This window comes from Pleuronectes platessa, chromosome 6 (genome assembly GCF_947347685.1).
Source record: "Pleuronectes platessa chromosome 6, fPlePla1.1, whole genome shotgun sequence".
Taxonomy (NCBI): Eukaryota; Metazoa; Chordata; class Actinopteri; order Pleuronectiformes; family Pleuronectidae; genus Pleuronectes; species Pleuronectes platessa.
Genome location: NC_070631.1, coordinates 11582872 through 11685802, shown reverse-complemented (window position 1 = coordinate 11685802; position 102931 = coordinate 11582872). Strand labels below are relative to the sequence as shown.

The 102931-nt window shown below is 42.1% G+C and overlaps 8 protein-coding genes across 12 annotated transcripts; 4 read left to right on the top strand and 4 right to left on the bottom strand.

The window, feature by feature from the left end:
- Positions 1-768: 768 nt before the first annotated feature.
- phlda3 (pleckstrin homology-like domain, family A, member 3) lies at positions 769-3285 on the top strand. The gene is made up of 2 exons (XM_053424765.1): positions 769-1410; positions 2647-3285. Exon 1 carries the CDS (start codon positions 1020-1022, stop codon positions 1407-1409), a length of 390 nt encoding a protein of 129 aa, XP_053280740.1. The 5' UTR covers positions 769-1019; the 3' UTR covers position 1410; positions 2647-3285.
- Positions 3286-8833: 5548 nt separating this feature from the next.
- On the top strand, positions 8834-10811 carry tnni1a (troponin I type 1a (skeletal, slow)). The gene is made up of 4 exons (XM_053424764.1): positions 8834-8959; positions 9281-9370; positions 9467-9643; positions 10352-10811. The coding sequence occupies exons 1-4, from the start codon at positions 8834-8836 to the stop codon at positions 10454-10456; spliced, it is 498 nt and encodes a 165-aa protein (XP_053280739.1). The 3' UTR covers positions 10457-10811.
- A 2002-nt stretch (positions 10812-12813) lies between these two features.
- On the top strand, positions 12814-19583 carry lad1 (ladinin). The gene is made up of 14 exons (XM_053424738.1): positions 12814-12992; positions 13534-13704; positions 14259-14562; positions 15787-15860; positions 16180-16351; positions 16654-16746; positions 17061-17104; positions 17189-17231; positions 17533-17576; positions 17662-17728; positions 17825-17959; positions 18124-18204; positions 18825-18941; positions 19088-19583. Exons 1-13 carry the CDS (start codon positions 12955-12957, stop codon positions 18912-18914), a joined length of 1356 nt encoding a protein of 451 aa, XP_053280713.1. The 5' UTR covers positions 12814-12954; the 3' UTR covers positions 18915-18941; positions 19088-19583.
- Positions 19584-20167: 584 nt separating this feature from the next.
- Positions 20168-28570, top strand: tnnt2a (troponin T type 2a (cardiac)). Its single transcript, XM_053424078.1, has 14 exons — positions 20168-20205; positions 20357-20367; positions 20837-20854; positions 21944-22039; positions 24084-24113; positions 24679-24700; positions 25361-25424; positions 25657-25773; positions 25858-25935; positions 26017-26127; positions 26228-26337; positions 26439-26529; positions 26621-26661; positions 28344-28570. The coding sequence occupies exons 1-14, from the start codon at positions 20168-20170 to the stop codon at positions 28375-28377; spliced, it is 861 nt and encodes a 286-aa protein (XP_053280053.1). The 3' UTR covers positions 28378-28570.
- An 803-nt stretch (positions 28571-29373) lies between these two features.
- Positions 29374-45624, bottom strand: LOC128442321 (plakophilin-1). The gene is made up of 15 exons (XM_053424727.1): positions 45274-45624; positions 42172-42293; positions 37972-38151; positions 37650-37846; positions 37167-37308; positions 36766-36973; positions 35638-35806; positions 35375-35492; positions 33470-33634; positions 33209-33385; positions 32693-32846; positions 32425-32611; positions 31437-31521; positions 30793-30902; positions 29374-30650 (listed from the first exon to the last, which is right to left on the bottom strand). The coding sequence occupies exons 1-14, from the start codon at positions 45455-45457 to the stop codon at positions 30828-30830; spliced, it is 2163 nt and encodes a 720-aa protein (XP_053280702.1). The 5' UTR covers positions 45458-45624; the 3' UTR covers positions 29374-30650; positions 30793-30827.
- A 4435-nt stretch (positions 45625-50059) lies between these two features.
- Positions 50060-68519, bottom strand: tead3a (TEA domain family member 3 a). Its single transcript, XM_053424077.1, has 14 exons — positions 68263-68519; positions 65437-65709; positions 60854-61095; positions 57292-57356; positions 57037-57099; positions 55260-55271; positions 54763-54873; positions 54616-54659; positions 54438-54499; positions 54225-54358; positions 53972-54142; positions 53443-53583; positions 53189-53341; positions 50060-52780 (listed from the first exon to the last, which is right to left on the bottom strand). Exons 1-14 carry the CDS (start codon positions 68517-68519, stop codon positions 52667-52669), a joined length of 1842 nt encoding a protein of 613 aa, XP_053280052.1. The 3' UTR covers positions 50060-52666.
- Positions 68520-81143: 12624 nt separating this feature from the next.
- LOC128442332 (adenosine receptor A3) lies at positions 81144-83171 on the bottom strand. The gene is made up of 3 exons (XM_053424748.1): positions 82576-83171; positions 81997-82460; positions 81144-81888 (listed from the first exon to the last, which is right to left on the bottom strand). Exons 1-3 carry the CDS (start codon positions 82911-82913, stop codon positions 81677-81679), a joined length of 1014 nt encoding a protein of 337 aa, XP_053280723.1. The 5' UTR covers positions 82914-83171; the 3' UTR covers positions 81144-81676.
- Positions 83172-84316: 1145 nt separating this feature from the next.
- LOC128442331 (transcription factor Spi-B-like) lies at positions 84317-91246 on the bottom strand. Of its 5 annotated transcripts, none has more exons than XM_053424742.1 (7): positions 90981-91246; positions 87324-87479; positions 87154-87224; positions 85823-86027; positions 85618-85736; positions 85332-85488; positions 84317-84933 (listed from the first exon to the last, which is right to left on the bottom strand). In XM_053424742.1, the coding sequence occupies exons 1-7, from the start codon at positions 91006-91008 to the stop codon at positions 84623-84625; spliced, it is 1047 nt and encodes a 348-aa protein (XP_053280717.1). In that variant the 5' UTR covers positions 91009-91246; the 3' UTR covers positions 84317-84622. The 5 variants fall into 5 exon arrangements, with proteins under 5 accessions (XP_053280717.1, XP_053280718.1, XP_053280719.1 ...); XM_053424743.1 differs by having other exon boundaries at positions 84317-84930; XM_053424744.1 differs by having other exon boundaries at positions 87324-87476.
- Between the last annotated feature and the right edge of the window lie 11685 nt (positions 91247-102931).

The following is a 102931-nucleotide window of genomic DNA, read 5'->3' as shown; positions in this document are numbered from 1 at the left end:
CAACCCTGTTCATTGTTATGTTCAAGTATTTGTTATGTTTCTCACATGTACACACAAACACAGACAATATGAGGTGAGATAAATGAGATGAGATAAACACAGGACAGGACAGAAACTGCTGTGGAACTAGTTAAAATGCTAAATACAATGTTAGCACTTTTGTACAAATAATTACAGTTGCACTTGTTTTTTCAAATGTGTTCATTCTGTAGGAGTGGTTTAAAATGAAGAATATTCTTGCAAAATATGAGTTAAATGTTTAAAATGACTGGTTAATAGTGCAATAGGGAAGTGCAATGTTGGCACAATTTCTTTTCTGTAATTTCAATTGCACTTGTTTTAATAAATAAATAAATACAGATTTTAAAAGCATACATGATCTGTGTAAATATATTATTACTTAGTGATCAAAAGGACTCGAAAAGACTCGAAACTCAAACTGCAGGACTTGGACTTGACTTGAGACTTGTCAGTCTTGACTTTGGACTTGACTCGGGACTTGCCTGTCTTGACTTGGGACTTGACTCGGGACTTGAGGGCAAAGACTTGAGACTTACTTGGGACTTGCAAAAAAATGACTTGGTCCCACCTCTGGTACATACACACACACACACACGCACACACGCACCCCCCTCCCCCCCAACACACAATAACACACACACGCACACACAAAATAACACAAACAAACACACGGAGGGGAGTGTCAGCCCGGATCTCGTCGTGCAGAAACCGGGAGGGGGCGGTAGTGTGCTCCACTAGAGGGGGAGAAGCTCGCCAGAGGAGCCGGGCATGTTCAAACATATCCAGGCAGAGCAGCCTGCCAGGCTCCGCGGTCCTCTGTCCTTGGCTCGTGTTGGATTTATACACACAGATTATGTGAGAGTAGGCTGCTGCCAGTACCAAAGCCACCGCTATGCCATTTTCTTCCCTGAGGAACACGTATCCCTGATCCTATACGAGATGTATGTTTGACTGATTCATCCTGACGCACACCACTGCCGAGGCTCCCCGGCGTGGCCATGTCTCTCCCGGCCAAAGTGATGAGAGACGGGCAGCTGGAGAAGCGCAGCAGCGGGCTCCTCCAGCTGTGGAAGAAGAAGCGCTGCGTGCTCACCGAGGACGGACTGCGCCTCCACAGCTGCAGGGGCTCCAAAGCCAAGGAGCTCCGCTTCGAGCGCATGGTGACGGTGGACTGCGTGGAGTACAAGCGCGGGCTGGTGTACTTCACCGTGGTCATGGCCACGGGGAAGGAGATCGACTTTCGGTGTCCGCAGGACGGCACGGCGTGGAACGCGGAGATCGCGCTGGCACTGGTGCGCCACAAGAACCTGGAGGCGGTGCAGACCGGCAGGAACAGACACCTGTCCGCGGCGCACCTGGGCAGCACCGGGGAGGACGAGGAGCTCTGAGGTAAACCAATTCACTTTGTGTTGAGCGTAATCACAACACTGCGTTATATCAAGACACGGTCGATTTAGACTTTACAAAATTATAGAGCACCCCAACAATCCTTAGGAAGCAAAGGTGGAGAGAAAAACTTCTCATGGGGAGTAACCTCCAGCAGATGCAGAGTGGCTGGTCGTGTGCCTCGACCGGTTGGACTGAGCAGAGAAAAATGTGAAAGAGAGAAGATGTGGGCCGAAATGAAAAGTGAGAGAAGAGAGATAGACCTGGAACAGAACTCAAGGTAGGAAGTGAATGTAGCCCATACATTTGATAAGGCAGAACCAGCTCTTTGTGATTGTCAGTAAATCTCATGTCAAAGCATCACTTCTCAACCCCTTTTCTTTCAAGTCTCAACCAATTGCCATCAAAGACCTCGAAAACCCAAACAGTGCAGCAGAGGTAATCTGCCAGCTTTGTGGTTGCAGGGGTGCTAATAGCCGAAACAAGCCGGAGCTGTGATTGGATGGAGTGAAAACATCCAGTCTCCGGGGGGTGGCACATGACCCAGAGAGCTCAGGCCTCAGGTTTCACTGCTAAAGGTTATTTACAAGCGGCACTTGAGTGTTTACATGTTCGACTGTTGAGTCAAAGTCACATCAGTGTTTCCAGTGCTGTGGGCCATTGCCATTATCGCACCAGAGTGTTCTTAAGACGCAAACTCACTCTAACTTGAGAACATAATTACGATGCAATGTGAGCCTCCAAAATAACATCTGCCGGCCTCTCCCTCACCAGGCAGCCAAGTATTTTTAAACTGCACACAAACACACACACACACACACACACTTATAGGCTACATCTCTCGTATGTAACTGGCATGAAGACGATTGAATCTGTGTGTTAACTTAGCAAAGAGTGCACTGTATATTTTTTTTTTGCTTTTCAAAATCCAGGATGAAGTCAGTAGCATCACATGACAACAGTGTTATTTGTTGAAACGGGTCAGTGAAATCTCAAATGTTGATGAACGGCGCGTGTAAGTCTGAACTATGAGCTCACCATCCAGGAATCCACAGCAATGCTTCCTTAAGAGAGCTGCAGTAGTCAAGTGCCCAAATTAACTTGGTGGCCGTGGTAACCGCGTGATATAACTCAACAACAGATGCACTTTGTAGGAGGCCGTCATCTGCATCAGTGCACAATAATAATAACAATCTAACAACATGTGAATATTTAAAAAATCTGCTTCTCTTTGTCCAGCCTTCCTGTTCTCCTGGGTGTGGACCAGGCGGAGCGGAGATGGGTGGAGGACTCCAGATCCATCGGCATGATTCTGTCGCGCACGGCATGATGGGACGTACTGAGCAGCCGTCAGTGAATATGGATTAACGGACCGAAAACGAGAGTTGCAGATACTCTTCTTGTATTCCCATGCCATGGGTTTACTCACACTCAAACCAAGCATAGGAATCTGCAATACTGTCAGCATGGATGTGGTTTTTTTTTTTCTGTCGTGAGCCCATTGCTTGAGGTCAATGTGGCGATCGCTGCCTAAGGAAAAGAAAAAGATGGCGGTATCTGGACAGACACTGTTTACACCTGTGCCTTGACGTCTCAAACATGTCTTCTATTTTTTGGCCATATTCCCGCGGTGGTTTCTGCCGAAGCAGGAGTCACTTTGTTTCTTCAGTCTTACTTTTAATGGAAACACTTTGGCTTTGAAACGTTTTTATATAGACTGAACGGATCTGCATGTATTTCTGAAGTTGAACATGAAGATTTGAACTCATGTTTGTTGCACATTGTATTCTATATATTTGCAAAAACCATGCACAGTGTTACATGTAAAAAAAAAAAAAAAAAGATCAAATAAATCTTTGCAGTATCCCAAAGAGCTGATATTTCGCTTGAGTTTGTATTTTTTGTTGACTGCCTTGGTTCGCTACAGCCGAGCATATCATGTCTCTTAGAGCAAAACAGCTGCAGTTTATTTCAGGTTCAGAACATTAATTGCTAAGCTCATCTGTTTCCAGTTGTGGTGTAACCTTGCTGTTATAGTCTCTGGAAACTACACACACACAAACACCCACACACAAACAGTGGACCGGACTAATGAGTAGCTCTGTGAGCCTGAGACACGTGTGCTCTAACCTCCATCCACACATACACCTACAGGAGCTTGTGGTTACACCCAGCATGCAATTCTGCAACGTCTGGGCATCAGCAGACACTAGTTAGTGAGGAGTAGCGTATATTGTTCATCCGGGCCTGTGTGTGAGTCAAGACAAGAATATAAGAGCCAGTGTACGAGCTGTGTTCGGCAGTGGAGCTCAGCGCAGGTCAGGGATAAAGGGCCGATTGTGTGGCGACTTCTGTCGCTGCTGTGGAAAACCCCTAAGCTGGCGAAACCGAGTGAGTCAGCCACGGACCAGGAGCGCTGCAGGGAGCAGAGAAACCCTATGATGGATCATTGTACCCAACCATGTGTATGTGTGCATGTGTAGGAAGGTGCAAATACACGGGATACTGCATGTGAGGGAGACCCGTGAAGAAGCGTTGCATGCACATGCCTGTGGTTACCAGGGTGTTCACACTCCTCAGTGGAATGTCCTGTCTAAACATCATAACCTCTGTCCAGGGTTTCTGGTTTTCTTAGAAGATAAACACTGACCTGCAATTTTTTCATAAAGCACAGGCCAGTCCAGGGTTGAATGTTTGGACTTGTTTTTAAACTGATATCACTGCAAATAGCTAAATTCCCTTATTAGTTTATCAGTGTTTGTAGAAAGAGAGAAAGCGGGTGCATACTTCTTTGACCAGGACTCAAGATAACTCTTCAAGGGCTTCAGCCAATTGAGTTGCTGTTTCAGCGTTGCACCACTAGAGGCCTATCTCTCCCCTGTAAAGTAGAGAGAAGTGTGTGAGGTGGACCTATTTTTCAGTTATCTTGGAATATAATGTTTTCATGAGTATGTTTTTTTCTGTATACTATTATGTAATTTAGCCTACAGGGGAACACGAAAGGTGACATCTGTATTATGTTTTTATACATCATGGAACAATGCTATAAAAGCAGGTGGGAAAACACTTGATGATAGATAGAACTCATGATAAAGAAACAAGTAACAGCAGGTTCCAAACCTGTGTTTAACATTTTGGTGGTGAGGCTACCTTTTCATTTTTGTTTGGGTTACTGACAACATCTTGATATTTCACTATCAGTCAAGAAGGTTTGTCTGTTTGCCCAAAGTTTTCCCAGGAGCCTCCCTGTAAGCATGACTTGTATTTTGAACCGCCCCTTGAGATTTAGGTGTGGGTAAACAAGAGTCTACAGTCACGCTAGCAACTTGAGAATGTCAGCCTGCTAACTTGTTTAAATGATCATGTTTACATGCTGATGTTTAGTGGGTATGCTGTTGGAGAATTAGCAACGAACACAAAGTGTTTGTTAAGTGGAATTCTGACCCGAATTTGGCGCCAGAGGAAAAGTCAAGTGGACATCAGAGTTCTTTGGAAGAAACTGTTGTGAACCAATAATGTTTAAAACCAACATTTTGTGGCAATAATAATAATAACAACTTTAATTATAGAGCACTTTTCCAAATCTAAGTTACAAAGTGCTCTACGAGGGCAGCAAAATAAAACAGACAGGTCATAAAATCACGAGGACAGGAAAAAATCAAGGGATCACAAACATTTAAAAGAACTCTAAGACACACAATTATTTTAAATGAATTCTTAAAAATAAAATAGAATTAAAATTCAGGTGAAATCAAGGAAAGCTCTCGGATAGAAGTCTGTTTTAACAAGGGATTTCAGAGAGATCACTGACTCAGCCGACCTGACCAGAGTTTTGAAACCCTCACAGCAAACATTCCGTCCCCTTTACTTTTTAATCTACTATTTGGAACACACAGAAGACTTCTGCCCGAGGATCTCAATGTACGTAACGGCTCGTACAAAACTAAAAAGGTCTGATACGTAGCTGGGAGAAAAGCCATGGGGAGCTTTAGAAGTAATCAGTCAAATCTATTCTCAAACGTACAGGGAGCTGGTGTAAAGACGCTAGAACAGAAGTGATGTGGTCGAATTTTCTGTACAACTGGAAGGGAGCTCGGAGAGTCATACCTCACCTCGCCATCTTAATGAAAATGAAAAACAAACCAAAACATCCTGGATCTGCCTGTTTATCAGGATCCGCTTTAAAATTGAATTGGGTCTTCCTTGGATCATCTCACACCTCTGCATAGAATTTGATGAAAATCCGTTTGGTTGTTTTTTGCGTAACTCCTGCTGAATAACAAACAAACATAACCACCTCGGCGGAGGCAGCATCAGCGTTTATTTCCCACATTTTGATTAATCTTCACGTCCCCTCTCAGGCCCTCTTTGAGCAGCATGGAGAACCCACTCCTGCCTGTGGTTCATCATCTTCACCTTCATCCTCCTGTGCTGCGTGTGCAAGGCCAAAAGCTTCGGGCTTTATAATGGATCTGCGAGAGATAAATGGAAGGAGTACAATTAGACAGTAAGAGAGATGGGCTGGACTAAGAATAGCCTCCACTAACAAAAGAGAACAAGGGAGCCAGACAATGGGAGGTGCAGTTATATAGAGGGACCCCAAACTCTGTTCATCTCACTTCTGTCCATCCTTCCTCTGCTGCTGCTGCTGCTGCTGCATCCCTCTCCTGCGTCTGACACTGGTAAGGTCCCTTCATGGTCTCAGAGCTTTTCAGGTCGGTTCTTCCTTCTGTGTAGATTTTGTTTACAAGCTGAACGGCTGACAGTTTGAATAGATTGAAATTGATCTGGTTCAACCATAGATTTGTTGAATATTTGTGGATTTTAATCAAATATATTTATTTTTTCCTCTAATCGTTTGGGATGAATGTACAGTATAAATACAGGAAACACTGACAAAGAAGTATAGAGCTATAAATTTAATATTGTTAGTTGCATGATTTCACTGTTCCAGAACCATTAATGCACAAACCAGAAAACTCCGATCAACAGTGAAAATATAGAGTATCTGCTGGAAATCTGTTGCCGAAGCACCTCTGTTCAAACCGAAGCATGACATGAACTTTCCAAAGCAGCTTTGGGTTTTAGTTTTTTTTTTGCCATGCCTAGTTTGCTGCACCACAGAGGCTCATAGGCATCCACAAGTTACTGGCGGTAAATCCCTGATCCCGACTGGGCACCCCAGAGCAAAAATCGCTCTCCACAGCTGTCTATCAGTTGTCCACTGCTCTATTTGGGGAGACAGGCCACTCTAAATTCCTCTTCACTAGATAATCCTGAGGAGAAAGATGGGGATGAGGGATGGCTATCAGACTGGAATTTACCTAATCCGCTGGGGGCATATTTTAACCCCATCGAGGGCGACGTCATTCACGACTCGCTAAATGAGAGGAGGGTGCAGAGAGAGCGAGGGTGAGATGAGGTGAGAGAAGGGGTGAGGGCTGTTAATTGCTTGTTGATTTGATAAGAGTGAATGAATGGAGGAAGAGGAGGGGTAAGATCGGGTGATGACAAAAGTGAAAACAATTGAAAGATGGTTATCTAAAATACGGTTAAAAGAATATCACTTTTCATGATATTTTAAATTTTGTAGCAACGTAATCCAGTGAAACTCCACGGCCAGGTAGGTCTGAGTAAAGCAGAAGTCCAGTGACATGCATTTGCTTCCAGAAAGGAGATTGAGCTTTCATCTGCGCTTGTTTGTTAGTTTGCAGGATTACGAGTTACATGAGATGCTATGGGGCGGGGGCATGATCCCAGCAAGAATCCATTGAATTTTGGAGTGAATCCAGATCAGGGGGCAAACCCACATTTCATTTTCTTGCACACAACAACATGTTGGAGTGTGTTTTAACATTATCATTGATTTCTTAGAGAATAATTCATGGATCTTGAAATCCTGTGGTTAGTGAAGATCTAGTGAATTTGACTTAATAGTTAAAGTCTCAGATGAGGCAACTCAAATCCATTATAATGTTTACACAAAACTCTTGCATTGATTTCAGGAGTCTTAGACCAGTGATTTTCAATCTTTCTTTTCCTATTTTGTATCAGTTGTAATTCTTCAACCCTGTGCACATATATTCATCCTCAAATGTATCCACAGTTTTAAGCTAAATCCATTTATCCATTACTTTTAGGAAACTATTTGAACTGTTTATCTATCATTTTCCTCCTTTTGACCAGTTTATTCATTGACATTTATTTTGTCATTGTATTTCAACCATTTATCCTTCATTTTTCCTACTATGTTATCTTTTCACATGCCAACAAAACCTTCTTCAAAGTACTTGTATAGCAAACTTCCAATTCTTTGGCATTATTCAGAATTAAGACACATGGATTCTTCTTTTGTAAGTGTTGACAATTGGAAGCCACATGTGTCTCAGAGAGAGTAAACCAGCAGGATTGTAGGAGTCAATGTGAGAAGTTCCCCATGATTGACCTGCTGACAGTTTACATTATCCTGAAACTGACGCCACATTCTGAGAGCGTGCTCAGAGAGAAGTGCAGAAAGATGACCCGGCGCTCCTAAAAGCTGATAAACAAACACGGACAACTGTTCTGTTTGTGTTTGTGTCTAATCTCTCCTGTGTCTCCTCCAGTGAGATCTCATCAGCACGATGCCTGAGCATGTGTGAGTGATCCACCTTTGTGTTCTTATTATAGACCATTTACTCATTCCCATATAAAGAGAAACATCAAAACAAAATACTTTGACTGTCGTTGTCTCTAAACTCTGCTCTTTGCTCCTTCTTCATTCTGCTTAAACAGACAAGAGGTAAGTCCTATCTGCCACTGGCTATCATAACATTCTCTTATTCCTATACATGTTTAACAAAAGCATTTTAAGTCTCTACCAAAAAAAAAAGTTATTCAAGAATATCTCCTTCGCCTATGTGTTATTAACCCTTACCCTAACCACGACCCTAACCCTAACCCTGATTGCTGTTGATCCATTTTGCCACGCCCATTTAAAATGACTCCAGAATACGTACCTTTTCACCAAATTCTATTTTCCTGCAAACTTTGGTAATGATTTGAGCATGTTAAGGCCCTCAAAAAGCCAATTAATTTGCCTGAAATTTTTTTTTATTAATAATAATAATCCTTACAATTCAATAGGGCCTCCCACTGTTCAGTGCTCAGCCCCTAATTATTTGTATTTTAAGCTGCATGTGATGAATCAAATCCTAACTGTGTTGATGATATTCTGTTTTCTTTTTACAACCAGAGGAAACCAAAGATCTCAGCTTCAAGAAAGCTGATGCTCAAGGTAAGAGTTCACGATTTGATAATTTCTGTTACATATATTTAACCAGAGGAGGGCAGCAGAGTCCATATCCTCTCCAGCGGGACTGTCGTGTATCTGAAAACAACAACAAGGCATCCTGTAATACATCATTAATTTTGTATGCAGAGTTTGATGGTGGCAAAAGCCAAAGAGGAACTGGAACAGGAGATCCTTGATAAAGAGGATGAGAAACACAAGTATCTGGTAGAGAGAGCTCCTCCTCTGAACACCAGTGGTCTGAGCCAGGGACAGCTACAGGTAAATTAACTTCCCATGATTCCATCATTATTCCCACCAATCACTCATTCGCTCACCTGAAGTCGAAAACCAGTACAAGCTACTCAAGATGCTACATCTCCCATTCACCTGCAGGTGGTCGTTATTGATCCAAGCTGGGACACTGCACCACATTATTCTCAAAAATCAATGAAACTCTCTGTATGTGTTTTTAATTCAGCTGATTAATTTATTTCCAAGTAGAGCTGCATGAAAGTGTCGAAAATTATCCATGATTCATTAAGTGTAATTCTCGCAACAAAAGTTGTTGTCTTTGGCTGCGTTTTCATCATGTACACGTAGGATCTCTGCAGAGAGCTCCATTCCAAAATAGATGTGGTGGACGAGGAGCGATATGACAATGAGGCCAAAGTCATGCTCAACAAACGTGAGGTGCGTGTACGGTATTGTTTCATTTCTAGTTGTAGTAGGATTCAGCAGAATTGCCACAGTGAGACTCCAACAGTTGTGTTCTCATCCCTGGCGCAGATTAAAGATCTGAATCTCAAGGTGTTGGACCTAAGGGGGAAATTCAAGAGGCCTAGTCTGCGGCGTGTTCGTGTGTCTGCTGACGCCATCCTCCGCTCGCTGCTGGGCTCCAAGCACAAAGTGTCCATGGACCTCCGAGCCAACCTCAAGTCTGTCAAGAAAGAAGACACTGAGAAGGTGAGTGCAGACCTGAAAGAAACACAAACACAAACACCCACAGAGCAAACTGCATGCACCTTCCTTTTGGCAGATGTGAAGATTCAGACACACACAAGACAATAACACTAAGGCTACACCTGAAACGTGTGGTTATGTGTGTGTGAAAGGTGTGTTTGAGATACTGAGCAGCAGGTCAATGCAGGGCGGTGACTGTGTGTGTGTGTGTGTGTGTGTGTGTGTGTGTGTGTGTGTGTGTGTTAGTGTGTGTTAGTGTGTGAGTGAGGAAGTACACAAAACAATGATCCCATTGTTTCCATGTACACAGAAGAGTAGCATTGTGACCGTTTCTGCTCACTGGTCAGTGTGTGTTGGTATGTGCAGATTAGTGTGTGTGTGTGTGTGTGTGTGTGTGTGTGTGTGTGTGTGTGTGTGTGTGTGTGTGTGTGTGTGTGTGCGTGCGTGCGTGCGTGCGTGCGTGCGTGCGTGCGTGCGTGCGTGTGTGTGTGTATGTGTATGTGTGTGTTTGTTTGTTTGAAGCTGGAAACCAGTTACACAAGTACAGATATGAGGTGTGCTTATAGGGAATTCCCAGGTGACACCATTGGTCAAAGAAGTTTAGCTCAACAAGAACTTTTTCGCCTGCTCTACTTTTGTCTCTTATAAAACAACATCAAAAACTGTTCCCATTCATTCACACCATCTCTCGCTCCATCTATCTATCTGCAGAAGAGGCCGGTAGAAGACAGTGACTGGAGGAAGAACGTGGAGGCCATGTCAGGGATGGAGGGGAGGAAGAAGATGTTCGATGCTGCTAAAGGCCCCGCCCAGTGAACGTGAAAAGGTGGGCTGGTCTCACATGAGAACCAGCCCTGCTCCTGCATCTGATGAATTGGTTTGGTTACAGTTTCTTGCATCGTCTGTCTCATGCAGCCATCATTGGGTATATGCTCCTGATTGGATGTCCCCGGACTCCCACAACTATTTTCTTCTCTACCGTTTGCTGTTCATTGATGAGGTGTTGAAATGATTGTATCCATGTACAGTGCCATGTACAATAATTAAAGTGTTCTCACAACTGACACTGCACCAGAAATCCCAGGTAGTTTGGCTTCCTATGTACAGAAATGCCAAAATGTGCATCTGGTATCTCTGCTGGAAGAATGTGGATGTATCGTGACTCACTCAGCAGGCCAGATTATATTATAGCCAACGATCTGGCCAAACTAACTTGCAGATTTGCTTTAGGATGAACTGTCAGCTTGAGTTGGGGTTTTATGATCTTGACAAAATTATGTACACAGCTGTATTTACATGAAAACTCACACAACAATAAAATAACACACAAATGTAATCCAATTATTTGCTGTGTGGTGTTTCTGGGGAAATGTGTGGATAGTGGTCACAGTATAGTAAAATAAGAGGATGTAGATATTGAGGAAATAAAGTGCAAAACACACAGGTTACATTGTATGGCTGTTAGCCACCACTGTCAAAGAAGCATCTGAGTATTGATTTGTGTTTGGGCCGGACTCAGGACATGGACCAGGGAGCACACTAGTTCAGAGAAAACACCTGTGGCCCAGGTATCTGCCAGAATAACTAAACACTAAATCAAACAAGACTTTCACAGTTACACAAAAAGAAAAACTTTACAGAATTCAGGATTTTCACAGTTTTACCGCTCTGGAGTTAACAATATTATATTATATAAAATATCTTACCAATATTGGATTTTTTGAATCAGAAATTCATGATTCCCAGAGAATAAAACTGTATCACCCTGTGGTGAATCATCTCAACAACTATTGCATTATTAAGTGACATCACATCTAATTCCACTAACAGGTCAACATTTTTATCTGTCTACATCATAACATGAATGAGTGAACCATCTGTCTCAGCTCCACTTTGTGTTCAGTGTTAATTAGCATATGTTAGCACGCTAACCTCCTAAAATCAACCGGTGAACATGGTAAAGACAACATCCGCCAGAAAGACTCTACCACAGTTCCTGTGGATTGTTGTTTTATATCAGATGGATGTGGAATCTATACACAAAACCGAAATCAGACTAGAAATGTACAACAGAGGTTAGCACATGTTAATCTGCACATGTCAGCTGCTGGGTCTACCAGCTGTCCACTGCTGTAAAACACTTGCTGTCTGTTTTGCATGCCCATAAAGCTCCCTCTGAAAAATGCATCCATAACGGCACTTCAGTTATTATCACCTCCTCCAGGTGGATAAAAGAACCTGAAGAGACATTTTCATGTTTGGAGAGAAACATTGCGTTTCCCTTCCAGTTACTGTAAATGGACAGCTCTTTAAGACTAATCTCAGGGTTCGGTACAGTAGCATATATTTACTGTAAACACTGCCAGGGCGAGCCAAGAAGTGACACACGGATCGGTTCAGTGAGATAGTAACTTCAGGCTAAATGCCATCATTGTGTGAGTGGAGCAGTTTCATGTTTTCACAAACGCACGAAAGACGCTTCATTTTATTAGCTTTCATCATAGCGCTATCTGTTTTTAATGGCCTCAAGATCTGCACAGAATATATAGCAGTCACATGCGTGGAATAAAGGCATGAGGGTGTGTGTGTGTGTGTGTGTGTGTGTGTGTTGGACTGGGTCTGGGTCAGAGTCCTACACACTCGGCTGCATTACAGAAGGTGTGGACTCCCAAAGCAAAAGCAAACAGTCTGAGTCACACTGTAAAGAAACTGCCCCAAACTACAGAGCATCAAACCCCCGCCGGACAAACATGAGTTATTTTTATTCACAGATCCAATTCAATTTACATGTATTAAAGAAAAAACGAATGTTTCGCATTTCATTTTGTGTATATCAGCTTTGTGTTAAATTATTGCAATTAAACCTACACTTCTGATATACATTAGAGAAAAAGCTAATCTAATTTAGAAATTGCATCACCACACTACATAAAATGTCTTCCGTCATTTAACATTTTTTTTCTTAGTCTTATTTATTACTATACCAATCCTTGAATAAGAGTGACTGCACTACTATCATAACTACCTCACAACTACCATACAAGGAATCTCTCTCTCTCTCTCTCTCTCTCTCTCTCTCTCTCTCTCTCTCTCTCTCTCTCTCTCTCTCTCTCTCTCTCTCTCTCTCTCTCTCTCTCAGGTGGGTTGCTTACCTTGTGGTCATGTGACTCCACCAGGCTAAAGGTGGACTGCTTTGTGTTTCACATTTGACTGCCGCCCTCAGTGCCAGTTAGTCGACTTTCTCCCGCCTGTGAGCAAAGTGCACCTGGAAACTGTATTTATATATATTATCACTTTTATTTCTTTAGCTCACTATGTCCATCAGTCGGAAGAACTGGTCGGCTCTGTCCAGGTGAGTGTGTGCTGAGTTTTCTGAAGGGAGTCTGACACCTGTGGTTGAGAGCAGCTTCTAATGGAGTTAGACTTTATTCACAATAGTTTTAAGGGACTAACACTATCTGTAATCAGTAGCCAATATCATGTAGTATCATCATTCATATCATTTCAGGCATTTCTACCTTTGCTGTGAAGTTTAAAAAATCCAAAACGTGATTATTTGTATCTGACTGTCTTAAACTTGAATGAGTCAGGTTTTTACTGCTTCATAAATCCTGTGTTGATTTTAAGCTGCTTTGACAAGCAACCAACTGTGACTTTGCTCATAAAACAGTGGATGAACAAGTAAAGCAGGTTTTGTTTAACGGATATTACAACCGTTACACACAATTCAAACCAGTTGAATGACAGAACACTGTTTTACATTTACATCCTTATCTTTCTCAGGCCTTTTCTTTGCCCCTTTGCCCTTTGTTTTAATCCTTTCTTACGTCCATCTCTGCTGATTATGATTTTTCATGTGTGGGTTCTGACTCTGACTCTATATTGACTCTCAGCCTGGCACGCCAGATGACGATGGAGGACGAGGAGGAGGTGGAGAGGGAGAGGAGGAGGAGGGTGAAGAGCTCCACCAGTGCCGCCGACCCAGAAGCCCCTCGAGACGTGCCCACCAGCGACAGCCCCTTTGGGACAGACTCCACAAATGAGACGCCCCAGGGCCTCAGCAGGTTATTCTAACATCATTATGACAATTAATTTATTGACGTATACTATCTGGAGGTGGATTTATAGACTTTCTGATAACAACTGCTGCTCCTACATGTGCGTGCTCTCCGCTGGTTCCCCGCAGCTATTGCTACTTTTACAATTATTTTCATACTCTCCAACCCCCCTCTTTCTGTTTCTGGTTTATAAAATGGCCAGAGGGTTGGGGCTGTTGAAGAATTATTTTTCTTTGACGGTAGTCCTTTTTTGTGGTTGGATTTCAGAAGCAGGGAGAGAGGATTATTGATGCTTTTGCCCTTTGGGAGTGTGTCATCTGTACTGTATACTTGAACAGAACACCTGATACCATGCTTAGAAAGTATGACAAGCTGTCAGAGACACCAGCAGCTGAGTTCCTTGAAGTCTTCAAAGAGAGAGAGAGAAGAACTGTGGAGGCTTTCATGATAGAAACCTGATCAGTCACAGCAATGACAGGTCCTTTCACCTCCATCTGGAGAATATCCATCATATATAATATATATATATCGTTTATTCACGTGTGTGTATTTATCTCCAGCGGGGAGCAAACCCAGCTGGACTTTGTGGAGATGCTGCGGGTTCGTGATGAAAAGCGGAGGATGAGACACGTGGAGACACTGAGACGACAGAAGGAGGAAGAGGAGGATGAATCAGAAGCTAACATCGGAGGAGGAAGAGGAGGAGGAGGAGAGGCCAGGGTGGAGCTCCTCGGGGACGCGAATGAGGAGCCGAGCAACGTGTTTCTCCCAGTGAGAAGCACATCCAAACCACAACCACTCCCAAAACCAGCCTCTGACAGTCCCAGCAGCAGCAACACCAGCACTGACTTCGCCAACAGACAAGTAAGACTGGAGTCACTCAGTACCCTACAGTAAACTTTAAATATTTTAACAGTAATCACAACAAGTACCACTGGAAGTCTGCCCAGAGGCTGATTGGTCACTTTATCGCCATATATGCATGTATTCAAATCCCACCACATCAGATATACTGAGTATGTACATATCACCTTTGCATATTAGTTCTCTGTATTTGCATATTTCTTTCCACAGCATCCATGCATTACTTGGTTTTGAGAAATTTACAAAAATGTCCGAAACACCCTATCGCCCCATATTAGAGAAGCAGTGTGTAGAGTTTATGAGGATCTCTTTGCAAAAATGGGATCTAATTCTCATGTCTATGTTTTAGTAATTGTGTAACAACCCCAAATTCAAATCAGTTGTGTTTTTCTTATGTTAGAATTAGCCTTATACAAAAAAAATGTAACTTCCTTAGCGGTGGCAACAAATCAAAGTAAAGGAAGTGTTGTTAAACTTGCAAGTACCATGGCAATGCTTCCGAAAGATATGTTGAGATGTACAGTATCTGGAGCACAGTGATCGACTGTGAGAGCGATTCAGCGTGACCTCCCCTCACCGACACACAGACAAACCTCACCAAAACTGAGAATGCCACACTGAGTCATACAGTGTCACCCTGAAGTAAAGTTCCTCACAGTTAACTGAGACCACACACAGACTCCTGTTAATCATTATCCAGATTCCACAGCAACAACAACCTCTTTCACTTCCAGGAAAATATTATCATCACGTTCTGTAAAGATGGACAGATGAATGGAAAGAGCACATTAACAGCACTCTTTTGAAGAACAAATTCAAAGAGAGGGAGTATTCGATGTTTACAAGCTATAAACAACTTTATTTCTTATATTTTCTTTGATGATATGAGCAGAATATTTAAATAATACAATAATACAATTTGAGGACTGATATAATACTGATGGAATGACTGTTCGTTTATTCATCCTATGTTATTTTCCTAGACTAGCGCTATTGCGGTGCTCATGCAAATCGTCTCTTAAACTTTGATAAGACGTGCTTAAGGTCATAATTCACAGTGGACGTTTTATTACAGTTCCAGGCAACTTTAATTCAGCATATCTTTCAATGAGGCCATAACTGTGCTGCGTTATGTAATGCAAGGTGTGCCTCAGGTGGCCCCGAACAAAAGCTCGTACATTCTGTGCCAGCGTTGATTGTCTCTACTTTTTGTTTCTTTGTTAGCATGAAAATGGCCAGTCGCCGAGGGAAGACCCTGATCCTACGCCGGCGTCGCCCCGACGTCGCAAGTTTGTCAGGTTAACAAACGGAATTTTCCACTGTCTTTGTTGTTGATGGGTCATTTTGAATGATCAAAGAGAGATCATTTTTAAAGATAAGATAAGGTTATTGAGGATTATGGAATATGAGCAGCAAACGAAAGTGGAGAAGGGAAATAACAGCCAAAGGTCGAGAAAACTGATAATACTGAATGTTTATGCCTTAAATAATCAGCTGTATGAAGTATACAGGAAACATATTCATTTAGATTTAGATGTAAAATCTCTAAATGCTAAGTTAATATTTGCTGACATTCTGGGTTGACCTTTCAGTTCACTGTGGCTTCTGCTGTTTCAGTTCTGTGTCCATCTCACTCGACAAGAGTCCCTCCATCAGTGGGCGCACAACTCCCATGAGCCCTTGCTCCCCGACAGCCCTCCGGTCACCTCAAGAACACTTGCCCTCACCCTGTCGGAGTCCCTCACCCACGGGAGCTCAGGGCCCCGTTGAGAACGGATCCACTCAGGAGGTGAAGCACAAACACACACACACATGGTTGGATGGCATCATTTACAACATAACTACATCAGCTGCATGTTTTGCTTTTCAAAGGGCTGCAAAGTGCTGATGCAGCTACTCGATAATTCAATTAAACAACAGTGCCATCTAGTGTCCTATTCATGTGCCAATAGTAACTAGCTTTTGGCTGCATGGTTATAACCTGCACCAGGCAATTACTCATCAGTCTTTAAGAGTAGAGAGGAGACTGAGACTTGCTCAAAACTGATCCTATGACGCAGTAAAGTTTCATTTTCTTTTTGTTTTACTCAGGCAAACAAGAATGACTCTTTCTCCAATGGCAACTTTGAACAGAAGACTAAACCTGCTTTGGTCAGACAGAGTTCCAGGACTATATCTTTCAGGGTAAAGGCTTCTACTCACACACACGCACACACACACACACACACACACACACACAATGGCGACGTGTTCTGATGGCATGGCCCAACATTAATTTAGCCAATTTGACTGTTAAAACACTATTTAATCTTGCGTCACCTCTATCAGTTCAGGGTGATTTGCGTGAGCCTCTCAAGCATCAGGCTTGTGCTGCTACCTGAAGCACACATGTACCAGCTGTGACTGACTGCTTGGTTATCACAAGAGAGAGGCTACTGACATTCGGACGACTGGTTTGCTGACAAACCCTTTTTCTTTTTGCTCCTGGTCCTCTGCAGATGATGAGGAAGAAAGAAGAAGATAGTTCACCCTTGCAGAGGAGGTAAGGAAACATATTTGTCTTTAATTTGAGATGCTTTCGATTGTCTGTCATTTCTAAAGTAGAAATGTTTTCACTCTGTTTCAGTGCGAGTGTGAGGGTGGCCACCAAGAAGTTTGAATCCACCGCAGTAAGAAAACACTGTAGTACTGTAAATGACTAACCAAATCACTAACTATCTAAATACATAAATTAAAAAATACATAGGTTTGAACGATTACAAGATCACTGCTCTAAATTATTGGATTTAAATTAGGATTTATAATATTTCATCATATCTGCAAATAGAACAACAAAGGTTTATTTTACAAATATAACACATGTTTGGTTGGATTAGTGCATTTCAGTGTTAAAAATATAAAAATATAATTTGTCTATATATGATTCACCCTCCATGTTGCTAACATTATGTTCACCTGGGTTTGAACCAGGACCGAAAAGAAGATGAAGACAAACCATCATCTTTCGAGAGAAAGTGAGTTGATTTTGTGTATTTCTCTCTTTTAGTCAGTAAGTGAACACAGCTGGATAAGTTCATACGTGTGATCTGTTTTGTGCAGCTCAAGACAGAGGATTTCATCCAGATCCATCCAGGAGAAGATGGAGAAACTGGCCCAGGCAGCACAGGTCAGACTCTGAACCCAACAAATAACACAACTTACTACTCTGTCTGTCAGCATCACGGTACAGAGGGTGTTTTTTCTGCCTCCTATTTGTGCGTAGAAATCAGACACACTGCGATCTCCAGATGTGACGCAGAGGACCCTGTTCCTGCTGGAGGAGGTGTCCAGGAAGAGAGGGCTGTTTGAGAAGGAGCAGCAGGAGGCGGCCCCAGCCAGCCCTGGGCTCTCCAGACAGGTACAGCTCACTGTCATTCTTATGTTGAGAGTTACTATTCAAAAATACCCAACTAACAGCAAGATTGCTAAACACACAAAATACTATTACTTCTACTACTACAACTACTACTTCTACCAATAAAAATAATGTTCACATTTTTTTCTCATCTCCGGTGACACCAGGACTTCACGTCAGGAATGTCGCACCGTATCAACCGCTGGCTCAACAAGACCAATCAACCCGTGCCTTCACACAGTCCCACTGTACGGTCACCTGTCTACTCAATCTGTCATGTCAAATGTTATGAAAGTACTACATGCAGCAGCTAGAGGGCAGTCACCGGCTTTCACCTAATGTGTCTCACTGTCGTGAAGTTTTCTTTTGCTGTTGGTGTTTCTTTTTTAATAGTTTTAAGTTGTATATTGAGAAAGTGGTCAGGTAGCTCTCACTGAGATGGAGGATAGTAAACTCTGATCTGCCTCATTTAGGAAAAATAAGATACCTTTTTAAGCAACTATAATTATTTGTTATTGATAATGATAGATAATCTTACATTTTCCGCTATGTGGGGGTTATTCGACTTAATTCGAGATATTGCCTTACTCCTGTTCACCTAACTATATTAGTTTTGTAAAGATGTTATTGTACAAGTTCAAATAAGTCTATGACAAACACAGGTCGCTGTTTGTTTATCAGTAAGAAATCTACACTGACATCTCTCAAAGCAAGACCTTACTGGTTATTTGAATTGAGCCTGAGGCCGGTCACCTTTTGTTATGTGTTTTTCTCTTTTCCACCTGCTTTGCTGCTGCATCAACTGTGAACTACCTTTTAATTATGAATTTAAGCATTCATATTTGTTTTTCCTATTTTCTACTTATAGGACTTGAGACACGTGGACATCACCAGTAAGAGGAGCTTGTTTGAGAATAGAGGGGAGGACAGTGTCTCAAAAGTCCCGTCGAAAAAGTGAAGGATGCTCATTTATGTTGTCCAACAGGTATGAATGCTGTCCCACAGATAACACACAGCACGACTGTGAGAACAGTTGTAACATTAGCTAAGTGAACACTGAACTCTATATTTAAATATGGAAGAAAAAAGTATTTCTTCACGAATAACCTCTTGCCTTTCTGCACCCTATAGGACTGAGAAGATGGTGAGAAGAGATGAAGAGAGGTGGAAGATTAGTGAATGACTTCTTCAAGCTTCATATGTTGTTTTGTTCTTCACTAAAGAACACAGGAGGGAGACAGGACATTTTTTAAAGTGAACTGATTCGCAGCTTTACAGGACTGAAAAAAGAAGGACTCTGCTTTTAAAGATAGGCTTATTTTAACGTTGACTTTTAAAGTATAAATTATTCTTTTTTTTAACATTGATTTAAATCGTAAGAGTTGGGAAAAGGAGTAAAAGAGGATGAGAAAATAAAAAAAGGGGCAGGGATGTATTTGTTCTATTTGCTGTAACTTTCTGTAATTTTTTCAGCACTTTAAACAGGTGAAGGTTTTAAAGCAAATGATGTTTATTGAATTACACTTGTCGGAACTTTGTCTGATCTGCCGAAACATAATATCCATTTTGTTTGTGTGCCCTTCAGGGCAGGATGGTGTCTGTCTAAGTAATAAAATGTTTTACTACATGTGGCTGCCATGAATTTATTTTTACTGCCAACATGACTTATCACTGTGGGGGGAGGATGTAGATCCGAGTTGGGTGTCTGGGTTTTGTCAGTGGCAGGGTGCCACACATAAGCGAGAGGATGTGTGTGTGTGTGTGTGTGTGTGTGTGTGTGTTTGGTGTGTGTGTGTATATGTGGATCATTGTCTGTGAGCAACCGCAGACTTATCTGGGTATTTTGGCACCACTGACACACACACTTGGTCACACAGGGGCCTTTTTTGGGAATGGAGATAATGGAGAGTACATGCTATCTAAAAAGTTTATTAATAACACATCAAGGGGTCCTAAAGCCTCTGCCCCCCCCCCCCCCAACGCAGTGCGTCCCTTTGCCCTCTGAGGCTCAACCTCACCTTCCTGTCAGACAGAGCGAGGACCTCTGCTGCACATTGAGCATCTCTTTCTCCATCGGATCCTGAGGTAAGTTTCACCGACCCTGCGAAGATGTTGCAGATGAATGTTGAAGGGGAACAGGAATTCCAGGTGAACTTACCGAGTCCGTTTAAATGCTCAGATTCTCTGCAGCACACCTGAACGCTCACTGCCATGTCGGACACCGAGGAGCTGGTGGAGGAGTTCGAGGAGTGAGCTCATTTGCATTTTCTACACTAGATAAATACACATCTATCTGTTGTAATGAAAGCTGCTTGTTATTGAGATGTGAGGAAAGGTTTGTTTTGGATTTGCGTCCTGGATCTGAATAGTGATGCCTGTGTGTGTGTTTGTTTTTCACAGGGAGGTGGAAGGTAAGAACTCCAATCATGACTCACCAGCATCATCACATTTCTGAATGTTATAATTTAATGTTAAAACTAAATAATCCAGTGTTTATTATAGTGAGATGAAACTTTAATTTGACACAAACAACAGTACAAGGAAAATATATCAGCAGTTTCTCAGTTGTATCTCCCATGAATGAACATTTTTAACTCATCCATGTCGTTCCCATCACTGCATCCTGTCGTATATGTGATTGAGCATTGTACACCAATCCATAACTGACAAGCTTTTTAAAGTGTGCTTCACAGTCCTTATGATGATGTCATATTCCTGTTCTTGTTTTACCGGCAATTATCTGCATTAGTGGTGTTAAAGTAAAGTAGTGTGTGTGTGTGTGGGTGTAATATGAGATACTATTATAAACCAGGTACCGTTTGCATTTCTCATTATATGATTATATGTGTTTATTCCTCCTTTGTGTGTTTCTCGATTCAGAAGAGGAGGCGGCTGAAGGTAAGTTGTTAACCCTTCAGCGCAGATTTAACAAAGACATTTATAAACTATGATTTGTTTGGTCATAGATCAGTGACATCAAATAGGATGAGTGAGGGATAGACATCGTTTGTCCTGACTCTCACTTTGCTGGTGACCACTTTGACTGACAACTACAATTAAAATGAGTCAATCTATGATTCACCAAGCTTTGGAAGATATGTTTTTGCTCTCATTGTTTTGTCGTGTGAAGGTGTGGATGTGTGCTGGCTGCTTTGCTGGCTGCACTAACCACACCTATGCTTTGCTCAGCAGAGGAGCAGGAGGTGGAGGAGGAGGTGGTGGAGCAGGAGGAGGAGGAGGAGGAGCAGGAGGAGGAGGAGGAGCAGGAGGAGGAGGAGGCAGAGGAAGGTACCGCTTTAGCTGTGAAAAATATATTTTTTGGACTTACTCCATCGATTAAAAAAAAAAAAAAAAGAGGGTTAGGGTTAGGTGCCAAAGGGTCAAAGAGTTGATTTTCCCTGCAGGAATAATTTTGCGGGATGACACACATGCACAGTAATTGATCCTAATAACTGAATTTAAATTAAAAGACATATATGGATCTTTCCTGCTTTGCTTTCCTTCTCTCTTTTCGCCAAAAATAGACCCAACTGTACAAGAACTTTTGTGTCAAACCATGCCCCCAAAAGACCACAAACGAACACACACACACACACACACACACACACACACACACACACACACACACACACACACACACACACACACCCCCCACACACACATACACACCACACCACCAGCATTTGAGTGCTTCTTATCTGCTTTAAATGCCGGAGTCGGGTAGCTCATTCTGATCTATCTCTCTGCAAGGCTTTGCATGGGGTTTGAACACGTTCTAATCAGGGACACTGAGTCCATTCATCTACAAAACCAACCTGTTCAGAAACTGTAAATAAACTCCTGCAACAGCAGCAATAAGGAGAAAGAGAAAGAAGTAAGGTTTCGCAACTGTTTTTTGAACAATGAACCTGAAGGCAATGAGTCAATTGCACACTGTGCGACTTTCAAAATGTACACATAAAAAATACAAACACCTTATATAACTTCTCTCTCGTCCAGAGCCTACGCAGGAAGAAGACAAACCTGCTGCAGAGGAGGAGGAGGAAGGGGAGGAGGAGGAGGAGGAGGCTGCTGAAGAGCAAGGTGAGAGGAAAACACTGCTGCCAGTTTGTGTTTTTTTAAATCAGACATCAAGTCAACAGCGTTGTTGTTTCAGTGTTTACGCAGCGAGACCATTTTCCAGTGATTTGTGCTCGCTGCTAGCAAAGCGACAATCGTTCATTTATTCTGTTCCTACCATTCAGATGATAATCTACTCGCTGAGTCACACATCACTTTGGTATGTGACAGTCTGCAGCGACTTGACAATCTGTAATCTTTCTCCATTCTCCGAGTCTGTCTGAGTCATGCCTGAGGTAGCCACTGGGTCGGAGTTATCCTCTTATGGCTCCTCAAGGCTCGTACGCATCAGTTAGTCTACTGTCACAATAAATCATTGAGGTATTTACCTCTCTAGCTGCCACCTAATGAAAAGTGCACTTGAATTCTGACTCACTGGAATCAGCAGACACCCCATGAAGCACCTGTCAACTATCAACTGATGTGTCGCACACGCAGAAGAGAGTCACTCTTTCACCTGACTTGCCAGAACAATTTGTGAGTGCACTATTCATGCTGTCACTTCAGGTCATCCCTACACTGTGGCTCTGTGAATTAGGATCCAATTGATTAGCATGACACTTTGCGGAGACATTCGTGGTCATCAGATGATGAATCCGAACTGATCGGCACTTAGAGGGATGAAGGCGCCTGCGACTGCCCCAGCCTCCTCTGCGCATTTCAAGGAACACTGGGGGGCCCCAGGCAAAGGGATCCCCCACCTTGATTTCCTCCTGTGCATACACATAAATAACAGATAAATATAAGTAAGTGCAAACTCACACTGACGTCCCAGCACACACACATAATTGGATCCCGTTCAGACCGTTATCATGATTAGTCAGTGCTAAGCTGAGGTCTGAACTCACCCAAATGCGCCCTGCATGCATTTTGAGATCTGATGACTCAGACCCCATTCAGAGGTCTGGGATGTGGCCTGATTATTTTAGCAGTGTGAATGCGAAAGTGTCCTGGGCCGCATGTGAAGGACTCAGCTGACGTCCTATGACCTGCTACTGTTTCACTATGAAGGTATTTTGACTCTTTCTGCGACCATATTGATAAACCCTGATCTCCATGTAATGATTAATCATTTTGTCATTCATTCACATCGAGGAACTCAAACTGGGTGAAAACAATAAAATTCCAGAAGTATTTTAATACCATGTGTGACTGGACAAACTTAACGCTGTTGACTTCTGCTGGATCTCTCAGGACAGATGTTAATACCAGATCTGAACAGGGCCGTAGACGTTCTAGTTTTCAACCAAAGCTGTAAAATTAAGAAGCTTTTGGCAGAAAGTTAGTGGCATGAGGCCTAGTTAGGTTTTTCACTATGGTGTAGTTGCAGTTTCCTCGACTTGTTCCATCCTAGAACTTAAGGGGGTTCTCAAAAACCAAGGGGGCTTCTTGTTGTTGTTGTGGACTTAAGTGATCAGCCTTTCTAGGGACCTTCTCCCAGCTCAGGGCCACGGGTGAGGCCCGCTTTTTCTCAAACGCTATGAGTAAATACTCGTAGACAGTCTCATCAACCTCGGCTGCACTTTATATTGAGTGCTAATCAGCCAGCAAATGCCAACATACAATCATTTACAGCTGTTAAACTTGTAAACATCATAACCGTGAGTGTGTTAGAATGCTGATATCAGCATCTAGCTCAAAGAGCCACTGTGCTTGTTCAGACCACAAAGCCGCTAGCTGTCTAGTCAATTAAAAACCTGCAACTGTTAAATTTGAGTAATGCAAAGATTTTAACGACATTTGTTGTCTGTTGAGTGTCATTCAGAGGTCACATATGCCACAGCTGTTGTGGTGAGAAACCGGCAATTACCCAGACACTCTAGCTATCCTCTCTTACCTCTCCGGAGCGCTATTCATGATATGTGACGAATGCAGCCCTTAACCTTTGACCGACACAGACGAGAAAACAGTGTCTTACATACTCATGCACTCTGATGTAACATTTTGCTTGTGCCAAAAGGTGCACATTCATTTGAAACAACAAACACGTCTCTTGTTTTGGTTCCAGATGAGGACGGGGAAGCGGAAGAAGGAGAAGGTAATTATGTTGTTTTAAATGAAACAAATGAATGGTGGAACTTTGTGAAACATTTTTAGATTGTGTTGGGTTTTCTTCAAATTTGGAACAAACATTCACTCGGAGGAAATGATCACATTGGTAAGACAATGGCGTTTAAAAGTCCAAAGTCATTATGATCTCACACAATTGTGACCTCGCTGAATTTATATATTGATTGTGATTACATTTCATACAAAACTCCAAAAGCCAGAACTCAGGAAGAGATCCTTTCAACTTGACTGTTTGGTGGAAGGCATTGGTGTTGGTGGATGTCATCTGGAGCAAGTTGAAGAGCAGATCGACTTCCAGCCAAATAAAATGTTCCGGCTGTTGGACACGTACACTGAACCCATTGTCATTATTTGCTGATATTTGTTTATGATGGAAGGATTAGTATGAAACATGCGGGTGTTGAGTGATGCGAGTGTGTGTGTGTGTGTGTGCGAGTGTATGTGTGTGCGTGTGTGTGTGCGTGTGCGTTTGTTTGTTTGGGACTCGAAAAGCTCATGTCTGTCTTCTCTTCCCAATTTTTGTCTCTCTTTAGAAGAAACCAAACCGAAATTCAAGTGAGTAACATTTGATAAAGACGCACCTTTTACCTGCATGCGTTGTCTGAGGATCATATTTCTTTGAAGGTTTCTTCAGGTTATCCAGTGACAATTATCTTCATAATTATAGTGCAGATATGACAGTGTTATCAATCTTCCCATCCACCATTTAGACCCTGAAGCCTATAATCTCCAAATAACCTCAAAGTAGCTCTGTGCTCAAATCTGTGCCGAACCATAAATTCAGCCAAAACCCCCCTGTAAATGTAGCCCTGACCTTAAGACTAATTAATATATGATAACTATACTATCATAAGTCATTAGTGTTTTACGAAAGGCCATAAGATACAGTGCAGAATGTAGAATATAAATGGTTTGGACTAATATAAATTCATAATAAATAAATAAATATGTGAGATGTTGAAACCTTAGACTGTCTAAACTCGTTACCATTTATTAATAACATCTATACAAGCAGAGTGTATAATAACATATAGGCATAAATAAAATCCTTCTGGGCATTTGCAAGATTTAAAAACAAAGACGTGCACAATAACACTGAAGGGACTTATGTTTTGCCTATTGAACCGATGATGCTGCTGCTTTTTTTTATCCCCTTTGGACTTCGCAGTGAAAATGTTTTCTTTGTCACTCACTTTCTTGTTCCCTTAACTCCAGGCCTTTTATGATGCCGAACCTCATCCCCCCTAAGATCCCAGATGGGGAGAAAGTGGATTTTGACGTGAGTGACAGACTGGGAATCAAACTTTGTATATGGGTTTCTGCCTGAGGGTATATTATGTAACATCGGTCCAAGCCAGGCTGGGGTAGATTCGTCAAACGTCCTAATATATATTCTCTGAGGTACTTTTCACGGAATCAGTAAAGAACAAACCTATAGCAAATACATTGTCTTGTCCTTTTTGCAATGTGGAAAACTTTTCAAAGAAAGACCAAAATCTCGTTTTCTGCAGGACATACATCGTAAAAGGATGGAGAAGGACCTGATGGAGCTTCAAACTTTGATCGTGGTTCACTTTGAGAGCAGGAAGAAGGAGGAAGATGAGATCGTTAATCTCAAGGACAGGATTGTGAGTGCCCTGTGCTCTCATCGATCGCCTGCAAACTGATTCATATGAAATCAAACTAAATATCTGTTTCTACACGGTGTCTAGGAGAAGCGCCGCTCTGAGCGAGCAGAGCAGCATAGAATCCGCAGCGAGCGAGAGAAAGAGCGACAGAAGCGTCTTGAGGTACAGTCCTGTTCCAGCTGCTTTAATATCAAAACACGGCTGCCTGGGTTTATTTATTCTCTCTCGGCTCATGTTTTTCAGGATGAGAGAACTCGTAAAGAGGAGGAGGAGGCCAAGAGGAGAGCAGATGACGATGCCAAGAAGAAGAAAACCCTGACCAGCCTCCACTTTGGAGGCTACATGCAGAAGTTGGTGAGCAAATGGGAGATTTAGTGTGGCCTTTTCAAGAAGTTAGAGTAGTAAAATGTGAGGAATGTAGACCAGAGCCTTCAGTTATTTCACTTTCCCGCAGTCAGAGAAACGGAGCGGCAAGAGGCAAACCGAGAGAGAGAAGAAGAAGAAGATCCTGAGTGACAGACGCAAATCTCTGGACATCGAGAACCGCAGCCAGGATAAGCTCAAGTATGAGAAGATGCAGATTTCACCACGGGAGAGTCTTTATGATACAGAACAGGAATTGGAAATGATAATAAATGATAAACTCTTTTGTCTCCGTCTCACAGGGAAAAGGTCCAGGAGCTGTGGGACTGGATGTATCAGCTGGAGGGAGAGAAGTTCGACCTGCAGTATCAGTTGGGCCGTCAGAAATATGAGGTGTGTGCGTGTGCAGAGGTTTGAAAACACACATCCTCAATGCATTAATGTCTTCATGTAGCATAACATTGGCCTGTTGTCTTTGTTCCAGATTAACGTGCTGAGGAACCGTGTCAGCGATCATCAGAAACTGTGAGAATGAACTCCAAATCATTTTGCACCCCAGCTCAAATACTTTATTGTACAGGAGCAGTTTGACATTTTGAGAAGGTTTATTATTTGTAGTTGCTGACAGAATCCGGCTAGCTGTTTCCCTCCGTTTCCAGTCTTTGTGCTAAGCTAACTAAGCTAAGCCAAATAAGCTAAGCTGACTGGTAGCAGGCTGTAGCTTCATATTTAATACTTTACTAAAGTGACCAGCTTCCCGTCCCTTGAAAGGAATTTAACGGTCCTGGAGGCCAATTCACTCCTGAGCCAGGATGTTGTGAGCAAGACTTGTTTTTCTGTGCAGCTCTTGTGTCGTCTACTAGCTGCATTCCCTTACAGCCATTTGGCCTTAAATACCCCATCTCCATTTCCACCTGTCAAGTCAAATGGCCTTGGAGAAAAAGAGAAGTCCCAGTTTGCCAGCTTCCATCATTGGTGTTGACATAACCCAAAGTTTTTGAAGGAATCCCCGGATTAGTGAATTGTGTCTTTTCAGGTTAGAGTTGATACAAAGATGGTGTTTGTACCTTGCCCTCGTTTAAATGGTTGGGTAAAACAAAAGACAATTGAGTGTACTGCAGAGACCCACATCGCAACCATATACTCACAACACAGCCAAATACTCACAACAACTCCAAATACTCATAACACAACCAAATACTAACAAACAACATATCCACTTACTCACAACACATCAGAATCAGAATCAGAATTATTTTTATTGCCATGTATATTTGCACATACAGGAAATTGTCTTGGTGTGGTTGGTGCACTTTACAAACAACAAATTAAAAAAAACACAATATTGAACAATATAACAATATAAAAAAAAAAACAGTATATACAGTTAAAGAGTTACGTGCGGTTTTAAGGTGCAGAGATTGGTAATAGTGCCAGTAATATAGAGTTATAAATTATGTGCAAGGGTGGGTGGGGGGTGGGGGGGTCAGCAGAGTCAGTGTGATGCAGGGGGCTTGTTTGTGAGCCCCACTGCCATAGGGAAAAAACTGTTCAGGTGACGCGAGGTTTTAGTCCTGATGGCCCGGAACCTTTTTCCGGACGGGAGTCTCTGGAACAGGTGGTGAGCGGGATGGGAAGGATCAGCAATGATCTTGCGGGCTCTCCTACTGGTCCTGGAGTGGAACAGGTCTATGAGAGCCGGCAGGTCACAGCCAACACTGTGAGTAGTGGCTTCAACTAGCAACTCAATGAGTCGCAAGACATGGAAACAAGCGTGTCCCAGGATTCTATGTGCCACACAAATTGACTTGAAGTTGGATGTTATGGCATTTTTTCTTGAGTTGGAGTGTTTTGAGCTTTAAAGGCGACTGTACAGCAACCCTTTGAGTTCTCATCGCTTATTGATTGATTGATTGATGCTTTGAGGCCAGTAACTCAACTCGCCTGTCATCGCCCGGCTCTCATTTGGCCTGTCTTTCGAAGCTCCTCAGACCCCCGGAGGCAATTCTAACACCGTTATTACAAGCTGGGCGCGGCGGGCGGTGCAGTGGTCACACCCCAGACACTAAAAGAGCACTTTGATGTGTCACACTTTGTCGTTGGGCTTGTAAAATTTTGGAATTGATAGTTGAGGATTCTGCTTAATGTTCATTAATTTATTTGAACAAACGAGTTGAGCCTGATTTCGTCTTCTATGTTTTCAACAGATCTAAAAGGACTAAGAGAGGACTCAGGAAATAAATGCTGACTTGAGGAGTGAATCCAGGAGCCCTGTTATCACACCACCTCACAACAAATCCTGGCTCTCCTGCCACACCCAGTCCCACCTGTCTCCCTAATAAAACCAGTTCCCATTATAGCCACTCCACCCCACTATTTCCCTCATCCTTTGAATTAGATGTTTAATGGTGTAAATAAAACCTCATTTCAGTGACTTGCTTCGTCCTGTTTCAGACCTTTTTTGTGCAGGTGCATATGTTTTATTGTTTTATGGAATTCTAAAGTACAGTGAACGCAGAAAGCCTAAAGCAAAGTAGAAACATCTTCCTACAAAGAAACATGCTCTGGCATGACTGAGACTGTCACTTGGGCTGAAGCCCAGTCCCTCCACCCAGCAAACAAACACACCCGAGCACACACACACAACATTCTTTCTGTAATCAAATGTGGGAAAAAACGCATTCTGATCAAAATATTATTGGAATTGATCAGACATGTATATGTAAATCTAAATACCTATAAGTCATTGTTGGGGGATTACTGTGGAACCAAATGAGCTTGAAATGTTGTAACAAGTACTGAATCAAACATTCCCTTCAGTCGCAGTGCAATTCAGGAAGTTGCCGTCAGATTTGACAGAAGATTTCAATTTAAACACATTTTAATGGGACCGTGGGGGAATCCACACAGCTGCCAACCGCCTCACCATCTATCAACCATCTTTACAGGGATAGTCGAGGGATCAGTAATGCTGTTTTTCCCCAAAAAGCATTTAAATCTGAAAAGCGGATTTCAGTACACAGGACAGTAAATTGGCCATGAGAGCAGAAACCATATAATGCATGTATAAGTATAATGTGCAGCTGTCAACAGATCAGAATGAACTAGATTCATGCTCAAGGGCTCGGTCCCTTCATTATCTCTTTTGCGTTCACCAGGCTGTGTGTATATTCCAAACCTCTAGTTTATGTGAGAAAAGAAAACAATAGTGGAAAAAAAAATAACAATACATGGGCCTAGAATTTCTCAATTTTAATAGGCATGTTAATGACAAAGCTATATGATACAAAAAGGCACGTAGTATTCCACTGTAAAGGAACAGTTTGACATTTTGAGAAGGTTCATTATTTGAAGTTGCTGGCAGCTGCATGTTTTTCCCTTTTGACAGAATCAGGCTAGCTGTTTCCCTCCGTTTCAAGCCTTTGTGCTAAGCTAACTAAACTAAGCTAAATGAGCTAAGCTGACTGTTAGCATGCTGTAGCTTCATATTTAATACCGAGACATGAGTGTGGTATCAATCTTTCATTTTAACTCACGGCAAAGAAATGCAAATAAGCGTTTCTCAAAATGTCAAACAATTTATTGAATTATTTCGACATGTTTGTTGAACGCAGACAACAGAATGAAGTATAAAAAAAAACGGCATTAAACCTGACAAACAATGTAGCATTTCTTTGGTTTCGTGTGAAAATCCAAGTCCTATTTCTTTCTTGACCGGAGCGTTAGCTCAGTTTCTTACATACTGTAGGTACATTCAACATATATTGTTTATTTTTATATATTTGTTTATTTTTATTGCTTTTCTTATGTGTGTTGTATTTATTGTGTTTTTGTGTTTCAATGTTCATTGTATGCACCAATAACCAGAGCAAATTCCTTGTAGGTGTAAACCTACTTGGCATTAAATACTTTCGGATTCTGATTCTGATCTGATATGAAACCATCTTCAACCTTCTAACTCCAAAAATACTTAACAACAAAACAGATATTTTCATGAGATTGTTACTGACAGAACACTCTTTAGGTGGATGAGGACAGGAACAATATCACAAAGAACACAATCTTTGTTTGTCTTTCCAACTTTTCACATACTTTTCTCAATGCTTTCAGTATCCGCTGCTCAGTCTTCAAGGCCACTGTAGATATTATATTTCTTAGTTGCTGCACAGATGAATGTGACAGCAATGATATGATAAATCGTAAAAAGTTCAATGAAGATAACGTCGTCTGTCCACAATATTGCTCACAGGCTGTAAAAACTAGGTTTCAGCACACTTAACCTACCAAAAACACACTCACCTATATTTATATAAACACAGAGAAACTTATCCAAATTAAATACATACAACACCGCAGGATTACTCATGAAATTAAAAGCTCACTCTTCTCTAAAGTATGTACACTATACTATTGACTCCTAATGGGATCTCTCAGCCAGGCTGTTATTTGAAGAATTCCCCTCTCCTTGTTGTAAGGGTGTGGCCGCAGCAGTGTTTAAACATGCTGGTTTCCGTCTGCATGAACACACACGAGCACAAAAGAAGGAAAGAGAGAGGAGAGGCACAGAGAAAAGGTTTTAATCCATTTGATACAATCTGCACTGATAGTTTAAATCCTGACTACACGGATTAACAAGTGGCCAAAACTGAACTGTACCTCTCGGGTCCTGTGCTGCCGCCAGTCCTTCATGCTCAGTCGATGATTTGCGCCGACCTTTGCGCTTGTGTAGTGTTGTCATTGACAAAAAGGGACTTGGCCAATCCCAGCTGTGGATCAAAATGTTGAAAAGGAGTCAGTGAAGGCTGTCGCACAACAGCTAACACCCACAAGAGGCAGCCTTGCACTTAATGTGAGAGGAAACACTGCGTCAACCGTTTAATCATTGCCTCTGTACATCTGATAAGCACATTTGGTCACACTTGCACATTTATACACAAGCTTCGAGGTAATGTTCTCTCATATTCTGTCCCTCCTCATCTGCACTTTCTTGACTTCCTCTATATCATTCTCTTCTCATTCCCATGTGTTAATCTTCCTGTAATAGACAGCGCATGCTGAAAACCCGTCTGCCAGGATTCCAGTGTGACTGTTTCTGTATTCACTGAACTCCTGGGTGTGGCAGGTGGGAAGGGAAAGTGACTGTGTGAGCCGCAGGAGTAATAACAAACACCCATCGTTTAAAGCCGGGCCCTCCCAGTGTTTGTGCAATGCAGCATGAGTTTGTGCTAAAATGGAACAAAATTCTTGGGTTATATCATAGTCCGCTGCAAATGTTTGCACATTATCTCAGACTAATTTACCTTCTTGGCGGCACCTTGAAGACCCTTCTCGTTCCACAAGTTGTAGAGCAGCAATGAGGCTGCTGTGCTGCCTTTGGGGAAAGACCTGTGACGGAGGGCAGAGGACAGTGAGAAGATTTGCAGCACAAGACAAAAAAAGAGCAGCTCGAAAATATGAAAGGATTGTGGAAGCAAACAGGCACTAAAAATATCACCTGCACTTTTGCTATTTTAGACATGTTTACATAGCTTTATGTTGACTGAGAGACTGTTTGTGCTGCAAAAAAAAACCTTTACAACAAACTGCAGCAGCTCAGTTTAAGAAGTCCTGTATTAGTCCCACAATGGGGACATTTGCAAAGTTACAGCAGCAGAAAATCATTAAATAAGTAGCATGCAGTACTTGGAAGAAGGAATAGAAAGAAATAGAAATATAGAACAAATATATAGAAAAAATATAAATGTAATTAAACTGGTATTTACAGTGTAAAGAAATATAATATGTGTCAGAATATGTACGGCGAATGGATTGCTTATAACCGTGTATACTGCACAGACGGGTCAGAAGTGAACCTGCTATAGAGGACTCCAGCCACAGTACATCACCTGCTTCATCATAACTATTTTTGTCAGCAGTGTGAGCACCAACAAATAAATTCCAGACAAAAAAAGTGGCTGTGGCTGAGCAGGTCGCACGGGTTGTCCACTAAATGGAAGGTCGGCGGTTTAATCCCTGACGCCAGCAGTCTGTGTGTGAAAGTACCCTTGGGGCAAAATGCTAAACCCTGACCTTTTAAAGTGGTTGAAAAGAAAAGAGCTGGACTCAACATGCAGATCTCACAATATACACAGATAAACTTATGAGAGGCAAAACAACTTTATTCAAACATCCCCTTGCAGTTAGAGAGATAGTTCAATACGGCTTACATGAGTCGGTGAAATGCATCCTAGCTTGTCACAGCTATAAAAGCTGAATCTCCCATACAGAATTGAATAAATAAAAGCTCACCCATTCTCGCTGAGGTCAGCTAGTGACCTCACCAGTGCTTCATTAAGGACCTTCTTGCCGACCTCAGGTTCTGCCAACATCAGAGTCCGAGCTGTGTTGCAGGCTGCTGATATGGTTTTATCGTCTTTTCCCATTTCCCGGGGGCCGGCGGAAAGGAGGCTTGTGAGATCCGGCAGAATCTGCTTTGCTACAGAGAAGAAATGGGAAACATTAACTACATTTTGTAAGGATGCAACTGGTATTATCAACCACTCGTGCATCTTCTTACCCATGGTAGGCTGCACACTGGAGGTTCGACACATGTTACTCAGCAGGGAAATGGCGGCCTTCTGCAGGGCCCCGCAAGACGACTTCAACAGAGGAGAAATGTGCGGCAGAGCGCCCAACTTCTGAACCAGAATCCTGCTCACGGCCACGGAGCCCTGAAACCACAGCAGAACAAAGAAGGACAAGAGGAGGAAAACATCAGTTGTAATCTCGTTACTAACTCTAGCAGTCGATATTTATCCTAGGTTTAAATTCTTTAGATCCATTTGACTTCGTAATAATTTGGTGGTTGCATCGTTACCGATTTTCCTGTTTTCAAAGATCTTTCATTCACCAATTACCACTGAATCCAGGCATACAAAGCTCCTTCTGTTCTCAGTTGTTGTGCTGTTGTGTCATTCATCCCACCACCTCTCCACCCCTGTGGCTTTCCTCCTCTCCTAAATCAATCTGAGATGATCCTGATGGTCCTTTAGCGAAAGAGGTTAGGCCTCATAGTTGCCTTCTTTGCACTCACCCCCCCATTGCCGGCTGTGAGGTTCCGCAGGGCACCGCAGCAGGCCTCCAGGGTGGCATCTTTCTGGGACGAGCCCAGCAGGGACAGGTAGGTTTTCATGGCTTTCGGATGGCACAGCCACTTTTCGCCTGAAGCGTCGCTGTCCTCTGGCATTGCCTGATCCATATCAAACAAAAACTGAGGAGAGAGGAAGACAGGAGACTGTAAATGGGGTTGATATTGCAGACATGGATGGAGGTGCGCGTGCTGGTTGATGCTCACCTCCTTTTGAACCTTGCCACTCCTGGGGCTGAAGCATCCAATCGGGGGGCTTTTCTTAGTCTCGTGCTGTCTCTCGAGTTGACAGTACTTGGCAAAGGACGCTGGGGACTCCGCCTCTAGTTGGTAGGACAAGTTGTGGAGAATGCATACACAGTTCTCCACAGACTAGAGGAGAGGAACAGAGAGGTTGTTAACTACACTGTTAATATCGTCAATGCAGTGCACCCCCCCCCCCTTCTAGCATCAACTGTTTGAGCAAATGTCCACCTAGATCGGAAGTAAACATATTTTAATTGATGTAGTGGCCGTTTACTATCATCGAAACTCCTCTAGACTTAGTCTGCAGAGTGTCTTACTTTGACTTGTGTTCTAATGAATTAAAGTCGACCTTATTGCAAAAACCCAATGTACTCACACCTGAGGCAGGAAAAATTAAACGAGGGTTTATTTGAACATACCTCAAGCATCACTGCAGGTGATCCATCACACCGTTTCAGCACGACCCATTGCTAACTAATGCTGTATCCTTTACTGTTTGTCACAAAGTCAAAAAACTTTTGTCGAATCAATTCTCTGCTGAATTTTCTCAAAACTTTTACCCGTGCAACACTTACTTGATGTAAGCTATAACAATAAAAATGTATTTTAACAACAATAGAAAACACAACCCAGCCTTATCCATTATTCAAACAAACACTGACTATTCTACTAACAGTATTGGCTCATACATTACATGTCATGATGACATATTTGACAAGGACATGCACTCAAGTGGCTTTTACAACTGATTTGTAAAATGATCCCATACGAAAGAGCCACGGCAACATGTCACAGTTTATTAAAGGAAGCTAATGTGTCACTTTTACAAACCTGACATTAAACAAACAAAGCATATTATCACTCAGTCTTTCATACTACTGAAAATCACACTCAGGTCCTTCATTAAAAGAGGCCTGTGTAAACTGTGCAAGCACAGACATGGAATTAAATACACACCCACACCCCAACTTTGAGCAGGCACACATACAGTATGAGCACCCACTAATTATATACACACTGTAGCTCTGAGGATGTACAGCATGCGAGTGTTCGCTTGTATTCGTTCTGTTTAGTGTGTACGTGCACTAAAAGATATTTACAGGAACTACGAGTTCACAGCAGCACGACTACAACCATGGCTGCTCTCATCTGCGCCCAGGCACAATTCAGTGTGAACAAGGTAGACCGAAACAACAACACCCTGACCCAAGGGAAAACAATGCTGTGGCCTAGTATAGAAAAAGATTGTCCTTAATTACAAGATCAGCAGTGCATCTATTCGATTAATGATGTTTTATCTTCAAGTATCTGAAAGAATTGTACAAATATCAATACTGCAACTCCTGGAATATCTAAAAATAGTGAAAAATGCACAATTTGCTCAAGCACACGGTCATAGAGTTTCCTGCTTTGGCCAACCCGTAGTGGAAAATCCTTAAATAGTCAGCTTACAGTGATTTAAAACAAATAAAACAATACATCTATAAAAAGATTGTTACTATCACGCTTATAAGAGACTTAGTAACTCAAATATCAATGTTTCTAATTTCTGGAAAATAAGTCGATCAACTTAAGAGGACAAAATGATGAATATTTCTACTCAACAGGATCAGTTTTACCGGTGGTAGGAGGGGGGGTGGAGGAGTTCAGAAGCCAACAGACAATTATTTCCATGCACGTCAAAAGTTAACTCTGATAACTCCATGATTATTTTTGTCCAGAAGTTTAATAAAGGAGGTCGAATCAGCAATGGGACAATGATAATAAAAATAATGATAATGCTAACAACTTTTCCATTTACAAATTAGGGGTGGATGGGTTATGCTGATGTCGATGAGAGAGGTAGAGCAGCTGTTGGAGTTGTACCTTGTCATCAGGATTATCCTCCGCAACACAGGACTGGATGTAACTCATGAGGGAGTCGATGAGGCCACTGCATTGTCTCATTTCTTGTCTCTTCCCCTTCTCACAACAGCTCAGGTTCCTAAACACATCATTCAGACATTCATTTAACTCTGCATGGACACACGTCGACCACATGATGAGCAGATGCCTCTAGAGCAGTGACTTGCAGTGTACGCAAACATGACAATCATCCATATAAAAGGAATCTTCTGAAGCGTTCTCACCGCAGGCACCCCGTGGCGTTGCAGAAGACATCGGGGTGAATGTTGTTGTTGGCGCTGTTGTCCGACCAGCATGTGAACGGCACCACCACATTCTCGGTCAAGGCGGGCAGTGCAGTTTGTGTGAGTTCTGTCTTCAGTTCATCGGTAGACGACAGGTTCCATAGCAGGCCTACAAAGTACAACACAAAGGAAGTTGGTCAAAACACACTTGACTTTTTCTTTAGGTGTCAATTTTTATTAAAATCTATATCGATACATTTTGGAAAAAATGTTAAACTCTATTAGCACATACATTTGGATATAATACCATAAGGACAAATATTAGGCTTGGGTTTTCCGAGCTTCTACATATGCGGGTTACCTAAACTTACATTTACACAAAACTCCTTGGATATTGCCTAGACCTTTTTTTTGTAGGCAATCGTTATTATTCTAATTTTCTAAGTAAAAGCAGGAATTGTGTATATAATGGACGACTCTTTTTGGTGATTTCCTGTTGGGGAAAATAAACATTTTTCAACAGACTAAATGGTAAATGTTTGAGAATGTTAAAATGGAATGACAGCCAACAGCTATTTTCTATGTAAAGATTGTAGTGGTGTCCTGACAGAGTGAGACTGTGTGTGTGTTGTAAATTGAGCTTTGTCTTTGTAACCGGTCCGGCCGCACGTTCATGTTTGTGCATGCGAGTCCCTCCCTGTGCATCTATTGGCTGTCAACCAGTCATAAAGCGTGATGACCCCAGCTCAAATCTGCACTCAGTCATGTAAACCTGGAAATGAATACTATCACATATATAACCTTTAAAACCCTATTTCCCTTCATTATTATAATTCCAATTTCATGTTACAAAAATTTTAGTTTTTACGTTTGCAAGGAACAGGTTCATCTGGGCAGACAAGTAAGAGTAAAATATGCTTTTTCTGTGTATGAGAAATTCAAACTTAATATAATGTAAACCAATTGTGTGCATGTATATTATGTGTATATTCTGCTAAAACAATAAGAGTATATATATAGAATATATACTTTCTAAAAAGGCATCATGTTGTAAAGCGCATACTGCTGCTCAGTGTATGAGAGATTTCCTCCTTCCTGTTTGGGGATAGGGCGACTTTGAGGTCCTACCTGTGATTTGTTTCTGAGTGTCAGTCGAATCGGTTTTCTTTAGTAGCTGCAGAGCCTTGCCTATACCACCACAGTGTTGAACCTCCAGCTTGTTGTTCTTGTCCTTAAACACAAGGTTCCTCAGGGCGCCAGCAGCAGCCTGGCCCACCCCGGGGCTGGGGCTCTCCAGAAGTTTCACCAGAGGAGGGATGCCCCCTAGTTCTAAAACCTGCAACACAGAAGCGAGGTGGGGACGGATGAGGCGTGGCCATAGCTTTCTCCGCCCTTTCCTTCAAGGCAGGTTAACCTCACAGAGACCTCGCAGGTTAACCTCACAGCTTGTATCTCTACACTCGGCTATAAGACAATACTGAACAGCACCGCTGTGTCTAAAGGTCTTTATAGTATATTTGTGCTCAGACCTCCTCTTTGGCACGCTCCTCTTTGAAGGTGGTGTGTTGGATGAAGGTGGCTCCGCACTGCTTGAAATTCTCATCAGGGTGAGACAGATACTCTACAGCCTGCTGCAGGGTCAGCTCTGATACGTTTATCCCACTGTCCACACTGGAGAAACAGAAATGACATAATTTATTTAATTAGCTTCTTATGAACATTAGAGCATGTAAGCCAACCCAACCTGAATAAACCTGAACATGTGCAGAATATGTCTCCTTTAATTTCAAGTAGGAATTGAAAAACATGGAAGGACACTGAAGCACTAAATGAAAATCTTTTCGCCAGATCTGCCAAAAGCAGTACTTTTTATTTCTCCATGTCCCTTCCCGGGCTCCGCACTTGACAACACACACATTCACAGTGTGAAGCCGATAAGATGAAAGGTCCCAAATATATACTGTTTTTCCAGAGACAGATTTGAAAACAAGATGCAAGGAGGGTGAGCTCACGCTGATTGCTGCAGATGCATCATGGTTGTTTTCATGGTTCCCATCCTGCCCTCAGTGTAGGAGTGGGCCGACGGTTGCTGGACAATGCGTGTCTGGCTGTTGGTCATGGTATTGCCGTTGGTCATGGAGTATGTGCTGTGTCTATTGGTTGAGGCGTAGAGGGAGTGCTGGCTTTGGAGCCCCTGACCCTTGGCTCTCTGAATAAAGAGCGATTCACAATGATTAGCTGGTACCGTGGAATAACTGCAGTTTTTTTGTCTGCATAAAAATTGTAGGTGCTTCAGTGACATTGTGGGTTTAGAGAATGAGAACAACTGATCACCATGGCAGGTCCGGCAGAAAATTGAGGAGCCAAGGCAGGGTCACTGCGGCTGGCTTTCAGTTCACTGTGACCCTGGGGCCAGTTGGAGCCTTTCACTTGCTGTTCCCATCCGCCTGAGGTGCTTTGATATCTTCCTCTGGTGGCTCTATTGGGTATGGAGCGACTCTTCTGATAGATCATCTAAAGAGAGAGACAGTTGGGTTCAGGAGATTGACTCACATGAAACGTTTCACTCACAGTTCTCCAGAGAATGAGTCACAGAAATTTATCGAAAAATGCACAACGGAAAAAATATCCATCCGGGCCGGTCGTGGCAGAAACATGCTTTTTTTCTGCTGAAATACATCATAACCCTGAGGCTTCTCTCTGGCAACAGGCCAGGTCCTGAAAAAAGTAGACAGATTTCAAAGACATCCCCTGTTAACCAAGACAGAGGAATCTGAGCTCAAAACAAGGACTGCATACCTGTTTCTTTCCCCTGTTTCCTTCTCTACCTCTCACTCAACCAAGGTAACATAATCCGTCACTGGAGACTCACTCACGCTGTGTGCGTTATGAGACTGCTGGCACTGTTGAGCACTTTCTCACAGAGGAGCTTTGTGTGTTCAAGTCGGACACAGCGTCCCTTAACGTTCACAATGATGATCTCACTAAATAACTTAATCTCCTGTGATTACGTATTGTTTTTATATCAATTACTTTGCCTTCGCTTTTTTGGCTTTGTGTCTGTGTGTGGGCGTCCGTTGTCTGTGTTCACACAGTTCCGGCTTTGCTGCTTCGCAAGAAACTTGGCATCAGCTGAGAAAACTGACAGAACATGTCCTGCTGATGCTTAAGCCATTAGTCATTTTCAGAATTAAACCTTTGTCTGCTACTAGTTTCTGTTGAAATGAATTCTGTTAGAAAACAAAATTCCCACCGGTGTTTGAACACTGAGCGCTAGTAAGGAAGGAAGTGTGCACCACTGTGATAAAGAAAAAGTTTCCCTTTTTTGAAAGAATCATAAAATTAAAATCACAAACATCAACTCACAACTATTTTCTCACAGTTAACCCCAGCAGCTGTCATGTAGATATTCTGATGTTCACTCATCGTTACATAACTTTAAATTAACACAACACTAACCATTACAACAGACAGCTTGTGTCCCCATTTGGACAAGCAGTCCTCAATAAAGTGGTTTGTAGTCTGAAATTTGTCCCCAAAATTAGCCTATGACACAGACACACACACACAGTATTTTTGTAAACCACCCTGTCCTCTGTCTGTGTACCGACTCTCCTATTTCTGTTTCAAACTGGACTGGTTGCTTGGTTACCAGCTCCATTTGAGCCCGCTACTAGGCAGCAAAAGCATGATGGAGGTCAGATCAGTCAACAACATGCTTGATTAGAGCTGGCACCGTGTTTACTCTCAAAGTGCAGCTTGCTCACTTCATCCTGTCATTTGGGTAGAAAGGGACTGACCCACCAGGCCTCTCACACACCAGGGACTGCACAGGAAGAGAAGGACGGATGCAAATCCAGGACGTAGAGCAAATACAAGCAGCACAGACGTCTGATAAGAGACCATGCACTAAAATACGAATTTATAGTTTGCAATTGGATTTAGGAGCAGGGCATAATTGTGTACTGCCAAAAAACGTCTCTCATAAACCTCTGCATCATCAAGCCATCAATGTGGAACTTTCTTTGTCTCTACATGAAAAAAACAAAAAGTCATGTATGAGTAAGGACCGGATTGCTTGCAGATTCTTGTTTCTAACATCTGGTCTGTATATTAAGTGATTCATTAACCTCATCGATCTGATAAACTGTCAGTCATGTTCTGCCAGGAAAACAGAACAAAGCAGGAAAAAAAAACATAACACACAAACACACAACAAGCAACAAGCTTCTGGTGATCCAACTTAAAAAAAAGAATATTAACCGGAACAGAACTGGCTGCAGGGTGCTTACTATATTGATTATAAAAACAATATTGACAGATTTTAGAAATTTTTATGGTATAAAAGCTCTGTCAATAATTGCACTTTTACAAAGTTTATAATGTTCAGATCACAATAACCTTCAATTAAAGGCGTGCCTAATAAAGTGGCCATATATCAATGTTGAAATATGAACATGGGGAGAGACGTCACCCCTGTTGCCATGAACTTGGACAAGGATATGAGGTTATTGGCTCCGCAATTCGTTGTTTACTGCAGAATTTAAATTAATTAAAATTTTAATTTAGCCTGTGAACCTCAGATAAGGTGACAGAATCAACACACACGCTATATGAGGCAATAGATTCGCAAGGACTGAGGATTATGAACATTCATTTGTAAGAATTCATCACCACACTCCCTAGACATGCCTCAACTCATCGTCGGTAGGTGAGGTCAGGCCACAGCAGAGCTATGTTACATATTTATACACACACACACGCACGCACGCACGCACGCACGCACGTACACACACACACACTGTGTTGAATTCGAGTTTGGTCCCGTTCAAACAAGTTGAACTCTCCTTGACTCTTAACGACAAGACACGAATTAAAAGCTACAGTGACAAAACAAATGTTCATACCCAAAATGAATAAATAATACGTCGAGATACACAAGTATGTTTTGCTACATCTTCATATATATATATATGTATATATATATATATATATATATATTTATACACAGACTCTGGTAAAATCCCACTTGCATCTATGAATGTACACAACACTTATTTTACTCACTAGTATTTTTCAAGAGCAATAGATTAAATGGTTTGATAAAAGGTGAAAACACATTAATAAGTGGTTCAGGAATTGAGCTGAGGCAAGACACTGGATCTGCTCCCAGACGTTAAATATTTACAGCCATGTAGCAACAACGCACACCTCTATTATACAATTTATTAATCGGATTAAAATCAATAACAAAATAATAATCACACACACACCCTATAAAATAACACAGAAAGAACACATCAATTAAAGTCCCAAGAGACGGTAAACCATAATTAGATCAAGAAATTGTGAGACTGAGCTAAAACGATGTGCAGTATCTTAACCGACATTTTTCCAAAGCGTCAGCATGCGACTGATAAAAGTTTGTGAACATCTTCCATCACGAGCTCAACCAGTATCCTAATGGTTTAAGGTTTCACTGAACAAGGCCTCAAACCACTCATGACCGAGTGAACCCTCCCAACCGGTGCCAACGCCGACACCTAAACTCACTGTATACACTGTGGGAATTGTTTGTGGCAAGTGCAGCTTGTTTACTTTCTGGGTACCGACAGTATTGATAATGTTTTATTGTTTACATTCAATATGTGGCTCCGACAAGAAGCTAGTTAAAGATCCAGTGTGCAAGATTTAAGTGAAAGAATATAAAATAATCCTAGCTTTTTCTTTACTAGTGTGTTATATTCTAAATTGTACAAATTGTTGTTTTCGTTACCCTTTAGTCTTAAAAACATTATTTCGATTGGGAGCGGGTCCTCTCTAGGTAGGCGGCCATGTTTTTTACAGTAGCCCAAACAGGACAAACTAAACACCTTTTGAGTTTTTATGGAAACGGAAAACTACCACAGGTTCTCTCTCATGTTTGGAAGGGGAGGGAGAAGTGAAGGGTATTCAGCTGCAACATGCAACTTCATCACTGGATTTCACTAAATTCTACACACTGAACCTTTAACTTAGCTTAGCATGAAGACTGGAAATAGGCTGGAACAGCTAGCCTGGCTTTGTCCACTTCCTTTGTGCCTGAATATTTCTCTGCTGGTTGTGTCAAGTCACTGTAACCCACCAGGAAATAATCCTGCACATAACTCCTTGTAAAACCATAACGTCATTTTTATAATTGGGTATAAGTGTAAAATAACCAAACAATAGTGAGCCTCTGGTTAGATACATTTTCCCATTAACCTTTATGCAATAATTAGCTGCATTACAATGTGAATTTAACAAGTTATATTCACATTGTAATGCAGCTCCTAGTTTGTTTTCAGAAGCTTAATCTGTATTACCAAACAAGACACAGCTTCTATATGGATAAAACCTTAATGCAGGTACATATTTATGTGAATTATCTGTGATTATGGTAAAAAAAAAACATGACTTAGTCTTCCTCTGCAGAGTCTGTGAAAGGGAGTAGGATTTCCACTATGATCATCTCGCTACAATAACACACTGTGCAGTCACATGAGGAACAATTACCGCTTTGTTGTGGCCTGCTGACATGCTGGAGCTGCTGTGGCTGAAGGTGCCATTTGCTTTGGACGGAGTAAACTTGAACGTTCCAAACTCGGAATCTGATGTCAAGGACTGCTCGAACAAACCTGGTGAAAGAGGAGAAGGGTGAGAAAAAGGGAAAAGAACAACAGAGAGGCACAGAGGGAATGAAGGATGCAGGATTTGAAGTACAGAGAGTTTAGTTTACTATGGTTAGGCCTGTTTTTGAATAATGTCAAGTTGACATCGAGAGACAGATAAAACCAGGGAGCATCAAACATGCTGGCAAGACAGCACGAGGGTGTGGTTGGAATTTGGCCCCTTCATGTGGGCATCAGGATTTCATCAGATTGAAAATTCAGTGTGGTCAAAAGAGGTATGTTATTATTTGTTCTATCTATCCACATGTTTAGGTGATATCTGGTTCCCACGCAGTAACATCGAATTCCCCCTTAAATTAAGAATTAAACAAAATCACAACATAATTTCATACCAACATTTGCGCTTGATCACCTACAGAGTAATCAGACTGACTCTGGTGTGTGTCACTGGATTAATAGACTTCTGCCTTGGTATATGGTGGATAAATCACCCTTGAATGAGGGTGATTCAATAACTGGTATTAAAGAGGACAAATAAAAGAGGGATGGGCCAGAGGGATTTGAAGAAGTCAATTAAAAAAAGTGATGAACCAATATATGAATCAATTTAAAAAACGAGATAAAAACCACTCCGATTTATTTCAAATGTTTAATACTTAAATGAAAAAGTTTGTGAATCTATATATTGTTATAGGCACATAAACAGCCAAATCCAAATATCTGACTTAAGGAATGGCACACATCGAGATGCATGACTGCCTTTCCTCAAGTCACACAGACATGACATCATGTTCCTCACAGTCTGCACCCGTCAAGCATTACCCTTCACGTGGAAGCCTGTTTTAGCACCTTCGCCTCGTCTGTCTCGTCGGATGATTCATGTGAACATGAAGCCTAACTGCCACATGGTGCCAAATGTAAGGATGCCACTTCACCATTACAGGATTATTGCAGTCATAACAGTGGCATAATCATCAGGGTGAGAGCATGTACGTGAGGGCAGTGCCGGAGAAGAACATGTCTCCACCAGTCATTTTAAAGGGTCAGCTCATCTGAATCATAAATAAACCTGCAGTGGGGGGGGGGGGGGGGGGGGGGGCGGTCTCTTGGCCTCCGAGCAGAAACAATAAACCTGTTTTCTAGATAGTGCACAGACCTCACTGCTTTCTTCCAGAGAGATGATTTCTGTGCACATTGAGGATGAACTAGAAACTGAAATAATAATGTTAAAAGAGCATATTTCTAGAAGGCCTACAACATGGACTTTGACAACATCGTCCCTCCTTCTGTTTTAACCGAACTATAATGATCTTTCTCTTCTAGCGTCTTTGAGGAGCACACACAAAATTCAGCAGCAGAAACTTCGCAAAGTGAGATCTTCTCCCTCCTAAGCTCGTACGAACTAAGTTATCGACATGGTTCGATCCCACTTGTACGGAGTGGGCAAATTTACATTTTCTAATATGGTTAGCCTTCCACTTAAAACGTGATAGGACTCAATAGGTCCTGGGTGTTAACAAATTGGTGAGTGTCCAAATAACTTATAATCCACTGTGCTGCAACAAGCTGTTCTGAACAATATAATTACTGAACGAGTTTCTTAAACGATGCCTTTGCCACAGGCCAAAAGCTCGAGGGCTTGAGAGGCTATGTTTGTAAATCAACCGCAATGTGTTGTTCTAGATATTTACCCCGAGCAAAGTTTTCCCAGCCATGATTTAAACTGACACTTAAAGAAGCTTTTTCTTAAGAGAAGACAGTTTGTCAGAATCACGATTTAACTTAACCTTTAAGGTTTTATTCATGTACTTTATTCACTTGATGTTAGAGATGTTGTTAGAGATGTTCTGATATCGATACCAGCATCAGAAATGTCTCTGATGCCAAAAAGTCGGGTCAGTCATGCAGGTGTATTGTTTTCTGATACCCTGAAATAACTTTTTTCCTGCTGCACTGGCGAAGAAGTAGTGAACCATCATAAGAACCATCAGAAACATAATTTTTTTTTTTTCAAAGGGGTTTAACCTGAGCCAGGACATCCAGCACCGACAGCAATCGTCCCCTCCACACAGGGTTAGCACAGCTGTTAAAATGCATTGCACAAGCTGTTCATTTTCCAAATGCACTGGTATCGGACCAGAACTCGTAAATGAATCAGGAAGGGAAAAGTGGTATCGGAACATAGTGGGTCTGCTTTTGCTGTACATCTCTTATTTGGAGCCACACTTTTCTCTGTGGGTGACAACAATTTGAAGAGAGCCAACTTCAAACTGTCAGGGATGTCTTCAACATGCGGGCCACATATTTCAAAACCACTTAAGGCATTGAGAGTTCCAGCAAGACAGCCAATTAGCACACAGACAAACTACTCTGCAGACCATTTACTCCACTGTTGCCATTTAACCACCACGCTCAGTATCGCAACTCAAACCAGAGGAGACGCTATCATCTCACAAGATGTAAACATTTTGGTGGATTCTTCTCATAATGGGGTTGTTTTGAAATACTTGAAAATGTAATTTCCCCAAATGTGTGTGTGTGGGATTTTGCAAGCCCAAGGGCTGCATTCCTCATCGACAGGGAGAAACAGCTCAGCCTGGATGAGCGGAATATATGTCTGACAGCAAGCAATGAATCACACCAACAACACTCATGTCGGTGGATCCAGCAGCACCAGGGGATCATATTTCACACGCCTGTATCACAAAGTCTGTTTGAAGACAAAAAGAAACTCAAAAAGATGAACACAACTCCCCGCCGGTCACTGGGTTTCTGCCCTGAGGACGTCATCCTCTCACACTGAACAATCACACTAAAAACAGCAGGAATGTTTATCTTCATGGGGACACAACATTAGAGTTTAGAGGCTGCAGCAGCCATTTCTGGAGGAGTGCATCACACTGACACTTAACAGGTTAGTAGATCAGGACACAGCTAATTTATTGTGCAGTATAGTTTCACCCTGTGGTGTTTTGCCGGGTTCTACCTGGAGCGGACGCAGACGGGTGTCCGTTCTTCCAGGATTTGGACTTGCCCCTCTTGATGGTGTGCACCTGCTCGAGCACGCGCTGCTGTCCCGAGCGCAGCTTCTTGTCGGAGGGCAGCGCGAGCGACGTGTCCTCCACGCCCCTGATGGTCATCGCCGATCTCAGCGGCTCCAACGCCGTCATCTTCCCCCGGTGAGAGAGCCCGGGGAGGGGTCGGTCGGACCGGTGTCCGAAGGGTCACAGAGAATAAAGGATCCCCCAGAAAAGCCTGAACACAAACACAAAGCGCGGGCTCGAGGTGGAGAAGTGCGGAGCCTCTTGTGCGCAGTGAACGCGGATGACCTTCCAAGAGATACAATGTTCCCACAGGAGGAGCGGCGGGGAGCTCCACCCTCACGGGACCGCGCCCCGTCGAGATGGGACACCTGTGGGTGGGGTCAGCAGAGTTCACAGGCAGGTGTGAAGGGAGGGGGGGGGTGAAGCAGAGCTGCGCACTCACTCATGCACTGAGGTTAACGCGGGCCGCCAAGTGTGTAACAATTGGAAGAAGTGAGTAACGTCTGCGAAAAGTGTGTAATGTCTGCAAAAAAGTGTGTAATGTCTGCAAAATGGTGTGTACCGTGTGAAAAGTGTGTAACGTGAAAGTGTACCACATGTGAAAAAAGAGTGAAACATGTGAAAAAGTCTTTGAAACATCTGAAAATAGTGTGTGAGGACTGAAAATATTGTGACATCTGCATTTGTCTGTTGCTCTGCTGCCTCCACCTGTCACCTACAGACACACAGTGACACAGACAGGCCTCCATGACAATGAACAGTGTAGGTTATGTAAGAAATAACACATTAACACAGTTCCTAACCGGTGGTGGAACGTATATAACTACTGTATGTAGCCTCTGGTTTTATGCCTTGTACTTTATTTAACAGATGCAATTTTGTTTTTCAAATTCTGAAATAAAATAATTTATCATAACTTTGGATTTTCTTTATTTATAAGAAGTCAAATCTCTCTCTATATATATTCAAATCTTCATGAAATATAACTTTTGAAACTTTTGAAAAAAGGCTCCTTTTCGTGTCGGCCTGCTCCGGAGGATTTGATAACTTGTCAATTTATATGAATGTCATATTTAACTTCCTTTTTATCAACAAAATGTGTAATCTAACTTCACTTATGTATACAAGTGTTGAAAACAGTGTGTCCTCAGGAAGCACCTTTCGCTGTATCAACTGTACAGTACACAAGAGGGTGACCATCTTCTTTTATCCAGGTCATGCAGGTGAACAAAGGGAATTTGACATGCTCATGTTTCTTAAAGTCGTTTCACCAACATGTCTCCAGGAAACAGCAAGTCCAGTTCCCACATGTGTAAAACTCCTGCACTAAGAAGACTTTCAATGTTCATATTCAAACCCACATAATATATAATACATTGATAAACCATTGCACTGTAGATACCAGCAGTATATAGAAAATAAGAGTCACCTGCACCAGCTCCACCATTAAAACGCTGGTTACCAGAAGAGATAATGTGAGCTCTGATTACCTGGATTGTTTTTACTAAGTTACTTCCGGTGACATTTCTCCACCACACCCTTCACCTCAACTCTGTCAAGATAATGAACGCATGTTACACCTGTAGAATATGCACATGGACATGTATGTGACACAAAGTCAACACCCATTCAGCTGCTCTTTGTAGATGTTCCTACCAGAGATTTTATCTGAGACAGATGGAGAAAGATGAGTCAGAGAAATAGTTTTGTCTGTTGATAGAATGTTAATCCCCTCAGGCCGAGGGAGATTTTGGTTCAGGACAAGGACGTGATGTTAGATAAGATTGAACGGTTTAAGAACCGGTTTGGAGAAGGGGACATATCACTGATTTAAGGAGATATATGTAAACAAGCCACCTGCTAAACTAGGTTAGCCATCGTCTTTCACTGTTGCCACGTTGGTATGTTTAATCGGTGAGTATCACACCCTGCCTCATGACTGTGTGTGCGTGTGTTTTTGTGTGTCAGTGTTCACCACATGTTGTTTTGGCTAAATGACCTTGACAGGCAGATAACACTTTGATGAATATCTTCACACAAAAGAGCCAAAATTGTGTGTGTGTGTGTGTGTGTGTGTGTGGGTGGGTGGGTGTGTGCGTGTGCATGTGTGTGTTTCAATGGGAATAATTAAAGCCTAATGCTTTTCAACAGTTCCTGCATTTTGAAGTGTGAACACCAACATGATCGTGTGGACATGCGGTCATTCGTGTTTGGAAGACATTGTTGTCACTTTGCAACAAATATAATATTAACAGGGTTCCTACGGTCATGAAAAACCTGGAAAAGTCATGGAATTGTTAAATGTTTATTTCCAGGCCTGGAAAAGTGCTTGAAAAAGTCATGGACATTTTTTATATTCGTATATTGGTCAAAATGTGTATGAACCCTATGATAAGTGTCTACTAGTGTCCCACGTATTGTACATCCCTAACCACAAGTGTGGGACAATTCAGGGCATTTTGCCTCAATGATAAGTGCCTAAAGGGTTCGGCTCATTCTGATTGGTCGAGACATTTCTAGTCATTTTGCTACTAGAAGTGTCTAGAAGTGTCCCAAGAATTGCACTTCCTTAACCACTAGTGTGGGACATTTCTAGACATTTTGCTTTAATGTAAAGTGCCTACAAGTGTGCCACGTATTGTACTTCCCTAACACCAAGAGTGGGACATTTCTAGGCATTTTGCCTCAATGATAAGTGCCTAGAAGTGTCCAGCTCATTCTGATTGGTCGGGACATTTCTAGGCATTTTTGCTATAATGTAAAGTGCCTACAAGTGTCCCACGTATTGTACATCCCTAACCAATTTGGGGAAATCAAACTATTGTCTCATTCATTTGTGTAATTTAAGGTATACTGTATGCTTTGAAGTTCACCCCACACAAAAAAACAACAAAGACAATAAGAACACAATCATTTTTTGGACTATATCATTCGATTTCAGTAGTTCTAGTCTAAGTATAGTATTGTTTATGGGTTAAAATTATAGTGCTCCCACCTTATTTTTATATTTTTTTGCCACTACCGCCCTGTGTGTGTCTGTAAGTCAATGCTCAGTAAACCTACTATTATGGTGTGTTTCTTTGAAGGCAGCCATCACACTATATTATAAACAATATAGTGTATTTCTGAAGGGTTAAACATGGTGAGCTTCAGAGCCCGACACACATTCTAAAACTTATTTTACAGAATAGATATACATTTAAGTTGACATTTTATGAGAAAAAAAAACTTTAATTCAAGTTCTATATACGTTTGCGTTAGTTTTAAGTCATTTACAAAAAGTTTGCGGTTTTATTATAAAATACTAAGCCTCAATTGCATTCTTTGTAATAAGTGGTTAATAATGAGACAATTCTAAAAAAAGTTATATACAATGACTGTTGAGACCAGAAGGCCGAAAGCAATGGGTTCTCAGGGATCAATACTGACACAAGAAATAAAACATTTCCGATAATATTCCGAATTTTTCTTTTTTTGAAATGTGTCGTTATCTAGACTGACTGGATAACAGAAGCTTTGCTGCTGACACACGTCCACCTTTGCCCCACAGCAGCAGCACATTCTATAGGTCATTATCGCTTGAACGTCACTTTCCCCTGCATTATAACAACACTCCTAGCTGAGTGGTGATAGCACTGCTTTCACCGACATGACACCTTATACTAACATGCACTTTGGTTTGCCTCTCCTTTATCAAAGACATCCAACTTTCTCAATGTTGAATATCACAAGGAAGTTACAGAACACACGTGTTGTGTAACCATATCAAGGGTGTGTATGTTAAGAATGAGAGGAAGAGATGGTATCAAAATGAGTGGACACTGATTGGTTGGCGGCATAATGAAGAAAGTAAAGCCTGGACATATTTCTAAATAAACTTTGAGCTGATCATATTAACTGCTCTAGTACTGTGGGAAAAATGAGGCGACAGCGCCATCCAGCAGGAATAAATGGAAACTGCAATCTCTGAGGCGAAGATTTAACCTGAGATCAGATGAAGAAATTTGGATTTGGGATGGAGATATTTATGATACGGGTGCAAAAACTTAATTGTGCAGGTCCAAATATGACAACCGTAGCTTGAGATACTTTTCCTAATTCAAGAAAATGTCTCCCTAAATATGAATAGCAAGTCTTTAATCTAGAAAAGTCACGAATTAGGGGAAAACAGATTAAATAAAAAAAAACAAGATCAGGAATGTTGTTTAGCATTTGTGTCAAATTTCATTCCCCGAAAACTCAATATTGATTCACATTAGATGCTTCTCTAAACAGTATTGATGTGGCCCATCCAGCCCCAGGTGGAATTTCACTAGGCAAATGGGTTGATGGTTCAAATCTAGAGGCTTTTTATCATCTGACTTTGAAAGTATTATACACAAACTACTGGAGGGATAAGCACAAACTAGAAGAGGATGGAAGGTTGGTCGGAACAAACCTATTAGATCTATGAACAATGGAGAAAAAAAGCCCTACTTCTCAAGTAATGTGCATGGATATTGATTTAAAAAAAATATCTGGCCAATTTAATGGACTGAAATTTATGAGTATGAAATTTGATGTAAATAAGATCTGGACCTAGTGAATTTAAATGCGTTTTCTACAAGGGGGCCATTGCACGTTGGCAGGTATGCACTCTATTGAGTCTAACTCTACTTATTAGTGTAGTGAGTTGCTCTCTCAAGCAGCTGTTGTAATGCTTCTATCCAGACTCTAGAGGATGCACAATTCTGCAAACACCATGTGATTTTATTGGTACAGCATAAAGGCACAGATTTCATTCACTGAGCAGACTTGACCAAAGGAGTGATGAGGCACGGCCAACCAAAATACACAGACAGGAAAGAAACACAACTCATAAAACAGAAAAACACGTTTGGCCGACCACACAGTGAATGTTGGATGATCTTGCTTAAAACTGAATCTTAGTTTCATGGTACAGAGTCAAATCATACATGGTTAAACATGATCCTGTCAGGAGGGGGCGTGAAAGTGTCAAATAAGATTCACAACATAATACAAGATAAAAATTGCTGGTAGTCGTGTACCAAAAAAAACGAAAAAATATTACATAGAACAAAAAAGTGTCAGCTGGATAGTTTGTTAGTGTTAACAGGCAAAAAAACCCAGTGCACCGTAGATAACCTTAGTGTGTTCCAGACATCATTTTGCATACATCAAAAAAAGAGGAAAAAAAACTGAAACACCCATCTTGATGTTAAGTTTAACACTTCTAGCTGTGCTGGTAAAAAAACAAACAACGGCAGTTCATCTTTACAAAAACAAGTCTATTTACCGTGTTTTGGCTTATAAAACAGTACCATTACAAATGTAGTGTACACATCCTATACATCAGTGCTCCTCTGGTTAAGGCTTTATATGAAACCAAAGCACATTCTCATCCCAACTCACGTGGAGGTAGAAATACTGCAGCGAGCCCACACAGTCGGAGCAACCACTGTGTCGTGTCCGTGAACAGTAAGGGTCGATTCTGTCATTCAAAGTGCAGCTGACACCAAAGTGTTAACTGAATCTGAAACGGTTTGTGAACTTTTCCAAAAAGACAAGTGAGTCGAACTTTAAAAACACCCCCTTAACATTTGATCACAATCTTGCCCTCCACACCGAGTACCACTGGAAACCTTTTAAAACGCCCTCTTCACGCTCCGACACTGTGTTTTAATATAAATACGACTCGTGTAGTGCATTATATTCTAAGAGGCACACTCTTACTTTGCGTCATGTGACCCGTTGATTATACAAACTGAAGATCACGACTCCACTATAAGCAGTGATAGAAGACGCACCGTTATAGGCTCGATCATTTCCTACTGTACAGAGACGATATGAACAGTAGAAGAAAGTCACTGTGGCATAGTTTACATTAACACTGGCTACATGATTTGCACAACCTATATTCAAACTGGTCTCACATCTGTCACACCCATGACGTAAATGCATGTGCATGAAAAATGTCACAGGTACATACTGATTGTATACGATTTCAGGATATCCCATATTAAACTTGATTTTATATAGTTTGCTGGTTTCTTTCTGCGCCTCCATCAAGGAGGTTATGTTGTCACCCCTGTCCGTCAGCAGGATTAGGCAACAAACTACTAAACTGACTTCCATGAAAATTGGCTGGAGATGGTTTTTTAGTTATTCTTTTCATAGCGATCCGAGGGAATAATGAATGGATCTTGATGAAATAAAATCGGACACATTTAGAGAACTGATATCTATGCGGCTTGATTGAATTTAAGAGGATTAATGAGCTTTAGCAGCATTCTACTGAGTGTCATTCTAGTGTTTGAAGGTGTGTGTTTATTTGTTAGCAGGATTCCATTAAAAGCCTTGAACCAATTTGCACAGATCTTGGTGGAGGGATGGAGGACAGGCCACGAAATCAGTACATTCTGGTGCAGATGACCAGACTACGTCATATTTAGACATAGGACTATTTGACCGTGGTGGCGGTATACACTCTACGGAGTGCCATATTAGTTTCTGTTTTTAGTGACTTAAATTTGCCATTAAAACTGATATTTTGAACCTGACGTTGCACAGAGGTTTCTGTGATTAAATAATTACACTGGATAACAATAAAATGCTTCATGATAAAGAAAACATTTTGTTTTGAAATCCACAAATAATCAATTGATTGAAAGGTCCCATATGTTATACTTACGCAATACTTTTAGTTATGATTTCCATAAGAAGATATATCAGAAACCGTCTTAATGTAGTTTAAAATCTCTTCTCCCCCGCTCCCCTCTGGAGCACCAACAACAGCTCGGTGACTCACAGATGGTCTTTGCAGCCTATTGCTAACGCTTGGTAAGACTCACAGGTAAAAATGTAAATGAACCGAACAAGCCGTCTAAACCAGACTAGACAGTCTGGCTGGCTGGCCCAGGTGGGCTGTGCTGGGGGCGAGGCTGAGAGGAGTGGTTTATGTCGTTGTGACATCATAAAGTTACAGGAGTCCTGACGGCTTACTCTAAGGCAGTTTCAGAACACAGGCTGTGCACATTTCTCCATGACCTGAGTGCTTTGATACTTTCACAGTATTTAGACAGCACTCCAACCAGCTTCATAATAAAAACTATCATGAAAATGTCACTTGCTACAATATGGGACCTTTAAGTCATGGGATACTGAAGAGAGATGGAAATACATTTACATTGAACAACAGGTGTGACTACAGTGGGACTGTTGGTCTGTGTTTAGAGTAGAGGAGTGGGGTTTCTGTGTGTTTGAGCTGGAAATAGTGTTTATACTCTATGTAATTAAAAAGTCTGTGGAGAGTCTCTGCATGCACGAGACGTGCTGCTAGTCGTTAACTAGTCTATAAACATGGTACTGCGCTCCATGTTCACTGGTGGACACTTCAAACACAAAGGCGATGCACAGCAGAGTCTCCTGTGTTTCTCTGTTGGACACCACCTAGCAAGAGACAAGAACAGAGGAAGATATGGTGAGAGGGTTAGAATTTAATGATGAATAATATGGGGAAAACAGCTCTCAAGAAATAGAGATGAAGAAAATGACAGAATTAACAGAACTAAGAGGAGGTTTGAACATCTGGAAAGCATACACAGTGAAAACTTTCAGCACAACATTGGGGAAAACCTTTGAAACCTTCGCCAGAAACTTTTCTCGGAACAATTTTGAATATTATCTTTGCTAACCAAGATCGGATAAAGCAATGTTTTCAAATCTCAAATTAACTGAAGATTACATCTATATTACTTGTAGTTAATCATGTGATTTTTAAACGTTAGAACTTTAAAGCATGATTTCTTTATGTTCTACAACTATGCCACACGGTCACACACACCCACCTACACCTACCTGTAGGATGGTGAAGTTCTCCAGTACACTGTTCATCATGTATTTCTCCGGCAGGTGTTTGAGTTTATGGATGAAGTTGATCATGTATTCACACATGGGCGACCGATGGATGCGGAACACGTACTTTCCTCCTTCCAGATGTGCATATTCCGTCTGAATGGGGGGGGGAACCCACGCAACAAGATTAAAAACACATTTTGATACCGTTTGATATAAACTCTGTTTTTTTCCGCATACTGGGCAGATGTTCTTACCTCAACCTTCTCCACCACCTGTTTACCAAAGGAGCAGACCTTTGTCGAGACGCTGATAGTGATGTTATCTGTTCCGCTGTACTGACTGCTCACACCATAGAAAGCACTGGAACCCTCCTCAACGTCACTGCTCAGATCCGCCTGGAAAAATCAGGAAAAGGATGGAAAGAAAGTGAGTGTGTAAAGAGCAGAGGAAAGTCAGAAAGTCACCACCAAAGTCTAGTACTCTTATTTCAAGACATCCATTTATGAGTGTATTCCTTCTCTAGGAGACATCAACTTGAAATATCAAAACAATCAATAAATTATTCTTATAGGTTATTTCTGGTGATTGCTGTCGCCTATGTGTATTAGTGTAAAATCGAATGCAAAACTAGCAAGTTATTGTCCAACTTGCACCATTCCCCAATTCCCCAATGATTCCCTGCCTTGTAAAAATTTGACTGAATTCCTTGTCTCAGACTTCTGGATTTTTTACACAATTCTTGTCATCTCTAAAGGTAGTTTTAATCTAGTTTTATGTACTGACCCAGAACTTGACGAGGAAGAAGGCATTGTGCGGCCCTTTTTCAAACAGCTCCTTTAGGCCGCCCTTCTTCTCAGAGAACTTGTCATAAATCTGCCTCACGTCTATGGACTCCAAAACAGGGTCGTTGTAGCTCGGGTTCGATGGGCCAATGTGCACGAAAAGGTGTTTATACTGTTGAAAGAGAGAGAGGTGAGAGGTCAGAGGAACGTTTGTTGTTGTTGGCTTTACATTAAAAACGCTGGGATGTCCTTACCGCCTCTCTGTCTCTCTGCGTCTCCATAAAAGCAGAGAACTCCAGTAGCCGTAGTTTTGCAGAGGCGATGGTTCTGTCTTGCCATACAGGCGCCGCTATAGCTGCAGGGCGATGGGGCGGTAGGGGCTCATAACCTTGAACCAAGAAAAAAACGATTAACACGCCGATAATCACGATGATTAATCAAATCAGTCCGTTCAAGTCCACACTTACTGATTGGAGCTGGGACAGGGGCTGGTATTGTAGTGTATGGTGGCTGTGCAAAGGGCTTAATGCTGTTAAAGAAGTAAAAACCAGATGAGTGGGGAATCAAAAATGTGTAACCCAATTATTAATTGCACTTTCTCTAATTTAAACAAACAAAAGCAACTCATCTGACAGTCATACTTACTCCTGAGAATGTCCAGGCTGTCCTGGCATAGGGCCGGGCCAAAACTACACAAAGGAAAGAAGGGAAACGGGGCAGATAGGATTACTCAGACTTTCACCAAGAAGGTAAAAAAGAACAGATGTGTGTGGGTCTGTGTGTGTGTCTCACTCTGACTGGTGGAGGAAAGGGAGTCTGGGGTTTCATTACACTCGCAGACACAATCTGAGCTGATGAGAGGTTGGCTACTGTCTGCAGAGCCTTGTCTTTGGAAACCTGGTCCTGAACAAGAAAACAACAGTGACACACGATGAAAAACGCTCCTTCTATCGAAATGCTGGTCATTACAGAGTGAGTGAAACTGAAAGGCCACCTTAGACAACAAGCCAGCCAACTTATTTTAACATGATGCAGTAATGAGGGGAGACAGGACAGAGTGCAAAGCAGAGACAGGGGGGATGCCAAAGCAGGAGGGGCACCACGCTAGCAGGCTAGAAGAGCTAACTGGAGCCATCACCAGTATTCAACTAAAGCCACTAAAAACAAGAGTAATGAGGTTTTTTGAGCCTGGCAGAAGAACTGCACTGTGTAGACAAGCGGTAATGTAATGCCAACCACGAAGCACAAAGCCTGAAGGAGAAAACTGGAATTATATGGCCAAAACTTACCAAGTTCATGGCCTACAGCAAAAAAGACACGATATCAATTAACTTCAGTACATTCAGTATGAAAGCAGGTCACAGAATCACTGTTAGGGCAATGAGGGAAAACACCTTGCTAACTTCATACAAATCTATATAACAAACCTAACTCAACCCACATTCTAAGCTTTAAGCTAACATTCATCTTACATTGACAGTACATGCTAAGTCCTACTAACCTCAGCTGATAATTACACCAGGAAATAGACTGACCTAAACGTGAATTAAAGTGCAGCAAATTAAATCACAAAGAGGGGGATGGTACAACCACAGGAAAAAGGGCTATGACAGGAAAGGCAAAAAGAACTGAGGGAAAAGGTGAGGAGGGAGAACGTAGAGATCAGAAATGTATCGAAGGAGAAATTCTGCAAGTCTCAACGCATGCTAGGGGCGCAGTAAAACCTCCCTTGTGTATGCAGGTCTCCATGTGTCTTACTAGATGCCATGTACATGCTAAGAACAACCATGCCAGCTAAGCTATTGATCTCATGCAACTATCTGTCAAAGGTCAATCCTTTCTAACACTGTACTCAACCTCATTGCCATGCAAAAAATAAAATAAGACTCACTTTTTTCCTCAGCAACAACAAACAACTGTCTAATGTGAATGTAAAGCAGTGAATGAGACCTTTAAAGCATAAAAGCAACTGAATAAAATATCTGACGAAATGAGTTTGCAGAGCCTGAGCTGGCCACACCATGTTCCCACGGCCATTAAATAGAACCATCCTAATGATATTATCAAGTACCAAACTCTTCATGAGTTGAATTTCTTCTCTTCTCCATCAAGGTGTTCAAGCTGCTCTGCCATGAGGCGTTATCACACCTGAAAGTCCCAAAGTCTGATCCAAAGCTCATGACTTTGTGACATTGATTACTTTTGATCTGGTTAGTTTTGGTTTCATGTTTCAATTTAGGGACCGCACTCAAGAGAGCACCTCTTGGTCGGACTAGATTTTGGTCCGTCGTTCTGGACCGTGGTATTTTATCTTTAACACCTAAAATCTGCTCATTCCTGTCTCTGGAATTTATAATATTTATCTATTTAATTTAGTTTCTTTCTTGTTTCTATTTCTTTATAATTATACTACACCAAAGCAAATTCCTTGTATGTTTAAACTTACTTAGCAAAAAACAATACTGATTCTAATTCTGATTCTGTTATTTTTGTGTTTATTGTAGTCCAGAGTTCATGAAATGTCGAAGTAAGTTAAATAAGATTCAATGAGGTTTAAAAGGATTGAAATAACTGAATTCAATAATCTATTCGAGTTAAAAAATATTAAAGAACATGTCATCATAACCTGTATAGTCATGTTGATTTGTACATATATTCATTAAAATATATAGTAATTACTGTCCTTTTGCCAGAGCTGCCCTAATAGTAAAAATGTCTATTCTGACCAGTTACATTTCTTGTTTCTCCACGTTATCCCTGCACCTGTCATATCGTTAACTCAACTTTCACAGAGCTTCCAAGGTATGTATTGTAACACCCTGACAGAGAAGTATAACCCTACTGTTTCATTGGAATAAGGTGGATGTGGGCCACATGCAGAGCAAAGCAGAGTCAGTGAGCATGTGTACCTTCAGATTAGACTGAATCTCACGAGACTTTCTCTTGGCCAAAACTTGCAGGTGACTAGAGACCTGAAGAAAGACAGGATGAAGGAAAAAGGGGAAAAGGAAAAGAGGAGTGGATGTGACTACAGAGGGAAGGGAGAACTGATTCAGCGGCACCCACCTTGATGCTCGCCTGGTATTCTCGTACCCTCTTGCGTGCCAGAACCTGAATGTGACTAGACACCTAAAGTGAGCCCCATAAAAACACACACATTCACAGGGTGATTTTTGCAATTTTTAAACAATCATGGTCTATAAATAAGCATTTTAATAAGATTATCTATAATCAAATAAAACAACATATGTGACGGTATGCTGCAACTAGCAAATCTTATTATATGAGAATACTGATATATTCAATAACATCTGTGCAAACCTGTTTGCGTGTGCGTGTCTTCCCTGTTCGTAGCTTAATATAACGAGCTATCAGCTCATTTCGACCTAGAGTGGAGAGAAAAAAGATGAAATCAGACTGGAGCGTTTAAATACACATAGTTTAGCTAAACACAAAACAAATGTGCTTTGCTATGATGACTGGGAGTAAGAAAAGCTGGAGCTGGTACAAGCTGTTATATTTGGTCATTCCGTGTCGAATCATCACACTTTGTTTTGCACTGTAACAGATTTTAATCAAATTTTGGCACGATGATTTGATCATATGAGAAACACACGGAACTAACATGTCATGCTTCTCAGGTCCCAACTAAAGGAGATATAGTCTAACAAAGTTTGAACTTGTTAGTGGGACTCTGTCAGTTCACATCTCCTTTAATAGAGGAGACTGAGAAATGGTTCTCATATTACAGCATGCTATCCCCAATGTAACAAATAACATTATGAGTGATTATAACAAGTATTTCCTACTACAACAGAAAATAGATGTTGAAAATCATGATGAGCCATACTGTCGGACCCAGTTTAATGATGCTTGCTGCGGACGTATGACAGTGTTCATTTATCAAATAAATGTCCAAAAGTCCCACCTTAGATTTATTTTCTGTGGCACATTCACCAAACTGACCTGCATGCTTTTAAATACACCACACTCGTACAACTACTGGTGCAACCAAGCTCCTCTAATTGGCAGCAATGACAAGAATGAGCTCCAATTTATTAACATTAATCCAACGTAATCAGTGATTGAACCCAATGTTACAACGCAGTCTCTTATTCAGTCTGTATCTTACAAGGCTAATCTCCTTAGCAATCATTACAAACCTGCTAAGATCACGACTCCAGCATGTTCATTCAGCCTCAGAATCACAGTCACACTGAGGATTGTCAATGCATGTTTAGGTTGGACTGAATTCTCGGTTTATTTGGTATGAGGAAAAGACAGTATTTGCACACACAGAAACACACTGATTTCTGTGGTTGTATGATATTTAGGACAGCCTGTGTTAATTTAATGTAAGCTTTGGTCTTGCCTGCTGGCAGAGCTTCTTAGCAGATGACCAAATAATGGAAACGGAGGGGGAAAGGAGAGAGGAGAGGTTATCATACAGTCAAGAGACGCCCTAAATGTGGTCACTAATAACTGCCAGCTCAGTTCTTTCGTTCTCTGCCCCCCCCGGCCCCAACCCACACCAAACGATTGACTTGTCTCTGATTGTAACTGGTGACCATCCCTCGGGTCACTCTACTGCAGAGGTCAGACAGCCTCGAGTTTAAGGTAAAGGCGATTAAACGATGATTCCACAGCTGCAATCATCTAATCACATCCACACATGTACTGTTATCATCATCTGCATCACCAGCCTTCTTTCTGGGAAGTGGTGTGATGCTGTTGGGACTGAGGTCACATCAGGCTGAGTCACATCAGCTCCATGAAGTTAACAGAACACAGAATTCCATAAGATCTACAAAAAAGGGGCTGACTCAGACACAGCAGCCTGCTCCAATTCCCAAAACAGGACACATGCCGTTTCCTGTAGTCTACCACTACTCCACATACTGCCAACTGCTTTTTCATCAGACCATGCTGCAATCAGTCATTAAATAATTTACACTTTAACATGAGAACACATCAGGGAGGTTGGAGGCCAGAACACATTGTATTACAGGATGTGGTATGTGGATTCCAAAATCCTAGAATGCATCTCCGTTTCTTATCCTCTTCTGCCACATAAATAAAGTGTTTGCCAATTAGTTTTCTTGTTGAAATGACAGATGAAAAATACAGAGTGGGCCAACAAAACTTCATTATTTTCTTCCTTTAGTTATTATTAGGTTATGTTTCCATCTCAGTTTATTAGTTAGCAGGAAACACAAAAGCTACAGGACAGATTAGAGAAACATTTAGTGAAGGGATGAGGGGTGGGTTCATATGAGGTGGGACTCGACTACCAGTGGTGAATGGTGAATACTTAAGTAGTTTTTAGACATGACCAGAGAATTGGGTCTGGACTTTCTCCAGAGTTTTCCTTCACACATAAACAATGTAGCGGGAGGTTCTCCGCTCAGACGTGTACACAACAGCTATAAATCCTCCAGAGGATTCATGGAGAACCTTCTAGCTGTTAGGCAACAGTGCGTTAACCACTGTACCCGGGCTATTCAGAGATTCTCACAATATTGTAAGGAGCTGTTTGTGGGTGTTGTTCAAACATACTGGTTTGAAGATGGGAGACCAGTGGGTGCGTGTATTAGAGTTGTCTCTGTAACCAGTGTGACATGGTGTTCAGGCACACACCAATCTCCTAACTTGCCCACTGGCCGCACTATCTATTTCCTTTTCTATAGACATAAAACCAATTTTGGCGGATTTTTGTGCATTGGTGGTACCATAAGATGATCACCCACTTTCTATTAATACTTCGAGGCTACATTTAGAGACTTTTCCTTAGTGCACCAGCAGAGAAATTTCCACATCGTGTCATACCTAGCGCTGGAATTACGTTCTACGTGTCAGTTTATCTTTACAATGTGTGAAAACGTGTACCAGCACGACTTTTCTTGTTTGCTTTGGGGGAAGTGGGGGTGGTCAACACAGTGGGCCCACATTTCCACAAAAGGAGAAAATGCCGCTATGCTGAAACAAACTTTCCCCTTCTGTCGCATGGGATCACATATCCTGTTCCCCCTCACAACAGACACACACATACACAAATGCAAAACACAGACTGCTGCAGGCGTGAATGCCAACTCTGTCAAAAAAAATAAAAATGCCGGGAATGTTGGGTTTTAGCCAAGGTCTCCCATAAAGTAGGAAGAAATGTTCAAAATACATCATTGCTCCACTCGCAGCATCCGGCACATATTCTACAAGACACAAACAAAACTCACACTGCATGTGTGCAATAAACCACTATGAACCAGTCAGTAAGTAATTAGTGACCCGTGGGAATGAGCAATCAGTCAACTTCTGCATATGTTAATCCTAACCTGACCTGAAGTGTCAGCCGGCTCTGTCCTTTGACCTCTGCCCCTGCTGGCTGCACTTTAACCTCAAAGCTAAATAGCCCTCTCCCCAAATTCCTGCAAGCACATCACCTGGGTAAAAATAAGAAGCCTTTACAAGAAGAATCAATGACCCACTGGCTTCCAAAGTGCACACGGCCGAGTCAGTCTCAGCTGCCAATCATGACGTTTCACCCTGTTTTCATAGCATCACATAACCAATCCAGTCCATGGTGTAAACTCTTTTTTTATACCATAGTAAATGCCTTTACACGCTGTAGATGACCACACAAAGCTAGATTCCGAAGAAAACTGCTGAAATGGTGTATGTTTCCTGAGAATCAAAAGTCTGAGGCCATGTCCATATAGTCATGTAAAATCAAAGGGATCTAGGCATCAATTTATTAAACAGAAGAACCTGCAATACAAAAGTTTATGTCTGCAAACTGAGCAGTGAATCATTTGGGATATTCTGCTCCTGATAGTTAATAGGATGAAAACCTGTCATTTTAGGATGAAAAATGTGTTGTAGTCCTCACCATACATCTTCCCCTCGTCTGACAGTATGATCTTCCTCCTGCCACAGGGAGGGTAGATGGCCAGAGCTTCCTGAAAGCTCTGCTCGATGTCTGGACTCCATACTCCCTCAGGGTCGCCGTCCAATGCACGGTCTGCCCCATCAGCCAGTCCCTCTCCATCGGCACCCTCCTCCTGCGCCCCGTCAGGGCTGCCACGGCAACTCCACTCCGACGCAATGATGACGGCTCCGGCCACAACACACCTTGAACAAATGGTAAAATAAATTACTAATAATGTGATGCTGTAGAACATTTGAAGGGTTTCAAAACAGGTTTTCATCCACATTATAAAAACATTACACCAAATTATCAACCATAATGTAAGCTTAGACAGCAACATTTGTTTTGATATCTGATGAAGCTTCACATGTGCTATAATAAATTAAGTTTGACAAGTGTTATAATAAATCATCGTGTTTGGTGAAATGTACTTTCCAAATGCTGTCCACTAGTACACAGCCCCAACAATCTATATCGATTGTTTCTTAAATTAATTACGAAGGGAAAAAACATGAAAGTGCAGAATTCCATTCCTGAAAAACCCTTTCTGTTGTCATCCATATGAAAATGATTGTCGGTATTAAACTGAAACTCTTAACCGACTGGACATCTTGTGAAATATATTATTTTGCAATGTGAGAGGTGGAGAAATGGGCTCAGAGCAGAACCGGGCAACCAAACAGCGCTGTATGCTGTCTCAGCACCACAGAACCACACATGGGATGAAGTTTTAAAATGTGGTTTGATTTAGAACTAGAAGCAAATCATGGCAACGTATAAGGGCCTGGAGACTAGGGGCTTTCCAAGTACAAGTGAGAACTGGCTTTGTTACTGACTGGGGCCACTGAGGTGAGGCAATGTGACAAAGTATCCCGCAGAGTTTTATAAACGAGGCCCAATGACTCCCAATGGGAGTTCAAGACACTCGAGAGTGGCTTTGAATGTCACATAGACTGACTGATGGACAGGACCAGGGTTGCCTTTACGGCTGCTGAGAATGGTGAAAGATTTCTTGCAGTCGCAATGTCTCCGCACTTCACCAAGACGAGATCAGCTTCGTCTCAAGTTGTTTACAGCTTCCATGGGTACAGGGTGTATTAATAGCCCTGGCATCTGGGGTTAAAGTACCGCCAAACAAAATGGCAAAACATTAAAAGCATGTCAGTTTCTGAAGTCACTGGCCAAGGTCAATGAAAGCACTGACAGTTGGTATGAAGATACAGCAACAAGATGGAATAAAATAGATGACAAACTGATTAGCTGTAATGGCGAGATTATTTAATAGCTTTTACGAGCTAATTGGCGGAGAGAAACTTGCTCAAATGATAATATTCAAAGCCATATGATTTTCCCAGAAGCTTGCAATCTTGCCTGCCGGGGCCACATGAGGAAATTACACATTCTTTTGTTATTGTTGAAGATGCTCCAAGTCTCCTCAAACACACGCACACATATACAACACGAGTGCCGCCCGGTGTGTAATGTTTTCCAGAGTGTGGCTAACATGGTCCCTGCCACAGGAGAACCGCAGAAGATCAGCGTGGTTGCTGCGCTTCCCTGCTGTGGTGGGCTTATGGACCCACACGGCAACAGGGCCTTCCCAGTTTCAATCACTGCTGACGGGACTGTGCTGTTGCCATAGAGATCAGACAGTCCCTGGTGAGATGGTTAGGAGAGGGCGAAGCCTGAAAGAACATTTGGACGTTTCGGGGGGTCATGAAAGTTTTACAGAGTGAGAACTCTTGTTCTGACTGGATCTGATTAACCTTCATGTTCTGTCAGGGTGAAAGGTCATAGACACCCCAGGGTCCTCTTAACAGCTCAAAAACAACATTAACACTTCTCTAACCTCGCGGATACTTTGTAGTGATGACTAATTCGATGATTAATACGTAAATGGAGGTTTTAGAACACTTCAAGTATTCTAAGAGCGGATATTCAATACTCTGAACCCTTCAGGCTTTGAAACATATTTCTAAGGAACTGAATACTCTACTTTGAATGAACCTTGAATCTCATGTCTAGACAATTGGTGCAATAGTTTGTAGATAAATTGATGAGTGAGTCAATGGAGAATGAGACAGGAACTTTATGTTTATATAACATATTTTCATAATCAAATAATAAGATTAGTCATCCTTTTTTTTTTTTTCACGGTGGCTACTAACAAAAGGAGTAGGAGCCACCGTGATCTGTGAGATGAAGAGCTACACACCTCCAACATCTTTCACTGTGCCCTACTGTCCGTACATTCAGGCCATGTGCAGCATAAAGGCACTTGCTAACAGGGTGATGGGGAAGTTGCCCAAACTTCAAACAATAAAGGTTGTTTATCAGCCCCAAGAATTTGGTGAGTTGTATTAAACCTCAATTGCTGTTATAACCAGTAACTACATGTGTCACCAAATCAACCAGGACAGACATTTTTGGGACTGTTACCAAAACATGTTGCTTGTTCTTTCTAAACTATAAGAATTTGATGCTTTTCACAACATGATGAGTTGAATTAAGACTGTTGTCCAGACAGTAGACTTATGAATTATTTATGAAAGCCACCTTCATCTAAGGGAAACTGTTACTGTTATCTACATTCAATACACAAAAAAAAATGTATAACGTGTCTGTATGTTAATCGATGATAAAAATAATAATTAGTCAATATACTGTTGGTATACACTGCTTGTATAGTGCGGTTAATAGGCCTAAACTTTTGGGGCATTTCTTTATGTTGTTTATTTCTTTAACTGTGGTTGGATTTTTAACTTGTTCAGAAAAAAACACACATGTCCTTGTCTGATGTGACGATAATGCTTTCAATTAATTTCTGCATTTTGTCACCGTACTCAAATATAAAAGTTCAGTTATTGGCAAATCAAAGCTTTATCTTTTCAGTTCTTTTATAAACTGTATTTATAAAAGGGAAAAGTTGGATGATTATACAATAATTTCTACACATCTGTGGGACCCTACAACAAGGAATAAAATCCAATGTCAACACAGCGCACAAGTTAACTTTGATTAAATCACTGCGAACACTGATCCAGCTGAAATACATTATTGACAGTAAATAGTGTACGACTGTGCACTCAATGGCCACTTCATGAGGCGCAAGTGTAAAAATGTAATGCAACCCAATAGAACAGCTGAACCTCAAATTCCATCCTCTTTACAAAGATACTAAACTTCTTTTGGGATCGACACTGGTATTTATATAACTACTTGTTTACGACAAAGGTTGTAGTTTGAATTGATGTTGACATGGACTACATCACATTCGCAGATCTGTTGAAGGTTTTTCCAAACCTCACTTACAAACACTTTATAATAGTACAGCACATGTAACTTCACCCGACTATGACCTCAATAATAAACTTTAAGGAAGTTTTAACCGAGCCTGAACACTATCATCTTCTCTGGTGTGTATATTATATAGGTTTGCCAAGTTAAGTGTCTCAGAAATGTGTGCATGGAGACTATGATTTAGGAAACCATGCAACAACCTTTTAGCTGTTTTTATGTACCAGACTGGTGATGATGCAGAGCTACAACAAAATTCACTGAACTCAGATGTAGCTCTGCCATCTCCAACAAAGATAGATCCCAGTGGCCAAAAGGTCAGGCGGTCCTGTGCAGAGAGGAGCCAGTGGAGCACTGAACTAAATAAAGCTATGAGCTCAGCAAACACTGACAAGACACATGCACATTACACAGGCTGCCATCTGCTGCAATGGGAAATAGCAGTGACGTGATGATAAACTCGGCTTAACTTCCTCGCAGCACTTTATAAGATTTCCCCCCTGCAGCTGAATAGCACTGCTGCTGCGGAGCTGAAGTTACCAAGCTCCAACTTTAACTCAATCATCTGGTCTTCACCATCTCGGTACTGGTGGTGAACAAAGGTGCTATTGTGATGGTTCATCGTTTGACTTCTGCTGAAAAACCAGTCTCACATGTTGGTGAAACTTTCACAACAACAAGAAATGAATCCCAGCTGCGGCCAGCACGTAGAGGTGGAGGGAGGTGGGGGTGGGGGGGGCATGAAATCACATTCAGCGGCTGCTGGGAGACGTTTAGCTGAACTGTGAGTTGGCAAGAAAAAAGCCTTTGAATTAAAGGCAAAACCGCGAAAAACTTTCTTATACCGAAGTGGAATAGTAGTGAAAAACACCAGACAAAGATTTAACAGTGTTTATAAGGGGTTTACGTCTCTTTCCTTCTGTGGAAGTTTCGGACGAGCCAGTGCTAACACACTCGAGCTGACATGCTAGTTAGTTAGCTTGCGGGCTAATACTACCCCCCGAAAAAAACAAGCTCCAAACTAAGTCCGACACTCGACAAGAAAGTCAGCCCGACGACAGCACCGGGGAGCGGGTTCGTTGGAGCGGGGGAGTCCCGGCTCGACACACGAGGCTCGGAATCATCGAAGCGGCGGCGGGGAAATGCGAAATATGTGAAAAATCCCAAAACTTCAGGCGCACACGGAGCAGCAGCTGCAGCGTGAAAGTTGGTGCACACAACAAAGAAGTAGCCGAGAGCGCACTCACCTCACAACGGCTCCCCTGCCCCGCTCCTCCGGACACACAGCGACCTCCTCGGCGGGTCGTTCCCACCGCAGAAGCCTCCGCGATTCACCGGCGACAACAAAAGATGATCGTGTTTGTGACAGGGGGGAGAAAAAACGGCGGAATGCCAAGTATGAGTTTTCGTGTGGAATTAACGCGCGGAGGAAAACGCACAGAGGCGTGGCGTCGAGAGCGAGCACACGCAAAAGTTTTGTGGATCCCAACCACGCAAACTCCTCCCATGACATCAGACTCCTGTGGGAGAGGAGCGGTGGGGAGATCCGGCTTATTCTTATTATACAGTCAACAAGTACAAGATTTCTACTTATATATACCAAAATAAAATAAAACATATAAGAGAGAAGGGGGATGAATTTCATCTTATCATACAGTCAAAATAACAAGTAAAAGATTCGTACTCAAATATATTAAACAAAAAAATATATACGAGAGCGCCACAAGAGGCCAGAGGAGCGATATTCGTCTTATTCTTGTTATAAGGTAAATCAACAGGTAAAATGTTTATACAAAGATAATAAATATATAAGAGAGGGCCACAAGAGAGGGGAAAAGAGGTGAGGATGTTCATTTTATTGTTTTCATTTAGAGGGGGAAAAAGTTAAAGTTGGCCTCATTGATTTCATTAAAGGAGTTCTCGATTCTTGTTTCATGTACGGCTGGCTTCTCCTGCAGTGATTGTAACTGTAAGTTGGGTTAAGCTTAACCATAGTATTTTATAGTATTTATTGAATCGTCAGGGTTGATTGTTTGTGACCTTTTACTTTGTATTGCTGTATGTATATATGCATATCTATTATATTCTTATCTATTTATTTCTCAATGTTTTACTCTTTATTGTACCCTCGGCACCATTGTAAATGAGGGTCTTATTCCTCAATGTGTTTTCCGAGGCTTAAATAAATAATCAATCAATCAAAGTTAAATATAGCACTATATACTAAAATATATATATATACTTAAGTTAAACAGAAACAAAATCATATAGGAGATGGGCAGAGGAAAGGTGGTGAAATCATACAAATATACAGCATAGTTGAGATACGGAACTAGACAAGAATTCAAAGAAATTGAAATTATATTTCTATCCTTATATTTCATGATTAAGTGTATAGTGTTAGGGAGCAGAAACAGGTAACAAATGCCATGGAGTTTTTCAAAATGTATCTTAATTTCCCAAGTTTTTGGCACATTATACATTTGCCTTATAATACAAATTATTTCACCACGTTTTTCATGTAAACGTATAAATATTTAGTGTCCTGGAAACAGAAATAGCACTAAAACAGGGAAAGTTCCCATGTAGTGTAGGAGGAGACTGTGTTCCTTACTGGATAGTGGTCCAGTCCTACATAATTATCTGTCATTGGTATTTACTTATGATTGATTTTTAATCTGCTAATGCTTTTTAAATTAAAATTGGACAATTTAATTTAAGTTATATATTAATAAGAACATCTTTTGGGTTAAACTTAACGATCCAAACTAAATGCCGAACCCTAATCCCTATACCCGAAACTAAACCGAATTCTTCCCCTTCCCCCGAAACCAAGTCGTAACCCTCAAACAGCCCATTGAAAGTGGGTCAGTAAGCCAAAACTCTGTAGGTTGTAGACTCAAAATGTTCCTCGCAAAGATATCTGTACAAATATACACACTCACATATCAAGAAACTTTCTCTCTAGTCTTTAGGGTTATTTTTGCTACTGCATGAAGATCCTATGTGATTTCTTAGACTGTGTTTTCATAGTCACATTCTTTACATTCCATTGTTTTGAGCTGATTTGATCGACTAGTTTATGCCTCTACTTTCTGTGATGAAGGCCCTACTACTGCTTTTATACATCACACAACATTCTGAAACTTTACAATTGATAGGGAGAGACTAGAGAAGAAGGGGTAATCAAATACAACTCAGACACCCACATATGCTAAATGACATGTAATGTAATGTAATGTAATATGCTTTGGTCAGCGCTGATTGATAATTTACTGCACCTACTTTCCCATATGGACAGTGTGAGGGTATTCTGCTTGTGTAACCCACATGCAGAAGGTAATCGGTCATTAAAGTATATGAAATGGTCTCTTGACAAAAGGTCACCTGACAGACATAGAGACTTAAATTCTGTTATTCTCAAAATGCCCCTCAGCTGCTGAGAATAAGCTCCTGTTTAGTGGTACAGATTAAAGGCTTATACCTGAACTTCAATTCTGCAACACACACTTACCCTTGTTTTCAACAGTTATAGTCAGATTTTTTAGGTTTGATGCAGAACTCTCAACATTACAGAGATAGATATATTGATCCCGAGGAAAATGTAGGCATCCAGTAACTCACAAAGCAGTCAAACACAAGGACTACATAGGAATAATGACAAATCAAAAATAAATTCACTTAATCTGTAGTGAGATGAACGTCTACAGCCACCAGAACTACTACAAAGCTATAACCGTAAAGAAGTATGTGCTCCAGGAGATATTGACAAGTATAAAGACTATGGAAAAAAGAAGTTGACAGAAGTAAAGTAAGGTTAAACAAGTAACCGAGCCAAGTACTGATACCAAATAAATAACTGAAACAATACAAAGTTGTGCATTAGACATACATAGCCTGTAAATTACTGTACTTCAGATGAAGACATTTAAAGAAAGAAACTTAGAATATAAAACTAGATATGTAAACAAATATAAAGATAAACACTGGCTGTAATGGTGACAGTCTGGCAGCCTAGTAACATGATAAGTTCATTTAATCACTCTCATTAAGCCATGTCTGAGAGGAGTTACAGTCGTATGGCCTTGGGGATAAATGACCTCCTCGCTCTGTCTGTGGAGCAGGACTGAGAAATCAGGCTGCCACTGAATGTGCTCCTCTGCCTGGTCAGTGTACTATGCAGGGGGTGATGAGTGTTGTCCATGATGTCCAGCAGTTTGTTTCGGGTCCTTCTTTCTGCTACTGATATGAGGGAGTACAGCTCCATGCCCACCACAGAGCCAGCTCTCCTCACCAGTCTGTCCAGCCTTGCACCATCTCTCTTCTTCATGCTGCCTCCTCAGCACATATGCAAAAGAGGGCGCTCACAACAACTGACTGGTATAACATCAGCAGGGATTTCCTGCAGATGTTAAAGGGATAGTTCACCAAAAAATGAAAATTCACTTATTATCTTCCACTATGCTGATGAAAGGGCGGGTGAAGTAGATGAATCCACAAAACACTTTTGGAGTTTGAGGAAGAACAGCACTTTAGCTGAATCCAATAGAATTGAAGTAACTGAAGTAAATGCCTCCATACTGCTCCTGTGGTGTCCGCAAGCCCCCACATTCTAATTCGACTTAAATTTGGGTCAGTTACCCCATGTTCATATCCTTCTTCTGGAGCTGCGTTCTCGTTCACACACTACACGAAAGCTCTCGCCCAACGGTACGTGCGTAGAATAAAGTAGCATCGCAAGTTCCGATAGCGTCCCTACTTCTGATAGCGGATCCCTGATACACCCCACGATCGCAGTGTCATCTCAGTACTTCTGCATGTGGCATGACTCAGAGCGGTGCTTGAACTCAGAGGTGTAGAGGGCGAGCAAGACCGAAAAGAGCACAGTCCCCTGCGGTTCACCAGTGCTACTGACCCTCCCTGTTAGATAGACATTCTATTGGGCTGATGTTGTCCTTTCATAGTGCCACTAGAGGGCAGTATTACCACAATCACGGACATTTCCGGCAACTGGTTGGCCATTATTGACATACGGCACTGATGATGAAAAAACATGATACATACAACTAAAGAGAAAGCTTTATATGCCTCTGAACCAGTGAAGCCTGTGGCCGAAGGCTTCATGTTTTCAGGTTGTCTGGTTGTTCGTAAGTAGGTACGTCCGTCAAAGGTCACGGTTACAGTGGCCTCACAAAGTGTGTTTATGGTTTTCTTGAATGTGGGACCTTAAGATCAGCTCGAGAAAATGTCATCCATTTTGACTCACATTTGACTCAAGGATACACTTGTTTAAAAAGTCAAACTTTCGCTTGGACTCACCAATAAACTGATTCGCATTGGTATAAATCATCTTGGCATTTATCTTAAAGAGGCCTTTCCCATTAAACTAAAATAAACTAACCCTCTCTTATCAATACTTTCCACTGAGGACTATTTCTTTAATTCTCCAGAGTGATTAGGCTGCTCCTCATCTTCATTCCAGAGCTCCATTTCTTCTCCCTTTTCTTTCCCACTTGGCTGTTCTCATCCCTTTTGTGTGACTTGTCCACTGCAAAGTTATTTTAATGTTTGACAATTTAATCATTTAATACAAAGGAAGCACGACTTTCAAAATAAAAAGTAGAACATGTATATGAGCATGGGCACGAAACAGGGTCCCACCAACTGCATTTATAAACACAAGATTGCCACTAGATGGCGCAGCGCATCTGTCTACAGACAAAACTGTACATGATGGTAGATTGACCTGAGGCTGCAATAGTGGAGAAATAATGAATAATAAACAGTATGTGTTTTTGAGCAGATGTTAGACTGCATTATTTTTGTATTGGTATAAGCTATAATCACCTGATTCACTAATAATAATTCATAATTGACTAACACTGTACAGATCGGTTATATGCCTTGTATATGAACAATGTTTGGGCTGCCAGGTTGTGGAAAATCATCTTACCGCATGACAATTGTTTTTTTATGTAGCTCTTAAACTTGTCAGGACCCATGGACTGTTTGAATGCCTCTCTACAAGAGCTGCGGGACATCTGGAACAAGATCAAGATTTGAAACAGCAATCAAGATTTAAAACTACAGCTTATTGATGTTGATAGCTGCAGATATAACAATAAAAAACACATTAATATTCGTGGTTGTTGACTGACTAATGGTTGCTAGTGACCAATAAGATGTGAGAAACCCAGGACCCTTTCATTAACATGTATACTTCATATATCTATCTTGAAATCTAAGACTTTCCACAACCTGGCTATTAAAAACTTGTTTGAATAGAGGACAAATGATTAAAAATGTATATGAAATGTTAACAAAAAATTCATTCACGTCCCAAAACCTGTAGGTCAACAAGTGGCACAACATTTGTGGAAGCCAGAACAGACTGATTGACTGGTCATAGTTTTAAAACCTCTGAGGCCTTGAATACAAGAGTTACTTGAGTTTTTAGACAGGCACAGAAACAGCCACCCTGCTATTGTCCATCAGCCACACCAGGCAACACAACCACTTTGTAAATCCACCTGTTAAACACGTGTGGTAAAACGTACTCTTACTATTCAGATCTTAAAAGAGTCATGTGACTGATACAGGCCCAACTCATTTCTCTTTTTCTGCATTTCGTGTCCCAGCCAGGTGAGTACACAATTTACTGCTAGTGGAAAGATGTTTATTCTCCTAATTTGGTTCTTTTTTTTACAGATTTTTACATTTTCAAAGTTCTTTCAATAAACCTTTTGATTTCCAAGTTAAGTAAACATATCTGGTTGTGATTCTACAAATCAGACCAGCTAGTAGCATTTAGCTAACAGGCCTATCTACTAGCTATTTGGGAAGTGACCACTTCTCTTGTAGAAGTTTTCCTCAGGTCTCGCTATTATTTTTCTTAGTGTGTGTTTTCCACAGAGTTTTACATTTTTAAAAGTTTTTCAAAGACGTTTTTCCAGGAAGGGAAACATCCCTGCAAAAAATCTTGTAGCTGGACAAGCAGGTGCTATTAGCTAAGCTACGTAGCAGCATCCTGATCACTGGTGGAGGATATTATCTGGTTATTATTGTTGCTTATTTGTTTGTTTTACTGGAGACTTTTACATTGTCAAAGGTTTTTTGTCAAAGGTTTGTGTCTCTACTTTTCAAGTGAGCGATGTGAGTTTTACATTAGGAGATCTGTTTTCATGTTAATGGTAAAACTTATCCCTGCTTTTTACAATTCACTCAACATTTTCAAAAATGACCTCAGCTCAGACATGAGCATGGGAAACATCCCTGCTAAAAGTATTGTAACTGGACAAGCAGGTGCTATTAGCTAAGCTACGTAGCAGCTTCCAGATCACTGGTGGAGGATATTATCTGGTAGTTATTGTTGCTTATTTGTTTGTTTTACTGGAGATCGGTTTTCATGTTAATGGTAAAACGTATCCCTGTTTTTTACAATTCACTCAACATTTTCAAAAAAGACACCAGCTCAAACATGAGGATGGGAAACATCCCTGCTAAAATTCTTGTAACTATCTGGTTATTATTGTTTCTTATTTGTTTGTTTTACTGGAGACTTTTACACTGTCAAAGGTCTTTCAATTAACCTTTTATTTTCAAGTTGCTAAACAAACCCTTGTAAAATTCTTCAAATTTGATGAGCTAGCCACGGATCAGCTTCTTAACAAGCATTTGTTTTATATCTGTGTTCACAATCAGCCGAGCCGCTCGTGTTATCGAGACCAAGAGAAGTGAAAAAAATCAGCATGTCCCTGTGTGAACTGGGCGTGAGCAATAAGCCGCACGGTTATCAGATTCAGTTGTCACACTCAGCTACAGGCGCTCAAACGACACAAGTGTGCCACAGCCTTTTGAAACTCTGCATGAGGTCCCGGCCAATGATTAGCTTGTATCTTACACATCCTCATCCACTGCTCCGCTGAGAAATGGCGCAGGACTGAAACGAACCCACTGTCACAGACTCTTCCCTGTGTGGGGCAGTGTGAAATGAAAATAGCTGGCTTGCATTCAGAGTACATCTGCCTCTGCAACTGTACAGAACAGTCTGGCTGTGACTATATTTGTCCTCCCCTCCTTCTCTCTCTCTCTCTCTCTCTCTCTCTCTCTCTCTCTCTCGTGCAAGGGGACAGGAGAGTCAAGAGTTGGACGGCTGCCAAAAGAGGCCGGCCCCGCCATGCAGCTGAAACTTTTACAAGCCAAGCAGGAAGAGACACAGGCAACGATCGAAGAAGAAAAGGAGCAAAAAGAAAAAGTGAGATAGACATCTGAGCTCCTTTCTCTCCCTCTCCCTGTCTCTCTCCCCCTCTGTGTCTGCCTGTCTGTCTCTCTCTCTTTCTTTTCTTATTCCTTGTTAAAGCCATACTGTATTTGCCCGCCTTCGTTGGCAGGGGGTAAGTGTGGGGCTGGAGGACAGGGCGGGAGGGGTGGAGAGGGTGGGGAGGACTTTGGGTTCAGAGAGTTCAGCTGAGGAGAGAAATAAATTCATAAACAACAAAGGAGACGTGACGTCAGGTTGAGGGGCTGTCCAACCTGCTGGCTGAATGTGAGCCTCCATGGAAGAACCGGATTGTTTGCACCACATGTGTGTCTGTGTGTGCGTCTGCGTACAGTATGAATGTGTGTGTGTGTGTGTGTGTGTGTCCATTGTCCCATCTTTGAGAAAAGGCTCATGTGGAGTTTAAGCAGAGAAGCTGGACTATTGTGGTCTGTTTAGTCTCCGAGGTGAGTGTTTGAGGACTGGGAGCACCCTGCCAGAGTGTGTGTGTGTGCTGAGTGTGTGTCTGGTGAGTTTGAGGACTCGAAACTCTTGATCGAAACTCAGGTGTTACAGCAGCTGCGACAGAGAATTAATGGTTTGAGTTGCCAAAGACAGACAAAGGTTTGTGTCTCTACTTTTCAAGTGAGCGATGTGAGTTTTACATTAGGAGATCTGTTTTCATGTTAGTGGTAAAACTTATCCCTGTTTTTTTACAATTCACTCAACATTTTCAAAAATGACATCAGCTCAGACATGCGCTCTGGTTGGTTGGCTCAGCTTGGGATACCCGCTCTAAGGCCACTGATTGGTCCGCAAGCGGGCTATAGAGAACGTTGGCAATTTATGAACAGATGGATTTATGTTTTCTCTCCTAATGTTTGAGGTCATCTAGAGGCGACAGCTCGCTGATCCAAAATCAGCGCTGGTGTTCGACTCGCTCGCTGGTGTGAGAAATCAGAGGGAGACCTGGGAAGGATGCCAAGAGATGAAAAAAAAAAGTGACATTCTGTGAAATATCCACCCTCCTCACTCATTGATTCATTTAGCTGAACTCTGGCAAACCCCTCCCATTGAGGAGGGCTGACATTATCCCAGATGGAGGGAGTGGACGAATTGAGAGAAGGATGGAGAGAGAGCAGGCTGAATAAAGATGACGGAAAAGACAGTAAGTCTCCCCGTACTCCTCTTTCGGGTCGAGAGAATTGAGAAGTTTTCCAGCTGTTTGGATTTAGAATCTCAAAGCTTGTTTGGGTTTTCTTGATGTATTGTTTGTTAAAAAAAAAAGATGGGGGGATTGAACAAAATGGCAGAAGTGTAAGGATCTGCATGTCTCTCTCGCCATCTGTCTGCTGCTGCAGGATTGTAACGTTGTGTACAAGGCGAGACGTGTATTTTGGACGTTGGATGATTAAGATACAGATTCTCAGAGGGCGCCCAGCGGCCGTCCCACGGTTCAGTGTCCCGTTTCTGCCTGGGACAGTTTATGCCTCTTCTCTTTCTTTTTCTTGTCTTTCTGTCTCTCACTGTCTTTCTAAACTCTTTTTCTCTGACTCCTCCTCTTTCTGTTCCCCCTCTCTTGCTACACCATGTCCCTCCCTTCCTCTTTCTGTGTCTCTACACCTCCCTCCTCCCCTCCTTTTTCTCTCCTTCCCTCTTGGCAGCAGTGCCAAAGTGGGCAGGCGGACCGAGGCAAACACAGCACAGGGCAGAGCAGAGGGCGATACAAAGGCTGGCGAACTGATTCTGTGTGTGTTTGTGTTTTGAACTGTCCTGAGTCTGTGCGTTTTTCCGTTTGTCTCCGTTGTGATCATACGCAACTGTAAGTGTGTGTGTTACCGTGAGTCCATTGTGAGTCTGTTTTGGAGCTGATCTCTTTTTCTTGTCCACAGTGTGTTTGACACTGTGGCTTGTGTGTGTTTCGTGTGTGTGTGTGTGTGTGTGTGTGTGTGTGTGAGCAGACGTCCCTCTGTCACCCTGTGTACGGACAGACGCACTAACGCCAGTAGGAGGGGATTGTGGGAAGGGGGTGTAGCTCTCAGAGGGTGTGCTATGCTCCTCTCTTTTCCCTTCTTCCCGCCATCACGGCCCTCTTCTCCTCCAGTCTTCTGGCCCAGCTCGCCGCTCACATACAGGCTCCAGGTATTTTTCTTTTTTTATCCTGCGGCACCTCATCGCATCTCTTTCACTGCCCTGCAATCTTTCTCCTGTAGTCCCTCTCGCCCTTTTCTCTGTCCTTCATCATGGTTTTCCTCCTGTAAACGTGTCTACCGTCCTCGGGTGCCACGCCGCACTCCGCTCGCCGCCATTTTGGCTCGATGGACATTGCAGGAGAAACTTTTCGAGAGCTCAGAGGGACTCCATGACTCCCTGCTGACCATCTCCTTTCTGCTCCTCCCTTTATATCCTTCCCTGTTCTTGTCTTCCTCCCCCCTCTCTCTCTCTCTCTCTCTCTGCTCTAGGACAGCAGGGTTGGACAGGGTGGTAAACTGTCTTTCTGTGGCTTTTCCTACTGAACAGGTGTCTCTTTGTAGACGGGCAGGAGGAAGGACAGGCCTCCTCGGTTACTTGCTGACCTCAGAGCGACTCCCGAGCCAGAGAGCTGTTGTAACGTTCAGGTGAGTGTAAGCTTAGCTGCTAACCAGTGTCGAAAAGCTGCACCCACAGGACAAGTGAGGCTCCTGGCGGGTCTCTTATCATCTAGAGCCGCTATGATAGGTAATGTGAGTGCAATATTTACTCTGTTGCTGTTTCCCTTTACCTTCACTGTTTACACGCTATAAAAACTCGTTTCGCTGTGTCACAGAAACATATGTGTGTCTGTGCGTTAGACGTTATCTTTCCCTTATTCCAGAGGTGTGACACTTTGTTAACAGGTGGCGAGTGTAGGGTTTGTCTTGACACACTGCGGCACAGGCTACTGCAGGATATGATACTGTACAGTTCAGGAAGACACAGAAATTGGCCGTGTTAGTTCACAGACACACACAACGCTGTGAGGAAACAGACTGTCGAGCCGAGATCGCAGTTCAGTGTTGCTGTTCGTCCGTCGCACTTTCATATTTATCCGCAAAGCTTTTGATTTTTTATCTCGAGGCTGACCTGCCCTCAAAAAAGCACAAAAAAGAATAAAACTGGAACAAATAGCCTTTATCTGATCGATGTGTAACTTAGTCAGCAGCGAGGAAAAAAACAACATGTTAATCAGATTACTCTGCATATTTTCATCACAGCCTCATAGGTGAAACCAGGATACCATCAAGTAAAAACTAAATATCTATATTGTGCTCGCGAATTATGGAGATTAACCGACAACTCGTTCGATCATTCAAAACAAACCTTTAGAGGGGAAATTAATAATGATTAAATAACATGAAATATCCGCTAATTGTTAGTGGTATTAGGAATCTGAGTGGACGGCTCATAGCCAGCACTGTATCCTGATCTAAACAAGGGTTGGTGGTAAGATGGCGTCTTCGTGCCACGTGTTTAAGAAACAGTGAATATGGGCAGACCCTTTCAACATACCCCTCACAATTCGTGGGTAAACGACTCCTAACTCCCCTGCATCAGCCTCTCTCATTCAGATCACTCCGCTTTGGCATTAAAACGATGATTTAATTCATACAAATAACGACAGAACCAAAGCGACCTATTTTTAAGATAGAAACATGTGACAGCGATGAGAGGAAAATGTTGAGAAAGAAGAAGCAGGAGAAAAATAGAGAGAACAAGGGTTACAGAGACAGAAAGAGAGGCAGGAGTGGGAGAGCTCTGTCCCCGCCCCTCTCTTATCCTCAGATGAACTTATCGTGTTGCCTCATAATGTTTCTGAGTTTTCTCCTAGAGGCAGTCAGGCTAACTTCCTGCATTCAGCCTCAGCATAGCTGATTGGTTGATATCTTGGCTGACCGGCCGCCGTTTGCAGCGAGGCAACAGGAAGTTTCTCATCTCATGCAGGAAGCTGCAGCTGCCTCGTCCTCGCATACACCGTCTCTGCACTCTCACACACATACGCTTTGTATACATGCACACAAATATGCACGCACAGGCACTTTGAACCAGCATACCCGGCCATTTGTTTGTGCTTTATCTGTGTGTGTTTGCTTGCTAGTGTGTGTAGGGCCTGCTCCGTGTGGCATTAGTGAATGATATAACGTGGGCGTGTAGCAACATGCCAGGCCAGGCATCTGAGCTGTCGGAAACATTTGAAACCATGGTAACCACACATCTCATCAGCACATTAGCAAAAGCATAGATAAGTCGAAAGAGGAGAGGGGACAGAGAGAGGAGATGAAGAGGAGGAAAGACACCTTTGATATACGTAATTTCTGCATTCAGGTCACCGGCCATCTGGGTGGTTGGTGTGAATAACTAATACACCACTGATGTTCAGAGATTGTTGTCTTTTTTATCAAGTAATCCATCATTCTATTGAAGGAACTAATACACACATAGTAAATTAAATAATCCATTTTTAATTTGGTGACAAACTAGCCTCTGTCTAAATCTAAAATTGGATTTTTGATATTGATTATTAAACTATGCTCCACTTTTCTCTGAGTGTATCTAAGGCTGGAGTGATTGTTAGCCACTGTAATAGTCAACACAATGGCTCCCTTATACTCCTGCCTTATCTGGGTCATACTATCGTTTCATCAGACGCGTTGCCCGGCATGTTTACCTTGCTTTCATGCCTGTGAGGCCGACATTTTTGTGTGTTCAGCCTTCTATCTTGCAAAACAGAAGTTGATGGCGAAGGACTGCCAGTGTTTGCATTTGATATCTTCTCGGTAAATCAGGATAAGACGGGCTGAGCTCAATTCATGTTCACCGGCCGAACAACCGTGCTGTTGCGTTTACCAGTGTGGGGTTGTGTGTAAGTAGGTGCATATGGCAGCATATTTCAGCATACTGTACATGTGAGCTTGAGCCCCTGTGTGCCTGCGTCTGGTTAATGAGGATATACAGAACATCAGAGCGGGCACCAAGCCAAGTGGGCACGGAGAAGGCGCGGCGCTCCTTGTCCTCCATCCTCTAATGTAGGAATCATGCGTTCCTCGGGGAGAAGGGGAAGGTGAAAAGAAGGTACCATAAAATTATCGCGGCGCTCTATTGACGATCAGTCCTTATCCTTGTATTCGCCAGATGCCTGCACACTGTTTTTCTCTGGGGTAAGTCTGGACATGAGTAAGACATGGATTGGGAAATAGACCGTTTTTTTTTTTTAAAGTGTGGGAATTCTTCATCCTGCCATTTATTGTGCGGCATACTTCCTCTGCCAACTCCGGCTCCCCCGCCGCTCCTCCTCTTTGCTCACCATCACTACCTCCTTCCTCCCTCATTGAAATTCTGCCTGGCACACAGACACTGCCCATTCTTGGCACAAAGCTCATGGAGCGAGATAGAGAGAGAGAGAGAGACAGACAGAGAGAAAGAGAGAGAGAGAGAAACACACAAGAACCTGTACCAATCGTCTGGTGCCCCCTCCGTTGTGTCTGTGCCAAGCATTCATCCTGTCTCGTGGACCGAGGGGACCAGGCAATCCAATAGGTATTTCCCTGTCTCTGCTTCCTGCGAAAAAATCGGCTCCAATCCTGAGGAGTTAAGTTGGCATCTCAGTGTGCTGCGTGAGTGTGTGTGCGTTTGGGGATTTGCTAATTAATTTGTGTGTTTATGTCTTTTGTGTTGGGCGAGGAGTAAATCCAATGAATCCTGCGTCCTGTCACTGTGGAGGAGAGGAAGCCTGGGCCTATTGTTTAAACGATATCTTTCAAATTAATTCTCGCATGCGTTTAATTAGTTTAAGGTGCTGCAGTATAGTTACATTTTTAAATGCTTAGAAAGTACAGCAGGTTTAGGTTGATGTTGGAAGTTTGTTAAACATGTGTAATACAATCAGATAATCCTGTTTGGCAGCCATTTTGATTAGATTTTCCTGCAAAAGACCAGAATTAGTTATCACATCATAACTTTTTTTTAATAGAAAAAACAGACATTTCCTTAAAAGTGTTTTTGATATAAAGTGTCGGGTTTGACTTTATAGACACAGCAAATGAAATGTAAAACATCTGCTCTAAATTCATTGAAAAAGATCAAATTTCCAGCGCCGTAGCTGACTAGAGTTCTTGGAAAACCCGAAAGAAACACGTGCAACTGTCTTCCAAAGAAAGATTAACATACTCAAGCAGGAAATTGTCTTTAGAAATACATATCCTGGTCGGTCACGGCAGAGCAGCGTTATCAGAGGACAAGAGAGGACAAGGTCCACATCTCTTGGCTTACTTAGAATACTGCTCATGTGAATTTACAACCATTCAGGCACAGTTCTGCGACAGATGCACAGACAGACCGCCTGATAGGCAGACCAGATTAACTCAATAGGCCACATTTCCACCTTTTCTTTAAGATCCTCTCCACCGCCCCACACTGCGGCTCGGGTCGATTTATTTTGGAGCTGTTGACAGAGAAAATGATTTGCCCCAACAGAGTCATGATTGCCCCTTTTATGTGCCACAGACAAAGTCCACGATCGCAGACAACAGCACCCAGCGGAGCTCACATGACTGACCGAGTCTGGTTTCAGTGTTTCCAAAACAGTCTGGAGTTGTTTAGGGAATGGGCTGGAAATGTATTTTTTTGTAATTAACCCAAAAGCACAGAATTCCCCTTGACAAATTTAATTTCTAAATGTTTTTTTTTTTTTTCATTTTAATTCTAGGCCCCTCTCGGATGTCCTGTTAAATCTTTATTAATTCAACCCCGCCCCCCAACCCCCCAAGTGCACCGTGTCATATCATTATTAGACTGTACCCCTCATCCTCAGTATGCAGCTCCAGTCGGGGGGGGGGGGGGGGGGGGGGTCGTTTCTTGGCGACCAAACAGAGCTCGTAGATCCGCCGCTGGCATGGTGGCAGAGTTGGGCGTCACGCCAACACCACCCCCACCCCCCTTCTGTCTGTCTGGTCTTCTGTAATCAGACTAGCAGGGTCTGCTGCATGCTAACTATGGGCCGGTCTGGACCCAAGTCTCAGGGGTTGTGGCCGTATGCTAATTTATGCTAGCAGTGTACCTTCTCCGTCTAAATGTCCCAGCCCTGGCATTTAGTCTGGCACTCGTTAACCCTTTACTCGCTGCCATGTTAACCTGCTAACCCATCCCGACCTCTGCCTCAAACAGGGTCTTTGAGGAATAGCAACAGTTTTAATGATGACATTTAAAAAACAAAAATACGATCTACTTGTTCAGCGAGGGCGCCGCAGTGATGAGTTTTTAGTTGGACCAAAATTTGAAAAGTTAAACTGTTCACTTTACAGCTGTCTGATAAGAAACGTTTCACTCTCACTCAGTGCCCGTGAGGCAGTTTGTCGTCTGGGTCTGTCGGCTCAGTGTTCATCACAGAGGAGCGGCACTTTCTTCATGAGGAAACGTGCTTAGGATAAAAAACCTGACAGGTGGACCTTATAGTGTTTTTAAGTAGACCTAAAATGGCCGAAGTACGAGACGCCATTTTGTGTTTCGGTGGGGGTGGGGGGGTGGCAGAATCTCATCCTTGTATTCGATCAGAGGCAGCTGGTGGAAGCCATATTTGCAGGCATCTGTGTGCGTACCTCCGTCTGAGATGCAGCAGCCAGCCTACGCAGGGATAGCCCACTGGAATGAGCTCAGTTTTTGGCAAAAACGGAAACGAATTCCTGGCACAGAGTCGATCAGTGCCGTTTTTTTTTCTCTCCCTCTCTTTCTCTCTTTCGATCACATGCCAGAGTCTAAGGAAGCCAGTGAGTTGTTTGGTGGGCTTTCACACATTAGTGCTCTCCCATTCCGATGTCTGCTTACCGTTAAATTATTTGTCTTGATTCATTCTAATGGGACGGATTAGAATTTAGGGACATTCGGCTCTGCATCAACAAAAAATAAAAGGAGGCTCGGTTGATTGGTGAGGATGTGCCAATATGCAAAATCGGCGAGGGTCTTCTTTTGTTGTTGAGTGATAAACGATTCTTGGCAGTTGAAGACTTGTCACGAAACACGAGCAGTTTTTCGCCATGCGTGGTGATTTTTGAATCATTTCCATGAACCGATTGAAATGAAAACAAAGAGTCAGACACAGAGATAAAAAAACGAAAAGAAATGAGATTACAAATGTTAGGGAAATTCCCGTTCTAAGTAAGAATCCTACCCTGCTTTATCTTGCATGTGTTTCGCAGAAAAATACGACTTAATCAAGATAATCCTCTCTGTCTCTTTCTCTCTGTGCCACTGCAGGAGTTGTACCTTCGAGGATCTTCGCTGCAGGAGGAACACGGATGCTGTCCTTGGGGCTGAGGTAGTAGATTGAATAGTTGTGGGGTTGTGTAACCTTCTTTGAGATAACTATACAATCTACTGTCTTTCCCAAGGAGACAGCTAAGTCAGCCGCTCGCTGACTGTCATCTCCAGATGGGCAATTACCCGGTCCAAACAATCGCGGCAAATAAAATAATGCATCGTGACAGGCATTGTTTGTTTGTTTGTGTTTTTTGCTTGAGCAGGTAAATTAGGTGTCCTGCTCCCCTGACAGGAGACCGTGTGGTGTCCTCGATTTGGGCTCTGTCAGGGTGAGGTAGTAGGTTGTATAGTTTGGTGGGTGGGATTACACCCTGCTCAGGTGATAACTATACAGTCTATTGCCTTCCCTGAGGAGTTCGCTGAACACTCATCAATATTCAACACACTCTCCTCCCGGCCCGGGTATCACGTTTATTCGTCCATATGAAATAAAAAGGATCAGGTACACATGTGCTGCAAAGGATGTTAAATGGATTGAACATGTCATGTGGCTTTCTTAAGATAAATGTACATCTCAATAAAAGTTATACTTGCTTCAAAACAGTTCTCCAAATGTCAGTGAATGAGGCTTTTAACTCGTCTGTTTGTCAGACACTGTGCCGTGGTGGTTTCATGGTTTGTGTACAACAACAGCTCTCAGGTTTGTTAGTGTAGACCACCCTCTAGTGGACTCATAGGAGATAGCTCTGACTAGAATAAAGTTTGCCGATTAAGGAAAGAAAAATGAATGTCATGGGTGTCTGGGACATGCAGGGTTCCATTGGTTCTAGAAATGTAAACAATCACAGGCTGCCTGCATTGCCTCACCCAATATGTTTCTGTGATAAACCTGTTGTCTTGAGTGTGTTCCACAAACTATATCCTCAAACATACTGTACGTAGAACGACCCTGCAGTCCTGTCTCAGGGTGTGGCTTTCCCTCCCGAACCACACTTCTCCGTGTGATTGGTCAGGCTGCTTGTTATTGATCGAGGAACCTGCTCGTCCTCATGGCAACAGTTGAGCCTCAAGAGAAATCGCCTCCATATTTGACTGTAGGCCTGCTGGATCTTTGGGATGCGGTAGGCGTAGACCACAGGGTTGAGGGCTGAGTTGGCATGAGACAAGAGGATACCTGGGGAAATGGATATTTCATCTGGTAAGTATATTGTGAACTGATAAAATGGTGTATTAAAAAAAAACTACTCAGGACTATGGAGGAAGTGGATGGACTGTCACCTGCCTGTATAGAGCGCCCCCCGCGGGACAGCTTGCGGGCCGTGGAACAGCAGCAGACAGTTCATCAGGTGCAGAGGAATCCAGCAGCTGGCAAACAAAATGAGAACCAGAGCCAGAGAGCAGGCCAGCCTCCTCTCCCTGAGCAGAGAGGCCCGGGCCTGGGGACAGCTGTCCTTCAGACGGCCCTGAAGGCTCCAGAAGATTCGAATGTAGAGGAGCGTCATGACCAGCAGGGGTGCCATTACACAACCTAAGAAGTTGTAGTAGACCATGAAGGGGAGAGAAATAACTGAGAGGAAGGTGCATGGTGGCAAGATGGGGGAAGAGGAGGATGCATTGGTGGAATCAGACGTAAGGGAGGAGTAGTTGTTCCAGCCAAACAGAGGGGTGAACCCCAGTAGACAGGAAAGTATCCAGCACATAGACACGGCCAACCACGTGCGCCTCTGTGTGGCCAGGGATTTGTATCTGAGGGATCAGGCAAAAATAAAAAATGGAAGAGATGATTATTTCAACCAATCACTGAGAAAGCATACGATCCATAAAGCTGTTTTACTTGTAAACCACTGTTTTTATACCTCACCTGAGTGGTATGTGTAACCGCAGGTATCGGTCCACAGCGATAGCAAGCAATGACAGCACCGAGGCCTGAGTCAGCACGAGCACGACACAGCTGAGGAGCAGGCACAGGTCCGGGGTCAAACTCACCCAGCCGTCCAATAATACCGCCAGGGGCACAGCAGCCACACCCACCAGGAAGTCAGCCACTGCCAAGGAGACCAGGAAGCAGAAGGTAGGCTCCCGAAGGGAATCCCGCAGGCCAACACACACCGCACACACCACCAACATGTTGCCCAAGCAACAGGCAACGGAAATCAGAACTTCAACTACCGTGTAAACCACCCAGCTCCACTCGGCCATCACTGAGGATGGAGAGCGGGGAAGACAGAGAAGCTACGAAGTTTGATAAAGCAGGTTTCCTCCGGGTCGTGGACAGATGCAGCAAATTCCAGAGTGAAATCCAACATAATCCCAAGTTTGTCCAGAAAGTCTTTCGCTGCTTTCAGCTCTTGGCTTCAAATGACCATAAAAAGTATTGAGCAGATGCGTTTTATATGCAGACATGCACCCAGAACAGGCGTGCACTCCATGGAGACCCCATCTGTATTCAATCAGTGAGTGAAAATCTGGTTCCCACTCTGATCAGTTGTGACTCAGTGGCCTTATAGAGGAAAGGACTGGTGCAGCGCCAGTGGTGAAGGACCTCCTGAGATCTATTGATTAAGGTAGCTGACCTAAAGAAGTTATACAACCATGTAGAACTAGACTCCAAGTATAACTCTATAGATTGATACATTATCAGCCAGATGTACTGTATTAACCGAATCAAAAGTAAAAGGTCTCATCCAAAGTCTCACATAATAGAATTTTGGTCATTGATCCATTCATGTGTGAGTAGCATTTCATAGATCTAATAGTTTCTGCTAATTTAAAACATCTTTATTCATTTACGGGTGATATTTTCAACTATGAGATTATATATATTTATAAACTGTCTTAAATATAAAATCGCCATTTTCAGTGGTAGTACCTGGGGTCATCAGGTGCTTCAACTACAGACACAGACTACAGACCTGGCCAGGCCTGTGTCGAAGAAGCATCAGGGTTAAATAGAAATATTCGAGAAAAGTACTGAATCACTTCTGCTTTCCACTTCTCATTATTACAAATACGTAATATTAGAACAATAGTTTGTGGATTACCAATATTACATTATTTATAATATAATATATATATATTAGCACCAAAATTATAAAAGTCCTGCCTTGAAATACATCAGGATATAAAGTGAGGATCTCAGTCCATGTGTGTTTGATGTTTAGTAATTTGTAATACGTGTCAATGTCTGTATGATCTCTCCACTCCATATATGTTCAGTGTGTTTACTGTTTTTGTGTGAAGGGACTTTTCAGATGTAACTGATTAACCAGTCCTTGATGGTGGCGGTTTTTTCAGTGCATGCTTACTTTGCATACAATTTTGGTAGTGTGTGTGTGTGTGTGTGTGTGTGTGTGTGTGAGTGCGCGTGTGTGCCCTTGCTTCAGTTTACAAGCACATCTGTATTTGCTTGGCTGATATGCACTACACAGGATGCCTTTGTTCTTTAGAGGGACAGACAGATAACTACAGATGGATGGATTGACAAAATATATATCGCATCATCTTGAAAAATATTTTTTTACCTAAACATGATGTTTACACAACCTTAATTTGTATGATCTTACATCCAAATATCAAAAAATTCAGAAAAGCACAAAAACACGTTTTTATTTTTTAAATATGTTTATTGTATTTTATTTAAGTTCTACTTATAAAGTAGATATGACGTAACAACCTTTTAGATTTACATAGATTTGCATCATTGTGCCAGTATCATAATTTCCAGTCCTGATATGAACTTATTCCTAAATGGTTCTGTATCTACAGAAAGTTCTGACTGACTCTGACTGGCTTTTCAAATACTCAGTATTCATTTGTTTAGACATGAATCAGAAGAAAGGACATTACAGAGGTTTTGTCTATGAATATCCAGTGTGCTTCTTCTCTCTCTGGGCTCGCCATCACACTTCCTACGCTCTGTTGGAGTCTCCTCGCAGGCCTCTCAGTGTCTTCTCGTCGAACTGATACGTGAGCTTCCTCTTCACCTTTTGAATCTCGCCGGTGCGGGAGTAGTTCCTCAGCGCCCGTGCCATCTTCTGGTAGGTCATGGTCTTGCGGTTCCCCTTGCGTCGGCCCCAGAGCTGCGCCAGGCGCTCCTTGTTTTGGGAGGAGAACTGAAAGGTGCCCGAGGAGGACTGGACCCACCAGATGCAGCTGCGCATGGACGGCGTCTGGAGCATCTCGAACAGGAACTGGAACAACCGCTCCTTCCTCTTTCCTGCTGAGAAGTAAAGGGATGTAAATTCTAATTATGAGGTTACCATGATTCATACTGGTTCGTAGATGTGGGAACAAGCATTTTGTTTCCCCACAACAGTGTTTAAAGAGAAGCTTTGAATACACAGAAGTTATCTGTGAGTTGGTTGTGTTCGCGTTAAGGACTGTTCAGAGTAGGGTTGTAACAATGTCAGAGTTTCAGTAAACAGAAATAATTTGGCAATCAATTTTTACCTGGATGTCATTTGTAACTTTGTTTATTGTGTGTTTTTAGTCATTTTCGGCCAATCAATTATGCTTAAATGATTAAAAATACTACCAATAAAATACTTATACCGAACAGGGTAATATCAGGATATTAGACAGACATGGCTGAGAGTTTTGTGTTACATGTGTTTATACCTGAAAATGGTGCCAGAGTCAGGGAGTCTCTGTCCTTCCCGCTCTCCCTGTCCGACGACGGTGAAGGTGAATCTTGGTATTCCTGGTACTGAGAGCAGCTGGACTGAGAGTCTGAGTCAATGTACGCAGGGGCCTCGTAGGAATACGTGATGTGCTCCTGAACACATACAAATCATAATTAGAATTCACCAGTGTCACAATCTTCATGGATCGTGGATAAATCCAATCAGTTGAAATGAATGAATTAAACTTTATTTTGCAAAGAGTTTGAGGTCCTTGAACTCACCCATTGGTTGTCGTGGGGACAAGGCCAGGCTGGAGGCGGGGCCTGCTCTTCATACTCCTCATAGGGAGGGTTGGAGCCACAGTGCCACTCGTAAGCATGCTGACCCGACCAGCTGTTCTCTGTGGAGTAAACGGCCGTTAGATAAACGACAAAGAAACACACAGGGACCAGCATCCTCTCTGAGATCATCACCACCAACGCTCACCTATGATCCTGCCGCCCTGGTGGAGGAGTGTGTGCGGTTGGGGCCCCGTGGTGCTCTGAGGTGAGGCCGGCATGTGTGCATGCTGGACCTCCAGTGAATGCTCCTGCAGGTACTCCTCGATGACCTCCAGCTCCACCTCGGGGCAGGAGGAGGGAGCCACTCCGCTCCAGCCTCCACTCAGCCGGATCTCAGTCACATAGGCCATCTGACAGAAACAGAGCAGGACAACCACGGAATCAGAAAACGCACACACACTGACTTTTGTTGTATGTTGTGCAATGTGAGCAGCCAGGCATATTTTTGTGTAATGTTTGGTATTTATGTCCCATCGATAACAGCCTGAGGTGTTGTTTTTACTAGGCCACACATCTGCCGTTGTTATTGGGCTCAGCACTGTGACGCGTCAGACGTACTTTTGCATGCTGATCCAATTAATTCAGTTTTTCCCATGCAGAATAGTTTCACCAAAAGACACACAAACACACACACACACACACACACACACACACACACACACACACACACACACACACACACACACACACACACATGCTGCAGCGAAGTTTATGAAACTGAACCTGATCCTAACTGTGTGTTGTTTTGTTTTGCGTGTTGGAAATGAGCCAGGCAACAACACTGCAACTGTGTATTTTAGTTTGACTGGCAAATTTATGCAAGTCTGTTTGCATTAAGCATCTCATGCAACATTCAGCGTACAATGTTGTGTGGCTTTTAGCGACAACAATTAACCCTTTCCCTTCATTATCTACCCACCACTATGTAGATAAGGGCGGGTGAAGTGTTTGAGTTCACAAAACACTTTTGGACTTTCAGGGGTTTAAACAGCGCTGCAGCCAAATCCAATACAATTTAAGTAAATAAACAAATAAAATGCCTCCACACTGCTCCTGTGTTGTCATCCAAGTGTCCGTATGCCCCGACATTCAAATTTGACTTAAAACTGCGTCATTAACAGTGTTCTGTTGGCCTAAATGTCCAATGTGATCCTCCTAGAGCCCCTTTGGAGCGTGGATCACAGAGGACATTTGAAGAATCGGTCACCAGTTACTTCAATTGTATTGGATTTGGCTGCAACGCTGTTTACCCCTGAAAGTCCAAAACTCCATCGGCATACTGGTTAGTAGATAGAGTGAATTTTCATTATTGGGTTAAAAACTATTCCCTCAACAAGATCATATGTTCAGAGCAGAGAACAAGTGAAATACACTGTTCCATTATTGTTTCTAAATAATATTCGTGGGCTGACTTGAAGAAAACACACGCAAAACACCAGCCAGCCCTCATGAACTCTAAAAACTTAAATGACTCACCATCTCCATCTCTGTCAAAGTACTGTGAGGACAATCTGTGAAGAGAGAACACCGTGATGAGACGCCAGAATCTGAATTCACCACATGAACAGAGAAGTGAAAGATGCTGTCACACGCGTTTCTCTAACTTACAGTCAAATGAATGAATGAACACAGGGAGGAACTTTTACCTTTTACCGTCTGAGGTGAACTCCTGCGTCTGCAGTGAAGCAGTGTCCTGAGGCAGCTGAGAGTGGAGTCATGAGAATGTGAAGGCTCACCTGTGTGACGCCGCACCTCCACGTCACCGCTCTTATAGCCTCTGAACACGTTGGGCCAACCCTCTTCTGGATTGTTAGAGTGGGAGTGGTTTCAAAAATGAAAGGCTCATCTTGTCTTTTGTCTTAAATATAATGCACTCTTTAATTTTTTTACAAAGGGCTCATGTATAGTGAAAGATTTAAAATATGTTAAACTTTTGAAGAAACACAGAATAGTGCAGTACTTATCTGATATACCTTCATGGTTTAAATGGATATGCAGTGATACATGAAATATATATTGACGTATTTTCCTCTACACCCACACACTCAAACTTTGGATTTACTGTGAATATTCCCTTGTTCTCAAATTGATGCTGACATATTGGTGTGTAACACCTCAACATATAAAACTCATCCATCCATCCATCTTATCTTTTGGGGATTTTGAGGCGAGCTGGAGCCAATCCCATCTGATAACGGTTGATAGCGGGATACGCCCTGGACGCAGGTGGCCGGCGCACCAGGGCTAACATATAATTTCTTCAATTTCATCAAGTAAATGTTCCATTAAATCAAATGGGGACCATTTAATGTCATTTGGGACGTTTAAACTTCAAACAGTAATATATTAACTATGTTAGCCTGTCTATTTATCATAAGCTGTATGTATAATAACACATTATAATGTTATTGTAAGCAGATATAAGGAGATTTTAGGTGTTTATTTAATGCACAGTTTTCTCCTCCCATTAAAATATATTGGGTATACAGTATACTTTGCTATATTTGCTTACAACTACATTACAGACCATTAATAAACAACCTATTAAATGTGTATATGTGCATATAAATGCAATGCACTGTATTCACGAGGTTACTTCTATAGCTCCTGCATTGTTTATTTCCTCCAGCTGTGCCGACAGTATAGGAAGCGTATTCCTCATCAAGTATTGGCAACAGCCATATAATCGTCTGACTTCAGATTATCCTCGTCGAAAATCCACCACTTTTGTAGAACAGTTTTTTTGTGAGAATGGCCTAGTTAGCATGTATAAGTTTCCCTTCTAAAACTTCCCGGGGTCAATTCTGTAACAGCAGCTACGTGCGTTTTAATCAACTTCCTAATTAAACTGAGGGCTGCTATATTAAATGACACCGTTCTTCACAAACCACAGTGGATAGGACGGTGTCAGGTATTTCATCACACCCCAGGACATGACGTCAGTCATTGTTCACTTTCGATACAAGCTTGCTTCCTGTGAGCGAGCGTGTTCCTGTTTGTTGATGCTGCGTGTGTTATTATGGTCGACGTAGATTCCAGTAAACAACTGGCAGGGCAGGATGTGTCCCTTTTTCACAGGGTGTGTGTGGCTGAGGGATTTCCCCAAACTGGTCTGAGGCTGAGACACAAAGACACTAAAAGTGAAGTGGCAGAGATGCTGGAGAATAAAAGGACACATGACACATCTACCCGCACTGTTTAAGCTGAGGTTGTAGGGGACAACCTGATCCAGACGTCAGAGATGCAATGAACACAAGAGTCAAATGAGGCACTAATTCAATCTGAAGTTCCGATAAAAGTCCTAAGTGCTCCAAACAAAGGTGACATTCAATTACCAAACAATGAATGACTGCAGGCCTGAGGCAAAGGTTTGTCAGCGGCTGAATGTACTTTCTAGTCTAACCTGTCATTTCAGCTATTTCCACCAGATGAAAACATATTGTTATCAGTAAAACAATGAAAGCCGATGTCTGGAGCTGTCGATTTACCAAACACTGTACCTGTTCTTTGTGAGGTTAACATGCTTTCATGTGTTTCCTCACAGGCAACTCTGAGGCCCTGTCCCAATCCACCCCTCTCTTTGTTTTGCATGCAGCTGTGAAGGGGTAGTGTTTTCCCATTTCTCTCTGTGAAGAAGGGGTAGTGGTCATCTGGCCCTTCAAACACCCCTTCAACCGCAGTGTATTAAGGACCCCACTAAAAACAAACTCCTGAATGCTTTACGAATGGAGGAAGCGCATCAACTCATAAATGGCGTATGAAATGCTGCAAAATAACCACAAAAAAAAAAATTATCCCTCGAAAAAGCTTATTTGAATCCAATAGCAAATAACAACAAGCATGTAAACCGTCTGAGGGAGAGGAACAAGTTTTCACTGCGAGGCAGAGGTTTCTACGGACAGTGACCAGAGCATTTGCCTGCAGGGCATGCTGGGAAGAAACATGTTGACTGATCAAATGTAAGCTCAATAAATAAAACAAAACAGCTGTAAACATCACTTATAAAAAACACCAAGTGTTTATGGCCTGGTGATCAGTGTCAGTGCCAGTAGCCTGTGACCTCCTCGGAAATGGGTGATTGATGAAGCATATATAATGGAGAGGTGGCAGAAATTTACAACCTGGGTTTTATTCCTGGGCTGTCATCTCAACATGATAACATCTTAGACCTAACAGGAATGGCAATACTAACTTCACAAATAGTCAAGGTTTAGTGTAGCAATTCATCACTCTGAAATATCACTACTGGCTCCTACACTGTAAACCTATCAGAGCACAAAAGGATATATGGAGGGTAAAGGGAGGTCAACATATCAACGTTTACCAACAATTACTTTTTTTCTTTACAGGTTTTTGTACCATTCCGGTATTATCTACTGCTTTTTCTTCCTGGTTCTGGGCTGTGCTTTAAAAATTAGTACACGTGTACATGCAATTGTGGGGGTGATCAATCCAACATATTTGTGACACTCAGAAAACTGACAGAGAGGGCAGCAGCAGCTGATCCAGAGCGGCAGTGATTCGTTATCTCCACTGTGACAGGACGACCATCTGGAGAATTACATGTTTTAAAAGCACATTTTTTTCCACTGTTGTTTTGATTCGGGCTCGGTGGATGAATCGGATCTTGAACTGCAGTTGCAAGCTAATGTGACTTTCCAAAGAAGTGTGGTTTGTAAACCTGTCGAGCGAGGTGATCACGTAACTTCTGTGAAGCACCGGGAGCGTTTCCCGCACTTGGTAACTGTGATGTCATACATATCTTTTTTTTTTAGCTCTCAGGATCCTAGCTGTATATATTTTTCTGTATGTAAAGCAGATGAAAGCAAATCCATAGGTTGCAAGTCGTACAAAAGAGAAGGCTATAACCCTTATGTTACGGTCAAACATAATTAACTATGCCTAATATTTGCTTACACAGCTAAATTCTGTAGAATTATTTGCATAAGAGGAGAGATTACCACACTCCATGATAATATCTTTCGTTAGGTTTTCCTGCGTGGACTCAGTGACACAAACACCACAGGCTCATTTTTGAACGAATTTGACATTGTGCCAAATAGATTTAGTAGACTTAACAAGGTGCAACATCCTCTGTTCTTAACCCTCAACAAGAGTAAGGAATAACTACCAACAAAAAAAAGCTGCACAATTGATTCTTCTTCTTAATTCTGCCTAAATGTAGGAGAAGAAGATTGATACCCCTCCAACACCATGTGAGGCTACAGTTAGCACTCTGTTAGCTTAGCTCAGCTACAAATACTGAAAACATTTAGCTGCCATAGGTAACAGAAAAATCAAACCTTCAGGTGCCGGTAAATCTTTGTCCATTATTGCTTGATGAGTTAATGTACAATAGTGTTAGAATGATGTTTCATAGTTGGTGTTGGAGATTAGTTCTTGGCCAGGAGATTCCTGTTTTGGAGTTGCTGCTTGTGGTAGCTTCAAATTTTCCCCATAGACAGGAGGGTGTGAATATTCACATCTAAGTAGTATTAGTAGAGGTTTGTTGTCAAAACATGAAGACATTTGTCAAGAGGTTTATAAAATACTTGCTTAACGTGTTTGGAAAAACCCTCAGCGCTCTCTGAAACAAGGTGACAGTTAGAATTCCAATAACTTGGCTTGCACCTGGAGCCTTGAGACAAGGTGATAAGGCCACAGAGACAGAAACACGGAGGGAGAGATAGGCGGTGCAATTTGAGAACTGCCGCCTGGACCACGCCAGGCAGGCTTTGAACTTATCTGATTTGTGTTTTTTGGCCCTGACTTTGTTGTCCATTCTCCTTTTATCGGGGACGAGAGGGGAAGTCTGAGCTAAAAATAAGAGTTTGTGTCTAAAAATAAAGGAGTGATAGGTGACACAGACGGGGGGGGGGGGGGGGGGGGTATTTGGGGTCTGAGGCTGTTTTCAAGTGAGAAAGTATATTATCATACCAATACATAATATAATCACTCTTATATCACACTACTTACTAGCACATACACAATAAGTACAAGGGTATAACATAAATTATATAACAATATTTAATGTTCTTGTAAATTATTTCCCTTTATTAACCTCTTGACATCTACATGCTAAAATCCAGAGCATGTCTAACAGCGTCTTTGTGTTTGTGTGTGTGTAAGAGAGAGGGAGAGAGAGAGAGAGAGAGGGAGAGAGAGATAGAAAGAGTGAGAGAGAGAGAGAGATAGAGACATTTGACCAGCTGTCTACCTGTTGTGCGTCTGAGTGACTTGTGATGTTTAACGGTCACAGAATGGCAGGTGAATTGAAAAAACGACTTGCAACACAAACGCAAACAAACACCGCTGACCATCAGTGTGTGAGGGGTAATGTGCTGTGTGTGCGCGAGCATGTGTGTGTCCAGGTGTAGTGGGTTTACAGTTATAGCCAAACCCCCTAGATTAGTGAACATACGCAAATCACCAGTACACATGCAGGTTACAGGGAATTTCCCCAATGCCTGTGTTTGTGTTTGGGTGTGAGTCAATTGATAAGTGCTTAAACTATATGACATATATACAGAGGAATAGCTGGACTGAGTCATATTTAGTTTTTATTATTATTTCGCATATAAATCACAAATTGAATTGAGATGCATTGCAAATGTGAACACGTCATTTCTTCAGTGCGTTATCGCAGTTAGCGAATGGACAGTATTCGTCTGGTGGTAAACGTGGTGATGATTTGAATGATTGTGAGCAGAAGCAGTGTTTGATGTTCACACCCATGGGCAGGGTGGGGGGGCAGGTGAGTCAGGTGAACAATCTGGCAGGTGAGGAGGCAGTTGATCGTGCCATGGTGCTGGCATACGTACCGTGTTTCAGAGACACAAGCGAGTATGCAAAACCTGAGGTTGACCTCAAGCATCACCTCCGCTGCCGCTCTGATGCTCTCACACATCGGTTTGTCTTTTTCTCCAGAATTTTCACAGAAGTGTTTATTCAATAATTTTATGTTCTTGTTTCCAAGTACACATTTCTTGCACCATCACCTTAGTTGTATTTATGTATATGCAAGTAACAGTGGATTCATTATAGGCACTTTACTTCGCACAGCTTTGTTCATTTTTTAAGATTTTTATTCTAACTCATCTTAACCTTTCCACAAGTCATTTGCAAATGGTGCAGCGGTCAACTGGTTGTGATTCAGCAGGATAATATACATCACTCATATGGGAATACTGGAGATAAGGAGCCGGATTGGGAACTGGTGGGACTTTGCATTCCCACGAAAGACTGCTCGCGTCCTCCAGTAGGCAGTCAATAAACACTCATAAACCACACAGACATGCAGAGAAACCCATGGGCCTTATCAGAATAACATAAACTTGAGTGCGAAGACTATACATATATCATCTGTTTTCACAGCAAGATAAGCACAGACAAAGAGGAGTGGAGAAAGAGTGAAGTTTGATCTGCACTGAGGAGAAAATAAAACATCTCCATGAGATTTTCCCTCTTGTGTCCAAAGAACACAATAAAGGGCCTGTGGGTGTTTGATGAGTTATTTTGAAATCAGCCCTCTGTTGCACAGAGGAAAGCCCACACACTCACTCACTCACACACACACACACACACACACACACACACACACTCACATACACACACAGACAAACACACACACACACACACACACACACACACACACACACACACATATTTCTGTGTGCAGCTTGACAAGTATCACAGTGTATCCTCCTGCTGAGGGCCCACACCTCCACTCCACATCTGTTGTGATGAAGGGAGGCTGGACGAAAACAATAGCCTGCTCTTATGTCGGCCTCCCACATCTGAACTGTGTTGCCTCATTAGCAACAGAGTCACATGTAACATCTGTGTGTTGTCCTGCTTTACACGACTCTTTCAGAGGGTGAACTATGATGTTAACAGTACAGAACACAATGTTTTGCTGTTCTCTGCCCTGTTTGTAGTAAATTATGCTGATAGCACTCGTAAAGTCATTGACGCAAGTTGGTCTTTATCTTGACCCTATGAATCCATAATAATAATAATGGCTTGAATTTATATAGCCCCTTACAAGAGACCCAAGGACGCCATTATTTCCCAACAGGGAAATGCTATAAAGCCTATATAATTATTATGTCTACAACCCTATTTTTACTAGAACTCATGGAAAGCTGTGATGGGTATGGAAAAACCAAACAAAAAACTGCTCTGCAGATTCCCACAACATGGAATTTGACATATTTTTTTGTTCAACAACAAATAAGACTCAGGTTACTTTCACACCTGAAAGTCCAGATCATGGTTCAAACCAGGGTTAATTTCTTTGTTAATGCATCTAACACTGATCCAGTTAGTTTTGGTTTCACGTTGCCATTTAGGGAGCAGACTCAAGACCTGTCAGCATCAACTATGTGACACTTGTCCACTTATATTCAACACTGATTGGTTTGAGGACATAGTCATAGACAAAGTGCACAGCAAAGAGTCGTCTTTCCATTTGAAGGACTACAATCAATGAACTGTTTCATTTGCAAAATGCACGTCCTCGCTTCTTTTTCTTCTCCTATTCTTTAATCCTGTCTTCACTTCCTGCAACCTGTCCTCCAGTCCGAACCACTGCAAACGAATCGAACCACAGTCTAGTTTAACCCAAACTGAAACCACCTACATTTTGTTAAATTTTGGTCTGTTAGTCTGGACTCGTCTGAGGCACCTTTCACTTCTGTTATTTTGGTTCAGACAAAACTGAAAAGAAGAAGAAGGTCTGGACCAAACAAGGTAGATGTGAAAGTGCTTTCAGAATCTACAGCCATAGCAGCTCTGTGAGGCTGTATTAAGACACACAACTGCCTGGAGCTCTAAGATAAAGACAACATGTCCTCAAATTCACCTCTTAAGTCTGACATAAGTTCACATCTTTGCGATATTAGGTCTACATTGAAAAAGAAAAATCTCATCTTGGAAAACGTGCATCAGAAAGGAAAGGAAAAATTCCAAAGGGTACGTATCTCATAATACACTCAATAGTTGTAATTTGATCAGTGTTGCACTCCTGGAAACTACATCCACCTGGGGTTTTTGTGCAGTGATTTCTGCACATTTAGGAGTCTCCAGCGGAGTTATTACACCTGTGTCAGCATGTGTGCAGGACTTTATGGTTAGCCTGGCCGCTCTAGAAACAGAGCTTGTGACGTTATGGCAGGGAAGTGGCTTCCTCTTTCCACACAAGGCCAAGTCATTGTCTGAGTGGCTATCGGATATTTATCACTTCTCCTTTGCTGCAGTCTTCACAGGCCACAATATGAACCACAGAATCAAGGACAAGGCGTTTGGTGATCATGGGAATGTGAGCTCTTGTGATTTGAGTTTTTGCCTAACAATCAAAACCAGAAGTAACCACAGATACACCCACACGCTAACTCCCCATGGACTTAGTTGAGTTTTATTGTTTTCTAACGCTGAATCACAGGGATTTGAAATGTTGTGATTAACATGAAAAATGTGAGTTAAAGACTCTATTTAGATATGCTTGAAATTGGACAGTCAACTATTTCACAATACCTACTGCAATCTAAATGGAATGTGAAATGGACAATCAACAATCAACTTCTGTGTATGATGCTGATAAAAACCTAGGACCTTAAAATGCCTCCTAATAGGAGAAAATACATGGTAGAAGAATTATGATGAAAGGCAAATAACAAGGGACTAATGGAGGAGAGAAATCAGACTGAGAGAGCACATTCTTTGTAAAAGAGTAGACTTAGTTGTTTTTCAAACAGCAGCCGATTGAGGGGGTAGTATTATTGTAAATTATTTTTTTATTCTACAGTAAGAACAATAACCAGGGTTTTTGGCAGACACCACTATTGATATTTGTTCAACCAAATATGCATGTGTATATGTATATGTATACAGATTTTTCACATAAATGTGTAACATAAACAACATTTTCTATGAGGATCCCTTAAACTGAGAGCCAGCTATGTCCTGAGTGGGTTGAAGAACAGACTTTCATTATGTAATGGTGACAGATTTGTGCTGTAGTGTTTGGTTACTCATCGTCAAGCTCCTAACATGCGGATGATTGAGTCTGATGATTAATTAGATGAAGTCTCTAAAAACTTCAGACTGACTGTAAAATAGAGTAACATTCACTGCATCTTATAAATGAAAAGAAGCAATATGTATTTTAGATTGTCACAATATGAAAAGCACAGGTATTATGAATAACATCAGCTGTTTCTGTTTGAGACAAGTGTCAACGTAGATCGTGACAAGAACACGACCATAAAATGAAGAAGCTCTAATGTAATACAGCCATCACTGATTTTATTATTGATTTATTCCTCCTCTAAAAACTCACAGTGTTAACAAACATCTCACAGTATCAGATTAGATGTAATGTCTTATTGAAACTGTGTGACTGAGTGGAGCCTGGGATAATCAATACTGTGCAGCATTTTGAATCCTTCAGGATAAGGCAGTCCATCATAAATGTTATTTATAATATAAACTATTGATAATTCTATCTGCAATGTTACAAAAACGGGGGAGTTTCAATCACTGGATTTAAAACATTAAAATTAAACCATTATTTATTCATTATTTTTCAGATTTTAATTGTGATTAAAAAAATTATTTGCAAAAATGTTTTAAAACATTGTACTTTTCTTTGGATTCTTTTCTATCTAACACTAAATAATATGCTTGAAAGAAAATGATAGAAGACATGTTATAGTCATGCATAATGTAATATAGCATATGTGTATTTAACACATTAAATAGATTACTAAAATTTATAAAATCCCACCCAACCACTAGGTAAATATAAGCAGACACTGATATCTAAATTAAACACCAATCACTGTCCAAAGTGACTGTTTCATATGTATTAATATATATATATATATATATATATATAATAGATCAGTGCATTAGGATCTTTCAATGAGTCAAAAGACCTGTTTCTATTAGCTGGATGTTTAGTTCCTGACCTGTTGCCCTAATGCTGTTCTGTCTTTTGGCTGAAGATGGCGCCATATCATAACCTACTTGGGAATTCAACTGTGGCTCCCATAAAGACGAGATCACAAAGCATAATGCTATGATTTAATACGATTATTGTAATCATGCTGTCAGTGATGACATGTTTCATACCTGACGGGTGCCTCATTTTTCCTTTTAATAGATGTAATCTGTCAACTGCGGCTGTGCTCTTTACAGATGACTGGGATTCTCAGAGGCCGGCGTGAAACAGACAATAATGAGGCTCCTCTCGTCATCTCTCACTGCATTGTGTTGAGTCTCCTGCCAGTCCTATCTGGGTTCTGCATGGATGAGACTGTGTGGAGACAGTCCAATACTTTGAGTCACTGTTAACATTCCACATCAGTCTCCCTCCACACCGACACTGCTGATGCTATCACGCAGAACTGGGTATGACTACAAAGACACACAAGCATCCATCACTCACACACATGCACTCACAAGTGCACGTGAACTCACACACGCACATGCACACACACACACACAAGCACACACACACACACACACACACACACGTTTGAACTTCTATCTTAGTGAGGTCACTCAGTGACATAATGCATTCCCTAGCCCCTTACCATCCAAACTAAATGCCTAACCCTAACCTAAACCTAGCTCTAACCCTCAAACAGTCCACTGAATAAGTGAGGACTGCTCAAAATGTCCTCACTTACCAAAAATGTCCTCACTCTGTAGGGTCTATGCTTAAAATGGTCCTCACAAAGATATAAGTACAGGAACACTTGAGTTAGGAATGACTTCCATTCACTGTGGACAGCGTTGATAACCTTATTTCTAACCTTCACCATGACCAATTCATGACTCATCCTGACCTTAACTTAACCACAGTTCACTTCTTATCACTAACCTTAACCAGGAATATATCTGCCCCTTAATTAAAAAATGAGGCACACACATAGAGCCCTGATTAGACACTTTAGATTATCGCCTTTACTTTTAGGTCAATCGAGATGAATAGAGAGCATTTAGCATGCAGGTATAAAAGTCACACAACCAAATAAGCACACCTGCAAATCCACTGCAAAGCACGCACACACACATGCACACACACACGTGATTGCAGTGCCAATGGCGTCATTTAGAAGAGCATCAAACGGAGAGGAGCATCTCTGCCTTTGGTGTCCTACAGGCGCAGACTCGTCGGCTTCAGTCAACCTATTTCACCATATTAACCCTCGTTTATCAAACTGTCACTGCAGAGAAAACAAGCAGTTGACAGATCTAACAACACAATAAAGCTTTGTCTTGGTGCCACAGTAAGTGACTAAGAGAAATACTGATGCATAAGGAGCCATCAGCCTGGTATTTGTTTCACTGTCTGATTGCATTACCTATCAATTCTAGTTTATTGGACTGTTATGAAGGAATCAACGTTTTCACTACAGCATCTTTGAGTTGAACAACTGCAAATGGATCTTTGATTTCATCCTGGACCACAACCTCTTCCTCACTGCAGAACCTTGTCAGCTTCTAATTGACGAATTCACTCAACTTGTCCGGACACGATCACCACCGGATTCATTACAAAGAAAATAACTGCCATGTTTTCTTCATGGTGTTTCACGTCACCGCTTCGTTTTTGACTAAAGGCTCCTTCTTTTCAGCCTAAGTTTGACCTAGGTAAAAAAAAAGAAATCATTGAATATATATAAACCAGTTTGACTGCAATTAGATAAGTTATTCTCCTTTATTAAATGCTTTTAATTTAGGCCAAACTGAATCGTTGTTTCACAGTTGGTAGAGTGATGCTTTTGAATTTATGAGGCAAGAAAGTTTTGATTTTCTTTCTGTACAAGAGGCAACGCTGCATCACTCAACTGGTGTTGGGTCATGTTCATGCTGTGGACCATTTTGAGTTTGGTGTCCTCTATCTTTACAATCCCCCAAAAATTCAAAATCTTCAAAACCAGCTCTGACATAAAGTGTATTTTAATGTCTTTTATTGTATTTTCAATAAAACGTTAATAAAACTAATGCGTTGCATTGGGTTTTTACGATAGAAAAACTCAATCTTTTAAGGAACTTAAAAATGATTAACTTTTAAATGAAATTGATGGTACCTCCAATCTGTTCACTCAATTTCACTCGAAAAATGTGTTTCTCTATTATCCGCTTCTGAAGATTATTTTCACATGGAGCCAACCATTAACATTTTAGAAGTATTGTTTGGCCAGAAAACCACATTTCTGTCCGTTTCTACTTTAAAGGTTAGATAAGGAAAAAGTGTGACATAATCGTGAGTTCATCTGAATGTTTATTAAAGACACAATATGGGAGGAATAAATAGACCCTGTTGTTTTTGCTGCTTCTGTCTTCACAAGCCTGTTTCCTCTTCATCCCCATTCAATCCCTGTGACTGACCGTGTGTGCTGCTGGCTGGGCGGGGCTTCCTGTTTACTGATGTCCTGCCAATCCTGCGATACCTGAGCTGCATCTCCTGATCAAGAGCAAATTTGCAGGTCATAAAGCTACGCCCACACTTAACTAAAAATGAACCTAGTGTTTTATCTCCGTATCAAAAGTAATCTCCATCCATTCTACCTCACCTGAGAACGCAGACCTTATGACCAATAGTGTACAACAGACATGCGCATGCCAGTGGAGACAGGAAGCCATACTACAAATGAGATACAGCAATTGTGATAAGTAAACGCATGCAGGGACCAGGAGGCGAATACAAGACACAAGACACAAACCTCTGATGCTCCAGCAGAGGTGAGGGGCTCTATCTCTCCAGCCTATGATGCGATGCTTTGCTGAACTCCGTGACCCACAGAAACTAACAGGGATAAAACTGATATAACTGCCCACTTGCCAGCACCCCCTCCTCTACAACCCTCGCACGCCCCACCCTTGCATCCTCACTACCTTACCTCATCCCCCTTCCTCTGCTGCTTTTTCTTTCATTCATTCCTTTCCTTTGTACTGTGAGATGCAGAGGGGAAGAGAGGGACGGGGGGGGGGGGGGGGGGGATGGAGGGAAGGAGAGGGACCTTTTGTTGGCTTTCAGGTGGTTTCACATGAAAAGCCAGAGCACACACCTTGGTTGACGCCACCGGCCACATGCGTCTCACTTACTTCCGCTGAGTATACCTGAGTTGGCCTTCAATCGCTGCACAGCTCAGGCATGCACAAATACAGACACAGGCCCATTTGAGAGCGCACTCATCTGTCGACATGCACATACAGGTGTGCACAGATGCACACACACTTATGTCGACTCTCGGCAAGTTTAGATTGGAAAGGTGCTTGTGGGTGTTGGGGGAGGGGTGGGGAAGACACTTTGGCTGTGTGCGGAGTGGTGGGTGTTGGTGGGCGAGGGGTGGGTGCGGAGGTGAGGTTGGATGGAGTGTGTGCATTGGGGGGTGGGGGGGGGGGGGTCGATTGCACGGCTACTTTCTCTTACTGCAAGGAGCTTGCAGAGCCTTGTGTGTCTGTGTGTGTGTGTGTGTGTGTGTGTGTGTGTGTGTGTGTGTGTGTGTGTTTTATTCCCAGGTAGACCACGGTGAGTGCTCTCAGGTTAGTGTCAGGTGTCAGGTAGCTACTTGTCTTTGTGTCTTCAAGGCTGCCGTTGCTTGGATAGTGTTTACAGCCCAGGGAGCACGGTGGAGAGGGGGGGGGGGGTGATGGGGGAGTAGAGGGGAGACAGCACCGGCTTTGATCTGATGCAGACTGTTTGATAGCGTGTAGGTGAGTGAGAGGGCTGAGTGTGAGAAAGAGGGAGGGGAGGGAGAGAAGGAATATAAGTGGCGGCATTCTTTTTCCGTGGCATGTTTGATTCTGCACACCCGCCACAAAACTGTGAGTTTGAGCCATTAATCTAATGCAAGCCTCTTTGGGGCAACAAGCAGAGGAGGCTCACGTCAAACGCTGCACGTCATTGGAAGCATTCATCACACACCAGACACACCACAGAGCAAGAAGCAGTACCAAGGAGCCAATGTGATCAATCTGCTGTTTCTCTAACTAAGTGATGTGAGGACATGCAGGGAAATAGAACACTGACATACTGTGGTAAAATATGTTCCGATGTTGTTGTTGCGTGTCGCCCTTAACGCTACTGGAAGAGGCAATTTAGTTTAGTGAAAAGCAAGTGATTCCAATCCGCTAATGGTGAACAACAAGCTACATGATGCAACACATGAGCGTGTCCTGAGAAGCACCAGACAAAACCACAACATCAACAATGCCCATAATCCCAATGTCAGGCTGCATCCTATGATTTCTACTGACAGGCCACAGAAGTATTAACTACCACAAACAGCAAGCACATTAGAGTAGTTAGGATTGCTGTGACAGCAGAAAGTCTCAACGCAAAGACCCTGGAGGTGACGAGACCTTGTCCAGTTTAAAAGCTGGGTTGGCAAGTGCAGGGTACACAAAATTGCAGGTGGTACATCTCACCCCCTCATGGAAACAAATGAACGCACACTGTCTGACAATTGATAGAAGCCGACCTTCCAGGGACTCGCTCACTAACATATGTCTGTCGTCCCTGATTCGAGGTTTATTACCGTCCTGCGAGGGCCACAGACATTTAGAGGATTTCATCAATTAGGATGAAGAGTTTCAGAAACAATTAGTCAACCCGACCTTTAATGTGATTTGAACTTTTCCACCGGAGAAAGTTGAACTGCTGACACCTTGGTATCAGTAGCAGCTTGGCTCAAAGGTAGACAGGCACGTCAATGCCCCAGGTTTAGTACAAATAGAACAGTATTAACATAATTTGAGACACACAAAAACCAGACTTAAACTCTAAACATAATTATACTGTCAGTACTGTTTTTTTGTCAAGGGCAAAGGCAAACAGGAAGCTTGTCAATCAAGAAGAAACTGAATACATCTAGCAAGTCAACACAGTTTCGTGAGTAGAGCTGCTACTTAACCCTTAAATAAACAGCCTAAGGAGATACATGGGTTTATCCTACCTATAGTGTTGATTTTACTGATGGGTTATTTGCTTGTTTTATTGGGAGTGGTGGTTTTCCCATTGGATTCTTGTACAGTTCGTTTGGGTGGTCTGTATTGTGCACATGAATTATCCATAGGTAATAATTTAGGTCATTTTACTTTATTCAGGTTGCCTTGTAAAAACTGCCTGAGGGTAACAGATGACATCTAACTCTAGCTTATTTACAGCATTGATAAATGAGCACTGTCCCGATCAAAAAGATTAAGAAATAAATTAAATTAGCCCTGCACCTTAGTATTAGGTAATATGATTTCAACTCTGTGAAATTGCTGTGTGAAGTGAAATAAGCTGCTGCGGTGGAAGCTATATATCATAATTTGCATTCCTTCTGATTGCATATGAGTGGTTTACAGTGACTTGCATATAAACCTGCACACATCCATCAAAGCTGCGTCAGAACAGGTGCAATGAAAACAAACACGTACGTTATTTTCGTACCAGTGAGGAGCGCCGTGCGTGGTTGTGTGCGTATTTCTGATTGAAGGGGAGGAGGATGACAAAAAAAGGAGAAGAGAGAGGGAGACAGACAGAGACAGGCAGGAGACCAGACATGCAGGTTATTACAGTATGTGTGTTTTAGGGCTCCCCCGGGGCCAGACAATTAAAGAGCATTTAAAAAGATGACAGAGCTCGGTGCGCTAGAAGGGGAGAGGTGGAGAGCCCGGGGAGTGGAAGAAGTTTGCAGGTGCATGAGGTGCATGTGCATGTTTTCGTATGTGCCCGTGGGATTGAGTGTGCTTGCGGTTTTCCTGTGAAGAGTCCATACATATCTGCCTGTGTGCAAGAGAAGAGAAAAAAAGATTTATCATAAAACATCACTTGAAAACAATTTGCACGACTGACAATAGACAGAAGAAGCAATGACAGACAGACAGCTACAAAGAGGAGGAAAAAAGAGAAGAGAGAGAGAGAGAGAGAGCAAGAGAGAACAGCTCTGAAAGAGTTTTTGTGGGGCCATAACAAAGGCCCCTCAGAAAACACAGTGGCACAGGAATGTTAATTAATTAATGAGAAACTATTCAGCCTACAGAGAATTGTGGAGAAAGAACGACAGAGAAGGAGAGAGACGGAGCAGCAGACAGGACGACTGGAGCTGTAAAATAAACCACTCAAACTGGGTTTAGAGACATTTAGTAATGAATGTAATCATACATTTACATTGACTTTGCATGTGTGCGCAAAAACGTGTTGTTGCTGCTGCTGCTGCTGTTGAAATGAATCCTAATTTTCCCAAGCCTC

Coding starts and splice junctions, on each gene's coding strand:
- phlda3 (XM_053424765.1), top strand. CDS start 1,020: ATGTCTCTCCCGGCCAAAGTGATGAGAGACGGGCAGCTGGAGAAGCGC.
- tnni1a (XM_053424764.1), top strand. CDS start 8,834: ATGGTGGCAAAAGCCAAAGAGGAACTGGAACAGGAGATCCTTGATAAA. Junction 8,960..9,280: donor TGAGCCAGGGACAGCTACAG/GTAAATTAACTT, acceptor ATGTACACGTAG/GATCTCTGCAGAGAGCTCCA. Junction 9,371..9,466: donor TCATGCTCAACAAACGTGAG/GTGCGTGTACGG, acceptor TCCCTGGCGCAG/ATTAAAGATCTGAATCTCAA.
- lad1 (XM_053424738.1), top strand. CDS start 12,955: ATGTCCATCAGTCGGAAGAACTGGTCGGCTCTGTCCAG. Junction 17,577..17,661: donor CCATCATCTTTCGAGAGAAA/GTGAGTTGATTT, acceptor TGTTTTGTGCAG/CTCAAGACAGAGGATTTCAT. Junction 17,729..17,824: donor AACTGGCCCAGGCAGCACAG/GTCAGACTCTGA, acceptor ATTTGTGCGTAG/AAATCAGACACACTGCGATC.
- tnnt2a (XM_053424078.1), top strand. CDS start 20,168: ATGTCGGACACCGAGGAGCTGGTGGAGGAGTTCGAGGA. Junction 24,114..24,678: donor GGAAGCGGAAGAAGGAGAAG/GTAATTATGTTG, acceptor GTCTCTCTTTAG/AAGAAACCAAACCGAAATTC. Junction 25,425..25,656: donor GGGAGAAAGTGGATTTTGAC/GTGAGTGACAGA, acceptor CGTTTTCTGCAG/GACATACATCGTAAAAGGAT.
- LOC128442321 (XM_053424727.1), bottom strand. CDS start 45,457: ATGACGGCGTTGGAGCCGCTGAGATCGGCGATGACCATCAGGGGCGTG. Junction 38,152..42,171: donor CAGCAGGCCACAACAAAGCG/GTAATTGTTCCT, acceptor CTCTCTCTTTAG/ATGATCTATCAGAAGAGTCG. Junction 37,847..37,971: donor TTTCTGCCGGACCTGCCATG/GTGATCAGTTGT, acceptor CTCTTTATTCAG/AGAGCCAAGGGTCAGGGGCT.
- tead3a (XM_053424077.1), bottom strand. CDS start 68,519: ATGAAGAAGAGAGATGGTGCAAGGCTGGACAGACTGGTGAGGAGAGCT. Junction 65,710..68,262: donor ATCCCCAAGGCCATACGACT/GTAACTCCTCTC, acceptor CCTCTCCCACAG/GAGTCTGATGTCATGGGAGG. Junction 53,584..53,971: donor TCTTCCTCGTCAAGTTCTGG/GTCAGTACATAA, acceptor TGATTTTTCCAG/GCGGATCTGAGCAGTGACGT.
- LOC128442332 (XM_053424748.1), bottom strand. CDS start 82,913: ATGGCCGAGTGGAGCTGGGTGGTTTACACGGTAGTTGAAGTTCTGATT. Junction 82,461..82,575: donor CGGTTACACATACCACTCAG/GTGAGGTATAAA, acceptor CTGATCCCTCAG/ATACAAATCCCTGGCCACAC. Junction 81,889..81,996: donor GCGGGGGGCGCTCTATACAG/GCAGGTGACAGT, acceptor CCATTTCCCCAG/GTATCCTCTTGTCTCATGCC.
- LOC128442331 (XM_053424742.1), bottom strand. CDS start 91,008: ATGGACAAAGATTTACCGGCACCTGAAG. Junction 85,737..85,822: donor CCAGGGCGGCAGGATCATAG/GTGAGCGTTGGT, acceptor TTTACTCCACAG/AGAACAGCTGGTCGGGTCAG. Junction 84,934..85,331: donor GACTCTGGCACCATTTTCAG/GTATAAACACAT, acceptor TTTACTTCTCAG/CAGGAAAGAGGAAGGAGCGG.